The sequence below is a fragment of the Stegostoma tigrinum genome, chromosome 17 (assembly GCF_030684315.1).
Source record: "Stegostoma tigrinum isolate sSteTig4 chromosome 17, sSteTig4.hap1, whole genome shotgun sequence".
In the NCBI taxonomy this organism is placed as follows: domain Eukaryota; kingdom Metazoa; phylum Chordata; class Chondrichthyes; order Orectolobiformes; family Stegostomatidae; genus Stegostoma; species Stegostoma tigrinum.
The window spans coordinates 5,293,617-5,408,268 of record NC_081370.1 but is presented as its reverse complement, the minus strand read 5'-3'; the positions used below and the strand labels follow the sequence as shown (position 1 = coordinate 5,408,268).

Here is a 114,652-nt window from a genome sequence, read left to right as displayed (position 1 = left end):
ATCCCATAATCTAGGACCCTAGACCAGTATTCTGAGGATATCCATTTGAGTCACACCATGGCAGGTTGTAGAATCTGAATTCAATAAAAGCCTGGAATTAAAAGTCTAATGATGACCATGAAATCATTGTTGATGGTCATTTAAAAAGAATCTGGTTCACTAATATCCTTTAGGGAAGGAATCTCTCATCTGTATCTGGTCTGGCTAATGCTGAATCAGACCTATAGCAATGTGGTTGACTCTCAGATGCCTTCTGAAATGGCCCTAGCAAGCCACTCAGATCAAGAAGGTATAAGGGATGGACGCTAAATGCTGCACCAGCTATTGGTGTCTGCATCTCATGAATCAATTTAAAAACCTATTACCAGACTCGCTGAGTTGCTCTCACACTTTCAGTTCTTCTTTCAGATATCCAGCATCTGCAGCATTTTCCTTTTAGTTAATCAAGAAAGGTGGCAAAGACTAAACAAAGGTGTAGTGCACTTCTGTAAAATGTGTCAAGATTGTTAAAATAGGATGAGAACCTCAAAGAACAGCATCTTAGATATCTATGCCCATTTTCAAAGAACCATTCTGTTTAGTTTTTGTAAATTGTGTAGGACTACTACCAGAAATGAAAGCAGGATGTCGTTATATCATGTAATTACGGATATGATAACCCAATTCCGAAAGGATTTGTAAATTTTTTTCATGTCGTTCATAGGTTGTGCGTGGTGTCGGTTAGGCCAGCACTTATTACCCACCTACAAGTGCCAAGAGAGCAGTTAAGAGTGAACTGTATTACTGTAAGTTCTGGAATCACATGTTGGCCAGTTAAAGATCACAGATTTCCTTTCCAAATGGACATCAGTGAACTTGATGAGTTCTCCACAAAAAATAATTAATGTAACCTGTTACAAATGCTAGCAGGATTGGGATGAAGGATTAGATTTCTTACCATTTTAAAGATTCCCCAAATGAATGTATTGGCTTTTGTCCATTTGAATTATCTGTGGTAGAGAGTTTAGGGGTTACACATCAAATTATCATCAAGTGCTAAAGAAATGTTTAATTTTGTTACACCAAGTAGGTTAATACCGATGTAGAGCGATGTGATTTGAGTTAAAGATCATCCCAGCTACATTCCAGAAGTTTATGTATCAAGTCATAGCTGAGGTCATTAACAGTGTTTTAATTAGATGATGTCATACATAATACCACATGGGAAGAAGGTGAGACCAGTAGAAGATCTCCTTAAGTGCTTATAGTTGACTGGCTTAATAATAAATTTAGTCAAATGTGAATTCACAAAAGCAAGAGTAACTTAGCGAGCATACAAACAAGAGTAACTTACTTAGGATATTTTGTAGGCCAAAGACAAGTGTCACCAAGGACAGAGGAAGTGAAGGTTTTAATAGAGTTCACTGTTCCCAAAACTGAATGCATTTTCATGAGATTTTTAGGAATATGTGAGTTTAACCAGAAATTTGTGCATAACATCAACATGATTACCTTTAATAAATTGGCAAGATACATACATTGTTTTGTCTCCCAGCAGGTCACATATCATAATCATGTCACCTTTTCTAAATTACATTTTAATCAAAAGTAATGGATGCAGTTTATATATGTATTTTACGATGTCCAGAATTTATAGCCTACCTATATAGTTTCCGTTTGATAAAATCCAAGTGAATTCCATTGTCAAACTAGTCTCCACCAAGTAAGGTGTAAAATTTATTTGTATTTATACTTATTATAAGTAGCAACTCTAAAATCCTAAATTTGGATCTTCTACAAATGGAAATATTTTTTGGCTGAGTTTGTGTTGCATCAAATCTTTTGACGGGGGGGGCAGCGGGGTCAGCGGCGGCAGCATCAGCCTTTAGGCCTCATGAGTTTTCCCAGTGCATCTTACTAAACTCACCATATTGTGTCCCTCCGATCCAATTTCAGTCCACCTTGCATGTGTACTTTTCAGAACAACGAGCTATTCAGCAGATGTCCACTGAGAAACAGCATTGTGCCTGCCCTAGCCATCTTTAAATGGCTGCTATGCATTCAGACTGGCACTAGCATTTCAGTCACAGATTCTGAACATATCAGAGAAGGGGAAGGGGGTGAGGCAGAGAGCGACCATCCTCTTGCCAGAGGACCAGCACAGGAGACTGTGCCATCAGTGGGCTGACATGGGAACATGGCAGCCTAGTGGTATTATCACTGAATTATAAACCCAGAGATCTACGTGATGTTCTGGTGACTTGGGTTTGGATTCCGCCACGGCAGATGGACGAACTTGAATTCAATAAAACTCTGACTCCAGACCCACTACAATGTGCCTTCTGGGCAATAAGTGATGGGCATTTATATTTATTGCTGGTCTAGCCAGTGATGCCCTCATCCTGTGAATAAATTTAAAGAAAGATCCTGGTAGCCTGTTCCAAGGTTAGTGGTATTTCTGTGGTCTGGAGGAATGGCCAGCAGTAGCAAATAATGCCAATGGCCTTCTCTGCTTCACCAGAGTAAATGTGAACTCCTCTCTCTAACAGCTCATACTCACTCTTTTTCCACTACTGCATCTACCTCTCACCAAGGCTCATGCTCTGGCACTTTCACTTTTGCCTGCGACTTCTTTCCTCACTCATCTTTATCCATCCAGTGCCCCCACCCCACTTGACTACCTCAGAAGACCTCATCACCTTTGGACGATCTACATAAAGACAGTCAGCTCTGTCATACAGTTCTATTGCACAGATTGCCTGCCCTCTTCTCGAACAGGTGAGGAGATGCTGCCTCCTCTAAATGCCACATTCACGACCTCTGATGATGGAAGTACCAATTTTCTCAGAGGAAGCAAAGGTGAGGGTGCGTTCCTGACCTTCCCCCCACCAGCTCAAACACTGACACCTTCTTGGGGACATTAGACTGAACGACTGAGAGCACAAATTGTTGAACACCTCAATGCAACTGGATGAGGAAGAGACGGGTGACTGCATGAAGAGGCAGGTCCAGCGCACTTGGAGTCGGCTGAAGAGGTGCGCTCCAGTCACTGAGCCATTGGTCCTTTTGACCAAAGATGTGGCAGCGGGATGATGTGTACTTTAAGTGCTCCTTCCTTATAAGGAAACAGGAAAGAGCCGGGAGGTACCCAGCCAGAGGAAGAACTACAGAGGTCTTCACTCAGAACATTTGAGGTGCTGGGCCCTCCTCCAACTGTCCTGTCCCTCTCCTTGTATGGAATGCATTGTCTGAAAGGGTGGTGCAGCCAGCTTCAATTGAGGCATTGGAAAAATCATTGTTTTTATCCAAATAATCATCCAATTTGTTGGGGTATGGGCAAGAAGTAGGAGACTAGCACAAGGCAATGCTGTTCATTTAATTAGCTGATGCAGCCTCGAATGGCCTTCTTTTGCATGATAACACTTCTGTGATCTGGTCATTTGTCTCTCTGTGCAACCCTGAATGCCTTTGTTACAGCATTAACCTCAACACTGCATACAATGTGTAGTCATATCTGTGGTGAAAGCTTGCTGTGGTACCTTGGTGCTGCTGACACCATTAGCCCTCTTCCAACAATATCCCTCTATTCTTTTACAGCCTCTATATCCAAAAATGTTTGCATGAATGAGTTGCACAGTGTGTCTGTGGCAGGGAGGTGTAGTACAAAGAGAGACCAATGCATATCTTAGTACATTGTGCCCAATGATACAGTCTGGAGGTCCCTCAGAGAAGGCTGCGTGCTGAATCTGCCAGGTACCCACTTTGGTTTCAAGTTGAGTTTTTAACAAACTCCAGCTTGGTTGGCCATTTATTAAGGTTAAAATCAGAATATTACAGAGGCAGGTTGTGCCAGCAAACAATGTGTTTAACAAACGATAATCTCCCCTTAATTGGCAACTTGCCATTGCCTTGCAAGAATCTCACTACACTACTTGTCAAATGCATAAAAGATGGAGCAAGATGCTGCCAATGTTCAGATGAAGTCAGAAGTCACATGACACCAGTTCATTGTCCAACAGATTCATTTGAAATCACAAGCTTACAGAGCGCTGCTGCTTCACCAGCTGATGAAGGAGCAGTGCCATGAAAACATGTGATTTCAAATAAACCTGTTGGACTTTTAGCTTGGTGTCATGTGATTTCTGACTTTGTCCTCCCCAGTCCAACACTGCCAGTGTTGAGGTGGACCTCATTGAACCTCTTGGCCCTTTCTACCACAAATCTCACCAGTACCCAAATCATTCAGACCCCTATTAAGATTCCACCCTCGGTCTCTTTAACTAACCTACTAACTCATTCATAACTGTAAAAACTGCTGTCAGGTCACTGTTAAGACTTCTCTTTCTAAAGAAAGTATCACCGACATGTTCAATCTTATCCAAAAGTTATAATCTTACAGTTCTGTTACCCTCTTAGTAAATCTTCCTCCAGTGGTTCTGTGTCCTTTGCATTGTATGGAGGTGAGTACTTTGAATTCTATACATACTTTACAGTTTTTTTTTAATTGAATTGTAACATAACTTTGAATGCTTTTTTGGCACTGCATCACTCGGTCCGTTTGCTGTTTTACCTCAGTGGAACATCTATTTTTCTAAACAAAATGCATAATCTAAACAAAGTTTCCTTCTAACTGGCCAGTTTGCAAGTTCTTCCTATGTCTTTTTTGTACTGTTTTATTTCCTCCTTCAGTGTTAACTATGCCACTATTTTTGTACCTTCCACAATTTTTGACATCAAGTTACTTGTTTCTAAATCCAAATCATGAAGTTAAATTATGAATAATAACTCCAAGTGTTTGCAGAATGCCATATTCTATTTTTATTTTATTTATTAATTCCAAAAGGCTTAATTCATGCCATAAGCCTTAATTCAGCAGTTAATTGCCTTAAATCTAAATAACGACACTTGTCCCAAACTCTCTTTTCTGATGTTTTACCCTAAACCTGTGTCTCGAGAATATTGTATGGTGCTTTACTGATGTTCCTTTGAAGATCCACGTACATGCATATGACAGATATAATAGTCTTGGTCTTGTTATGCTGTCAAGAAATGTTTGCAGAGTCTGCTCGGGTCACAAAAATAACTTTATGTAAGAAACACATCTCACCTTGAATGCATTCAATGATGGTCCATTTGTCATGAGGCTACAGGAAAATGCAACACCATGTGTCACTGAAATCCTTCCTGTGATGGTGTACACAGCCTCGTTAGTAAAAAGCTATCCTTCACCTTTATCACTACAACAGCCACTGCAATACCTTGCCCTGCTTGGTTCATTATCTCTTCAAAGAATTCTGTCAGATTTATTAAAAATGTGTAAGCCTTTTGGAATTCACACTGATTGCTTTTAATTATATTTCTGATCTGACGAGGATATGGGAATAACGGTCAGAAAGCTAGCCATGACAACATGACGGGCGAATCAGTGCAAGAGGATTCAAGTGAGACAGGAAGGAACTCTATAACTGGGATCAAAGTCGAAGTGGAAAGACTTAGTTGTACTATTGAATGGACCTTAAACCACGAAAGCCCAGGGAGGGGATAGCAGCTGGTAACCTAAAGATAAGAGAAAAAAAATCAATAGAAACAGCAGAGTGCAAGAAGTGTTAATAGTGCCATAAATGATGGAGCAATAGAAGGGGATTTAGAAAGTAATAACATAATAGCTGTTAAAACTAAACAAGCATGATGAAATTAAAAAGTATTATATTCTCCATGTAGCACTGTAGAAAGCATCAGTAACAAAATATCGATAACCTAAAATGTGTGAAAGTGGGCTGGAGGCGAAAAACTCACATGAAAGAAAATTTGGAAAGTTAATGAGAAAAAAATAAGGCAGTTGTATAAGACAGCAGTGTGGAGTGTGAAAGGAATAAACAGATATTCAACCAGTATTCAAGGAAGAAGTAAACAGAAGAAACTATAGATCAGTTGGCTGAACATGTATAATGGGAGGGTTTTGTGGTGCAGCAGTAGTGTCCTACCTACCCCTGGATGGGGAGGCCTGGGTTCAAATCCCAGCTGCTCCAGAGGTCTGTAATATCATTTCTTAATAAGAAAAGGAGGTTAATTTTTTTTTTTTTTAAATTGCCTTGGAGGTTTTGTGGTGCAGCAGCAGAGTCCCTATTCCAGGTCTGGAAGGACCAGGTTCATGTTGCAGCCACTCCAGAGATATGTAATAACGTCTTTGAATAGGTTGATTAGAAAAATAGGTTAAAATAAATTTTTCTATGTGGATTGCCTTATGGGTTTTTAAAAATATAGGCAGCTCTGGGGCCCGACAATAAAAGACTATAATGGGAAATTCTGGAAATGAATTACTGAGAAAATAGAAACAGGAACATGTAGAAAAATATAACACAATCAGGAAGAGTCAACATGATTTTATGAAGGGAGAATCAAGCTTGACAACTCTATTTAAGCTTTTTGATGATGTAACAAGGGAATAAAGGAGAAATGGTATTAATAAAAGGCATTCAATTTGAATTCCCAAATGGCTTTCAATAGGGTGCCATATGAAAGGTTATTATAGTAAATGTGATGATATTGGGATAACATATTAGAATGGATAGAGCATTGGCAAACTAACTGAAAATAGGGAGTTAAGCTAAATTGGTCATTTTCAGATTGGTAAACTGTTACTAGTGGAGTACCGCAGGGATTGCTGCTGGGTTCTCAACAATTCATGATGTGTATCAAAAACTTGAATGGAGGAACTGAGTGCATCATAGCCAAAGTTCCTGATGATCCAACAAAGTAGGAAAGCAAATTGTGAGAACTTGTTTGCAATGATCTCTATTCACCAGTTATTTTCCTGCTGTAAAGTTGTTAGCTGATTCTTGTTTGTTGCTCATTGACAAATTAGGTCCAAGCTATTACCTTCTCAGATCGAACAGATATTATTGTGGAAAAGTACCCTAAACATTCTAAAAACATTCAATACACAAACTGTTTTGATTCTTCCAGTTGGTCTGAAAATTAAAATCCTTTGTTATAACTGTATTTTTTATTCACTTGCAGTACATGATTGTTGCTGCCTGGGCCAGAATTTAGTTACCCTTGAGAAGGTGGTGGTGAGCTGCCTTCTTGAAATGCTGCAGTCCATGTGCTGTGGGTTGACTCACAATGTCCATAGGGAGAAAATTCCAGGATTTCGACCCAGTGGCAGTGAAGGAACAGCAAAGTGTTTCCAAGTCAGGATGGTGAGTGTCTTGGAGGGGAACTTGCAGATGACAGCGTTTCTACTCCTAATGTGTCCACTTCAGCAGCTAAATACTGCTCCTTAATACAACCACCTGAGCCGCAGGATAAAATCAATGCTTAACATGTCCCTGGTCTCTAGTTATCGCCCACACTACGTTTCCACTAATATGTGGATGGTCTACTTGTTTGATTTTTTTATTTTTCATGGAATCCAAATACACTATATTTATACATATTTGTGTACCAAATTCCTACTGCTTAACTGTCTCCACCCTGCTGTATGTATTAATAGTTTACTTAACAAAAGCATAACTAATAGGACCATAAATAGGCTCTATGGCCACTGTAGCATGCTACGCCATTCAATAAGATCATGCCCAGTCTGATATTTGCTTCAATTCCACTTTTCTACTTGTCCCTTACCCTCCCCACCCGACAACCTTGAGGATCAACACTCAGAGTGCCTCAGCCTTGAATATACTCAGTGATCCAGTCTCTGGGCAGAGAATTCCAAAGATTAGCAAGCAACTGAGAGAAGACATTGATCTCAGTCATAAATGGGAAACTCCTTATTTTTTAAATGTGCCCTCTAGTTTTAGGTTCTCGCACGGCTTGGAGGGTGGGGGGAAAACATCCCCATAGCATCTACCCTCGACAAGCTCCCTCAGAATCTTGCGTGTTTCCATGCAATTGTCTGTCATTTTTCTAAACTCCAATGAGTAGAGGCCGAATCTGCTCAACCTTTCCTCATAATGCAACTCCCAGTAGTCAGTCCATTTCAAACTTTGCTGAACTACCTCCAATGTAAGTACATTCTTCCTCACATAAGGAGACTAAGACTGTCCTCAGTACTCCCGGTTTAGTTCTCAGCAATGCCCTGTATAAGTTGTAGTAAGGCTTCCCTACATTTAAACTTCATCTCCCTATAATAAAGGCCAACATTTCATTTGCCTTCCTATTTTTTGCCCTGTAGCTTCTTACCAACATTTAGTAAATCATGTAAGACGGTACCCAGATCCCTATGTGTCACAGTGTGCTGTGGTCTCTCTACTTAAACATTATTGTGATTTTCCATTCCTCCTACCAAAGTGGACAACTTCATATTTTATTCCATCTGATATTCCATTATGCTCCATCTGATAAATTTTTAGTCCCCTGTCTATCTTCCTTGCTTTTCCAAGTCCAGCTGATTTGGTTACAACACACACTGTTCCTTCATTCAACTCATTAATGTAGATTGTAACTAGTTAGTTCTAGCATTGATCTTTGTAGCACTCTACTAGTTATATGTGCTTTACATCCCGCTTTAAAGGGTCAATATTACATTATAAGACTAACGGGTATGCCTGGTACATTGATGTGTCTGCCACAAATCCTCTGGTCACTGTCGAGAAATACAGGACCAAATTGGCAGAAGGGTTTGCAGAAATTGAGTCCATTGTTTCCAGTGTCGAAGTGATTCCTTGATTCCTTGAAATGATTTGCAGACCCAAAAGAAAGTAGCACCTGATACTCTTTTTGAATTCACTCACAAGATGAGGAACTTGCTGGCTAGGCCACCATTTATTGCTCTTTGCTAATTAAGGTTAAGAGTCAACCACATTGCTGTGCGTCTGGAATCATGTGTCAGCCAGACCAAGGTAAGGATAGCAGCTTCCTTCCCTCATGGACATTAGTGAATCAAATGGGTTTTACCCAACAATTGACAATGGTCATCATTAGACTCCCTAGTTCCAGATTTTTATTGAATTCAAGTTCCACTATTTGCCATGGCAGGATTCAAACCTGGGTTCCCAGAACATTATCTGGGTCTCTGGATTAACAGTCCAGCAATAATACCACTAGGCCATCACCTTCTCTTAAGCCCTTGTCGCAGCTTCCTTCATTGCAGAAACTGAAGCCACCTGACATCTGGGTGCAACAATTTAAGCTCATGCTTAAGTCATAGAGTAATACAGCATAGAAACAGGCCATTTGGCCCAGAACTGGCCCATGCTGACCATGGTGCCCACACAGTTTGTTCCAATCACCCGCATTTGGTTCATATTCTTCTGAACCCTTCCCATCCATGTACCTATCAAAATGTTTTTTAAATGTTGCTATTGTACCTGCTTCAACCACTTTCACTGGCAGCCCATACACGCACCACTCCCTGTGTGAAGAACTTGCCCCTTGGGTCCTGGTTAAATCTTTCCCCTCTCACCTTAAACTTATACCCTCCAGTTTTCAAATCCCCATCCCTGGGAAAAAGACAATATGCATTCATCCTGTCTATGCCTGTCATGATTTTATACATCTCAATAAAATCACCCCCTCGTTCTCCTACATTCCAAGGAATAAAATACTATCCTGGCCAACTTCTCCCTGTCGCTCAGGACTACTAGTCCTGGCAACATCCTTTTGAATCTTCTTTACACACTTTCCAGTTTAATATCAAGAAAAATGAAACTTGTTGCCATGCAAACTCAATCTGCAACCACCATGGTGACAGGGTGTCACAGCAGCCCAGTGATCTGTTCTCCAATATCTTATCAGCACTTTTGAGGTGCCACCCTAAATAAGTGGTCATGGCTCTGTGAAGTGCTGTTGTCCGTCATCAGTTCCCCCCCCTCCCCTGCCACTCTGCCAATGCCCTTCCTGTTGCCTGTCAGTCTGCCAACCCAGTCCGTCACTGCCCATGTCAAGATGGTACAGTTCAAAGCCAGGCCTTCTCAGACCAAAGCTGCTCAAGATTATCCACTAAAGGTGTCTCCATTGAAAGGTAGCATTTTCCGCTACCTTGACATAAGAACAGGAAAGGCTGGAGAAACTGAACAGGTCTGGCAGTGCCCATCGAGAGAGAAGCAGAGTTAATGTTTTGAATGCAATATGGTTCTTCAGCTCTACTAGATACTGCCAGACCTGTTGAGTTTCTCCAGCACTTGGTGTTTTTATTTCCTATTTCCAAATTTTCAGCATGCACAGTACATTACGCTTCCAACCTGCAACCATGCTGTGCTACCTAGCAGCACAAACAGTTGAAGAGACTTGGAACACAGGCACAATTAGGGGTACATCAGGATGATTAATTGACTTTTTGAATGCTGTATTAGATATGCGAAGTGCCCAGGAGCAAGTTTGGATGAGTAACAGAATGAAGGCAAGCTGTGAGACTGCTGTTGACTGGATGAAAAAACACAGTTTTGGTTCACCTCCTCCTCTGCAGCTGTTTGTCTTGTACCAGGCAGCAAGGCCTGAACCCACATGATGGGGAAGATTGTGGGGATGGAACAGAAAATGAACCCTGGCCCACACTCTGCACAATCTGTAGGCTGCTCTAGCCTAGAGACGGAAGCATTGCTGGCGGACTGCAATAGTCTATCGAATGCCATTTATCGTGGCAGCATAGTTCCTTTTCTATCCTTTCTGGAGGGTTGTATCGGTTACACAATGGAGATAGAGGTCACCAGAAAGCCTTCAGTGCCCAGTGACTAAGCTCTGGTTTGTCATGATAGCTAAAATGATGATTGGACAATGGAGTAGCACTTAACAACTATTACCAGGAGTGGAACTGCATGTGTAGTGATCAGAAATCAGCTGGACAGTGAGGGAGCAGAATGCTTTCGGTCTGCCTTGCATCCCTGAATTTACATGCTGTGCTGACAGAGCAATATGTGTGTAGTTCATGCGTTTCTGCCCCATAGCTAAGCATATGAGCCAAACTCTGTGCTTGGCTCACTTCATCCTCTCTGGTAAGAGAGGGAAAACTATTCAGCATAAAAAGTTTCAGAGGCCTCTCAGATATAGGTGACAGATCTTGAAAATACCACCCCCTTCAGTTTGAAGGGAGCCCAGCACAAACAAATTGATTCTTAGAGTCACCGTCACAACCGCTGACAATGCTATTCTGACACTGCATGGAGGTGACAAATCAGGAGGTGGATTTTAGCTCCCTAGCAAAAGAGGGATATTGATCAAGCTGCTCACTCTAAGGTTCATGGAGGAGAATTGTTTGCTGAAGACCCTGGGTGCATATGGCCTCCTGAGATGTTTTCTCTGCTTCCTCCTCTTCAAACAGCCTTTTCCTCATCTGGATTCTCTTTGCTGTATCTCCCTGTCATGCTGTAGGCCAAGGATGGAGTCACTGTAGTTATGTCTGGAAACAAATGACCAGACAAGAGTCTCAGAACCAAGACCGTCATCACCTGTCACACCAGTCCCTGTAAGCATCAGAATGTTTAAATTGCAGTATAATTCCCAACACGCCACATCTGCTCCCAGGATGAGGCATTACACTCCCGCACATTCCAGATGTCCGCGTTCTTCAGGGACCACAACATGCCCCCCGCAGTGGTTGAGAACGCCCTTGACCATGTCTCCCACATTTCCCGCAACACATCCCTCACACCCCGCCACCGCCACAACCGCCCAACGAGGATCCCCCTCGTCCTCACATACCACCCCACCAACCTCCGGATACAAAGCATCATCCTCCGACACTTCCACCATCTACAATCCGACCCCACCACCCAAGACATTTTTCCATCCCCCCCTTGTCTGCCTTACAGAGAGACCACTCTCTCCGTGACTCCCTTGTCCGCTCCACACTCCCCTCCAACCCCACCACACCCGGCACCTTCCCCTGCAACCGCAGGAAGTGCTACACTTGCCCCCACACCTCCTCCCTCACCCCCATCCCAGGCCCCAAGATGACTTTCCATATTAAGCAGATGTTCACCTGCACATCTGCCAATGTAGTATACTGTACCCAGTGTGGCTTCCTCTACATTGGGGAAACCAAGCGGAAGCTTGGGGACCGTTTTGCAGAACAACTCCGCACAGTTCGCAATAAACAACTGCACCTCCCAGTCGCGAACCATTTCCACTCCCCCTCCCATTCCTTAGACGACCTGTCCATCATGGGCCTCCTGCAGTGCCACAATGATGCCACCCGAAGGTTGCAGGAACAGCAACTCATATTCCGCTTGGGAACCCTGCAGCCGAATGGTATCAATGTGGACTTCACCAGCTTCAAAATCTCCCCTTCCCCCACCGCATCCCAAAACCAGCCCAGTTCGACCCCTCCCCCCACTGCACCACACAACCAGCCCAGCTCTTCCCCTCCACCCACTGCATCCCAACACCAGCCCAGTTCGTCCCCTCCCCCGACTGCATCACAAAATCAGCCCAGCTCGTCCCCGCCTCCCTAACCTGTTCTTCCTCTCACCTATCCCCTCCTCCCACCTCTAGCCACACCTCCATTTCCCCCCTACTAACCTTGACCCGTCCGGACTGACCTATCCCCTCCTCACCTCCCCACTTATACAGTCCTGGCCACCTATCTTCTCCTCCATCCATCTTTGGTCTGCCTCCCCCTCTCTCCCTATTTATTTCAGAAGCCTCTCCCCATCCTCCTTTTCTGATGAAGGGTCTCGGCCCGAAACGTCAGCTTTTGTGCTCCTGAGATGCTGCTTGGCCTGCTGTGTTCATCCAGCTTCACACTTTGTTGTCGTGTATTCTCCAGCATGTGCAGTTCCCACTATTTCTGACCCAGTGCTTCTCTATCTGGGTTATCCTTTGTTTAGTGGATAATTTGTTGGGGGTATGCCTGTTCAGAGCAACTGTTGTGTTTTACATTATGCTAATATCATTAGCCCTGGCTGCTGTGTTTGCAGTGTGTATGGTGTGTGAGCTTTACTTGGCTAATGTACCCAGCGTCCCTTGCTATGTAGCCAAGTTAGCAAACTGTCTGCATTTTAGCAGCCATGAGGCTGCTATAGCTGGAGCACAGAAGATAAAAATGCATCATGGTGGTGTTTTCCAATAACCGATATCACAACCTGCTTGCTCTGTCCTGACCACTTCAAATGACTGTACTTGTCATCAAACCAATAGGCCTGAAAATGCTAACTTGCATCCCTGGCCTTGAAAGTACAGATGCCACGGAATTAAATATGCAGTCTGAATTTTCAAGTTGGATCCTCACACCTCTGGAAATTAAATATGTGTCAGGCTACAAATCGAAGTAACAATTGAAGGAATATGCATACTTTCAAAATCAGGCTACCTGCATCACCACCTGGAAAATACAAGAACATGGATTCATGCCTGAATTGGCCATTTCTCTGAAAGTGGAAGGAAGCCAGTTCACTTTCAAGATGGCGGCAGCGGAGTAGGAAGCGTCCGGGCTGTTGTGTCCAGATCTCATCCATTCCACTCGTTTTCCTTTCTTACTTCTTTTCACAGTTTTCATTTAGCTTTTAGTGTTTCTTACCTTTCTGGGAGTTATGGAGGCAATGATGGACCATGGTGGCAGTTGGGGCCCAGCATGAGCCTAGATGGCAGTCAGCGATGAGGCAGTAGTGGCAAAGTGCTGCAGTTGGTCATGAGGGATGGTGGCAGTGGTGGTCAGCGGCGATGTACTGGTCCAGGCTGAAGCTTGGTGTGACTGGGTGGGTCCTAGCCCAGTGTGGAGGAGAGCAAGCCCTCTCGGGGAAAGCCCAGCTTAGAGTCCATGGCTTAAGAGGGGAATGCAATGTTTGACATTTTATCTTTATTTTTCTAACATTATGCTAAAAAGACTGCAGTGCTGAACTTTTTAAACTTCTTTTATTTTTCTATTTCTGTAACTAAGATTTTGTACCAAAGGTAGGGCCATGTAGTGACACTGTACACTTTTCACTGTACTCTTGTACCCAGTACTTGAGTACACATGACACTAAAACCTAAATCTATTACATCTTGAAGCAGGCTCTAAGCAGTAATTTATTAAGCTTATGGAATATCACCAACTAATCTGCAACTTATTTGCACATGTTGTACCATGCCTTAAACCTATCTGTACAGGTTCTAAGGCCTGTGAGATGCCCAGGGAGCGCAGCCCCTCATTGCTATGTTCTCAAATTGCACAAATAGTACACACTTTTTTAATACTTCTCTCTCTTAGAATAGAAAACCCAACACTCAGCAGGCAATTCATTATCTAGTGCAGTCACAGATGGCTTAATATAAAATTAGCCTACACTCTCAGAGGGTCCAAACCACATAGCGCAGCTGGAAACAGGAATAATTTCAACCTGCTGTAACACGTTCTGAATACCTGAAAACTTTTAATGTGTGATGTGCAGAATATAGTGACCTGCAGTGAACAGCAAACCAAATGCTACTTCATCAAGTCCGCATTTAAAGCCGATGATTGTGGCTCATGCAAAATCAAGAAATATAAAAGATCTTTTTATTGCTCCTTGTGATTTGTTATCCATATATTTTGTGCCTCCTTACACATCAGGTAATAAGTATTAAAATTCTAAATGCCTATCTGAATAAAAAAATCAGGAATAAAAACAGAAAACTCTGTGGAAATAGTTAGGTCAATCAGCGTCTATAGACACAGGAACAGTTAACATTTCAGGTCAATTAGCTTTCATCAGAAAACCGGCTAATTTTGAGGAGTTATGTAAAGGATATATGGGATTGTAGTACCAGGTCAGCACTTTATGCCCATATAATTTGTCCTTGAGAAGGCGGTGGTGAGCTGCCTTCTTGAAGCTCTGTAGACGATTTGCTGTAGGTACATCCCACTGCATTTCTGAAGGGGGTTCCAGGGTTTTGACCCAATGACAGTGAAGGGAAGGCAATGGAGCTCTGAGTCAAGATGTTGCTTGACTAGGTGGCAAATTGATGTGTAGTGAAGCTCCCTTGCATCTGCTGCCCTTGCTCTTCTAGGTGGTGAAGCTCATGGGTTTGAAAGATACTGTTGAAGGATGGGTAGGTTACTGTGGTGCATCATTGGCATCTATGTGAACAATGTAGGTCAGTGGTGGAGAGAGTGAATGTTGTTAGTGATAGATGGGTTGCCAATCAAGCAGGCTGCTTTGCCCTGAATGTTGTTGAGCTTCTTAATAATTTCTTTTCTGCTGCATTCAACCAGACAAGTAAAAAGGATTCCATTGCACTCCAGACATGTGCTTTGTAGACGGTGGGCAGGCTTTGGAAATAAAAAAATAATGAGGCAGCCACTACAGATTTCCCAGCCTTTGTTACTCTTCAGCAACTAGGAGCAGGAGTATGTCCCTCCTGTCTGCTTAACCACTCCAGTTCATAGCTGATCATCTACCCAAGAATTTCTGCCACCTGGAGAAAGTAATCCAAATTTCACCACTCTTTGAGTGAAGCTCTTCCTCCTCATCTCAGTCCTAAATAGCTTATCTTTTATGTTGAGACCACTCTAGTCCACCAGCCAGGGAAGCAGCCTTTCTGCATCTATCTCTTTTGGAATGTTATACATTTCTAAGAGATTGACTCCCATTCTTTCAAATTCTAGAAAATATAGGCCCTGTCTCCTCAATCTCTCTTCTTGGGGAGGTGCTATCACCTAAGAATCAGTCTAATGAACCTCTGCTGCTGTCCTTCAATGGCAAGTGGACCAGAAATGCACACAATACTCTCTGGCCTGAACAGCGTTCTGTTTCATTAAAGGAAGACTTCTTTGCATCTGTACTCAAAATCCTGTTGCAATAAAGGCCAACGTGCTATTCACCTCCCAAATTGCATGGAACACCTGCAAGCGCACTTGTAGTGCCTAAAGAACAAGGTCCCCTTGGACACCAACACTTTCCGGTCTCACCATTCAAGAGATACTCGATCTATCTGTCTTGTTCCTCCTACTTCTCCACATTTTGTTTCAACTGCCATGCTCTGGCCCTGTTTAAATCTCCTTAAAGCTACTTTGTATCTTCCTCACGACTCCCATTCTTACCGAATTTTGTATCTTTCGTAAACTTGGAAGTATTACAATTGAATGTGGGAAACAAATGATTGATAAAGATGGTTAAGAGCTACGGCCCAGCACTTGTACTGACAGTATTTAAATGCGGAGGGGTGGTGTTTCTAGTTTAATTTCTCAACAATAGTAACCCTTGTAACATTGATAGTTGGGGGAATTTGGAGATGGCAATGGTATAAAGCATCAAGACACAGTTGGATTCTTTCTTGAGGGAGATGGTGTTTGCTTGGTACTTGTGTGATGACCATTACTCACTACTTATCAGTCCAAACCTAAATGTGGTCCCTGTCTTGCTGGATGCTGGCGTGCACCATTTCATTATCTAAGGCCTTGCAAATGGTACTGAGTACTGTGAAATCATTAGCAGACATCCCCATTCCTGACCACATAGAGGAGGAAAGGTCAGTAATGAAATAGCTTTAAATGATTAGGTCAAGGAGACTGTTCTTAGGAACACCTATGCTGATGTCCTGGAGATTATTAGACTCCTACATCCACAACCATTTTCCATTATGCAAAGTATGACTGCAACAAGTGAGGAGTTTCAACCCTAGTGTCAAGGACAGTCCTCTCCTGACTCCTCTGGGATTTAGCACTTTTGTTCATGTTTGCTTTTAAGCAAAGACAGTGGTTGGGAGAAAGGGCTGGGGAGGGGAGAAAGACAAGGAAAATCTATGATAGAGTCAAAGACAGGTGTGCACACGATAAAAGTAATGATAGTGCGAGCAATAGGCAATATAATAGGACAAGCTAATGAAATGAAAAATGAGCCCAGAGGAGCTTTAATGGCAACTGCAGGATAATTACAAAATCTGCTGTCAAAAACTATGGGAACAGTGGTTCAGAACACAACTTGTCGAACTCAATGCTGAGTAGTAACTGGAGGGTCTTTACACAATAATCCTGTGTAAAAGGCTTTACTAACAGTTGTTATTTAAAGTAATTGCATTGGACCTACCCATTTCAATTAAACTGTAAGATGAAGTCCTACAGACTAGAAAGATCACAGGATTTTCCAAACTGTAAAAAGATGTCTGTAATGCAGTTTTACTGAGAAAAAGTGGGGACTTTCATATTTTAGCACCTTGCAAGGTTTCAGAACATCAATGAGAACTTTACTACCAGGGAAATACTTTCCTGAAGTGCAATTATTCTGCAACTTGGAGAAATACAGCAGCATGTTTGCACAGAGCAAAATTCCAAAGGAGCAATGGGATAAATGACAAAAGAAATCTTTTAGCAGCATTGGTTAAAGGATAAATGTTGACCAGGACATTAGAGATGTAATTTGCTCTGCTTTGAAAAGTATCATTGTATTTTTGTTCACATCCATTGGATAGAACAGTTGTGCTTTGGTTTAATAGACAGCATGTCTGACAATGTAGCATACCCTCGTCACTGCATTGATGCTGGATCTTATAACTAGAGCACTAGAATATAAATGAGAGGAAACTCTGATCCAGCAATACAAGCACTCGTGAGACCACATTTTGTAGTGTGTCCTAGTCAGTGTAGCTTAGAAAGAATAAATTATCACAGAGGAATGCAGGGAAGATTCACCAGAATGTTATCAAAGTTCTAATGATTAGGTTATGAAAAAAAATGACATTAACTAGACTATATTTCCTGGAATATAAAATGTTAAAGAATGCACCCCTTGAGTTTTTTCAGGAATTGGAAAGGAAAGGAATTTATAAGGTAAAGAAAAGTAAACATTTCCACTGATACAGGGAGATTAGGAGGACATATCCTTAACATCAATAACAGAACTTTTGAGGACAGAAGTTTAAAAAAAAAACAGACCTTCGTGTAAAGTGAGCTCATCGTTTAGAATGGTCTTCTACGAAAGCAATAGATGCTAACTCAGTTAATCATTTCACACCTCAGCTAATTTGATCTTTATTAGCCAAGGGTATTAAGGGCAATGACACAAACATGGGTGTATGAAGTTAAGTGTCCAATCTATCATGATTTAGTTGAGTAGTAGGCTTGAGTGATTTGAATGGCTTACTCTTGTGCTTATATATGTCAATTACCTCAAGACCACCTCAGTACCTTCAGTCTGTATATTCAAGATTGCTTGAATACATCGCAGTGTTTGGTCTGAACATCTATGATCACAGAAGGATACATTTTGTACAATTTTGTATACTTTACTGTTAAATGGTTTTATAAATAGAATTCACAGTAAAACAATAGACATCTGTCTTTAGTAGACTTTTACACACAGTAAGGTAATATAAACATTTAAAATAACAAAACTTTTGATTCAGAATTGTAACTAGTCCCAAATTAAATACATCATTTAAACATATGTTGAATAAAAAGTTCAAGTCACAATAACCAGTACGATCCAGACAATTTTTGCTCAAACTGTCAACTGAAGACAAGAAATGTTCAAGTAATAGGAGTCTGTGCAAAACATGATTGCTCTTCAGAAGGAACCCTGTTGCTGGGATAAAGATAAATTCAGGACTGATGTCAGGAAATTTCACATGGTCAGTCACTGTTTGCAAGGCATCTCCAGGCGCACCCCATCCAGGATATTAGATGTTGCTGCACAACATGAGTAGGATTTTTAAGGCCCCTCTCACAATGTGCTTGGAGGCAGATCAAGGTACTTAATTAGTCAGGAGAGCAGAGTACTAAATCTTCTTACCTCCATCAGAATTACATTGGGGTGGTAAGGCTGACAGTCAGATTTTCAGGCTAATTGAGGCCTTAAATGGGCAATTAATGAGCACTTAAGGATCTGATTCTGGTATTAATTCACTTAAACTTCCACCTTTCTTTTGTCATCCAAATCATTATAATCTTCAACTTCCTCCTCCTTCATATGTTTTTGCTTCAACCATTCCCTGTGCTAGTGAGTACCACATTCTCATCATTGTTTGAATAAGATTTTTTTTCTCTGAACTCACTTTTGGATTTCTTCAGGATAGTCGTATACTCATGGCTTCTAGTTACGCTCTTTCCAACAAGACTAAACATCCTCCCCACTCCATTAAAACCTTTCAAAGACTTTTATGAGGCCAGTCTTTGGTCTTATTTTTAACAGATAAAGTTCACCAGGGGAGGCAATGGCCTCATGGTATTATTGTTGGAGTGTTAATCCAGGGACCTGGCTAATATTCTGGGGATAGGGACTTGAATCCTGCCACAGCTGTTTGCGGGAATTTGTATTCAATAAATATCTGGAATCAAGCATCTGATGATGGCTGTGAATCGGTTGCCGATTGTTGGGAAATCCCCATCTGGTTCACTGATGTTCTTGAGGGAAAGAAGTTCCATCCTTACCTGGTCTGACCTATATGTGACTCCAGAACCACAGTAATGTGGTTGACTCTTAACTGCCCTCTGGACTATTAGGGATGGGCAATAAATGCTGGCCTCACCAGTGACACCCAAGTCTCGTGAATGAATATAAAAATAGATAACAGACCCTGTAAGTCAATCCTTTCCTCATATGGATACTGATCCATTTCTGGAATCTTCCTGGTGATATGTTTTAATTAGTAACTTGTCACCAATATGGCAAAATGTAAATATGGCAAATAGAAATTAGTTCTCAATAAAACTATATAAATTACTTTCTTTTAAAAGCAATGTTCATGTGAAAATGTATATGGGGTACAGTGGCATAGTGGCTGTATTACAGACCATTAAACCAGATATCCAGGGAATGTGCTTGGCTCTCATATGCCCTCTGAAATAGCCTAGCAAGCCAGCCAGTTTATCAAAATTGGTTCAAAAGAGAACCTCAGCATCCACCAATTGCCACTGGATTCAGACATGTCAAAAGCACACCTAGCAAAATCTAGATGAACACAACATGCAGCTCTACACCTTATTAAGTGAGATTCTCCAGCATTGGCGGTTCCCACTACGCCTAGCAAAATCTACCTCAGTAACACTTTGGAGGCTATTGTAAAAAACGAGGAGTTATTTCATAGACGAGATCAGCAACAGCTTCACTCTGACACACTTACCAGGTCACATTTGCGCTGATATCCCAGACACTTCCATCACAATCCCTGGCTATGTTTTATTTCACCAGGAGAACAAACCCACTACTGCAGTATAGAGTCAGGGGAGTTCTCAGTATTGACTTTGGGCCCCATGAAGTCTTATTGGACTAGACAAAGTATGGGCAAGGAAATTTCCTGCTGATTAACCTACTGCCCTCTGTTGTCTAATGAATCAATACTCCTCCATGCGGAATATCACTTGAAAGAAATATTGAGGATAATAAAGGTGCAGAATATATCCTGGATAGAGGACTTAAATATCTATCACCACAAGTGACATTGTAGCACCACTACTGAAAAAGGTGGGTAAATCCCAAAGAATCAAGCTACCAAACTGAGGCTGTGGCAGCTGGTGAGAGAAAACCATCATGGTGGAAACGTTCACTTATCCTTACCCGTCTACTTGTTACACCTGCACCTACCTATGAAATTGTTTGAAGGAGTGACTAATGCTTGTGGACACAAAGTGCCTTCTTCATATTGGAGGCACACTCTATCATGTCCTGTGGCATTACCACAATATGGAATAGGATAGATTCAGAACAGATCAACTGGACATCCATGAAGTGCTGTGGATCATCAACAGCAGCAGAACTGTATTAAATCACAATCTGCAATCTCATGGTCCTGCATGTCCATCACCTGACCATTAGCATTTAGCATAGTTCAATAGGATTCAAAACAGCATGTCAGGAGCAGTATCAGAAATAACTGATATGAACCTAGTCAAGCTACAGGACAGGACCATATGTACACTAAACAATGAGAACAGCACATAATACACATTGCAAAATGGTCCCTTAGCCAACAGATCAAATCAGTGGTCTGCAGTCCTGCCACATCTGATCCTGAGTGGTGGTGCAAAATTACAATACTGAGTGAAGAAACAGACTTCATGAATATTCCCACGTACGACAATAGTGTGGTTCATGAGGAATGCAAAAGATGAAAGCATTTGCAACTATCTTCAGCCATATGAGAAGACAGTGGATTAATGGTAATGTTTTTGGACTAGTAAACTAGAGCACCAGGCTAATGTGGCCATACGTACAACTCTCACCTTGGCAGGTAGTGGAATTTAAATGCAAATAATATAGTTTGAAAAATACCTGGAATTGTGTCAGTAATCGTGACCACAAAACTATTACCAGTAATCATGAAAATGCGAGTACTTCCAAAGCCTGTCCACATTGAGGACTGTCTACTGCGTGTACCATCTAAAAACTACACAACAGCAACTTGCCAAATATCCTCTCACAAAACATTCAAAATCTCTGACCTTCACCATCGATAAGCTAAGGGCAGCGTGCAATTGGGAATGCCATCATCAAGTCACACACTATGTATTTTGACTATGAATCAATTGTTGATCCTTTACTGTGGTGGGGTCAAAATCTTGGAACAGCCTTCCTCACATCACGGTGGGTGTGCCTTTACCACCTGGCATGCAGCTGTTAACACCTTCTCAAGGCAATTCTGAACGGGCAATGAATACTGGCCCTGCCAGTGACACCCATATCAGTGGTTAAATAAATAGATTCTATACGTATGACTATTACTATGTGACAAAATCTCTGGTGTGAAAACAATCTGCCGCAACACTGCCATGCATTTCAAGATTTTATTGGTTCATAACCTTTAACTTGAGAATAAGTGAAGGAATGATGGACATATCCACAACTTGTTAAAACCTTGTGCCCCACCCACATTTAATTTTATTGCTTGTTTTCAGGCAGCATGGACTCTTACTCAAGCATCTTATTTCCAGTTTTCAGCATTTTTGCATTTTGTTGGCCTGTTGGCTTGTTAGACTGACATACAAGAAAGAATGAACAACAAATGGAATAGACTTTTGGGGACATGCCAGAGGTGAAATTTCTCAAATTATTTGGAAATTTTTGGGATAAATAAATTAAGGTGGACCGAATGGCCTTCCTCATCATATGGCAATAAGCTGGGTAGCAGTGTGTGTTGTGAGGAGGAGACTAAGAGGCTGCAGGGTGACTTGGACAGGCTGGCTGCATGGGCATACTTGGCAAATGCAATATAACATGGATAAATGTGAGGTTATCCACTTTAGTGGCAAAAACAGGAAGGCAGATTATTATCTGAATGGCGGTAGTTTAAGAAAAGGTGAGGTACAACGAGACCTGGGTGTCATGGCAGAACAGTCGCTGAAGATTTGCATGGCAGATGGTGAGAAAAGCCAATAGCATGCTGGCCTTCATAGTGAGAGGATTTGAGTATTGGAATAGGGTTGTCTCACCACAGTTATACAGTGCCTTGATGAGGCCACACCTTCAGTATTATGTGCAGTTTTGGTTTCCTAGTCTGAGGAGGGACATTCATGCTGTTGAGGCAGTCCAGCGAAGGTTCACCAGGCTGATTCCAGGGATGGCAGGACTTACATTTGAGGAATGACTGGATTGATTGGGCTTGTACTTACTGAAATTTAGAAGAATGAGGGAGGAATCTCACAGAAACTTATAAAATCCAGATGGGACTGGACAGGCTAGATGTAGGAAGAATGTTCCTGATGTTGGGGAAGGCCAGAACTAGGGGTCACTGTCTAGGAATAAGGGATAAGCTATTCAGGACTGAGAGAAGGAAGAAGTTCTACACTCAGAGTTTAGAGCCTGTGGAATTCCCTACCCAGAAAGCTGTTGGGGCCAGTTCGTTAGATATATTCAATAGGGAGCTGCATGTGGCCATTGTGGCCGAAAGATCAGGGGTTATGGAGAAAAAGCGGAAGTTGGATACTCAGATTGCACGATGAGCCATGATCATATTGAATGGCGCTGCAGGCTCGAAGATCCGAATGGCCTACTCCTGCAGCTAGTTTCTATGTTTCGATCTGCTTTTTGTTGTTGCCAAATCTTTATTTGGAAGAGTGGTAGATACTCATGTATAGTAAATACCAAAACCATTTACCAGGATAAATCTTGAGAGGGTAATGAGCATCTGGTGTGCTGCCTGAAAAAGCAGCAACACAGACATGTTCATTCTCTACAGGGTAGCCTCTCAAATGCCCATCAGATCCTTAAGAAGGTGGCAGAGGACCTTCAACCCAACTGAGGACCTTGGGATACGATGTTTCACTGGCAAGTCAGAGGCTGGCAACTCTAGCACTATTGCCATGGAGTAGCCCATGGCTGCTGCTAGTATAATATCTGCTGGAGCCTCAGAGTTGAGCATCAATCCAGGGAGAAGTTACATGTGGTCAGGGCTAGGATCTGACAGGTTGTGGAGAACTCGCAGCAAGTGGCAAGTCATGAAGGCCAGAAGCAAAGGCAGAGTTGTGGCTTTCTTGATGTGTCCATGCCATCAATGACGCACTAGATAGTGCAGGTCAGGGAGCCCTATAACCAGCCCCTCCCCTGGAGGAGGAAAGGCATTGGATACAGGTCTTGTCATCAACCCGCTTTGTTATCAGGCTCTCCTGCCTCCCGCTGCTCTGGAAGTTCTTGCACAACTACCCTGAAAAATGTCATCTCTAAAGGAGTAATATATCATTTGGCTGGACTGCCTTAATCAGTTTTCTGAATTTACCCGAGAGGCTGTGATACCATCTATCCCGTCAAATATGTCATTCACTTGCTAATTTACACAGCGAGAACTAACAGCTGATAGGCTGTAGGTGGCTACATCAGATTACTCTAATGTTAATAACAGACTGTATTTTGCTCACATACACTTTTCCCAAAAGAGGGAGAAGTTATTACCAATTTTCCACATTTGAAAAATTAAGTTTGTTTTGAAGGAGGCAATCCACATTTATATTCCTACATTCATTTTTGAATAGATGAATTCCAGATTAACACTGTTCACGACACACTGTACAACCCTCTTGGTCTAATATTTTCCCAACGCATTAGCATGAAGAGGCTATGTTTGGAACAAGAAGACATTTACAAATTACACCCCTAACCTCTGTGCAATCTTTGTTAAAAACATTAAAGGTCAGTCCAAAACAAACTGCTGTACATAAACACAGAACATTGACACACACACACACTCACTCAAGAGTTAAATGAAGAGAACATTTCAAACATCTGCATATCATTGTGAGCTTAACAGCTTTAGCCTCATGGAATCGTATGACTTGTGTTTGAATTGACATGTACTGTACACTCTATGGTGTGTGCTTCCATGCTGCATACACTTCAGAATGACAAAGTATTGCAGACTATCCTATATTAGAAATGAATAGTCCATGCTGTTGCATGCACTTGTAACTTCGAACAAAGAAGCAAATATTTGTTATTAAAATGTGAGGCTGGATGAACACAGCAGGCCCAGCGGCATCTCAGGAGCACAAAAGCTGACGTTTCGGGCCTAGACCCTTCATCAGAGAGGGGGATGGGGTGAGGGTTCTGGAATAAATAGGGAGAGAGGGGAGGCGGACCGAAGATGGAGAGAAAAGAAGATAGGTGGAGAGGAGAGTATAGGTGGGGAGGTAGGGAGGGGATAGGTCAGTCCAGGGAAGACGGACAGGTCAAGGAGATGGGATGAGGTTAGTAGGTAGGAGATGGAGGTGCGGCTTGGGGTGGGAGGAAGGGATGGGTGAGAGGAAGAGCAGGTTACGGAGGCAGAGACAGGCTGGACTGGTTTTGGGATGCAGTGGGTGGAGGGGAAGAGCTGGGCTGGTTGTGTGGTGCAGTGGGGGGAGGGGACGAACTGGGCTGGTTTTGGGATGCGGTGGGGGAAGGGGAGATTTTGAAGCTGGTGAAGTCCACATTGATACCATTGGGCTGCAGGGTTCCCAAGTGGAATACGAGTTGCTGTTCCTGCAACCTTCGGGTGGCATCATTGTGGCAATGCAGGAGGCCCATGATGGACATGTCATCTAAAGAATGGGAGGGGGAGTGGAAATGGTTCGCGACTGGGAGGTGCAGTTGTTTATTGCGAACCGAGCGGAGGTGTTCTGCAAAGCAGTCCCCAAGCCTCCGCTTGGTTTCCCCAATGTAGGGGAAGCCACACCAGATACAATGGATGCAGTAAACCACATTGGCAGATGTGCAGGTGAACATCTGCTTAATATGGAAAGTCATCTTGGGGCCTGGGATAGGGATGAGGGAGGAGGTGTGGGGGCAAGTGTAGCATTTCCTGCGGTTGCAGGGTAAGGTGCCGGGTGTGGTGGGGTTGGAGGGCAGTGTGGAGCGAACAAGGGAGTCACGGAGAGAGTGGTCTCTCCGGAAAGCAGACAAGGGTGGGGATGGAAAAATGTCTTGGCAAATATTTGTTCCTAGTTTAATGGCTTTCTTCTCTCTGAATGCCAATACTAATTATACTTTCAAAAAACCCTGCAATTGATCTGAAGTAAATTTTAACAGTGCTCCATGGGTAGCTAAGTTTGACAATGTTTAAAAAAGAAGCCCCCCAGTTGTCAAATTAACTCAATGTGGCAAAAAAAAGGATAAAAATGAGAGGGAAAAAATAGGTTTGTGAAGATGGTACAACATTGGAGCTGAATAGGAACTGTCACCGGTACCTTGAGGAATCCTCCTTCATAATACCAGGCTATTGGCTTTCTATTTAGTTCATTTTACGTGAGCCTGCCAAATAATAGGGGCCAAGATCATCAAAACAATATAAACTTTAGCACAGAAGCTGATAAACATTACTGCTTTGCAAAGAACCAGAAACTGACTGGTATTGTAGGGCTCCCCACCTGTATCTGATTTCTTTTCATTGCTGTTGTAAATGGGTTGCACACACCAGCTGGGTATTGCATCGGAATTCCAACACATGTCCACCACTGGTGAGGCTTGGTGATCCTGGGAACCTATAGGCCTAAATGGCAAATTACCCTATTTCCAAGATCTAAGATGCAAGGGTAGCAAATAGCTAGGCATCTCAATTAGTGGAAGACATGGACTTAATTATCAAACGTCTTGTTTCTACACTGTATAATTCCTCAATGTAATATGACCATCTGTCAACTTGGGGAACTGTAGATTAAACACAAAGTATGCTATCTCTGGGTAGCACGCATGGAAGAAAATTGCACATCACTGGCTGAAATAAGATTGTATATTGCACATCACCGCAAAATGATTGGTTTTACTATCAAATCCTGTTGGCTTTCTCTGTATTCCTCTGTAAAACAATCACAATGGTCTTGACATTTGTGTAGAGTGAACTCTGCCTCAGTTAATTACATGGCATCATTTCCTGAACAATGTTGCCAAGAGTTCATCGTCCCTCAGGACATCGCTCAACCAGCAAAAACGTAAGTCTAAAACAGGATAAAACCTCCCTATCTTCAAATACCACAGAAAGGTTTCATATCCATTATTTTCCAATGGGGTGATATTTTCCAGGTTACACCATTGCTATAGCTGAATCTTCATTACTGTTTTCTTGGCTCAGCCCTACTCGACGAATGGAATCATGATATTTCCTCCTGCCAAGTTCAATAATACGATGTATTTCTTCTGCAATATCTTCGCGATCACTCTTCTTCATTGCTTGAATCAGTTGACTGATGCAGCCTGGTACACTCTCATTGCATTGTGCCCATGTAAAGAGCATCTCTAAGATTTGCTTGTCCAGGTCGTCCCTGGGGGAAATGAAATAATAGCTTGAAAAGACAAGAACTGCTTTTAATTTTTAAAAAATTGCTTTCATAGACAATATCCAAGATGAATAAAGTTTCACGTTCTGTGGAGTTAAATTATCAGTTGCCCACATCCTTTGTTCCCTGTTTTTCCATGTGGGCTCTTAATTACAAATGAATAATTTAAAGGTTAGAAAAAGACTAAAAATTCACATGAGTGCCACGTCTGGAATCCTATTGGCACAGCTTGTACACAGAAGTCTGTGCACTAAATAACCACAAGTCTCAGAAGACTATAGGAGACAAAGATGAGACAAAAAAAACCCTCAAACACACAAGCTCATGATTCTATTTATGTAAGCTTAGAGCATTCACCTGCCAATTTTAGCAAAATGGACGAAAGGAGATAAAAAGAGGTAAATTTAGCAAATTAAGAAAATTGTCTGCTCTTACCCAAAAGATGACACTATTTATAAAAATAATTTTCCAATAAAAATCGTTTTGAGCTTTAAAGTAATTTCAAGAAAACAACAAAAAGTGCAAAAATTATAAGCTTTCCCCAACATCAACACAGTTTATACTATGCTCAAAGAGATTATTTGTTCATTTCACTAGATGTGTGTGTTTCCAGAGTTGTTCAAAACTCCATAGCGTGAGGTTACTTAGCATTAACCAAGTTCTTGCATTCCATCCCAGGTTAGAAGGCAGCGGTTTCAAATCCTACTAATTGTCCTATTAACACTAACTAGGTTGACAGTGCTTTGTGTCACTGAGATAATACCAACCGGTCATCAATAACAACAAAGCTATTAAACTGGCATTCTAGCCATACTGCTAACTCAGGTGACTAGTAAAATTCTTACAGAATTATTTAGGGAAGAGCAGGAAGATTCCCTGACTTTCTAGCCAAAAGTCCTCTGTTAACCTGTTAAGAGAAACTAATTGGTTATTTATCTAATTGTTGCTTGTGGGATGCCTATTGCTTTGTAAGCCAACACGGTAACCGGTCAATGGACTTTCAAATAACCCAATGCAAACAAAGCACCTGAGGAGACAGAATACAAATGCAATGCTTTCATTTCATTTTTTTTGCACCAATTATTAGAAATTTAGATTTTAGAAATGAAAATTTGATGACAATAATTGCATGTAAAGAATATTTAACTTTAAAAAAATCCAAAGGTGGTTGAGGTGCAATGAGCCAGTTGAGTGAGAGGAAAGATGTGCTCAAATGTGAGATTTAACTGATGTGTTTTGAGGAGAGGAGAGAAGTGACAATTCAGTGGCCAGTAATGGGGAAAATTCAAATGAAGGGTGCGTGAGGGGTTCAAGTCAGACTAATGAAGAGCCCTAGGATAGGGAGAAGTGGACTGAAGTCTACAGTAGGGTGATTGCAGAGATGGAAAGGGCTAAAATGATTTAAGTGCAAGTCTCTCAGTGCAGACCAGTGAAGAAACGATTAATTCTGTGAGCAGGACTTGATGAAGGCAGAAATGTTTCCAACGGACAGAAATTGATAAACACTTGAAAATGCGAGCCTGATTGATAGGAAAGTATTGGACTGAACAAGTCTTTATGTGATGAAGGCATAAATAAATATTTCAGCAGCTGAAATAGTAGTGACAGAAATAGGCAGTGTTTATGATCAGGCAGATATGAGATTTGAAGCTCAGCTCTGGATCAAACGGGATGCCAAAGTTGATGAATGGATTAGTTTAAACCTGGGCGAAAATTGTTGACATGGGCCAGAAATTATGGCTTCCTCATTTCAAAACTTTAGTGGAATAGGAGATGGCTCATCTGTGGGTGGCAGATGGGTCAACAGTCTGATAATGCCAAGACTTTGGAGAGACTGACAGTGTTGGTGAAGGGATAGAGTTGGGCATCATCAATATACAAATGGAAACTGAGTCCCAAGACCAAGCAACTACAGCAAACAGTAATTCACCTGAGACCAGTTAAATGGACACAGCATGGTGACTGTCTTTGCATAAACAGCTCAGCAAACATGAACTGCAAGAACTGTGACAAACACTACATTGGACAAACAGGCAGAAATCTAGCCACCAGGATACACGAACATCAACTAGCCACAAAATGACATGACCCACTATCACTAGTAACCTTACATACAGATGAGGAAGGACACCACTTTGATTGGGACAACACATCCATCCTAGGACAAGCCAAACAGAAACACGCACGAGAATTCCTAGAAGCATGGCATTCCAATCGGAACTCCATCAACAAACGCATTGATTTGGAGCCAATCTACCACCTTCTGAGAAAAAGAACAGGAAATGACATCACCAATGCAGGAAATGACATCACCAACCCAAGGAAACCTAAACAGATAAATAGAAAGCGGGACATAACACCAGCGCTTCACCGGAGGCTCATTGATGATGTCACCTACCATGGTGGCGAAACGTCTGAAAACGAACCTTCCAGCTCAGCGAGCAAACTCACATCCAGAACCTCAACCTGAGCTACAAATCTTCTCAAAACTCGATAAACAGCTCAGCTAAGTACCAGAGGGAGGAAGTGGTCCTGATACATTTCTAATCAATAATCTTGTTAATTAAAGCTATTGATGATGTATACTTTTGTGCTACGCCATGCAAGATATATTTCCTGGCTGCTGGCTTTTCTATCCTCAGAGTTCTACACTTACCACCTTAAACAAAACTCATCAAAATTTTCTTCATGGGAAGTGAATACTTCAATGAATACATGTGAAATTTGTGATATCTGCTGTCCCATAAGCATGTCGAAGTTAGCTACTGAACAATGGATTAATTTTCAAAGTGGTATTATTGAGTGCTTCGTCACAACTGCGACTGGTTAAAGGTAGAGACACCATTGTCACAGGGCTGCTCTCTCATTCGAGAGAGATGTTTGGTGGTGAGTTTAACCTGAGCGTCTCTACGCCCCCTTTGAGAAGGTGGGACCTTCATGGTAACCTCAGTTGGTGCAGGAATTGAAACTGTGCTGTTGATGTCACTCTGCATCACAAATCAGTTGTCCAGCCAACTGAGCTAACCAACCCCAAACTGACTAATGATCAATCTCCAGAAATCTGAGTTTACCAACATGTCCTACCCAAGTAAAATGCTGTACCAGTAAGTACCGTTAAACAGCCCAGTGTGAGATGATCAAACACTTCACCAACTTGGACACCCTCACTCCAGTGGGGTGTAATTGGCCAGGTGGTTATTATATGGACCTAAAATCCAATGCATTTTTGAGGCATCTCAGGAAACATGTTAATTGGCACAGCATAAGGATCCAAGCTAAACACAGAAACAAGGAAGATAGGAGCAGGAGGAGGCCATTCGGCCCTTTGAACCTGCTCCGCCATTCTTCACAATTAATGCGGATCGTCCAACTCAATAGCCTAATCCTACTTTCTTCCCATGACCTTGGATCCCATTTACCCCAAGTGCTGTATCTAATTGCCTCAATGTTTTGGCATCAACTACTTCCTGTGGTAATCAATTCCACAGACTCATTCTTCTGAACTCTAGCAAAAACAATCCGAACCTAGTCAGTCCCTCCTGATATGTCAGACCTGCCATCCCTGGAATCAGCCTGGTAAACCTGCACTGCACTCCCTTGACAGCAAGAGCATCCTTCCTCAGCAAAGGAGACCAAAACTGCACACGACACTCGGTGTGGTCTCACCTAGGCCCTGAATAACTGCAATAACACATCCCTGCTCCCGTACTCGAAACCTCTTGCTATGATGTTGACTAGGAAGTCTCCTTACTAATGCAGCAGCCAGGCCTGTGTCAGCTACAAAACTGATGTCAAAATCTCAGGAGACTGCAAACTGTCTCCCATCTGAGTGTCAAAGCAATCAAGGTTCTGCACTGGTGAGTATAACCAGTGGCAAAGTATAACCAGTGAGTATAACCACTTAAGGCAAAGCTGACAATGCTGGATCAGCCATGTGGAAGCAGTGGATGATCCAGTCCAGCTGCAAAGTTAGGTTTTCTCAAAAGGACAACAGATAATTTTGACATCAAGCGTTAATGGGTCAGGGTCAAGGTCAAGGTCAAGCTCAAACAAAACATGAACAACTGCGCTGTGCCAGAAATGTGTTGCACATACCGGGTGAATTGGCATTAAGCCATTTGCAAATGTCTAGTTGACAGCAAAGGCAACGGTTGTGCCTCTCTACAAAACAATGAAGGGAGGGCTGATCTGGAAAATCACTCTGCTGAATTTGACTATTAATGTTCCGAGTGCAGGCTTTCTCTGTGTGTGAATTGCTCATACTAGCAAAAGTCTGAGAAGTGCAGAGAGAGAGGCACACCTGTTGCTGTTGTGCTCTTAAATTAAATCAGACAACTAAGAATGATATAGAAAACCAAACAATTGACCATTGTCATGAAGAAATGTCTTCCTCACCTATGATTATATCCTATTCTTTCCAGCTGTGAATAGGACAAACCGAGATTGATACCAATACTCTGCCATTCCGGCCCAATTCTTCTTGCAATACTCAAAAGATTAGCTTCTGTGAGGTAGCCAGTTTCTGTCCAAAGTAAAGTAAGAAACCATTTAACATATAATCATATCATGAACCAGGTAGCCTGTACTCCTGGATTCTGCTTAAGTTAACTCTTCCCACTGGTTGGATTATAATTGTGAATATAGTTTCAACACCTTGTGTAACAAGTGGGAATTCTCAAGCAGGATTTGTCCCTGTCAGCAAACAGTAGTTGTCAGAAAGTTCGCAAAGTACCTGCCCAGGAGAAGGGTAATGGCCAGAACTACTACCTGTCCATGCCAGTAATGAACCTCAGAAAAGATTGCAAATGTGCCGGCAATCTGAGGGCCACGACTTTAGATTGCAAAGAGCACCCAATTGGAAATGTCAAACCTACATCATGATTTCCTAGTGCTTTGGAGAATGTAGGTGAAATGGTCTGGTTTATCAAAATGCTCAAAAATGTAAGTTTGTGGAAGTGTCTGAGGGCTCAACCAATGTCACAACTTACTACTTTTCAGAGAGCACCTGTGGCATATTGATAGTGTCCCATCTCTGGGCCAGGAGGCCTGGATTCAATCCACGCCTGCTCCAGAGGTGTATCATAACATCTCTGAACAGGCTGATTACAAAATCTCTGTAATTTTCCACAAAAAAAAGGTCACACACACTGCTTTTTACTGGAGTCAGACTGGGACCCGATTTCAAACATATTCTTCCATTCTCTCATTGAAATGGTGTCCATTAACATGGAAATGGAATTATACTGCTCCAAAATGCACATGTAATGACCCTCAATGATTTTAACCAACAACGAAAATTGCTGCAGAAGCTCAGCCGATCTGGCAGCATATGTGGACAGAAGGCAGAATTAACACTTCGACTCCAGTGACACTTCTTCAGAACTTCAATGACCTTCCTTTAATGCACCTACTTGTTCCATTTCCACCATGAAAGTTGGAAAAAAGCCACTTAACATATTAACAGGCCGCTAAACTGTTAAGCATTTTGATAATGCAAATCACAGAGCACAAACAGGAATATTTATCAGTATTGATTTAAAAAGAATCAAACTCAACTCCTCAGCGCAGGACATTTGTAAGCAGTTGGACCCAAGCGATAAATTGAAAATTTATTTTGAGGCTCATATCCTCCAAGGTCACGGCCAGACGCTGATGTGATCTAACAAGCAATAAATGACAATAGCATTGTCGACATTGCTGATCTATCTTTGGCTTTTGCCAGGGGAGCAGTGTCAATAATTTATCAAGTGCTGCAGATAATGGACATTTAAGCACTCCTATATTTTTAGGCTCTACAATGGTATGCTAGACGAGTCCTGCAATGACCACCTTTTCAAATCACACATGCGATTTCATCATGGTTTAATGGTTACAATTCTGTGTTTACCAATTAACTATTATTAAAAATTACACAGAAGGACAAAAATACATAAATACTCACTAATAACAACATGTCTCTTAAAAGCAGATTACTTTGTGTTGTCTTTAAAATATTTTTAAATGTTGGCGGCAAATTAGCACAATTGAAAATAATCTAATTTTTATTGTCATTATAAAGATTAAAATGTCTCTGCACACAGTTGAACGATATCAGAACTAGACAAACGTATTTCTCCTGCAAGAAGCCTTTTCTGGCTCTTTTTAAGATACAAATGATTGGATCTGAGAATTCATGGTGCTGGCATACAGTATGTCAGTAAGTATAAAACAAAACAATTAAACACTGGTAACATAACACAGTCTCACCTTCATCACCTAGGTTTAAAGGTGGATAGAATGGATCTGTTCTGGGTTCATTGTGAAGTCTTGATTTCTGCTTCTGGAGAACATGCATCAGGTTTTTAAAATCACATTTGAAAGTGGAAAGTAAACAGTACGCAAACAAATAACATTTACAGCAGTCCAATGTCAGTATCAGAACATTACAGGTTCAAGACTCACACTTAAATTTGAGCCTAAAATCTAGGTGGGGCCCATCAATGCACTACTGAGGAATAAAGCATTATCAGAGATACCATCCTGCAGGACAAGCAATTAAATCAAATATCACTTCAGCTGTGATACCACTTCAGATAAACTTTAAAGAACGCGTGGCACTACTTCTAAAAAAGGATGCATTCTCTAGGCCTATACTTCTGTCTTAATTAGCCCTACTAAAATCAGACGAACTGCTTTAATTCACTGCTATTAATGGGATCTTGCTGTGTACAAGATGGCTTGTATGTTTGCCAACAGAAGAACAGTCACTGCACTTTAATTCCTGAAATTTGACAGTGTTGATTAAACACTAGCCTTTCTCTCTCCCCTGAAAAATATCTAATATGCTCTGATTCTACTGCAGTTGCACAACTTTTATTTTAATTCTCTAAAATAAGATAACATTAAGAAAATGATGCAGCTTACAGGCAATTTGATTGGCAAAGTGGCCAGCCACATCGAATCGGGGCCTTTTCGCTTTTTTGCAGCTTCCTCGGGAATATTTTCTGGCAAGGATCCTCTGTAAAAGGAAACCTAGAATGAAGACCAGCAAAACACCATTATATTATGTGATGTTTCATCCACGTACAGGATCTATTTTGTGGAAATCCCTGATGTGGAACAATGTAGCTGCACATGGATTTGCTGTACAGCTGTTAAATACCATCACAGAGATGTAGAGCACAGACTGAAGTCTACACTTCCTTATGGCAAGTCTCCAAAATCTGCCTGAGCCAACAATAAAGGCAAGATGGTTTTTCACAAGGGAGCCTGGCTTTTAGTGTACCTCCCAATGCTCTGCCTTAAGGCTGGGAGCCAATAACCTTCTCGCGACCTCTATTGGAGAACTCTACACAAGGGGAAATGGGGAATATTTTCATGAAAGCAAAGCTTTCACAGTTTGATTCCTTATTAACAAATGATTGATGTGAAAGCATACGTTCCCCAGGACAACAAGAATGGAAAAGAAATAGGAGCAGGAGCAGACCATATGATCCCTTGAGAGCTGATCGTGCTATGGCTTTATCTCAGCTTCCTGCCTCTCCCTTTTAACTCTCTGGCTTTTCCAGCAACCCATCCAAAACAGTCAGTCAAAAATATACTCATTTAATTCCAAAACTTTTTTTGAAACTGAACAGTTTAATGTTTAAATTTCCTTCTCTGAAGATTGCCCACTTTGCTTAAATTGTAACCAACCATCCTAAAAGGACCTTTTTGTAGCATAGGATGTTGTAATTTTCACTCTGCACTGCAGATAGCTCTGAAAACTCAAAGTCAAAGGGTAAAATCAGAAATCACATGCTGGAAGCAGAGAGCCACGCACAAAGAAAATCCCAAGCACTGAATCACTGATTGTCTGACCCACCTTCCCACTGACCTCAGTACAGATCAAATAAAAACATGCACACAGAACAGTAGCTATCCCACAGGCTACTGAGGGAATACAGAAAACAACGGCTAACTAATGGATAACCCGCACCATAACAGCAAACGCAAAAAGCACTTAAACTCTTAATTAGAAGGATGGACAAATGGCATGCAATGAATGAAGGAACTGCTCCTGCCTTACCAACAAGGCATTAATGAAAATTTAAGCAATGCTACCATGTTTCCAATAAAATTTTGTTGTCACTAATAAATCAGAGTTGGGGTTACAGATTGAATTAGTCTGAGTTGCAGCTGCTTCAATAACCAACATCTTATTAAGTAAGGCTAACCCTAGTCTTATGCTTCTGCTTCTTTATTATTTCATGCGTTGCCAGGATAATGCATGCTCTGTCATCAGATAATCTATACACTTAGAGAAAGCGATCTGCCTAATTGTGAGATATTAAATGAAGCAATTCCACTTGACATTTAAATTTTGTAAACCATAGATCCACATGCCCTGTCAGGTTTGAAAAGTAGGGGAGTTCTCCCCAGTGTCAGTATTTATCCCTCACCCAGCTCCACCAACTAAAGATCATTTAGTCATTGATCTCATTCCTGCTTGTGTGGCCTTACTGTTTGCATTTTACAACATTGCAACAGTAATTTCATTTCAAAAGGTATCCTATTAGCTTTGGACATTGAGGTTGCAAACAACTGCAAGATTTTTAAGATCTATTCATAAATATATCAGTAAAATAAAAGCTCTCGAAATATTAAAATAAACAGTAAATTTTTCTTAAAAACTAAAGAGAAAATGATAATTGTCAACTAAGAGGAAGAGATGCTTAATAATTACTTTGTTTCAGTATCTACAAAAGATAAGGTTACCGGGGAGAGAAAGTCTTGATCAGAAATAAAGATGAGTTGAAAGATATGACAATGAATAAAATAATAAAATTAGTGAAGTATGTTAAGCTAAGACAAAATGTTAAGATCAAACGGATGGATCCCGGGAACCTGATGAGAAGTTGGGGGAGAAAAGGCAAAGGCTTTTGAAATACTTCAGAACTCTACTGATAGAGAATGTGTGCCAGAGAACTGGAGAGTGACTAATATTATGTACGATTTGGAAAAGGGAGATGGAACTAAAGGGTTGGGTTGAAATAGGCAGGGAGGAAGCTCCTATGGAGCAAAAACACTCGCATAAAAGCAGTTGGCCTGTTTTAGAGCTTCAAATTTTGTCATTCCACAAAACTTATTTAATTGCTGCAAAAGCTGGATCATGTATTCTGAGCACTCTAATGTGGACAGAGACTTTAAGTCAGCAACTTTTCAATCAGGCAGCAAATTTAGGACAGGAAAAGCTCCAACTACACGTTTATATCTGGGTCCTAAGGTCCACAGTAGCTTTTTTCAAGACTGCGGGCTGAATTTAAATAGAAATCTGCTCAGTGCCAATTTTTGGTGAATTTTATGGAGGGTTTCTCTCTCTCTAATGCTTAGCAAGAATCCTCATGCCATTTTCTGAAATTTGTCACTTTACATATGCACCACACCCCTACAACCCGCGGTCATCATACCTTCCCTCTCGTCACTAGCAGATATGCTCGCCACCACTGTGCCCTACAGTGTTCCTGCAAACCTGCTATATTTAAAATGCCTTTGCACACTCTGCCAAGCTCTGTGAGTCTGAAGCTGCCCTGCACAAAGAATGTGAATTGCCCCAGAAGGACAGTCATACAGTTTTACACTACGGAAACAGACCCTTCGGTCCAACTCATCCATGCCAAGCAGATACCCTAAATTAATCTAGTCCCAATTGTTAGCATTTCGTCCGTATCCCTCTAAACCCTGTGATAGTGGGAACTGCAGATGCTGGAGAATCCAAGATAATAAAATGTGAGGCTGGATGAACACAGCAGGCCCAGCAGCATCTCAGGAGCACAAAAGCTGACGTTTCGGGCCTAGACCCTCTAAACCCTTCCTATTTGTGTACCAATCCAGGTGCCTTTTAATTGTCCCAGCCTTCACCATTTCCTCTGGCAGCTCATTCTATACACGCACCACATTCTACATGAAAAAGTTGCCCCTTATAAATCTCTCCTCTCACTTTAAACTTATATCCTCTTGCTTAGGACTCTGGAAAAGACCTTGTCTATTCACCCTATCCTTGTCCCTTGATTTTATAAACCTCTATAAGGTCACCCCTCAGCCTCCAACACTCCAGGGAAAATAGCCCCAGCCTATTCAGCTTCTCCCTATTGCTCAAACTCTCCAACCCTGGCAACATGCCTGTAAACTTTTCCTGAACCTTTTGAAGTTTCACAACATCCTTGCTACAGCAGGGAGACCAGAACTGAACACACTATTCCAGAAGTGGCCTAACCAAAATCCTGCAGAGCCACAACATGACCTCCCAACTCCCACACACAATGCATTGACTAATGAAGGCATATGTACCAAACGGCTTCTTCACTATCAATCCACCTGCAACTCCACTTTCAAGGAACTATGAACCTGCACTCCAAGGTCTCTTTGTTCAGTAACACTTCCCATGATCTTACCATTAAGTGTATAAGTCCTGCCCTGATTTGCCTTTCCAAAATGCAGCACCTCACATTTATCTAATCTGCCACTGCTCAGTACACTGGCCCATCTGATCAAGATCCCGTTGTATTCTGACATAATCTTCTTCTCTGCCCACTACACCTCCAATTTTAGTGTCATCTGCAAACTTACTAACCATACTTCCTGGGTTCACATTCCAAACCATTTATATAAAAGATGAAAAGCAGTGGACCCAGCACCGATCCTTGTGGCACACCGCTGGTCTCAGGTCTCCAGTCTAAAAAACAACCCTCCAACACCTTCCTCTGTCTTCTACCTTTGAGCCAGTTCTGTAAAAAGTGGCTAGTTCTCCCTGCATTCCATGTGCTCTAAACCTTGCTAACCAGTCTACCATGAGGAACCTTGTCAAACGCCTCACTGAAGTCCATATAGATCACATCCACCACTCTGCCTTCATCAATCCTCTTTGTTACTTCTTCAAAAAACTCAATCAAGTTAGGCAGACAGAGGAAAATTGGTTTTTCATTCTGCTAGCAGGGGACTTGAAGGTCCTGGTGGACAGGATGGTGCAGAGGGGCACCGTCCGCTTCCGTCAAGACTGACAGCACAGACTACTCCACCAGACCCTGCCAGCATGTCCAAGGTTGACATCTGGTGTGGAGGAATGAGCAACTGCAGAAAGGTCATTGATCTTCTCTGCTCTGCCATAAGGGCCACCATTGCCTCTCTGCTACTTCACATTCACTCTTTCTCTTCTACTGCACACACTTCTCACCAAGACTCATGATGTAGCACTCTCACTATTATAAGCAGTGTTGTCCCTCACTCACTCTCATCAAACACTCCCAAACTACAAGAACCAGAGAATCCCTACAGTGTGGAAGCGGGGTATTCAGCCCATCATGTCCAAGCCGACTCTCCAAAGAGCATCCCACCCCGACTCACCCTATCGCTGTAAACACTACATTTCCCATGGCTAATCCACATAGCCTGCGCATCCCTGGATATTGTGGGCAACTTAGCATGGCTAATCCACCTAACCTGCACGTCTTTGGACCATAGGAGGAAACTGGAGCACCCTAAAGAAACCCACGCAGACACGGGGACAATGTGGAAACTCTGCACGGTCGCCTGAGGGTGTAATGGAACCCAGGTCCCTGGCGCTGTGAGGCAGCAGTGCTAACCACTGAGCCACCGTGCTGCCCTGCATGTCCTCTGCTTTGCCTGTTCACTACTTCAAGACACCTTTCCCTCCACCTGCACCAGCACTAACAGCTGTGCCATGAACCTTCATCTCACTCAATCCCTCCCTTTGTCTCATTCCAAGGGAAAGCACCCCACAATAGGACAGGGAGAACTAAGGGGGTGGTGGGCTGCCTAACATTTGGCTGAACGCCTTGTGAGGATAGGATCCTGGTCCAGGCCAGGAGGACTGTGGCCATTCAGTGAACCTGAAACTCCTGTGTCTCAGTATCCAATTATCCATAAATGAGCTGCTGTGCTATTGCTACCACTAAGAATGAATTCTTAATATTCCATAACTGCTACCCTTTTTTTGTGACATATTCTCTCTTTTGTCTCCTCCAGATAGAAGTGGAATCGGCCCAATCTCCACTCTCAGGAGTTTGACCCTACGAGACATCTCTTCCATCACTTTGAAGAAAAGCCCCTTGTCATTGGTACTCAGAACACTGCCAGGGATTCAGGACCTGCTCAGTGTTAGACAGGCAAAGATCCCAAGGTGTCGGAAATGAATAGGTTCAAACAAATACACAATCAGAGAGAGGTGCAGTGGGCAGGTTTGTCAGAGACACTGGGCAAAGCTTGAAACACTCCACTCAGGATGTTCGCATCCTGCTGCCTCTAGCTGCCTCCATGGACATCAGACATCTGCTATTAAGAGTCAGATGAGAGATCTGCTGAGGTACATCCAGAATCTGCTGGATGTACGCTAGTACCTGGACTCCTAGGACCTGCTCAGCTGGGGCGGTGGGGGGAGGTGCAGGGAAGGAATACAGTGAGGGACCTGAAATTCACTGTAGGTGCCACTTCTTCAGGAGACAGTGCAGTACCATTAGTCACCAAGCCAGAGGATCGACCACATAGAAATCTCCTCTCAGGACATTCCAGAGGTGGTGAGGCCTCTACCTTCACCCTTACCGCTACCCTCACCCCTATCTCTGGCTAGGATACATTCAGCCTATTTGGGACCTCCAGACACAAATACACCCAGGATCACCCAACCGATAACTCCAAGGCCAGCAGTTATAGGACAGGCTCTTTCCATCATAGGACTGCACTAGGATGTAGAGGGAGGCAAAGGAAGAACACCTTTCACCAGGACACAAATGGGGGTCATGTCACTTTAAATACATTCTCACATTTATAAATATACATTCAGCCTATTTGGGACCTCCAGACACAAATACACCCAGGATCACCCGACCGATAACTCCAAGGCCAGCAGTTATAGGACAGGCTCTTTCCATCATAGGACTGCACTAGGATGTAGAGGGAGGCAAAGGAAGAACACCTTTCACCAGGACACAAATGGGGGTCATGTCACTTTAAATACATTCTCACATTTATAAATATACATTCACTTTTCATCATCAGACATGTGATTAAAAGACTGAAGGTACAGAGTCTAGCCATCCTTAGTTCGATGGCTCAAGAAGTGAAGTGAGCAGCTCCTGCTGCTAGGGTGAATCTTTTCATGAATTCATCATAGCCATTAAAGGAATGGATTACTGATACTGCAGGATGTGGTCACCATTGCTAGGGACAAAGATCTACACTCCACACAGTTGGTAAACATGGAAACATAGAAGATAGGAGCAAGAGGAGGCCATTCAGTGCTTCGAGCCTCCTTTGCCATTCTTCACAATCATGGCTGATTGTCCAGCTCAATAAGCTAATCATGCCTTCTCTCCATAACCTTTGATCCCATTCACCCCATATCTAGTCACCTCTTGAATACATTCAGTGTTTTGGTGTTGACTACTTCCTGTGGTAATGAATTCCTCAGGCTCACCACTCTTTGGGTGAAGAAATGTCACCTCATCTCCGTCCTAAATGGTCTACCCCGACTCCTCATACTGTGACCCCTGGTCATACGTTAGGTTCAAGAACAACACTTTGCGGTCATAGGTTTCTTTCACCTGTACTTTATGGCTATCTCTTTAACGTTATTGCCCTGTGGAGGGCCTCAGCTTGCAGGAAAATGGAGCCCCCTTCCTCAGAGAACAACACACTCACTACACCCATTCCACGTACGGTAAAAGCCATTTTCATCTACATTACACACTTGCTGTTTGGATAAGGATGGAAGGAAATAGTGGTTGCAAATCACAGATTGAGTCACAGACTTAACCTCTCAGTCTAGGTGAATCTTCTCTCCTGCAAACAAGTCTTCATTTTGCTCTTCTTAGTTGCTCTCCCTGTCGACTCTATCAGCTTTGATCTTCCCCACATGCCCACTCGAGGCGCTTATTTCAATATTAATCTCCCCACCATATGCACAGAGTGCCAGGCATATCCTGGCATTGTGCCAGATATATCAATGCACTGTGTCCCCAGGGGGTGCTGACTGTTGATTAACCGCCCTTCTGCAATAGGCGACTCTTTCCTTCTGATGCTCTATTGTCTCCCCAACTTCACAACTTTTACCCTCCCTGGATCCCACCATTGTGCCTCCGATCCCCACAATTAAGTTCCCTGGCTTTTCTCCTGCAACAACAGCCCATAATCACCAACTTGACTTTCAGTGGATGATCCCTCAGAACCATCTGCGGTCCACCTCTTGACCAACTTGGATAGACATCCCTGCCTGATAATGGTACAGCTCTCCAGTTACTCACTGGACTGCTTGCACTGGACCTACAAATTTTAACAGGTAAGCTCTCCGCAGTGGCGATATTTATCTCTTGCAGTATGTCTCTTACAACTAGAGCACAGAAAGCATGTGATGTACAGGTTTGATTCAGAGTCTGCAGGCATTCAGACCCGGTGGTGCTGTTGACAATTTGAGAATTGTGTTGCACATCCCAGGACTCTCAAACAGCTTACACACAATGTATCACCAGAACAAGCACCTCTTATACAGCATGGCCCAAAATTAAGAAGCTATCCTGGATTTTGGGAGGAAATATTACCTATCAATAAACTGTTGAGCTTTTGGCTGTGACAATGTGGAGTCTCAGTAATCACAGAATCCCTACAGTGTGGAAACAGGCCATTCAGCCCAACAAGTCCACACCAAGCCTTGGAGCTTCCCACCCAGACCCATCTCCCTGTAACCCTCACACCCCTGAACACTACGGGCAATTTAGCATGGCCAATCCACCTAGCCTGCACATCTTTGGACTGTGGAAGGAAACCAGAACACCCGAAAGGAAATCCACAAAGACAGAGGGAGAATATGCGAACTCCCAGTGGACAATTGCCTGGGGCTGGGCCTGTGAGGGTGCAGTGCTAACCACTGAGCCACCGTGCCACCCTATCTTGATTCTATTTTTTTGAAAAAGGAGGCATCATTTACCTGTCCTTTCACAGCTTTTGTTTTTCTGTCAGCTTCAGTGGAGACATAAACCTCCTTACTGTTCTTCAGATGTGAGTAAAAGGTGAACCCAATCCTTCCATCTACACAGTCTGGTCGATCTGAAAGAAAAGCAAGCATTTAATGATCCACTGCTGTAATGTAGTGTGTGTGATTCATGAAAATTTTACCATCACTTATTTTAGATTCCTGAATTCTGCTCAAGTGGCACATGCGTTTTGCTTGTCTGAAGGGATTTAATGATGAATTTAGTCCTGGTGATTTCTTTTAAAACACACCATAAGGAGGAGAATATCTGGAGTTGAAAGCAGGTTTCCTTTTGGGGAGTTTACAAATGAACAAAATTAATAGTGTGTTTCATTAGGCTTTCATGTAGCATGATTGTGGAGGTAATTTTTGGTCTGGGGAAGCACACATAACTTAGAAAGATGTGTCAATTTGGCAGTTTTGTGGAGGGCTTGGCTGAAACTGGATGTGTAAAGCACCTGGGAAAATGAGGTAATTTAGAACTGTTAAGAAACAGGTTACCTCAGTGTAAGGTGTTTAGTTTAAAAGGTGCAGAGCAGAAGTGTTTGGTCAAAACCCTGAAGCTGAGAAAGTCTAAGCTCAGAAGCCTTCACAAAGATGCTAATCGGGTTCTAAGGAGGAGGCACTGAAGTCACCATTAGATTAAGCTGTTATATGTGGACAGAAGTACTACAAGGGAGATTTTTGGGATTAATGGGATTCTATTTATTGTCTGTTTCTAAATATCTAAACTAGCACTGTACAGAAGGGTTTGGTTTGATCTATATTATCATCAATTTTTGTGCAATAAACTTGTGCTTTATTGTTAAATCTGAATCTGAAACTTTGTATGTTTGTGTTTCAGTGAAAGACAACCTCATTAAAATCACAAAAGACTGAAAATATTATCAAGCAAGCTAGATTTCAGTCAAGAATCAGACTTGTGTAGCTGGGATCATTACAGTGCAAAAATGAACATTTAAAAAATTAATTGATTTCTAGTTAATAATGACTCCAGTGCACATTTTCTCTGCTCCTTCCTAAGTCTGGGTATTGGTAATTGCCAGGCTTGATTATTTTAAAACTCAATTTAATTTTAGCAACAATTGGCTTATCCTAACATGTTGCTTGTTCAGTTAACTCTGTATGTACATCAAAAAACACCAAGGATTGTTATTTTAGAACACTATTATATAAAAATGAGGATGCTGCTTTATTCATATTGCATGATCCAAAATAACTCAGCATGCCACATTGTCTCATGTCACAACATGGGAAAGAAAACAGTGATCCTGAATGCTCTAAAACATGCATCACATGATTTGAGTCAGAATCTCAAATCTGAAGTTAACATTTTGAGCAAACAAACTGGTTTACACTCACCAATTTGTGCAGCAGCAGACTGACTCACATTTTATTGATGTCTCTCTTTTCCTCTTCCTCCAGAGTTGGCGTATAAACACCAAAACATGAGCAGTAGAGAAACCACATAGGCTGCATTAATGTAAAGATATCCCGTATATATGCACTCATGGAATTATGAACTATAGCACAATCCTGACCATGTTCTGATGATTACATCATCTACTTCAGTTTTACTTTGTTGTACATTTCTGAGTAACAAAACTGAGAAAACAATGTTCTCTAGCCTTGAAACACAAGCTTTCCTCAGTTTTTAAGTAGCTGTAAATGCTATTTTAAAAAGAATATTCAATGCTTCCTGGAATCATTCTCTCCTGCAATTGAAATGAAAGCTGTGATCAAATGGAGAGTCTCCGCCTCAAAATGATCTTCATTCAACCTCCCTGACTGCGTTCCAGAATGGATGCATCTGATTTAGAGAGGCACATCTGGAATATATTAAGCTTTGCCTTCCCAGTTCTCAATATGCGATCTTGAGGTAACAACTGGGCAATCAGCATATAGCATATTGACAGAAAATATACTGCTCTTCGCTTGCAGTATAAATATTCCCAGCTGTCTGTCTGTTTAGAAGGTATATGAATTATAGTTAATGGATCAGGGAAGCACAGCTCTTCAGAACTATCAATTTGCATGTGACAGTATATAATTTTAATGTTGATGCATTTTAAATGGATATTATTATTAGACCAGAGCTATAGTCTCCAAAACCAAATCACACTGGAACTGAGAACCTCGCAAGGCTCAAACATGTTTCAACCCGACTCCAGTAAATTTTATGACATTACCTGAATCAATTTTAATCCCTTTTTCAAATCCAGCAAAAAACTGTTCGCCTTCAAACATTTCGACAGTATCGGATGGTTCAGGGCCACGATACCTGGTTTCCAACTTCTTGCAAACAGTTTCAACCTGAAAAATACATGGTCAAATTTAAAAAAAACAACACAGCAGAGGCAATCTCACAAGTGAAATATAGACAAGCCTACTGAGGAGACAGTGGCGTAATGGTATTTTACTGCACCAGTAACCTAGAACACAATGATTCAGTGGTGAGCACTGCTGCCTCACAGTGCTAGGGACCTGGGTTCAATTCCACCCTCGGGTGACTGTCTGTGTGGGGTTTGCACATTCTCCCCGTGTCTGTGCGGGTTTCCTCCGGGTGCTCCAGTTTCCTCCCACAGTCCAAAGATGTGCTGGCTAGGTGGATTGGCCATGCTAAATTGCTCGTAGTGTTCAGGGATAAGTAGATTAGTTGGGTTGTAGGGGTATGGATTTGGATGGGATGCTCTGAAGGTCGGTATGGACGTTTTGGGTTGATAGGCCTGTTTCCACACTGTAGGGATTCTATGAAAATTCAGGCTAATGTTCTGGGGACAAGGGTTCAGATCTAGTGGCAGCTGGTGGGATTCAATTAATAAGAGACGGAATTTAAAGCTAGTCAGTGATAGCAAGCAAGAAAATATCATTGATTGTTGTAAAAATGATCTAGATTACTAATGTCTTTGACAGACAAAAAAAACTGCCAACTGGCCTACCTCTGTGACTCTAGACCCACAATCTCATTTTGCAACAAGATCAGCCAGCTAAACCTCAGAATATGGGCTGTTAATCCAGTCCAATCAGGGAGATCTGGCTGTCAGATAAAATGTGGAGTGACAGAGATGAGATGCCGACACTCTGATTAGCTGACTCTGAACAAGGCAGGACTAAAGTCCAGGATTGTTCATTTGTAAATACAGGGTAATTTGGCAATGGGAAATGACCTTTGTGGAATTATTTCACACAGCAATGTAGTTGACTCTTAGCTGGCCATGGCAATAACCTAGCAAACCACTCAGTTCAAGAAAGACTGCTGATGGGCAATAAATGATGTCCACATCATGAAAGAATAAAGAACATGCTTGCAATGTTGAACTTCGGTCCTTCTCATGAAGGGTGTAAAACATTGTCAGTCATCGATGGCTTAAGAAAAGTTCTCTTGACCAAGTTAGAGTCATAGTCTAGAGATTAAAGATCAATAGCTAAATCGACATCCCAGTGCAAGACTGAGGGGATGCTGTGATCCTGAAGGTACTATTTTTCTGCATGGAAGGCTACACAGGACTCACCCTGAGTCACATTTTTCCAGGTTCAGGCGGTACTCCAGAAATGTGAACAGAAAAAATAATAGTCAACTCTCCAATGCAGTAGAGGATGCACTGCAATGATGGACGTGCCATTTTTGGGATCAAATGTTAAACTTTAGCTGACAATCACCCTCTCAGGGGGCTGTAGAAGATTGCATGGCAAGCTTTCAAACACAAAAAGTGAGTTATTCCTAACATCCTGACCAATATTTAATTTGCAAACAATAGAGAAAAATAGATGATCTGATCATTGTTGCATTGCTGTTATGAGATGTTCCGTTCGAATGGGCTGCCACATTTCATATATTTTTATAGTGGCTCTGCTTCAAAAATTACTTCATTGGTTGTAAGGTTCTTTTGGGTGGCCTGTGACTTTGAAAGACTCAAAAAAGTGCAATTTTCCTTTTTACCTTTTTCTTTTCGAACAGACAGTAAATTGAAGCCTGTCTGATTTATCACAGGGAGTTGTCCTGACCAATATTTATCCTCAAACCCATATTAAAGCAGATTAATAGATTATTGTCATATTGCATCTTGCACTAAGTACAATTGTCAGCTTCATTTCCCATGTAGCAACAACGAATAATCTGTATAAGTAAAAGGTAAACTGCCATGGTCTTAACACACCATAGGGCTGCTCCCTCAGACCTCTTGGAGACATCTGCTCCTTGTATTGTTGAATTTTTAGTGTTGGAACACAGAGCACAGAACACGGCAGCACAGGAGGAGGCCCTTCAGCCCACCATCTCTGTGCTGACCACGATGGGTGGCACGGTGGCTCAGCGGCTAACTCTGCTGCCTCACAGCACCAGGGAACCAAGTTAGATTCCATCCTCAGGCAACCATCTGTGTACAGTTTGCATATTCTCCCCGTGTCTGCATGGGTTTCTTCCAGGTGCTCTAGGTTCCTCCCACAGTCCAAAGATGTACAGTTAGGGTGGATTGGCCATACTAAATTGTCCCATAGTACCCAGGGATGCGCAAGCTGGGTGGGTTAGCCATGGGAAATGTAGAGTTACAGGGATAGGGCGGGTCTGGTTGGGATGATCTTCAGATGGTCAGTGTGGACTCAATGGGCCAAATGGCCTGCTTCCACATTGTAAAATTCTATGATTCTATTCTAAACTAATCTCATCTGCCTGCACACAGTCCATATCCTTCTATTCTCTGCCTGTTCAAGTGTCTATCTAAATGCCTTTAAACTTTGCTATCATATCTGCATCAAGCACCTCCCCCAGTATCATGTTCTAGTCACCTACTATGCTGTATACTTTCCTCACACATCTCCTTTGAGCTTACTCCTCTTATCCTAAACCTATACCCCTGTTATTTCACATTTCCACCCTGGAAAAAAGACTCAGACTATCCACGCTTTTCATGCCTCTCATAATTTTATATACATCAATCAGGTCACCGTTAAGCCTCCGACTCTCTCGAGAAAGCGCTCTACGTTTGGCCAACCTCTCCTCATGGCTAATACACTCCAATTCTGGCAATATTGTTTTTGTACCCTCTCCAAAGCCTCCACATCCTTTCTAGTGTGGCAACCAGAGCTACACACCATACTCCAAATGTGGCCCAACTTAAATTTTATGCACAAACAAGGACAGAAATTGCTGGAGAATCTCAGCAGGTCCGGCAGTATCTGTGGAGAGAAAATCAGAATTAACGTTTCTGGTTGGGTGACCTTTCCTCAGAAAGATTTAAACAGTTGCAATACGACTTGCCAACTTTTATACTCAGTGTCAGAATGGTGAAGGCGAGCATGCTGTCTGACTTCTTTACCACCTTATTCATTTGCATTATCGCTTTCAGGGAGCTAAGGACTTGGATCCCAAGATCCCTCTGCTTCTAGGGGTCCAGCCACTTATAGTATACTTTGGTCCTGTATTTGATCTCTCAAAATGCATTACCGCACATCACTTAAGATAACAAAGTGTGAAGCTGGATGAACACAGCAGGCCAAGCAGCATCTCAGGTGTGCTCCTGAGATGCTGCTTGGCCTGCTGCGTTCATCCAACTTCACACTTTGATATCTTGGATTCTGCAGCATCTGCAGTTCACATTATCTCTCTCACCTCACATCACTTGTCCAGATTAGAACAATCTCACAATACAAAGCGTAGACTTGATAGCTGAATAGCGATGACGGGTGGCAGTTTAACCTGAGGGTCACTAAGCCACAGGTGGGGCAGAGGTAATAAGGGACAGTCCTTCTTGGTAACCTCAGAGAGTACAGGAATTGAACCCACACTGTTGGCATCATTCTGCATTGCAAACCAGCAGTCCAGTTAATTGATAATAACTGGGCACTGTATAAGTACTTCATTGGCTATAAAGCACTTTGGGACACCCTGAGGCATTGATAGGTATGATATAAATACAAATCTTTCTTCTTTTTGGAGTAAAGCCCTACCTTGTGTTTAGGGACACATTGCAGGAAAATTTGCTCTGGGTCCTTCTTTCTCTGCAGCACCACAAAGTTGACCTGCCACTTCCGCAAGCGTTCGTATACTTTTTTAGCGATACCACCAACATATGTCTTAGTTGTGTACCACAACCAGTACCTGTTTAACCCAAAAACAAAACATATTTATCATGAAGGAATCTGTCCTTAGAACTTACGGGAGTGATGCTTAAATTGTGCCACGGGGGTGCTGAAGTCATTTCTCTGTTAAAAAAAAGGAAAAAAATTGCTTTTCTCAGAGCCAGCTCAAGGCCACTGTTATACCTGCACAGAGCAGAAATGCCCAAGAAACAACACAAGGTCAGATCTGACAAGTGAGTTCCCATTATTCAATCCTCGACGTTTCTACATAGTAAGTGTATTGTTATTTGCATGTTGTTGTGCATCAATTTCTTCTTTCAGCTTCCCAAAAATGGAGGTCTGCAAAAGTCTGTCACTCTTGTGGATTTAGGCCAGTGAGGGAGCAGCTTTTCCCAACAAAACAAATCTATAGAAATCTTTTGGGCTTCAGAAATTCAAAACACTGCAGAGGAGACACTAGATTCTAGCGGTTTGAGAAGACTGTGGAGTTGGTATCTGGTAATGAAATGGAATATCTAAGTCACAGTGCAAATTTTGATCCCCGAACTCCCAGGCTAGTTTTAAATCAGCTGAGGAAACGGAAGCAGAGATTTCTAGAGATAGCAAGAACTGCAGATGCTGGAGTCAGAGCTTGCTGTGTGCCTCCAGCTCCACACTCAGTTATTAGAGATTTGCAGAGCTGCTTTGTTCCATATTGACTATTTTTATTCATCTGTCCAAAGACATTATAGCTGCAGGAGTGAAGGGTCATGGATCCAGGGAAGTGTTCAGTCCTGATGTCACACCTCTCTTGGGTAGCATGATTCCTGCTATTCCTGGAGTCATTGCAAAAGTTAAGTATCTTATCAAACTATGCAGAACTCACCAAATAGCCAGGCATTTTTTTTATACCTAAGCTAACAATAAATGCAGATCAGGTTTCTGTGCTTAAAACATTTTATTACAAATAAACAGGTTAGAGATAAAAATAAACAACTATGAACCATTGTCACCTAATCCTACTGGTTAAAACTCTAACAGTCTCCATCCCCCCACCACAGATGCAAATAGTTTGATTGTTATTGAGGGTGGAAAAAAAAATGTTGGGAAGGCATTTCAATGGTTCCTGTCCACAGGGGTTTGCTGAAAGGATCCTTTTGCTTGTCAGGGCTTACTGTTTGTCAATCTCTCTTCTCCAGATACTTTTCAATTCCACACTTAAGGCACAGGGCAACTGGGTCACAGACTGCAAAGTCTCTTAGTTATTGGTTGCTTTCCATGAACTATAATTATTTCAGCAGGGAGGATTTGAAGTTCACAGTTTGATTGACAGGTGAAATAGCTTATTAAAGGATTAGATCACATTGCTGCAAGATTACAAATATATAACCCTTTTCATCTTTCTAAGGGAATAAGTGCTTGAAAAGATTTAAAAGTATTGAAGAGGATTTCAGAATTTTTGTACTATAGTAAAGCCTGTAATAAATGTTTAGACTTTTAATTCCACCTAAATAAGGTTCCTGAGGTTTGTCCAAGGGGCCATGTGGGAATGGGATGGCATGGAGCATGGAATGATGTAGGGTTTGGCCAAGTAGGGGAGGGTCGAGTGAGGATGCAGTGTTAATACTAAGGGCCAGACAGCCTAAAGTCTAATGGAAGAACTGAAAAGAGGAGCCCGAGAACCAAGGAGATCTCTTTGGGAGAGTTTCTCCCACGCAGATCTGCTAAAGTAGGGAAATTTCCTTACTCGCACTACCCACCAAGCGAGCAAAAGGCCAGGCTACAGTGGTTCTGATTGAGTCTTGAGCTTTAATCTACTTTTAAAAATACACTTCGAAGACTGAAGATGAAATATGAGAAAAGACCAATTAAGTCAGGGTGTTCTTTTGGCTAACTAATGTCTCACACAAACCAAAGCTGGTCAAATTGTATCCCAGTCCAAAACTCCACAACATAAATTTCTGAAGTACTACTACAGCAAACAAAACAAAATGATATAAGAACACAGGCAGAAATTCAAACCAGCTGTAAATGACTCCCGTGTCATGTGTTAAATATTAGTGAATTGTCCATGGCATTTCTCATGCTAAGTCAGATGCTGTATTATTTTACAAGAACTGGAATAGGAAAACATTCTGAACAGCAGAGTAAATGACCACTTTCAGAGTACTTGCAGCAATTTGAGAAAGTTGCCCACTCTTTATTGGGCCTCCTGGCCTCATTCTAAAAGTAATGAATAGAACACATGACCCACAAAAAATCAAGGCTGTCAGATTTCTGACAAAGTGACCACGGTGAAAATCTACCACAATGTAATATTTTTCCGTTAAATATTAGGCATATGTTCCTTTAAAACTACAAAGTCCATTGCTTGGCTGGTGGTGAGAAGGGCCCTCCCCGTTAGATCTTTCTGGCTTGCTGAGGCTTGCACTGCCCCTGCATGCTGCCTTTGATGACGAAGAGACGATCATCCATCTCCTTCTGGAATGCATCTGTGCATTAGCGTGGTTGGAAGGGGATGTCATAGGTTTTGTCAAGGTTCATTCTGACACAGGACTCAGTGCTCCAGGGATTCACACCAAGATAAACATTAACTATTGCTGGAAAACTGTCAACTTGGTGAAATTTTCCAGTGCAAAGAAATGACAAAGTAGAATATTGGAGACTGGTGGGTTCCAAGATGCAGGTCTACATGCTGAAGGATGCACTAAAGCTTGGGGCAGCTGCTGTAAAGCCTCAATGGGGAAAAACCAATCTCTCAGGGACTCTTACTATCATATACTGAGGGACTAAAAGGGTGCAAAAACTGGGCTGTATGCGCAGAGAATGCTGGGGATGAAATGTAAATGTACCCTGCAGATATAATCGTTAATGGCAAGTGATGTCAGTCAGTTTATGTAATATCAAAGAAACTGCTCTGAGTTGCACTGTCAGGTTTGAACAGTTCTGTAATATACTTCTACAAAATGATGAACAAAGTATATTTTTGGAAAAAATAATTCCTTGAAGGATGTCAAGTCTGAATGATGTTAAGTGAACAGTGGGTGAGTCTATTCAAAGTGACTTTCCAGTGAGTTTGAAGACGAGAACGCAGTCTTAGTAGGTCGGAACGTCAGTTGAGCACGAGCAGACATTGCAGCTTTGTTACTGTGTGTTGCTGGATGGGCACACACCATGAACGGTCTAGGCCCGAAACGTCAGCTTTTGTGCTCCTGAGATGCTGCTTGGCCTGCTGTGTTCATCCAGCTTCACACTTCATTACAATTTTCAAAAGGATGTGTTCATTACCATTGCAACTACAGGGCGTGCACTCACAGCCATGCAGTTGTAGAGCATGAGATATCACTGCCAGCAAGAGAACTTGCTCACTGCCTGATTATAAACCATGGAGACATCTGCTCCTTGTAGCATTGGATTTTTAAGTGTTGCAGTGGCACAATCTCACAATACAAAGGGCAGACTTGGTAGCGAAGGCGATAGAATTTGTAGCCACCAGACAGAGATGCGGATGGCACCCAAGACAGCAGGCTGAGGGTTGGGGCTGGGGAAGCAGCCGTCTCTGAAGGGAGCAGGCCAGTGGTAAGTGGGGTTCACAGTGGAAAGGGAGGGGGTGAGCAGCACTGAGCAGGGCTGTTCAGATGGACAGTGAGCACGACCAGCCATCAGCAGGTGGGACTGGCCAGTGGTGATCGGAGCAGTCAGTAGGATAGCCAACAGCTGGATGCACAGCAAGGAAGAGGCAGGACAATGGGCATAATACTTCCGCTCCAGTTTCAGTGTGATGTGGGCACACAATGATGTCGGCACACAACGATGGCTTCAATGACACCAACATCTCATTCATTTGCATTGACAGCATGTACACAGTTATACATAATGTGAGATAACAAGATGTCGAGCTGGATGAACACAGCAGGCCAAGCAGCGTCAGAGGAGCAGGAAAACTGACGTTTCAGGCCGAGACCCTTCTTCAGAAATAACATCAGCTTTTCTGCTCCTCTGACGCTGCTTGGCCTGCTGTGTTCACTCAGCTCTATACCTTGTTATCTCAGATTCTCCAGCATGTGCAGTTCCTACTATCTCTATACATAATGTGATACAGGATTCTGTCTTCAATAGTGTGATATCCAAAATATGATTATCGTGAAGGCCACAAATACATGAACGTTTTATTGACAGACTTCCTGTCATTTTGTCAATGAATCACCATATAAATTAATACACATTAGATATAGGAGCTCTCAGTAGTAGCAACTGAATACATTAAGCAGTATTTATTGGGGCACTGCAGTAGTGTGGGATTAACGAAATACAGGCTTGGCTTCTACAATTTTGCACATCTTTGTATCCACCGTAAGGACTATTGAAGCTGTACAGAACTTTAGTTATACCACTTTGGGAATACAGTGTACAGTTCTGATGGCCACACTACCAGAAGGATGTGGCGGCTTGGGAGAGGGTACAGAAACAATTTACCGCAATGCTGCCTGGTTTGGATTGCATTAGCTATGAGGAGAGAGACATGCTATTGAAATTTGCTGGTAGCAGAGTAAGAAGCAAGGCATTGGCTCGAGAGGCTTCAGTGAGCAGTGGCTCAGCAAAAGGTGCTGCTAGGTTCAGACAAAGTCCTTTTACGTTTCATCTTTAGTTTTTTGGAGCATTTAAGATGCTGGCATGCTCCTCCCTCAGGAAATGGGTGCTCAGGGAGACTGATGATGACACATGTGGGAAGTGTACCCAGCTCCTGGGAGACCACGTTAGGGAACTGGAGCTGGAGCTGGAGCTGGAGCTGGATGCACTCAAGATCATCCGAGATGGGGAGTGCACCATAGACAAGAGGTTTGGTGACGTGTCACACCAAAGGTGCAGGCAGAGAGTAACTGGGTGACCACCAGGAAAGGCAAAGGGAGTAGGCAGAGAATGCAGGAATGCCCTGTGGCCATTCCCCTCGAAAACAAGTCTACCACTAGATACTGTTCGTGGGGATGACTGATCAGGAGAAAGCACCAGTAGCCAGATTAGTGGCACTAAGACCGGCTCTGGGGCACAGCAGTAAAGGGCAAATGCAAACAGGACCTTAGTAATAGGACACTTAGGGGGATAGACAGGAGATTCTGTGGCTGCAGATGGGAATCCAGGAGGTGCATTGCTTCCCGGGTACCAGGGTCCAGAGTGTTTTGGAGCAGCTGCAGAACCTTCTCAAGGGGGAGGGTGAGCAGCCAGAAGTCATTGTGCACGTTGGCACAAATGTCACAGGTAGAGATAGGGATGAGGACCTCCAGAGTGATTATAAAGAACTAGGAAGAAAATTTAAAAATCAGGATCTCAACGGTGGTAATCTCCAGATTACTTCCAGTGCCACGAACTAGTGAGGGTAAGAACAGGAGGAAATGGCTAACAAATTGGTGCAGAGGACAGGGATTCAGATTCCTGGATCATTGGGATCTTTTCTGGAGCAGAGGTGAGCTGTTCAAGAGGGATGGGTTGCACCTGAACTAGAGGGGGACCAATATCCTGGCAGGCTAGTGCTGCAAGGGAGGGTTCAAACTAGATTGGCAGGGGTGGGGATCCTCAACAGCAGGGAGGCAAGTGCAAGGCTGGAGGGAGATACAGTGATCAGAAATAGCGAGTTGGAGAGACAGGTCAGGCTGGAACAGGACAGGAAACAAAAAATGCCTGTTGCATTAAATTGTATCTATTTCAATGCAATAGGGCTGATGGGTAAGGCTGGTAAACTCAGGATGTGAATAGGTACGTGGAACTGGGATATTATAGCCATTACTGAAGCATGGCGAAGGGAGGGACAGGACTGGCAGCTTAAGGTGCCAGGGTACAGGTGCTTTAGGCAGGACAGAGAGGGAGGGGGAGTATAACTGGGGGATCGTCTAGTGAGGTTTTATAGGTGGAGCTAAGAAATAAGTAGAGGCTGGGGCAGTAGACATAGTCTATATGGATTTTAAGGCATTTGGTAAGGTGCCACATGGTAGGCTACTCTGGAAGGTTAGATCGCATGGCAAGCTGGCAAAATGGATACATAATTGGCTTGATGGTAGGAAGCAGAAAATAATGGTGGAAGCATGCTTATCAGACTGGAGGCCTGTGACTAGTGGTGTGCCTCAGGGCTTGGTGCTGGGCCCATTCCTATTTGTTATCTATATCAATGCTCTGGATGAGAATGTACAAGGCATTTTACATTTGTGGATGACAGATAAATAGACAGTATTGTGGACAGTCATGAAGATTCTCGGAAACTGCAACTGAATCTTGATCAGCTGGGGAAGTGGGCTGAGAAATGGCAAATGGAGGTGACAGGTGTTGCATTTTGGAAAAAAATCAAGGTAGGAATTTCATGGTGAATGGTAAGGCCTTAAGTGTAGTGGAACAGAGGCACTTTAGTGTGCAGGTGCACAGTTCTCTGAAAGTGGAGTCCCAAGTGAGACAGGACAGTGAAGATGGTTTTTGGCACACTGTCCTTCATCAGTCAGAGCACGGAGTATAGAAGTTGGGAAATCATGTTGCAGTTTTACAAGATGCTAGTGAGGCTGCACTTGTTCAGTTTTGGTCACCTTGCTCTTGGTAGGATGTTATTAAACTGGAAAGACTGCAGGAGAAATATACAAGGATATTGCCAAGGCTCACGGGACCGAGTTATAGGGAGAGGTTGAACAAGCTAGGATTTTTTTCTTTAGAGCAGAGGAGTCTCAGGAGGGACCTGAAAGAAGTGGAAAAGGTCATGAGAGGTATGGATAAAGTGAATACACTCAGTCTCCAGGGTTGGGGAATCGAGGACTAGAAGTATCAGTTTAAGGTAAGAGGGAAAAGAATACACGAGAACCTAAGGGGAAGCTTTTTTAACAGAGGGTGGTACACATATGGAATAAGCTGCCAGCAGAAGTGTTTGAGGCAGGTACATTAGCAATATTTAAATGGCATTTGGATTACTATTTGAATAGGAAAGGTTTTGAAGGATGTGTGTCAAGTGCAGGGAAATTGGGTTAGTGTGGATGGATATTTTGGTCGGCATGGACCAGTTTGGGCCAAAGGACCTGTCTGTGTGCTGTAGGATTCTGACTCTATGAGAGACTGGAGAAACTTGGTTTATTTTCAGTTGAACATCGAAGGATGAGGGGCGACCTCAAAGAATTTTACAAAATTGGGAGAGGCAGGGATAGTCAGAATCTTTTTCCCAGGCTAGAAATGTCAATTATTGTGAAACAAAGGCTTCAAGTAAAAGGTGGGTCAGTGTAACAGGAAATGAGAGAGACAAGTTTTTATTTACACAGAGGGTGGTAAGTGGCTGGAATGCACTACCACCTCCTCTGGCAGAGGCAAATATAACAGAAATGATAAGAGGCATCTTGACAAATAGGTGAATAGGCAGCGAATAGAGAGATAGGAATCCTGTGGCGGCAAAATGTTTTAGTTCAGAAAGACATCATGTGTCATCACAGGCTTTGGTGTGTGGTACTGTTCTTTGACTGCATCATTTTCAATAAAGATGCAAAAAATTTTTTTAAAAGGACTGGTTTAAAATAAAGGAACTGTTGGACTGAATCACAAACTCAGTGGACAAAGGTCATGAACCTGATGACAATTCTCTGCTTCCGGGATAGCCAAAAAGTTTGTAAATGTGAACAATATAGGGAGGAGCCTTTGAACTACAGGGCGTGCAGGAGTATCTTCTTCTCTGCATTATAGTACCTGAAGCCTCAAGAAACCTAGTTATGTTCTCTCTCCAGTTACTGTGAGTTGACAGCCTGAACCAGTAACTAAGAGAGTTGAGGTTGGTTGGCTCGTTGAGCTAGTTTGTTGTTCCACAGGACATTTCATTACCGTGCTTGGTAACTTGTTCAGTGCAGCCTCTGATGAAGCATCAGTGTTTTCCCGCCTGGCTTTTAAACTCTGGGGTCGTTGCGAAGGATTACCTCAGTTCCTGGTTTCCTCCATAGTGGAATGTATATAGCAATGTGTTTATTAAGAGACCAATTATTTTATTCCGGTGAGGGTGTTGTTTATAAGTTTGTGTGTCTCTTCTAATTTGGTCCGTTTAATGCTGACAAAAGATGTCGCCTACGCAGCGTATCCATAGTTTAGGGTGGAGTTGCGGAAGGGATGTCCTTTCCAGTCTTTGCATCACTGCTTCTGCTATGAGTCCGGAGATGGGCGATCCCATGGGTGTCCCGTTGATTTGCTCTTATGTTTGGCCGTTGAAGGTGAAGTGGGTGGTCAGGCATAGGTCCAGTAGTTTAAGCATGTTGTCATAGGAGATGGTTTCACTGGGGCTGTGTTCTTTTTCAAGTAGTGTTGTCATTGTTTCCCTTGCTAGTGGTATGTCTATTGATGTGAATAGGGCAGTGACATCAAACAATGTCATGGTGTCTTCATCCTCTATCTTTTTGTCTTTGACGGAGTTGAGGAATTCTTGGGCTGAGTGGATAAATGGGGTGATTTGTTGACTTGTGCTTGAGTCTTCTTTGTAGTTCTCTGGCTAATCTGTGCAATGCAGTGCCTGGCAGGGAGACTATGGGTCTGAGGGGGACTTCTGGTTTGTGCACTTTAGGGAGACCATAGAATCAGGGTGCATTGTTTCCTTCGGGTTTCATTCTTAAGAAGTCTGCTTTGTTGATCTGTCCTGTCTAAGTCTTTGTAGCGTGTATTGGATTTTGTTGCCTAGTTGCGATATCAGGTCAGTTTGTACTGGTTGGTATGTGTTCTCGTCAGCTAGCAGTGCTTGTGCTTTGGAGATGTAGTCCTTTTTATTCATTATCACTGTCATGCGCCCTTTGTCTGCAGGCAGTATAGTGATGTTCTTGTCCTTCATTAACCTATCCAGGGCTTGTCTTTCCCACGTGTCGAGGGTGTTGAGTTCCGTCTTTCTGGTTAGTGTTGGGACTACTGTCTGTGTTTAGTTTGTTGTGTTTCTTCATTGATATTGGTGGTCTTGTGTGGCTTCCAGGGTAGCTAGCCATTCAGTTTTGTTGGCATCCTTGTGGTTGTAGTTCAGTCCCTAGGTGAGAATGTCTTTTTCTGCGTTTGTCAGTTTCCTGTCAGAGAGGTTCCTTATCCACGTGTCAGTTTTGTTGTTGTCACTTTTGTGGGTAAGTGAGGTTAGCTTGTCTTGCAGAGTCTGTCTTTTCTTAGCTCGCGATCTGTCGGCTGATGTTAATAGCTTGTTCCATGTCGATTGTCCAGTATTAAAATTGGTAGTTTCTTGGAATAACGTTTTTTTTGGCACGTAATTTCTCTGTTGTATTTGTGGAGCCGGTTGTGTGCGTCGTTTATCATTATCCTGACCATCTTGTGGCTGTTTTGTTCTGCTGTTTTCCAGGTCCATGGGTTGTTGATGGGTGGTTTGAACTTCACACTGCGTGGTCGTACCTGGTTCCTGAGGCATTAATGTAGGAAGTAGAGTTGTTTGCGAGTTGTGCTCTCTCATTTGATGTAGTTTTCCCTATTTCCTTGCTTGTTTGAGCGTGTTGCGCCCATAGGTCTCTAAGGTTTTGGAGTAGATTTGTAGCTCTGTACTTCCATCCCACAGATTAGCCAAAGAACTACAAAGAACACTCAAGCACTAGTCAGCAAATCACACAACTCCATCCACGCAGCCCAAGAATTTCTCAACTCCAAAGACAAAAAGATAGAGAACGAAGAGACCATGATATTGTTTGATGTCACCGTACTATTCACGTCAGACATACCACTAGCAAGGGAAACGATGACAACACTACTCAAACAAAAACACGACCCCAGTGAAACCATCTCCAAGGACAACATGCTTAAACTACTGGACCTATGCCTGACCACCCACTTCACCTTCAACGACCAAATCAACAGGACACCCATTGGATCGCCCATCTCCGGACTCATAGCAGAAGCAGTGATGCAAAGACTGGAAAGGACTGCCTTTCCGCAAATCCAACCTAAACTATGGATACACTATGTAGACGACACTTGTCATTATTAAAATGGACCAATTGAGAAGAGACACACGAACTCATAAACAACACTCTCACCGGAATAAAATTCGGATAGGAGGAGGGGAAGAACAAACAACTCCCATTCCTGGACGTCATGGTAGAGTGCACAACACATGGGGAACTGCAAACGGAAAGTACACCAAAAAGACACGCACACGCACACACATGCAGTACTGAACTTCAATAGTAACCATCCCAGCACACACAAATGAAGCTGTGTGTGAACACTATTTAAAAAGGGCAACAACACAGAACTACACCAAGAGGAGGAGGAATACTTCTTCCAAGTGTTCAAGGATAATGGATATCCAAAGAACTGGGTCAGGAGATGCCTACAGGAACAGCAGTGGAAAGATTCTACACACCTCGACACACTGATCACACTGCCCTACATCAGGAACACGTCGGAACTCACCACAAGACTTGTATGACCGCTGGGCATCAGAGTGGCACACAAACCCACATCAGCCCTACGACAAGTGCTCACCCGAACTAAAGACCCACTCGCCATCATGGACAGGTCCATTGTCATCTACAAGACCCGCTGCAGAGACTGCTAGAAACACTACATCAGACAAACAGGAAGAAAACCAACAACAAGAGTACATGAACACCAACTGGCGACAAAAAGACACGACCAATACTCACTCATCTCAAACCACATGGACAAGGAGAACCACGACTTTGGGACAACACCAAGATCCTGGGACAGGCTAGGCAGAGACAGGCATGAGAATTCCTGGAAGCATGGCACTCCACAAAGCAGGCTACTAATAAACATATTGAACTCATCCCCATATACATTCCACTGTGGTGGAAATGCAGAACTGAGGCAATCCATTGCATTGGACCCTAGAGTTTAAAAGCCAGGTAGGAAAACACACCGACACTTCATCAGAAGTTGCACTGAGGATGTTACCAAGCTCAGTAACAAGACGTGTGCGGAACAACAAACCAACCAACCTCAATACCCACAACTTAAGCTACAAATCTACTTCAAAACCTTAGTTACTAAGAGACTTCATAGTTTATGCATGAATCGCCTTATGGCTCTTATTAAATAGGAAGTGAATTGGAGAAACAAAATTAAAGAACAGAATGTCCTTGCAGGCCAAAATGATCATCTCAGTGAACTCTGTGGACTGGTGCTATTGAACGGTGTTTCCCAGCCTTGCCCCCTTAGCCCATAAATTGATGTTACTCTTCTTTGTCTGTAACTGTCTATATTCATGTGCGTGTAGGAAGAGGGCACTTAAAAAGGGTGTAGCGTTTTATTTGGCAGTCATATGTTCATTGTTCACAGCTATTTATTTGTGATAAGAACTACTGTTAAGTGAGTTCTAAAGTACAGGATCCTGGTCAGCGTTTTCTGCTTACTTGATTCCATCAGACAGGTAACCCAGGGATTGTGTGTGCCTTGTATAAATCATTAACTTCTTTTGCAACCCCAGTAGTAGTGGGGGTTAAGAATCAACTTACATTCTTCGAGTGGATTGTAACAATACTGTGTAAAATATGATAAACAGGGGAAAAATATTGATGTAATACTCTAGCTATTGTTAATAATAAAGAATATTGGTTCAAATAATAAAATCAAAAATAGTAAAAGAGAAATTATATGGAAATCTAATGTAATTGAAAATAAGACAGATTTGTAAAATGGAAACATTTACATATGTCTGCCTTAGCTACTTTCCTTTATATAAACCTCATACTTTCTGAAATGTTCCAAAACATATCCTAATCAATTAAATACTTTGAAGTGAGGTCACTGTCGCATGGGCTCATCAGGCTACACTACAGAGGCAAATGAAGATCTCACAGATAGAAATGATCAATTAGGGGTTTAGATGCTTTAGACAAATACTTGTCAGGACTTTGGGAGGACAAGGATGTTCCTCAAATAGTGCTGTAGTATTTATTGTGTCCACCTGAAATGGCAGATGAGGTGTCAGTTTAACAACTGGCCCAAAAAGAAGGCTCATGCAACATTTCAGCATCTGCTCAGCATCAGTTCAGATTATGCACTGAGGTCCTTGAATGGGCCTTGAACCCAGCTCTTTCAAACTCTGAGGCTTGTGGATAAAGGATTCAGAATTTTAAAAACGTTAAAACTATAATCACCGAAATCTACTCCACCTACTTGTTATGTAAATATAGCACGTGTGTATATGTGGTACGTAGGCCATGATGATTTTTGAAATAAGCATACTTGTTTGGATTTTGCAAACAAATATGACAAAAAATATTTACAGAATTTTGTACACATGAGTAATTGTGTGCAGCAGGAAAAGTTAATGTTTATGCTGCCAAATGTCTGATAGTGGAAGTGTGAGAAGGCAGGAATTTGGGACACAAATGTTTAAAACACCCACTATGGAAGGTCAATATCCCTCCATTAACCAACAGCAAAGTCACTTCTGTTCAGTAATAATTCAGTAATACATTCACTAATGTGAAAATGATCACACTTTATAGAAAAAAAAAACCATTGCATGTAAGGTGCTTTCCGACATATACAGAAGTTTCTTTTTCTATTTGATAAGAACATGCAGTAAAAGCATCAGATTGAACAACAGCACAAAGCAGGGAGTTCTGGAATGGAGGAAGGGGTAATTTTGGATTAAACAAAGTGTGGTACAGAGTGATAATATAAAAAATTGTGAAGTGACCAGGAAGAGACTTAGCATGATAAGGGAGCAAACGACAAGAGAAAAGTATAAAGTTTGGAGATTAAGAGCAATATGGGTAGAGGTGCGTGAGAGTGGGTATTCTAAATCTTAACTAAATATTGGGTTGAATTTTCTGAGGTATGAAAATCTTAGACATATTGTCAACATGGAGGGGCAAAAGGAGGGAGCTTCACATTTTTAAGTCAACGTTTCATTCAAGATTCCCCAAGAAATCTGTAACTGCATTTCCAATCTGATAGCTTTCATAGAGCCGAACAGTGGTGGAAAGGCAGACTATGTCCCCTATGTGTTTTAACACTGAAAGGTTCTGACAGCCACTTTGACCACTGCTGCTGTTGTTAAATAATAAGGTGGTGTTCCTATGCCTGTCTCTGTAGGTTGAGCCTGTCGGTTATAGCTGACAACAGGCGCACATCTTCTGCAGGAGGCTGAGTAGGTACCTCATCTCCAGCAGTCCTCATACAGTTGGAGCATTTCATTCTGCCAGTGGCTGTAGAGGTGTGTCAATTTTGTACTCACCAGACTGTGCACTCAAATCTAATCAAAATACAGTAACCATGGAGGTGGAAATCTGAACTGGTGATGGGTGTGGACGAAAGTCCTACCTGTGCATGCTCTGAGGGGTCACGGGCTACCTTATTTGAGGGGAGAAGTGACCTCTCACACGTGGAGGTTCCCAGAGTACTGCTACTGCCTGCATTAGAGGGAACTATGTGGGGGAAGGCAACTAAAAGCTATTGCAGAACAAGAATAAGATAATACTGAAGGTAGTCGAGGATGATCATAGCTCAAAAGAAGCTTATTTATCCAATATTCTAAAACAAATCCAATACAAAAGGACAATGAGAAATTTACCCATAAAATGCATTATGTAGATGTCCATTTCATTGGAAAGAATGTACTTACAGGAAAAGGTGTTGCTAAGAAAATACTGAAGATTGACTTTGTTAGCAAAAAAGAAATGTGAGAAACAAAAACAAAAAATTTCAAAACTAAAGCGGATTGACACAAGTCACCAATTGTCAGATTGTTTCAAAAAAAAAATTACTCCAAGAAAATTCTGGAGGTGCTCACAGATGGACACCTTGCTGGATGAAGAATAAGAACATTAAAAAAAAATTACATTTTGTTTGATCACTTTGCGATTGAACAATTTTTGTTTCAGGAAAAAAGGTGGGGTGGGTGGATTCAGAAGCTGGATTACATGATGTGGAATATAATTATTCTTGAAAAATCTAAGATTGTACATTCCACCTCCTACACATTCTTGGGGGTTACATTTCTCTCCTCTGCAGGTGCCTCAAACTTTAAGTTTCTTTTAAAGTGTAGTCATTGTCTTTTTAATGCCTACAAAACAGCAAAGTTAACTTGAAAGAAAACATACGGCATTCATTATCCAGTAAAAAGCAGCTGAAAGAACAAATATCAAGCACATATTTTGCACTTCAGTCATCACACATCACTGGAAATAAAGTCAAATGGTTTATTTTGCAGCCCCACCTATTGCTATGAATAGCATTTTTCTTTGGAAATCCGGTCAACTGTAGTCAGGGCAGTGGCTGTTTAAGCCATTTTACTACAGAACCAGCTACGTTGCTTTGTCATATCCAGAACTGCAAATGAATTTTTATGTAGTTACTTAACTGCAATCATGAGCCAAACAAATTGGTTCCCTTCCATAACAAAATAGCCTTTTATGTCCAATTTATATTCAGTCTGCATTCCTGGGCACCCACTCAAATTGACAATACATACAAAACTAAACAGATTTAGGCCCCAGGCCATTTATTTAATTGGAAAAATGTTTCTAAAATTGCACTTTTCAAATGACTTTTGGAGCTATAGTGCTATGACAGGGACTTCACTATCAATACAATTTCCATAACATTCCAGCAAATTCTTTAGGTTGATGTTTATATCGTTAGTTTGCAGGCTGATATCCTGGAAAACCTAACACCCTGCTTAAAAGTTTCTAAACCAATGGTCGAGGATTTCACTTAAGATATTCCAATTTTCCCAAAGTAGAATACCCAGTGTACCAAAATTAGACACCCAAGAATCAGCTACACTCTCAAAATATTTGCACAGTTCACAGCCAAGCTGAAGCACTTGGGCGTGTGCTCACAGATATGTCTACAGCTTGCATTCTGCTCAACATACAAATATAATTCACCGGTGAACATCCTTCTATTTGTCTAGTTCATTCCTTGGGAACATTTTGCTTTAAACTGTCAGGAGTTAAGTAGCAAAAAGGTGTCCAGCTTCCAAAGACAGGTTTACCACTCCAAATCTCACAGTAAACTGGGTTAACTGTTTCTTTGATCAACAGGATCCTGGAATGTTGCTGAGCTGCCTTACTCATCAATTACCCTCAAAAGGTTACAACACAGCGTCAACTCAGTTCCAATTACCCAGCATCAGCTTAAACCCAATATAAATTACATGACATGTTTGCCACTCCTTTCCACATGAGGAAAAGATAGACAGCCTAGGTTTATCGTCTCCGGAGTTTAGAAAGGTCAGAGGTGACAGAAATGAAACACAAGATTCTGAGGGGACTTAATCAGGTGGACACAGAAAATGTTCCATATGTAGGGGAATCAAGAACTAGGGTTTTCCCATTTAAGACAGAGATGACGAAACATTTTCCCCTCTCAGAATCAGAATCCCTAGAGTGTGAAAACAGGCCATTCGGCCCAATGAGTCCATACCAACCCGACCCATCCCCATAACACTGCATGAACCATGGCTAATCCAGGTAACCGATACATCCCCCGACACTATGGGTAATATAGCATGGCCAATTCACCCACCCTGTACATCTCTGGACTGTGGAAGGAAACTGATGTGCCTGGTGGAAACCCATGCAGACACAGGGAGAATGTACAAATTTCACAGACAGTTGCCCAAGAATGGAATCAAACCCAGGTCCCTGGTGCTGTGAGGCAGCAGTGCTAACCACTGAGCCACTATCCCACCCTAAAGGTAGAGTGTCTGTAGAGTTCCCTCTTTTTAAAAGGGAGCAGATGCAGAATCTATAGATGTTTTTAATGTGGAGGCAGGTTCTAGCTTAGCAAGGTAATGAAAGATTACTGGGGACATGCAGATGTGGAGAGTTGGGTTAAAATCAGATCAGCCCCGATCTCATCGGATGGCAGAACAATCTCAAAGGGTTGAGTGTCCTATTCTTGTTTCTTGTTTATAACCTTCATCAGCTACAAAGACAGAACATTCCAAAAGTGCCATATTCAAAAACTTAGTAGAAGGAAGGAACCATTACAAATCTTACCATGAGAAATGGTCTACTTCAAAAAGGGCATAACAGTGAGTGAATTCCAGCACCACCTGATTTGTAATGTCATTCCAGTTCTGGACGTCTGGATCCCCATGAAGTAAGTGCAATTTGGAGCGGTCCAAATTCAAACCTGGAACAAGAGAGTTTAACTTCTTCAATGAAAGACTTTAAGCTTCTGTTAAAAATATAGAAGTACAAATGCCATTAAAACAGAAATAATACTTGGCTCAAAAGTGAATTTAATTTGGTTTGAGTAATAGAAAAGGCACAAATACACATGTACTGAATTCCAAAACACCAAAGGAAAGACAGTTTAATGTCGATAACATGCATTTCCAAACAGGATCTGAACAGCCAGGAAAAGCTCTTTTAAGTCACTCCTGTTTTTCCTCACTTTTAATTGGGATGGAATTGATTGTTACATGGAAACACCGGATTTGGAAAAATCAGTGTGGGTTTTGTTTTAGACGGAAAAACTGTTTAACTAACGATAATGGGAAGGCTGTTGATGTCCTATACACAGATTTCCAAACAGTTTTCAATATACTGCAACACAGCAGACTTAAGAAAGTCTGAAGTCATGGTATATAATGTACAGCAGCAAACTGGATTTAAAATTGGCTGAGGGATAGAAAATGGACAGTATTGATGTTTGGCTACTTGTCGCACTGGAGGAAGGTTTCCACTGTAGTTCCCTGGGGGTTGGTATTAGGAGCGATGCTGTTCCTATTATATTAAAAAAAAACTCTAGAACTTGATATGCAGGGGACAATTTCACAGTTTGCAAGTGACAAAAAAGCTCAAGAGAACTATAAACTGAGGGGGATAGTGTAGAACTTCATGCAGACATTAAAATGCTGCTTGAGTGTGCGTTTGGTGGCAGATCAAGTTCAACATGGAGAAGCATGAGGGGATTCATTTTAGTATAAGTAGCAGCACAGAATAAGATGTAGGAAATTATGATGAACTTTATATAAGACACTGCTGGAATATTATTTACAATTCTGGGCACAACACTACAAGAAGGATGCGAATGTAACAAACAAAATGTAGAAGAGGTTTACAAGAATGGGTCCAGGATGAAGCACTTCAGTTATGACTATGATGAGAGAAGTTGGAACTGTTATTCTTGGATAGGAGAAGACTAAGATGAGATTTGATAGTTGTCAAAACCAAGAAGGGTCTGGGGACAGAAAGCATAGGGAGAAACTGTTTCCGATAATAAATGGATTGAGAATTAGAGGGCACAATTTAAGTGTTTTACAAATTCCAGCTGAGAAAAAAAAAACTTTTCCACAAAGATAAATTAGGATCTGGAATCTGGCCTTGCCTGGAAATGGGGTGGAGGCATGTTCAAGATAGGCATTGGAGAATCCATTGAATGATCATTTAAGCAGAAATAATAGAATCTTACATCACAGAATTCCTGCAGTGTGGAACAGGTCCTTCGGCCCAACAAGTCCACACCGACCCTCACGGCATCCCACCTAATCTACACATCCCTGAACACTATGGACAATTTAGCATGGCCAATCCACTTAGACTGCACATCTTTGGACTGGGAGGAAACCGGAGCACCCAGAGAACGCACAAATTCCACACAGACAGTCACCCAAGGGTGGAATCGAACCCGAGTCCCTGGCGCTTTTGAGGCCGCAGTGCTAAAATACTGAGCCACCGTGCCGCCCCGATGTGTAGGGTTTTGGGGAAAAGGCAGGAGATTGGCACAAAGTTGAAATGTTCAGAATAAGTGTGGACACGATGGGCTGAATGGTCCCTTCCTCCACCGTAACAATTCTGGAGAGCTGAACCAGCTAAAGTTCAGGATTTCTATCCAGCCCTTCCTGCACGACGTACGTGGCTGTGGAGACTAACTCATGCTTTGAAGGGAATAAAGAAAAGATTTAATTATTAAATATGAAAGCCAACAAATAAAATCAAGAAAAACATTTAATCGACACTTTTAGAGTTATAAAACGTAAAAAGACATTTCGGGGACCATTATTAATCAACGTCAGACCAAGCCAGATAAGAAGATAATTGAGCAGGTAGCTAAAAGTTTGGTGCAAAAAACAGATTTTAAAGGAAGACAAAAGTGTACAGAGGCACAGGAATACATGTAGAAAATTCCAGAACACCACAATGTGAAATAATGTTTTATTTCCATTTTGAGCACGCAGCAACTACAGTCAGCACCATTCGCACAAATACAACAAGTTCAGATGCAGAGTAAAGTCTCCTATTCTCAAATAACCTGCTTTAAACAAAAGACTGATTGCATTGTGATTTCTTTTCCTCTTTAAATTTCTGTCATCTTTATGGCATCTCTATCAATTCATGTGTGGTTTCGTGCAGAAGGACTGTATCCAAACTTTTCATAATGAACATTACTCTTACCAGAGAGAGGTCATCTTGTAAGGAAGAAGAGTGTGTTGCATAAGGAAAGCCTAAGTATCTGCAAAATTAGCAAAATTGTTTTGTTTGAAGATCAAGTTTTTTTTAAGGAATCTATTTTAGTAAATGTCATGCATAACTGTAAATCTTGTCTTTGTAGTGGTACATGACTCAAATTCCAATGGCAGCACGAAACCTCACGCATCCCAGGGGATTCCAACCACAGAAAATCAAAATTTCATAGAGTGTGGGATTCAGAAATACCAAATATCAAGAATCAAGCAAAATAAATTGCTGATTCTGAAGGAAGAGTTTAAACCTGTCTGCTTAAAAATTTAAACAAATATCATGGAAGATTTTTTTAATGCATGAATTCCTGAAATGTGTCTACCTCAGTGAGCTGCAGTTAATTTGGAGTAGACCCACAATGCTGTTAGGTAGGGAATGTATTTCCAAATCTAGATTTGGAGTGACTCGAGAAGGAACATGCAAGTGGTGTTACTATATATCTGCTGCCATGGTCCTCCTAGATGGTAGTGGTCACGGGTTTCACAAGACTATAGAATCCCGACAAGGTGGAGCCCTCCAAAGAGCGCTAACTGGTTGGAAGATCCAATCCAAAGCACAGACCCATTCCCCCACCCAACCCCCAATGCCACCACATGGGTAGCCTACCTAACCTGCACATCCCTGGACACTATGGTAATTTAGCGTGGTCAATCCACTCTAACCTGCACATTTTTGGACTACAGTTTGTCCAAAAGGGTCTTGGTGAACGTCTCGTGCATCTCAGAGGTTACATTCTGCTGCTGCTGAGTGTCAATGGTGGAAGGAGTAGATGCTTGTGAATGTGGTGCCTAATCAAGGTGGCTGGTTCATCCTAGATTGCTTCAAGATCATCTGTTGTTGGAGCTGATTCGCCCAGGCACGTGGAGTGTATTCAACAGCACTGTTGACTATCATTGACTGGCTATACTTCTACTAATCAGAATCTATCTTCCAACCAATTAGCGCTCTCCTCTCATACAGTTTCATGTTGGTCTTTCCCTTAAATTAGTATTCTCGCAAACTAATCTGGCAAGTGCAAGAAGAAAATATTTGACAAAATCTGTCATTTTTCAGCAATGCTTAAGGAAGAGTTCATTCAATATGTTTGATTAGATTAGATTCCCTACAGTGTGGAAACAAGCCCTTTGGCCTAACAAGTCCATACCACCCCTTCGAGCATCCCACCCAGAACCATCCCCCTATAACCCACACACCCTTGAACACTATGGACAATTTAGCATGGCCGATCCACCTAGCCTGCACATCTTTGGACTGTGGGAGGAAACCGGAGCACCTGGAGAAAACCCATGCAGACACAGGGAGAATGTGCAAACTCCACACAGACGGTTACCTGAGGCTGGAATCGAACCCGGGTCCCTGGCGCTGTGAGGCTGCAGTGCTAACCACTGAGCCACCGTGCCACCCCTTTGAGTAAAAGGACAAGTTAAAACATCTTTAAAATCATAATGTAGAAAATTCAATATATATATAGCCAGCCTTACTCTGAAAGGCCAGATCCTAAACAAATTAACCAAATAGTCAAAAAAGCCGATTGAGCTAATGTTCAAGGAGCTTCCCGAGATGAATGAGACATTCAGAAAACTTACAAGAATGTCAAAGCAAAGAAGAAATGGAGAAAAAAAGTACAGCTGTGGCAGCAAAACATAACAGTAAGGAAGCAGTCAGGGGCTCATAAAAGATGCTCATCGAAGCAAAAAAAACAATGAACATATTCCAAACATTCACCATGGAAAATATGAGCAATGAGTCCTTCCCAATGGTGATAAGATTCATGACATCAGCGAAAGAAAGTTTAAAAGCCCCAGGGGCAGACTGGTTGGAGGTTTTGCCAAGGGCGAAGTCATCAAGCTGGGCACAAACTATTTCATTTCTGTTGCCAAAAGTCAAATTTGCCAGAAAACAGCACAGGCAAGTAATGCTTAGAACATAATTGCCAATAAAACCTTCTGCTTTTTAAAACTCCAGAATGTAGTTAAGAGTGGTAACTTACTGCAGCTCGTATGAGTACAACAGTCAGCCAAGAGTGAGACTAGCAAGGTAGGAAAGGCTCGTTTTCATCGTTTTCTGAAGAAGGGTCCCAACCCAAAACATCAACTTTCCTGCTCCTCTGATGCTGCCTGGCCTGCTGTGCTTCTCCAGCTCCATACTGTGTTATCTCTGACTCCAGCATCTGCAGTTCTTGCTATCTCTATAGCTTTTATCAATGACATTTTTTTAAAAAAAGCAAAAAAGGTGGAAATTTGAATTGGTCCAGAAGCAACCATCAATAGGTGCACTTCAGAAATTCACCAAGGCTCCTTGGACAACACCTTGACTGCTATTATCTAGAAAAACAAGGGCAACAGGCACATGGGAACACAACCACATGCAAGCTCCCCTTCAAATCACTCACATTCACCAGCTTGAAATAAATCTTAGTCACTTCAGTGTTAGTGGGTCATGGTGCTAGAACTTCCTCCCTCACACTATTGTGGGTGGACTGCCAATGGATTGTTGCAGTTCCAAAGACAATAAACCACCATCTTCAAGGGAAAATAGGGATGAGAACTAAATGTTGGACAACAAGTGACTTTTTACAAAAAAACGATTACAGTCATTAGATCCCCCACTATCCAGGGTCATCAATTCAAATTTAACTGAACAGCAACACAAGACTGGTGCTGCAGGGACAGGTCAGAATTTGGGTATAATGCAGTGAGTGGCTAGCCTCCTGCACCTTCCAAAGTCTCAACTGACCTGGAAGAGTGCAACTGCAACAGCACTTAAGAAGCCTGACACCATCCAGCTCAAAGCAAGCTGCTTAAATTGTCACCATGGCTACAAGCTTCCACATTCACTCCCTCCACCAATGTAGCCCAGTGTGCCAAAATGTACCAACTACATCATGCACTGAAGCAACTGTCCAAGGCTCCCTCAATGCTGCCTTCCAAACCTGTGACTTCTGCCACCTAGAAGGACAAGGGTCAGCAGGAACACCAACACCTGCAAGTTCCCCTCCACTCCACATACTGTCAGAACTTGGAGCTGCGCTGACATTCCTTTGCGGTTGCCAGGTCAAAATTCTGGTACTCCCTTCCTAAGAGTACGACACAGACAGCAGCATTTAAAGAAGGTGGCTCAATATCACTTCCTCAAGGAAGCAGTCACCCGACGAAGGAGCATCACTCCGAAAGCTTGTGATTTCAAATAAACTTGTTGGAATGCAACTTGGTGTTGTGTGACTTCGGACTTCAAAGGGAAACGGGGAAGTGGATTCCCCACAACCTACATGAAAATCACCTTAACAACTCATCTAATACCTCTGAAAAGGTGTTGACACTCCTAGTCTAAGCAGCTTTTTAAATTGTTCCATTCAACTTGAACTCTGGTCAGAGATGGAGCACGGCTGTTCTTCTCCATAACGCCACCTAACCTCTTAAACATGGCTGCTGCCTTCACACTGATTTCCACCATGCTATTAAAACACTGACCTGTGACCCCACTTGGTAATGGAAGCTGTATCTTGACTGGTTTCAGGAAGTTGTCGGTCGTATTCTGTGACAAACAGAGCAGAGGGCTTGCTACTGAATCCTGATCCTGGAGAAGCTCGCACAACTCCTCTGCAACAACTGGCAACACCTGTATTTACATTTTTAAAAAGGCAAAACGTGATAGAGCGTCTGGTTGAGCAAATTAAAAGCACAACGAAGCATTCTTCACTGGACGGAGATGATGTTAGATTTAATTTGATATACCAACCTGCATCCTCACCCTGCGAGACTCAGCCACTGACCCTGCTGGAAAGATCACCTTGATGTTCGGATCCACCGAGGAGAACAGTCTCGTTCCCTCATGGGGGACGGTACATTTATTCTCCTTCAGTCGAGAAATGACAAGGAACCAAGAGAAATGGAGTACGCTGCAGCAGGCCACATATTGCGACTATAAAAAAAGGAAAGAAAGTGACTGCGCTGCATAATGACACGACACAAACTCCATATCAAAATAAATCCACCAACAATTTCCGCATTAGGGACTGAATTTTATAGGGGCACACTGGGCCAGTAATCCTGCATCCCCATAAAACCAGGCGTTGAGGCACCCAATGGCATTAAATCAGTCAGCAAGAAAACAGGGAAAGGGAGCGGACACCTACTTGCTTTTCAGAAAGTGACACAGTTAAGAGCTAATTAAAGCAATAAAACTGCCAATGCTCCAATATACGGTGTGGGCTGCGTGACTTTTTTTTTGGGTAACAGGGGTTATTGAGGGAAGAGGTCAAAGCAGGGTTTCACAAACAGTAAGGAGTTCGCCTGAAAAGAATGCTGCTGCTCCAGGGGAGTGAGTTATTGATCTCAGGCTGACTTTCTACGGTCATGCACAGCGCCACTGCATCCAAACGAGGGTCACAGTTGTGGTGGCTCGCAGCTGCAGAGATTCCTCGGGGGTGGGGGGGGGGAGAGAAAGAGGGGGGTGCGGGAAACAGCAGGAGGAGGACGACAGCAGGGCACCGACAGCTGAATCTGGCTGAGCATCCCTCTGAAGCACTCATGATGTGGAAGAGGCAGAAGGCAGCTGGAGTCATACCAGGAGTTACACCTCAGGGTCATACTGTGTAGCACTGAGCCCATCGCTGTATCAAGGTAACCGCGGAGACACACTTTGCAGGAGATCAGGTGACTTGATTAAATGAAGGAACACAGCATTTAGAGATGGAACGTAATTCTCCAAAGAGCAGGGAGTCATCGTCTATGGCCATCAAGGTACTGGTCGGCCAGCCAGCCGTATTTACAAACTCTCAAGAATTTTCACTCCCCGAATACATTTTGTACATGACCACAGCCACAGGATCACAGGTTTGTGCTCAGTACCCTGGGAGTAGCCATGATGTCTCCTATCTTCCCAGCTAATCACCCCAGCAATGCCAATGGAAGGCTGGATACTTAGCAATGGAGCCTATCCACTAAACGGATGGGTCTCGATGCCAGTGAGGAATATACGCCGATGTGTGGATTGAGCAGTGCAGAATACTGCCTCAGGTCTCCCTGATTGTCCATCACAACTCTGTCCTGCACAATGGGGAGGCCCTGCCAGGAGACAAACTCGTTGTTCAACACACATTCCTTGAAGAAGAATCAGACCAGAATCAGGGTGATCCACCCAGCTATCTATCTGACCAGAGGTGAAACAGATGCCACAGTGGCTTCAGAGTCTAATACCTAGTGATGACGATGTTGAGCCCTTTTGACACCAACAGGATTGCTCCGCAATTTCCTATTCTGCAAAACAAAAATCAGCACTGCCTCCTGCAATTCACTCTCACCCTGCAGCCTGTTAGCATCATCGTATGCCAGGAGCAGCAGAAGAGCAAGGTGGCCTCCGGGAATGAAGTGGGACTGGCTCACCCAGAGCTGGGAGAGGATTGCCCCTGGGAAGAGCAACTGTGATTGCCATCTTTGTGACCTAGATGGTGGCCAAATGGGCAGCCGACACAAGAGTTGGCAGACCCCAGCCAGTGGATTATAGACTCCCCTTCCCTATACAGCACTGCCCTTCCCTTGAGCTACTGGGCAGCCGAATGGTTGCTGCATCAAGAGCATTGATGTTAACCCTTCAAAATCGAGCAGAGGGAAATTCGTCCGCGTTGTGGTGTTACCCCACAACAACAGCAACACCTCCTCCCCCTATCCCCATCCAATACTAACACTTAATCACACAAGGAACACAGGGCAAGCTGGGCATTGCCCTTTGTACAGCCATAATCCTGCTGCAATTCGTTAAAGTTAGCCCTCAAAATTCCAGCTGCTTCTTCAAGGTGCAAGCTACAAAAAGAGAGTCAAAAAATGAGAAACACATCCTTTCCTGTTACAGCCCTTATTTATGGAGCAACTTGTTTACAGAGAAATGGAATTCATATGCAAGAAAAGATTGGAATTAAAAGTGTGGCTGCAAAGTTTCTTCTTTCTTTTAATATTGCATGTTTCCTTCTCCAGCCCCCAGTGAAACTATAACACTAATCAATTGCTGGACACAGACCAGTATGGAAGACAACACTATACCTGTAATGGAAAAAAGAATTTCTTCTACATATAGAAAGCAAATGTCCATCATATTTTGGCTCTTGGCACCAGCAAACTCCTGTAACCATAGGAACTCATCACCATGGCTACCCTTGAAGAAACACCAATGTAGTGCAAACAAAATAAAAAGACTCACTGTAGCATCACATGACTGACTAAACCAAGAGAGAAAAAGAATACAGCCCATATTGAACCAAAACCAGGAGAAAGCAACTGCAGCATAACTCTGCAACCAAATTAAAAGAAAGGATACTGACAGCCCTTGAATGTGTTGTTTAAATGTCGTGACTCAGAGAGGGTGACTCAGTTCCAGAAACATTTGGGGGATGTTCCAGCTGGCAGAGCATGAATATTGCCAATAGCAAATTAACCCAAAGCTGCATTCACAAGGGCAAACTTTCAATGAGTTTTTATACCACACAAGGTTTTTCACATAAACTGCTGCTCAAGAAATTGATGATAACGTTTCCTAATGAAGGGAACCTGTGCAACTCACTGATAACTTGCAGAATGATCCAATATATTCATGAAACTGACTTGATTGATTTCTCAGTTATGGTTCAGCAGGCCTGTTTTACAATATTTAGAAGGCTTGAATTTATTAGATATAGATTATTTCCAAATAAACCTGCATCATAGAATCACTTCAGAGTGGAGAGAGACCACTCTGCCCATTGAGTCCACACCAATTCTCCGAAGGACATCCTACCCAATCCCCGTCCCAGCCCCAACGCTATCCCCATAATCCATGGTTACAATGCTTGATCCACCTAATCTATGCATCCCAGGCACAAGATAATTTTGGCATAGCCAATCCTCCTAACCTGCATACCTTTGAACTGTAGGAGGAAAGCAGGCACCTGGAGTCAATGTGCAAACTCCATACAGACGGTCACCCAAGGCTGGAATCAACCCCAGATCTCTGCTGCTGTGTGGCAGCAGTGCTAACCACTCAGCCACCCAGTCACTACATTCTCTTCATAAATGCATTCACACTGATGTCCAATTCTTGTTTAGAGCGTGGGCTGGCACAAACAACAGAGCCACCACATGATCCTTTCCCCTTTATGTTAACACAGCCTCTGCTTGTCTTACTCAACCATGCACCCAACGGAGAGATGGAGAAAGTCAGCCGGTGCACAATTTGTACAGAGGCCTGCATCCACCCCACAATGAGACAAGGTCGTTGTTGTTTGTCCCCAGTGAAATGTTTCGGGGGGTTGCTCGATTCAGGAAAAAGTAGCTTGACATATCCACAGCGAGTTTGAAATCTTGAAAAGGTGTATCTATCATATCCTCTCAGCTTCATGACTAAACAGCTTCCTTGGGGAGAGTGATCTGCAGATTAGCCTTTCTTTCTGTACATTTATCTTGAACGAATGTAACTTAGAGCACAGGCCATATCCTCCACAACTACTATTCTGGGCGAGAAGAATTGGCTTGATGTGGTCATTATTAAGGATGTGATCTCTAATTATTGTTGTGATTGCACAAATGATGGTAACCAAGGGCTATAAGCAAACGGATGTCACCTTTGTAATGTTTAAAGGGAAAAGCGTGAAAACAAGCTTCCCACTTTAAGGGCAACTTTAAAATTATGAACGCAACTGATTGCTCACTGCACAGCCAACACACCTCAAACACCTTAGTATCCAGGTCACTCCAGCTGTCACTGAACGTTCGGATCACAACTTCCCTTCGATGGTCAGAGCGAGGAGGAACATACGGAATCCTGATGAGTACTTCCTGACAATGCACAAGGAGAAAATGACATTTAAATTAGGTAGTAGATTTGATCAATAACTTGTTTTTCAAAATGATGAGTTTTTTTTTTAAAGAAAGCAACGTGCATGCACTTGGATCAGCCGTTCACCACTACAACTTCACACTACATTCAATATTTGCAAAATGCAGACACTTGAAAGTCGCTCAGGCACCCTCTTCATCCTAACCATCATCTGAACTAAAAAAGGCTGAGTGTAATCACAACTTGTAAACAATTCAACAGCAAATTCCAAATCAGAATTTTCAGTGCAGAGTTCCCAAGTGTTTGGAATTGTGATTTCATCGTTACTCTTTACTTCTTGCAATTTTTTTTTCATTCATTTGTGTGGGTGTTGCCAGCCAGGCCAGCATTCAATCCCAATTCGTAATTGGCCTGGAGAAGGTGGTGTACGGGGTCTAGGGGCTTCTGAAACTAACAGTACTACAGTAAAACCAGCATTGCTGACTAAAATAAATCTCAAAACAATTTGGAAAAAAATCAGTAGGCACCACCCAGGAAGTTAGAGTTAGGAAATTGAAGGCACAGCGCAGGATTTACGGGGTTCGAATAAGCCTTTCAATGCTGACTGAGCAAGGCTAAGTGGTCTTCAGAGACAATTCCAGGGATCAGAGGAGCCTTGGTTGAAGAACAGCATTGTGGAAACTAGCATGGAAAACAAAGCAGTTAAACAAACAAAATAAGAAAAGCAGAGTATATAGATTGTTGCAAAGTCTAGAGAATGCTATATTATAATAGTCAGAACACAAGAGGGAGTAGAGGTTTGAATAAGGACTTGTTAGCCCAGAAAAATTAAATGTAAAAATCTGAAATTATACAAGAAGAATGGAGATTTTTGCACTTTTTAAATTCTCAAAGACAGACAACCAATCTCACATGTATATGCGAGATAGATGGTGTTATGGAAAAGATAAATCTGGAAAGACACCCAAGCTCGTTAAAATGGCAAAGTTAGGACAGTCAGGAATTTGTTCTTTACACAGAATGATTGATCGAGGTGTGGGCAGGTCTTCGATAGAAATGAAAATTCTGGTATTTAGAATCGGTTAGGAAGGATGAGCCTGCCCTGGAGTTGGGCAGGTCAGTTTTCCTCATCCTTAGACACAGTGCGTGAATAGTTTAACATCGCTTCAATGATCTCCACAATTATGTCACCATTTTTGTCTCAAAATTTAGCAGCAGCTAAATGAAACTTCTAAATAATACTATAGCCCAGTTAAGGATATACAGCAATACCGTCGGAAGGAGTTTTGTCAGGAGAACGATCTAGCCAAAAAATCAAGGAGAAAAGCATAGTAGTCAAGGACAGAGAGATGGAGCTAGGAAAGGAGTGGAGAGTTAGTTATTTTAAAAAAAGCATATCTTTACAATGCGCAATGCCTCAGGAGATCTGTCGGGGAGGGTGTTCTGCAGATTAGCCTTTCTTTCTGTACATTTGTCTTGAACGAATGTAACTTAGAGCACAGGCTATACCCTCCACAACTACTATTCTGGGCAAGAGAATTGGCTTGATGTGGTCATTATTAAGGATGTGCGTCTAATTATTGTAGTGATAGCATACTCTTCCACTAACGTATGTCCATCACATTTCCTCGGATATAGAAAATTCTGAAGAGAAAACAAAGTTTCCAACTATCGAACCTGCATTAACAAATATTCCTGGCAATAGTTAAACTCGAAATCACGTGCGTTTTTGATTAGCATGAATTGCGGCCTTAAGTGGAAAACTCAAACTTTGCATCGGAATAATGTAAAATCCTTGGGCTTAATGCTTCTTGCCTTTGTAAAAGTTAGTCAACGTATCATGAGAAATGCCAGACAAAATATGGAAATTTCAGGCAAACGCTGGTACCTTTTCAAACTGTACCCCATGTGGTAAAAGTTCCAGGACCTGGCTCAGCAAGAAGTCATGATGCCTTAGTTTCACCTGCTGTGGGTGAGGGGAAGTCACTCTGCACGTGATCACTGTCAGAGAAAGTGATTCGGGTGGGAAGTGGATTTCAATCCCGCAGGGTAACACAATCTTGCAGCCTTCCGCGGTCACAACAAAGCTGGAAGAATTCAATAAGGCACGGATTTAAATTCCATTACCTCAGGCAACCAAACTATACAATTTGATCAAACAACAACTGCGGGTACCTGTCTGTATCGGAGGAGAGGTTTCGGACTAGGATATCTTTGGTTTTGGCACAGCCTATACAGAATGAGAAAAGGAATCCAGTAGTTGTTGTGGAACACAAATCATCTCTGTACAAGTTTTGTCAAGTGATTTTAAGCATCTGCCACCACACATGGTATATCACATGAGAAATTATATTCCCAATGTCATTGGCTTGAATGGCCTTATAATGCCAGGAGCAAAAAACTGTGAGTAATACAGGCAAGTCAATTCCATCAGTGGAAACATTTCTCTTCACTTAACATAGGGTCCCTTTGTATCCTAGATTTTCATTCTGGCTTGTATGCAGAAACGCTGGATGGAAGCAATCTATTACAGGATTCAGGTGATGTTGCAAAACACACGTTTAATCTGATCAATCTTCATAATCAGATCTGGGCGGCACGGTGGCTCAATGGTTAGCGCTGCTGCCCCACAGCACCAGGGGCCTGGGTCCAATTCCACTCTCAGGCAACTGTGTGGAGTTTGCACGTTCTCCTCGTGTCTGTGTGGGTTTCCTCTGGGTGCTCCGGTTTCCTCCCACAGTCCAAAGATGTGCAGGCTAGGTGGTTTAGCCATTCCAAATTGCCTGTAGTGTTCAGGGATGTGTAGATTAGGTGGGCTATAGGGGGGTGGGTTTGGGTTTGATGTCTGAGGGTCAGTGTGGACTTGTTGAGCTGAAGAGCCTGTTCCCACACTGTAGGGAGTCTAATTGTATCACAAACCTCAGAAGTAGGGATCTACTTGCGATCTTGGCATTCACATAGTATTTTCCATAAATATTTTTAAAATTAAAATTAAAATGCTCTATCGTTTCCATTATGCAAACAATGATAGCACAAAATACAGTATTCTTCCAGTGGCAGACTGCACCAGAAATCTTATAGGTTTTTCCCCCACTTTTCACATTTTTCATCTGATCTGCCAATATTGAAGTGATACAAAAAGTGTTTCAATAAGGGCTTCAGGCTATGAATGCCAGCACACAATGTTAGAGCCTCCTGCTGACGACTGAAATGGTGGCTGTTGCCCTCTGGTGGCATTTTCAATCCAGTACAGGAACACCAACATGGAAGAAAATGCAGGGCAGGACAACAGCGACACTGATTCCCAACCTGGGAAATTTAATGTTACTTTTTAATAACTGCTACTTATGATACTGATAATCATTGTATAGAATGGAGTTTCCATTGGAAGTGGTGAATGCAGGTATGGTTACAATGTTTAAAAGATATTTGCATAAGTACATGAATAAGAAATGTTTGGAGGAATATGGGAATACGGACCAAGCACAGGCCTCTGGGACTAGTTTAGTTTGGGATTATGTTTAGCACAGACTGGTTGGAATGTGCTGTTTGAATCTATTAAAAGGAAGGAGACTTCAATCATTGATTGAACTCTTGGAGCAATCATGCAAGGATTCTGTCTCAGTTGCCACTTCAAACTCCCTGATTTCTATTTATTTTTGTACAGCACCATGAAAACCGCTATAAAGAGCAGGTCATCTCCACACAAATTAAAATGCAATGCTCCTTCAAGACTGATGTCTCTCAGTACAAACATATCAGGTCACTCATTCTGTGCGAGGTGAGGTTAATCAGCAACATTTGCCCAGTGCATCTGTAAAATAGACAATTATACTGGAGCAACACACACACAGTGTGGAGCTGGAGCACAGCAGGTCAGGCAGCATCAGAGAAGCAGGAGAGCTGATGTTTCCGGCCTGGACCCTTGATGAGTACTCTGGGGGAGGTGATCTGAATAAAGATATACAGCAGAGAGCTGCAAGGGCCATTCTGCAAACTTAGTTGGTAAAATGATTGCTTGCTGTGGAATTCAGCCATACTGACCACACTGTCCCAGGATCAGGCTCTTTACCTGTGCTCAGTAAACCAACATTTGCCAGTGTCACAGTAAGGTTTCATCAGAGAGTGTAGGTACATCTGTCGGACAAGAGCAGGCTCTGGTCTCACAGAATGCTTTATACAGTCAGTTGACAGCCACCAACTCATCTTACTACTTGGGTAAAACACTTGCGTGGATGTACCTCAACGTGAGTTTGTGGCTACGACAATAAGAGATGGAGAATTAGAAGATGTTAAGAATGAATCATAAAATTCTAAATAAGGCTATACACAGGAAGGCTCAATCTGCTGCTCTTTGCCTAGTTTCAATTCCAGGCAATACACAGGTGGTGCATGGGTCAAGCAAACCTAGGAGTTTCACTTGAGAGATTGTGAAGCCGTGGTGTATGCGCGCTTGGGGGGTGGTGGGAAGAGTAGGAGAGGGAGACAGAATGTGAATTGCTTAAGTTCCGCTAGATTATACTAATTCAAAACTACAAGAGCATATGAAATAGAAACAGGAGTAGGCTGTTCGGCCCCTTGAGCCTGCTCTGCCTTTCGAGGGGAGCATGGCTGATCCAAGCAAGTTTCCCTCCCCACCAAGGGATTGAACCCTGGTCTCCCATGTGACAGGCAGGGGTATTAACCGTTATTCTAAGGGGTGTGTAAAAGCGTAATTGACTTAAGTTCAGATACAGTAGGCTCCAGTTATGATTGCAAGTGTAAAAAATGAAGCTCAGCTCAGTAGAAGGGAAAGTCAAGGGAAAAGATGGAGCCCTTCACCCCAAATCAAACAGGGAACATTCTTTGCAATTATTTTTGATCTTTAAAGCTAAGTATTAAATGACTTTGAGGGTTCAGGAAACATTTAGCAGGATGGCTATGGGGATGAAGGATTTCAGTCACAGAAATGGATTCCTCTCTGAAGAAGGGTCTAGGCCCGAAACGTCAGCTTTTGTGCTCCTGAGATGCTGCTTGGCCTGCTGTGTTCATCCAGCTTCACACTTTGTTATCTGTTACCGAAGTTCTACTTAGAGAAGGGGAAGGTTGAGTGCAGATTTGCTCGATTCAAAAAACAAAAGGGAGAAACTGAAAACCACGGGATATCAATTTAAGGTCATTGGCAAAAAGAACCAACAAGAGGAAAAACTTGCTTAAGCAGCAAGCAGTGAATTTCTAGAATGTACTAAGGCTGTGAGAAGGCACCTTCAATTGTGGCTTTAAAGAGACACTTGAACAATTATCCAAAAGAGAAATTTTTTGCAGGGCTACAGAGAAGGGGAAGGGAAATGGGATTGACAGATGAGCTCCTACACAGACAAGTGTGGCTGAATTGCCTTGTTGGGTCTATAAGCCATTTATCTCCAGCTTAGAAGAAAGGGGCAAATCAAAGAAATAATACAAAAGGTTTTAATCCTGAACAGTGCCCAATGACTTCACTGCTGGAAGTTTCAGTGTAGTACCTTTCTCCTCCCATGATTAAACTGATAGTAGTTTCAGCTCAAAGCATGATGATGGGCTACTGGGTTGATTAACCAGATGACCAATTAACCTCTACATACATCATTTCTTATGCAATGTCCCATCCACAGCAACTCAAGTAGAACTGGAAAAGCATGGAACCCCTTTCATGACTCATGGCATTCAGCAAATCAAAAGAAAACAAAAGCCTTGTTTTTAAAAAGTACATAAACACACAAACTTTTGCAAAGTTACAAAATCGAAACTGGTGAAGTGAAAAAAAAACTTTGGATTTATTACCTTTTTCTTTTGGGGACTCTGCCTCCCCTATTGGATTGCCCTTTAAGTTCACACAGGGCAAATTCTGGATCTCTGCAGGGACAGAGCGCAAGCTGTTGTTTTGCAGGTCAAGTCTGGACAATTTGGGAAGATGAGCGAGGGAGGTTGGGACGGTTACAAGTTGGTTGCTGTGTAGGTACAATTCCCCAAGAGATTTCAGGTTTGCTGTGTGCAGAGTATAAAAGCTGTGTGTCATTTATAACTGCTGTTTAAAAAAGGCACTTATTACATCTCTTATAACACCAGCACCTAAAATGATATCGTATTACAACATCAACATGCTGAAAATTAAAACATATATACAAAATTTTGGAATAATGTAAGACTCAAAGGTTTACCAACAGATATTGTACGAGATTGTATAACATTTATTGTGGACTAATAAATATTAATAGAGCTTCAAAGTAATATTTATTCACCGTTGCTCTTGATTGTCATTTTATAGGTAAACTCTCTGATCAGAATGCTAATTTTCCATTGCATTCTCTTGAAACTTAGTGGGTACCAAAAGTGCAGTAGTGTAGACACTACTCAACTTGACAAAACACGCTGGGAAATTAATCTTATCACATGAAATTAATTTTAAGTATTTTGCACATTATCTCCTTAGATGTTCACAAATCTGAACAAAGTAACCTTCTGTACATCTCCAATTATTGAACAATTTCTAAACTCAAATGATGTTGGTATTCCAGTGATTACAATTGTTTGGCAAATAAACTCACCAAGTGAAGACGGTATGGTTGTTAATCTATTGCCTGAAAGGTCTAACTGTGCACAGTTGAGGAGGTTTCCAATCTCGTCAGGAAGCTGTTCCAGTTCATTTTCAGATATATTTGCTTTCTGCAATGCCACAAGTTTGCCAATGCTTCCAGGCAACTCTCTCAACTTGTTTTTCATCAGTGAAAGAAAGGTCAGTTTTGCCAGCTTGCCAATGCTCTTGGGCAGTGCGGCCAGCTGGTTATGGGACAGCAGAAGCACAGTTAGTTCCTTTAACTCGGTCACGCATTCAGGAACAGAGGTAAAGCTGTTGAAGCTCAAATCCAAATGGGTCAAGTGCTGGAGATGTCTGAACTCCACAGGCAAAGTGGCCACCAGACCTCGCTGACATGCTCCATAGTCATCTTTGATATGGCCACCTAATGAATGCCAAGCATAACGCAATGTGTCACATCACCAAGAGGCTCAGGAATTTTCAGATAAGACCATAAAGCTAGGAGAAGCAGACCATTCAGTCTATTGCTATTCAATGAAATTCATGGCTGATCAGATAATCCCCAATTCCACTTTCCTGCTTACCCCCCCACCACCCCACAATGGCCTTCGATTCCCTTGCTGATTAAAACAAAAATGTATCTCAGCCTTGAATATGTTTGAGGGCCCAGCCTCAACAGCCCTTTACGGTTAAAAACAAAAATCTACAAGTTCACTACCCGCAGAGAGGAGAGGATATTCCTCATCTGTCTTAAATGCACAACCCCTTATTCCACAATTATGCCCTCTGGTCCAAGTCCAGAGTAACCAAACTTTCTATATCTACCCTGTAAAGGGCCTGGACAATCTTTTATACTAAAAATAAAGTTGCTTTATTCTTCCTGATTCCAACAGATACAGGCTCCATTTGCTCAACCTCCTTACATAAGACTACTTCCCACACCTAGGTATCAGCCTAGTCAACCTTCTCTGCATTACCTCTATTACTACTAATATCTTTCCTTCGATAAGGGGCCCAAAATTGATGACAGTATTCTAGTTGTTATCTGACTAGTGTCTAGGTTGAACAAAACTTCCATACTTTTATACTGCATTCTCTTTGAAATAAAAGGCCAACTTTCTATTTGCATACAAAACGCAAAAGAACGGTGGATGCTGGAAATCAAAAACACAAACCCTACTTGAAATGTTACATCTGATTTCTCTCCACAGATGCTGCCAGATCTGCTGAGTTTTTCCAGGCACTTCTGTTTTTGATTCCATTCACATTCCCTATTATCCACTGAACTCGATTACTAGCTTTTTGTAAATTCTGGATGAAAACTCCCAAGTCCTTCAGTTCCGTAGATTTCTGCAGTCTTCCTTCATTTAAATAATATTCAGCTCCTCTATTCTTCCTGCCAAAGTGCTTAACCTCACATTATGTTCCATCTTCCATGGATCAACATGGTCAGATTTAGAACAATGATAGCCATCCAGATGGCTGTAACTATAAAGCTAACAGATAGTAAGTGTTTTTGAAGATGCTCGGCTCCACAATGCTTCGTAAAGCTCCCTCCCATCCTTTAAAACTTCAAGATACCAATCAAATTCTATCATATGTGATAGGAAACCAAAGGGGGAATATCATCATACACAAACAGGTCAGCAGCTCTAAACAATCAAGATTATTTCATGATTCAGTTATTCTAATTAATTCTGAAATATTCATCTCTCTTCAAAATACATGCTCAACCAGGGCAATGATACTTTGCAGACTGAAAGAAAAGCAATTTAATCTTAAGAAAGGCTTGGTGCAATCCAGGTCACAGATTGCTACATTTCACAGGATACTTAGCTGTGAAAAAGATCTTATGTACAGGAAATAAAAGTATTACTTCAACAAAAACAATTATCGAAGATAATCATACCAGATACCACTTCAAATATTAAAACAAAATTACATATATACATAACTAATTAAACTGGACGTATGAGTGATGGTAATGTATTTGTACAACTACATAACTAAATCTACTTGTATTACCTTTAAGTACAAGCGATTTCAGCTTCCTTAGTTCAGGAATGATAGCAAGCGATGAATCAATTTGCTCGTCATTGCAGTTTAGTCGTAGAAACTCAACCTGTTGCACCTCTGCTTTGCGTGTTTCATAAAGTACAGAAAATCGGCTGCTGCTGTTTGGAAATACATCTAAATTCAATCGGTTATCCGCCAAGCACACATCTGCATGGCTGATGCTGCCTGCTTCCCCACGCAGTGATTCAGCCATCTTTTACCATCGCTCAGCATCGAGAGATGCATGTTCTGACATGTTGGTCAGATGGCTGGTGTTTTCCACAAGATTTCTCCCTCGAGAGAAGGCTGCAGCCTGCATAATTGGCAAAACAAGACAACCGAAAATTAAATTCGTTTGTGGTACTTCCACAATAGGGCAAAATAAATCATATTATGCATGTTGTCTAGTTTGTTCTCCTAATTGAAAGGGCTGACAGAGTCCATAGCTTTCCAGTAAGTTTGTTCATGGGGAAATAGGGACATGTTATTCAGTGAGGAAAGTAGTAAAGTATACTGCACTTGATGGGTGCAATTATAACATACAAAAGACATTAGGACAGGTACATGGATAGGAGAGGTTTAAGAGGGATATGGGCCAAAAGGAACTAGTTTAGTTTAGGAAATCTAGTTGGCATGGATAATTTGGGTTGAAGGTCCTGTTTCTGTGCTGTATGACTCACCTGACTGGTGTATATATATGAAAAGGGACTATGTATGCTGACAAAGAGAAGTTTCCTTTTGTATTGGGCTTTCGTATACTTAGCATAACTCAAATCACTTTAAAGTCAATGACAGATAATTGAAATGTAGCCACAGTAGCAATTTGGGGCAGTAGAGCAGCCATACTGCATTCAGCAAGATCCCAAGCTGCAATGGTCAGATAATCTGTTATAGTGGTTATCTAAGGGATATGTATTGGACAGGCCTCCCAGGAGACTGTTTCGTGCTTTCATGGTACATGGGCACTTCTTCCTGGGTCAGTATTTAGTGCACACTCTTAAATGTCTTTGAAAAGCTGGTGAACTGCATTTGTGAACAGTTGCAGTCCATGTGATGCTGGTACACATTGACAAGGAGGCAGTTCCAGAGTTTTGTAACAATGACAGTGAAGGGACAACTATATATTTCCATTTCAGGGTGGGCTGTGGCTTGGAAGGGTACTTACAGATAGCATGTATTACCATTCTTGGTAACTACTGCCCTTGTCATTCTAGGTGGTGGGAGTTGAGTTTGGAAGGAGCTATCATAGATCCTGACTTGTGCCATGACTTAGGAGCAAACTACACAGGAACATCATTAGGGATTCAGTCCACTGAGCCTGCTCCACCATGCAATGTAATCATGGCTGATCATCCGTTTCAATACTTTTTCAGCCCCTCACTAACCCTTTATACTTTTAGTATTTAGAAATTTAGTTTAAATATAAACAATAGCTCAGCTTCCACAGTCCTTTCAAAGATTCATAATCTAATGGATTTTTAAAAAAACATAATCCTTCTCACTGTCCTAAGTGGCATCTTCATAATTTTGAAACTGTATCCCTTGGTTCTACGATCCCCAAACAGCAGAATCATCTTACACGCATCTACCCTGTCTATCCCTTCAAACATTTTGTAGGTTTCAATAGAGTTACCTCTGATTCTTCGAGACTCGAAAGAATATAGGCCCTGTTTCTCCTATCCTCTTCACAGGACAATTCTGCCATCGTAACAACTAGTCTGGTAACTATATGTGACACTCCCTCTGTAGTAATCTCCCTTCTACAGTAAGGGGACCAAATCTGTACACACCTCTCTCGGTGCAATCAAACTAACGCTCTATACAGCTGCAGCAAGACTTTGCTGCTCCTGTACTCAAATCTTCTGGCGATAAAGACTGACAGTCCATTAACCTTCCCAACAGCTTGGGACACCTACATCTAAGCCTTCAGTGATTTATTCCAAAATGATCAAATCCATTGGTAAATCTATACTTCCCAACCTCTTGCCACTTAAGAAAGAACCTGCACATTTAGTCTTCCTACCCAAATGGATGGCTCATGATTTTTACGTTATATTCCATCTGGTATCTTCTTCTCCAGTTAACTGTTTCTCCAAATTCTCTTCAACTCATTACGCATCTTCCTCATAGCACATGAGCTTTGTGTCTTCGGCAAACCTGGAAATATTATAGTATATTTAGTGCCCACATCTATATGATTGATATAGATTGCAAACAGCTGGGATCCAAGTATAGATCCTTGCAGTACCTTACTACCTAGGTAACAGGAGAATGGCCAGTTGATTTCTGCCTGTTAACCAATTCTTAATCCATGCCAATATATTATCCCTCTCCCATGTGCTTTATAGTTGCTAGCCAACCTCCTGTTGAGACATTTTCAGTATCCTTTTGAAAATCTAAATATACTTCATCCATGACTCTTCTTTATAAATTCTGTCAGTTGCACACTCAAAAAAAAAGCCATGAATTTCACACACGACTTCCCAATCTGATCACTGTCAAACTGTCCATTTGTCCCATCCTTTATGACGGATTCTAGCATTCCCCCTACTCCTCATACAAGACTATTAAGTTTATTAAAAGGAAAGGAGAAAAGCAAAGCTATTTGCATGTATATACAAACACCAATTGGAAAAGATAAATACAAATAGTAAAACATGGATCTAAATCTTCCTCCAAGCAACAATGTCTTCAGATACTCAATCCCAGTGAAATCTTAAACTTTGATTTCTCACTTAACCCACTCTCTCAAGCTTCCTTCAGTGACTGCCGAAATAGTTTTAAGAGTTCTTCCCAGTTCTAACACCACTTCTGATCGGTAGAAAACTTTGATACAAACCCTTACAGCTGGAAACTTGATGATACTAAAACACTTCTGCCAGGGTGAAACTGCTCTTCTATTGGGCTACAACCTGGTATCGTGTGATTTCCGACTTCGCCCACCCCAGTCCGATACTGACACCTCCACAATTTGAAAATTATGTATTTAGTCACTTTTCCAAATGTCAAATCTGAGGTCCTAAAAAAATTTATCTGCTTTTGTTTTAAAAGCTCAAATAGTAATAACATGTTATATTTCTTTATCACAATCTCATCTTTATTAGCAGTGCAACACCACCCCTTTTTCCTAATTCCCTGTCCCTCTTAAAAAAAATCAGATAACCTTTGATATTCAGTTCCACTTGGTCATTCTGCAATCTTGTTTCCGTAATGGTAATTAGATCATACTCATTTCCCTCTACATGTGCCTTCAAATCAGCCACCTTTTTATAATACTGCGTGTATTCAGATAGAGTGCTCTTAACATGTTGTCCATCCACCCTATAGGTCCATTTGACAATCAGCACCTGTGGCACCAGAGCACTCACTCAATACTGCAGACAAGTGGCAATCAATGCAGTTGCACTTCTGTCTCTGGAGAGGGAAAGTAGCTCTGAAAGTGAAAGCAATGAACACATTATAGGATAAAAATCTTCGCTACCATCCTGCTGTAAGAGTGCCTTGTGCAATGAATTTGGACATTATCAAATCCAGCTCCTAGTCAATCTCAATCACCAATTGCAAAAGAGATGTAATTTATCAAAAATAGCAAGCTATAGCTTTAAACAACAGTAACTTACATTTCTGCAGTTCCTTCGAGGTGATTCAGTGATACTTCATAGGAGTATTATCAAACAAAATCTGCAACCAAAAGAGCGTAAGAAGATGTTAAGATAGGTAACCAAGCTCATCCTGTCCATAGAGATCATTCTCACATTCATTCCATTAGTCCACATTGTCCCACAACTCTGGCCATCGTCAGTGGTCTGGGTTTTCATGATTTTGAACATTTCTATCTAGTACTGGTCTAAAGAAAATAAATCCAGAACCTAACAGTGGTCAGAGTTTCCATAATAATTATGCTAAATCATAAAAGTCAAGTTTAAATTATCACTCCGAAATGATCTGACCATAATTAATTATTTTGCAATTCTTGCCACAATGCTTGTGAAAAGCACAGATGATGCTTCCCTTGTCAAAATGGGCCTCATCCTTGGCCCATTATTCCCATTCATTCTTGTCCAATTCTGCCACAGCCCATGTTGCTCAGACCCATTTGAAATCTCACCCTTTGAAATTATACCCTGCATATCCCTGTCCAGGTCATTAATGTACATGAAAAAAAAATGTCAGTGATCATAATAGAAACCCTGAGGGGCACCATTGATATCTCTTTCCCATTTAAAAAAAATAGTACTGCACTCTACTTTCTGTACCTTAAAAGGTTTTGTAGCCATGCTGTCTCAGTGCCTTTCTGCCCACAAGTTTCAAAATTTCCTGACAAGTCTAATATGTGATGCTTTCTCAAATGCTGCAGAAAGCATATCTATCTATAGAACATCATTATATTGTCCTCATCAACCCTTTCCAATACTGCAATGAATTTTCAAGTTAATCAAGTACAATTTTCCATTAACAACTCATTTCGGAGTGATAATTTAAACTTGACTTTTATGATTTAGCATAATTATTATGGAAGCTCTGACTACTGTTAGGTTCTGGATTTGTTTTCTTTAGACCAGTACTAGATAGAAATGTTCAAAATCATGAAAACCCAGACCACTTCCAAGTGCTAACTTTCGTTAACCTACCCTTATTTTTTCAATCACAAATCAACTTTGTCGCTAACTTTTTTCCCTTTAAAAAGTTTCCTGCAGTTTTATTATGCTAAACAGTTGTCAGCTTGGCACTGGCAGATTCTCCTCTTGTTTCTATTAAAGGCACTTAATAAAGCCAAGCATGGGTCTTGAGGTGCACTAGTAGTGTCCCTGCTTCTGAGCCCAAAAGACTGTGTTCAATTCCCACCCACCCTGGAGGTGAGTCATAATATATCCAAACAGGTTGATTTCAAATCATCTATAAGTGAAAGCTTTTGTTGCTTAACTGACGGTCAGTGGCCTTTGACAAGAAGATAAGGAAGCAGAAAAGCAGCTAAAATAGACTGTATATCACAACCTGTGATGGACCAGGAAGAATAATGAAGTCCAGTGGATATGAAAGCTATGATTACACAATACTGGAGGATGGACAAGCTGTCTGATAGCACAGAGACAATGAGGCAAAGATAATGTTCAATTCTAGAACAGAACCTGTGAAATCTAAGATGTTTTATTTCACAGCAATCTGATTAATAAAACAAAACGTAAAAATACAAATTTGTAATTGCATTCTCAAGATTATCGACTTTAAATCAAGCACTGCTTGTAAAAGATATGACTTTATGCAGGAGGAAATTGCTGCAGATGCTGGAACCTGTACCAAAAATAACTAAAAGAAAATTCACAGTGGGTCAGGCAGCATCTGTGGAGAGAGATCAAGCTAACATTTAAAACATCTAGCATTATCTTCATCTGAGCTAATGTGAAGTGTGGAGTGGACAACATTTATGCAACAGTTTGGGAGTCGTATGGAGTGCTGGGAGAGAGGTTGTTGATGGTGCATATTAAGGTGATTACAATGTGAGAATGGCAGAACTATAGTGTATCTAACTGCCAGACTGAAAACTACAGACAGTCCGACTGGGGTTAGGGTGAGGGGAAGGGGAGCGAGGAAGTGGTGACAGAGAATGTAACAAGCAAACCTAAAAGAAAGGGAAGGAATGGCAGCAGATTCACAATCTGGGCTTCATGTGGTGTTCAACATCTTCAGAAGGTGAGAAAATGCCTTGTCTGAAGATGAGATGTTGTTCCTTCAGTTTGAGAACTTCACTGGAGCATTGCAGCATGCCAAAGACAGACAAGTGGACATGCGAGCAGGATGCTGTGTTAAAATGACTGGCTACGGGGTTGGGGTAATGTTAAGCACAGAATGGAGGTGTTCTGCAACGCAGTCACCCAGTCTGCGTTTGGTTTCTCCAATGTGTGGTAGACCACGTTGAGCGCAGCGAGTACCATGCACCAGATTGGAGGAGGCACAGATGAAACATGCTTCACCTGGAAAGACTATTTAGGTCCTTAGATAGTAAGCAGGAAGGTGGAGTGGCAGGTATTGCACCTTCTATGGTTCCACAGGAAGGGAGAGCTGCGGTTAGTGCTCAACGAATGGATTAGGGTGCCCTGGAGGGAACAATCCTGCAAAATGCAGACAGGAGGAGTGAAGGGAAGATGCGTTTCATAGTGGCATTCTGCTGGAGTTGTCTGAAATGGCAGAGAAGGATCCTTTGAATGCAGAGGTAGGTGGGATGAAATGTGAGAACGATAGGGACCTGCTTGCACTGTTGTAAGCGATGGTAAGGGGCAAGGGCGGAAGCATAGGTGATAGGTCGGATGCGGTTGAGGGCCCTGTCAACCACGGCAGGTGGGAAACCAGTCATGGAAGAAGCAAGCCATGTCAACAGCGTTATTTTGGAAGGTAGCATCAAACAGATACCATGTAGGTGAAGGAACTGGGAGAATGGGATAGAATCCTTGTAGGACATGGGGTGTGACAAGCTGTAGTGAAGGCAGCTACAGGAGTCAGTGGCTTTGTAGTGGATGGCAGCGGACAGTTTATTCCCTGAAACTGAGATAGTGCAGGAAAGATGTGTGTCAGAAAAGGACAAAGTGAAAGTTATGGAGGAGTGGAAATTGCAGGTACGCAATTCAGCTTGCAAACATACGATCATAGCTAGTTGTATTGCTTCACTTCTCATCGCTTCATCCTGTCACACTGAACCAGAGAGTTTCGAATCAGTGCAAGATTTTAAGTCGACTAATCAATAACAATTCAAAGCCACCAATTCCAGTCCCCATTCATATGCCATAGGCCTCATTTTCCTCTCCATTGTCGCAGTAGTAGTCACAGCATTAACAACTTTGGCATCTTCAAACCTAAGCTAAGCTTTAAAACCTGCTTCCTATCCATGACCAATGACAATGACTGGTACCTACCTCTGCAACATCCCTCACCACTCAACGACTTTCATTGACTGTACATGGTGCTCTTGATGTGGTCAAAATGGCAAAGGCATTTAATGGGGGCACTGATGAACAAAACTTGGAAATAAGCCAAATATGGAGAGATTAGAAGCAAAGCAGAAGCCAGGGATCTGAACTAAAAGCAGAAAGTGCTGAAGAAACTCAGCCAATCTGGCAACATCTTGGAAGGAGGAACAGCGTTAGCACTGAATTTTCTGAACACTATTTTCAGAGCTGAACTGAGTGCCAAAACTAAAACCAGTTTGTCCAATAATCAGTGATAATCAAAACATTAACTCAGTTTCTCTATCCATAGATGCAACCAGACCTGCTGAATTTTTCCAGCACTTTCTGATTTTATTTGAGGAAATATTAGGATTGGTTGGCATTAGAGATAGGTTTTAAGAAAAACTTTAACAAAAGGAAAGGAAGTGGAACAGTTTGGTTCAGAAATTCTGAGCTTAGGTCCAAACACCTTAAGACACATCCAGCCTCATTGAAGAGGTGAAATTCAGAGTGAAGCAAGAGGTCAGCTCTGAAGAAGCATAGAGAACGTCGAGAGTTGGTCTGCTGAAATAGGTCAAAGATATAACGGAAGGGTTGAGTAATAAAGGGTTTTCAAAACAAATTCTCCCTTCCTCAAAAGATAAACTCTTGAAGATGCTGGAAACATAAAACACTGAAAATATCAACCAGATTATGTAGCAGCTTTGGAGAAGGAAACAACTGCTGTCTGAAATCTGAGATAACAAGGTGTAGAGCTGGATGAACACAGCAGGCCAAGCAGCATCAGAGGAGCAGGAAAGCTGATGTTTTGGGTCTGGACCCTTTCTTAGAAATGGGGGAGGGGAAAAGGGATTCGGAAATAAAACAGGGTGAGTTTGGGAGGCAGATGGAAAATGGATAAAAGGAGAAGATAGGTGGAGAGGAGACAGACAGGTCAAAGAGGTGGGGGTGGAGCCAGTAAAGGCGAGTGTAGATGGGGAGTTAGGGACGGGATAGGTCAGTCCAGGGAGGATGGACAGGTCAAGGTGGGGGAATGAGACTGGTAGATAGAAGGTGGGGCTTGAGGCGGGTGGAAGGACAGACAGGTTAGGAAGGCAGGGACGAGCTGGGCTGGTTTTGGGATGCAGTGGGGGAGGGGAGATTTTGAAGCTTGTGAAACCCACATTGATACCATTGGGCTGCAGGGTTCCCAAGCGAAATAGGAGGTGCTGTTCTTGCAACCTTCAGGTGGCATCATTGTGGCACTGCAGGAGGCCCAGGATGGACATGTCTTCTAAGGAGTTGGGGGTGGGGGGGGGTTTTGAAATGGCTCGCAACTGGGAGGTGCAGTCGTTTGTCACCAACCAAGCGTAGGTGTTCCGCAAAGCGGTCTCCAAGCCTCTGAGGATTCCTTGTTCGCAATTCCCTGATGCAGAGGAGACCTCAATCGAGAACAGCTGATACAGTATGCCACATTAGCAGATGTGCAAATGAACATCTTCTTGGGGGCCTGAGATGGGGGTGAGGGGCAGGGGCAGGTGTAGCACTTCCTCCGGTTGCAGGGAAGTGTGCCGGGGGTGGTGGGGAGTGTGGAGCAGACAAGGGAGTCATGGAGAGAGTGGTCCCTGCAGAAGGAAGACAAAAGAGTGGGGAGGGAAAAATGTCTTCGATAGTGAGGTCAGACTGCAGATGGCAGAAGTGCCAACAGATGATGCATTGGATCTAGAGGTTGGTGGGATGGTACATGAGGACAAGGAGGATTCTGTTTTAGTTGTTATTGCGGGGAGGGGATGTGAGGGATGAGTTGTGAGAAATGTGAGAGAAACAGTCGAGGGCATTTTCAACCACTGTGGAGGGGAAGTTGCAGTCCTTGAAAAACAAGAATATCTGGGGCATCCAGGAGTGGAATGCCTCATCTCAGGACAGATGCAGCGGAGGCAAAGGAATTGGGAATAGGGGATGGCATTTTTGCAGGAAGCTGGGTGAGAGGAGGTGTATTCTAGGTAGCCTTGGGAGTCGGTAGACTTGAAATGGATATCAGTTTCTAGGTGGTTGCCAGAGATGAAAACAGACAGATCCAGGAAGAAGGCAGAGGTATCAGAGATGGTCCAGGTGAACTTAAGGTTGGGGTGGAAGGTGACGGTGAAGTGGATGAACCGCTTGAGCTCCTCATGGGAGCACGAGGTGGCACCGATATATTCAATCGATGGAACAGAGGAAGAGGTGGGGTTTAGGGCCAGTATAGAAGAGGGATTGCACCACGTAACTGACAAAGAGGCAGGCATAGCTTGGGCCCATGCGGGTACCCATGGCCACCCCCTTTGTCTGTACGAAGTGGGAGGAATTGAAGGAGAAGTTGTTAAGGGTGAAGACGGGTTCAGCTAAGCCAATGAGGGTGTCAGTGGAGGGTGACTGGTCGGGCCTGTGGGACAGGAAGTAGCAGAGGGCCTTTAGGCCATCTCCATGATGAACACAAGTATATAGGGACTGGACGTCTATGGTAAAGATTAGGTGTTGGGGACCAGGGAAGTCGGAAGTTTTGGAGGAGGTGGAGAGTGAGAGTGGTGTCATGGATGTAGGTGGGGAGTTCCTGGACCAAGGGGGAGAAAATGGAGTCGAAGTAAGTTCGGCGGGGCAGGAACAGGCAGAGGCAATGGGTCAACCATGGCAGTCAGGTTTGTGGATTTTGGGATGGAGATAGAAGCGGGCGGTGAGGGGTTGGGGAACAATGAAGTTGGAGGCTGTGGATGGGAGGTCACCTGAAGTGATGAGGTTGTTGATGGTTTGGGAGATGATGTTTTGGTGGTCAGGTGGTGGGATCATGATCAAGGGACAGTAGGAGGTGGTGTCAGAAACCTGTAATCTCTGGCACATCTGGAAAATGAACATGTAATATCCATTATTTGACACTCCTGTCATTTGATGTTTTCATTTACAATGTCGCCCCATCAATTTACAAGGTTGCTTCTGACCATTCTCTTTTCCTAGAATAACTGTAAAAATGGACTAATGTTGATATGTTTTGCAAGTTTATTTCATTACACACTTTTTTGAACCTAAATCTATTTTGCCGAAAGATGTTCTCTGTTAATAAAAGACAGGTTTAGAAAAGCTGTGGATGGCAGAAGAATTGATCCTATTGTCTAAAAATATTGGGAGCCATGGATAGAATCTGCAGGTATTGCACTCCATGACCATTGTCTAATCAAAAGATGGGCTATTATAAGACCAGTATTGTGTTCTTACTGTGGGATATGAAAAAATGTAATTGAGGTAACCGTTGAACTAAGTGGGCATATAATTGGTCAACCAAACCACTGAAATTAACACAAGAATGGGAAGAATTAGTGATGGACAGAAGTATGAAAAAGGTGAAATTTGGAAGTAAAGAATGAAATTTCCCATTTTGGGGAAGAACATGAAGCAGAAGCAATACAATCATCAATCACTCTATTAGAAAGAGAGGGGAGACAGAGACCTAACTAGGATTGAACAAGAAATGTCTCACATTGCCACAAGAAAAAGGCAGACGCAGTGGCAAGTCATTCGGTCTTCCAAAGTGGCATCGTTTTTAATGGAGAAAGCAAGAGTACTCAAAAGGAGGAATTAAAAACCAGAAGAACAGCAGATGCTGTGGACCCTTCTGAGGAAGGATCACCGGACCCGAAACGTTAACTGTTTTCTCCTTCGCAGAAGCTGCCAGACCTGCTGAGTTTTTCCAGCAACTTTGTTTTTGTTCGAAGGAGAAACTATTTAGAAAAAGAACATTTAACCCAACAGAGACGGGTGGCAGAGGATGGGGTCTGGCCTGTTATGTTAATGATTATAGACCAATGATTATCAGGCATTGATTATATCGTAGGTCAGTTTATTTAGAATAGTAAAATATATTTCAATTCACGAAACAGACATTACTGCAAACCAACTGATTTTTGTATTACAGAACCAGAGCTGACTAGTAGGCAGATTTGCAGCCTCAGATACACATAACACGTGCAGTCCGTAAAGATGAAAAGCACATAGAACACAGTCTTTCAAGGAAGATGTGGAGAGGCTGCATCTCAGAGATTAAATGCAGACAAACAAAATATCCCTGGTAAAAAGAGATGAGTAGGGATAGGAAACTGGCATCTGTTAAACTGGTGCAGGAAGAGAACTAAGCTCAGTCACTCAGCTGCTGAAATTCCCAACCACCACATTGTTACCTAATCTTCAAAATGTCACAGATTCTCTGCACATAGCCTGTTCCACTCACCATTACCACAGACACAGCCGACCAACAATACTACTTGTTTCATCCTCTATTTCTGTATCTCCTTCAACCTCAAATCATTGCCCAAACACTTCTTGCTTAAGTTCAAGATTTGCATGCAATTTTCTTTCATTTCCTTAACAGTGGTGGCAGATCCTTTGGCCACTTCAGACCTTCTCTCTGGAAACTAAACACAAAAAAAGACCCAACTGTCAGCTTGGTTCAGCAAAAAGGAACATTTCCTGAAGTAGGAAGTCAAGGATACATTAGAACTTGAGCACATCATCAAAAGCTGAAGCATCAGTGCAATGTGGAGAAACTGCTGCACTATCGGGGTAGTAGGAACTGCAGATGCTGGATCTAGGCCCGAAACGTCAACTTTCCTGCTCCTCTGATGCTGCTTGGCCTGCTGCGTTCATCCAGCTCTACACTTTGTTATCTCACTATCAGGGGTGCTGGCTTTTCCATGAATTGTAAAATCAAAGCCCTTATTTGTCACTTTACAAACACTTGTATATTAAATATATACATGCTGGAGTCAAGCAATAACACAGCACGGAGCTGGAGGAACACAGCAGGCTAGGCGGCTTTGGAGAAGGTAGGTGACCTTTCGGGTCAGGACCCTTCTTCAGAAATCATTTGAAATCCTCTGATGCTGCCTGGCCTGCTGTGTGCCTTCAGTGCCACACTGTTGTGTTTACATGGTGCCTTTCTTGTAACAAAGCACAACAAGGCTCTTCATAAGCCAAAACATTGATACACAACTGATTTTAGGGCAAATGACCTAAAGCTTTGAGAAAGAGATAAGTTTTCTGAAACATCTTAAAAGGAGGAAATTCCAGAACTTAGGATCTGGCAGCTGAAGAATGGTGGAACAATTAAAATCAGGGACGATCAAGAAGCCAAAACCAGAGAGAGGAGTGCAGATATCCTGGAGGGCTGTGGGGCTGGAAGAGATTTTGGCATTAGGGAGGGAAGCGGTCACAGAGTGAGTTCATAACAAAGATCAGCATGTTAAAAAAAATACAACTTGCTTACACTAAGTTAATAGCAGGTGCAATGGGTGTACGAGATTACTATCTGTTAAGACATTAGGCTGCCCTTCTATCAGAGTCAACTGAAGACACGGAGGAGACAGAGAGGGGTTTAAGTTAGCTTGGTTTACTGGCCTGCAATGCAGGGATGCCAAGAGCACAGGTTCAATTCTCACACCGAGACTACCACGAAGGCAACAAAGTGTGGAACTGGATGAACACAGCAGGCCAAGCAGCATCTCCGAACGTCAGCTTTTGTGCTCCTGAGATGCTGCTTGGCCTGCTGAGTTCATCCAGCTCCACACTTTGTTATCTTGGATTCTCCAGCATCTGCAGTTCCCATTATCACTACCACGAAGGCGCTGTCTTCACAGCCATTCCTTGTTTGGGGCGTGGTGACCCTCAGCTGAAGTGACTACCAGTCATCCCCAGTTTGGGCCGAACTCAGACTATTGAGTCTAGTCAGGAGTATGTTGTAATAGCCAAAGCGGGATTTTTTTTTAAAAAAACAAAAAAAGTTGAGGATGAGGGATTTCAGTAACAGATGAATCGAGGAAGGGACGAAGTTGGGTGATATTAGCGAGATGGAAACAGACGCGGTCACTGACAGGACGAATACCTGGTCGGAAGGTCAGTTTCAAGCAGGTGACACCTCTGGAAAAGTTAAGTTCTCCAGCAACATCAACGAATATTAATTGACAAATAGAAATTGCTGCACAAGCTCAAGTCTGGCTGCATTTGTGGAGAGAAATTAGAGTTAACGTTTCGTCGAGTGACCCTCGTTAACTCTGATTTCTTAGCACAGATGCTACCAGACCTGCTGAGTTTTCCCCCTCGCAATTTTTATTTATTTCTGATTTACTAATATCGCAGTTCTTTTGGCTTTTAACATTCATTAGTGGTTGATGCCGGCGCCTTAAATGTAGTTACCACATTTGCTTATTTAATTATAATTATTTGCTACATTACATTAATTACTTCACGATTAAATGTAGTCAATTTGTAATGTCGCAATGCACAAACGAAGCGAAAATGCATTCATTGTCAAAAGATCATCTCATCGACCAAGCTTCTTTTGGCCGTACTAATCTCTCTCGCTTTCCTCGTGCTTTATCATGAAGCTGAAGGAATTCTCCCCATTAAAGGCGCCATGTTAATGCAAGTTAACACTGAGCCAGCTCCTTTAATTCCCCGCCAATGCCAAAAAACCCACTTACTTTCCTCTAAGCAGGGGATAACGATCCTTTAAGCAGCGTCGGTGTTTTCATGTCCGGAAGTCAATAATGTTTTAGACCCCACTGCAGTAGTTACGCATACATCAGCGTAAGATGACAGTTATTTAAGAATGAATAGGCTTTTAAAAAAAAAAGTCACGAACTTCTCGAAAACAGACCAAAGGCATTCGGCCTATATAGAAAGTTTCGTGGCCAAGAAAGTACAAGCTTTTTCCTGATACCTCGTCAACATAAGTTCACTCCGTGCAGAAGAATCAGTGGTGAGTAGGCGATTTGCTTACAAAGTCTTTTTTTCCGAAATGAAACGGCTCCGACTGGGTTAAAGCAGTGTCCGGGTGACTGCGGGATGTGGTTACAGTGCTGTCTCACCAGAGTATTGGGAAGCGCCCGCGGGCTTATGCCTTCCCGCCTCACGACAGTGTCCCAATGAATGGGAGTTACTATGTTGCCAAGTTCCAAGTATAGAATGTTACGACTTTCCGGCGTTCCATCGCTAGAATGTTAAGATAATACAAACGTTCCACAGCGGCTAGAATACCTTTGCTTCGGCGCTCACTCCCCTGGTCATGGTGGTTGAACTTAAAAGTTGCACTGGCCCTCCCTGTGTCGCGCTTCCTTGTCTGAGCTGTGACCTCTGCCCACCTGAACTCTCTCAGAGCAACAGATGGTACGTCACCGAGCCTTCAAACCTAGATCCACGAGTTCTCGCGCCAAATGCTTAGCAAATGGCGCCTGAACGAGCTGGAGTTCTTGGTAAATCTGTCGCTTTTATGTTTATGTATATCAAGTAAGAGAACTAGACCCGATCGTTCTGAAATTGCTGTGTAGGTTGCATGTGCGCTTGAGATTCTGTAACTGGCTACAGAGTTAGGGATCAACAGCTGCAAGAGTGGGTTAAACTGAATGGCACTTTATCGATCAAAAGTTAACAAACTTCTAAGTGGGGGAGGCATTTGCAGCAGAATCATAATTGTGTGAGGCGTGCAGATGCAGGGTCTAGGCCCGAAACGTCAGCTTTTGTGCTCCTGAGATGCTGTTTGGCCTGCTGTGTTCATCCAGCTCCACATTTTGTTACCTTTGCAGGCTGCTCTTTTTACACAAAAGGTACTAGTAACTGACAGAAATTGAACACATGTATAGTAATTTAACACTGGCTAATGTATAGCTTTGTCTACCAGTGGTTCTTGTATCACTGCTTCATGGGCACCTCTTTGGACCACCTACATGAATCACATTAGAAACGTCCCATCTTTGGAATCTGTGGTGACATCAGTTGATAGGGAAATCTCCAGCCAGGGATTCAGGCAAAGTATCATATACCTGGCATTGAGAGCATGCTCAAAGTTCAACTTTACTTCATTATTCTTGTTTCCAGAGACAATTTTACAGCCAGCTGAGCACAGAAACCATATGTTCCACACTTGGATGTAATGACAATCTGAAAGCCAACCTTTAGTTTGCAAAGGAGCGTGTGTGTGTGTGTGTTTGGGGGTGGGTTGGAGGGGAGAACAAATTTTGATTTGACCCAAATAGAGAAATCACTGTCATTGAGTGATTTTGATAGATGAAAATGAACTCGTGTGTTCAAGTTAAGCAAGTACAGTTCAAAGGCAATATCTCCACCATTCCCTCCAACACAAATGTCATATGCAATACTTGCAATTGGTTATGCAAGTTGAGACTTGAAATCAAAACAAAGTGCTGGAGAAACTCAGCATATTTGGCAGCATCTGTGGAGAGAGAAACTGTTAGTCTCTATTCCAAAGAGTCTTCTCTTAAGATTCAAGACTTGACGTGTCTTTTTGCAAGACGTTATGATCTAAATGGGAAACCAGTCACTTTTTTTTTAACTTGCATCCATCATTGTACGTATCCATCAATTGTATATTCACTCTAAAAAGTTTTTCTTTAATGTGGCTGGAATTTATAGACTACTTGCCTTCTGTGGCAATAAGCTTTTTATTTATTCATTCACAAGATGGTTAGGCAGCACTTATTGCCCATCCCTAATTGCCCAGAGGGCAGTCGAGTCAACCACATTGCTGTTGGTCTGGAGTCACATGTAGGCCAGATTAGGTAAGGCTGGCAGTTTCCTTCCCGAAAGGACACTAGTGAGCCAGATGGGTTTTTCCTGACAATCAACATGGATTCATGGTCATCATTAGATTTTTAATTGCACCATCTGCGATGGCGGGTTTTAAACCTTGGTCCCCAGAATGTTATCCGGGTCTCTGGATTTACAGTGCAGCAATAATACCATTAGACCATTGCCTCCCTCTTGATATAATTTGATATCCCACAGTACTACAGTATTGTAATCCAGAAGCCAAATGCCTATTGAAACTAATCTGGTGAAATGGCAGAACACTTGCCTTTAGTTTTTGTCAACATGATTTAAATTGAAGTCTAAGAAAGTAAGCTTTATTTGATTGTTTTATTTGAGTTTGTTACAATAGTGAGCAAATATTGAGATGACTCAGCTTTATATTATTAAGTAATAAAGTGCTCACAGCATTCTCACTTGTCAACCAACTGACAGGCTACGACATTACAAACAAGCTATTCTTGATGTTTCTGATTTTAATGCATGAATCTGCAGGAAAATGTTTTTAAAATGCAAATTTGCTTGATACTTGAAATTTGGATAGAAATTGAAAATACCATACATTACCAGTTAGCCTGAAGTTAAGTCACTCTGTCTTTTATGTATATAAACTGCTAAAGTGAATGTCACATGGTACTTAACCTAACAAGGACCTGAGCAAACCGTTCATCATTGCTACTGTGGAGTGACTGGTGAATTGCTTTACTAGCTGTGGAGGATGGCACATGATAGCTTTGGCCAGGGGGAAGCTACAGGCATGTTATTATCAATTGGACTCTGCAATACGATATGTGGAATCATGGTTAGAGCAAGTTACTAGGCATATGTGTAGGGCAGGCTTGCCATTAACCCATGAAAACATGATTTCTGGTTTAACAGCTGTGGTGCCAGGAATAGTTCACAATTCTCACATAAGACTCCTGCACAAGGAAAGACTCCATCATGTGCTGTGGGTATGGAGGATGGAAAAGAACTAATCTCTGATGAAGGGTCTAGGCCAGAAACGTCAGCTTTTGTGCTCCTGAGATGCTGCTTGGCCTGCTGTGTTCATCCAGCCTCACATTTTACTATCTTGGAATTCTCCAGCATCTGCAGTTCCCATTATCTCTAATTTTCCAAGATATTACTTTGATTAGTGTAATATATATGTTTTAACTTAGTGTTTCCATGTACATTATTTTGAACTTTTGAGCACTGTACTCCTAAAGCTGGCAGATGAGAAATCTGGAATGTTTCCACAGTAATTCTGTGAACTCTTTTCATAAAACAAATACGTTCATGGCATAGTGACAGGATGGTTCTGGGCATAATTAACTCTATAGGGCTATTTAAATTTTGTTACTTTGCATCACAATGTAAGTTGTATATTACAAATGTCCACTATTATAATAACATGGATTACATTTCATAAACCTGCAGATGTCGGACTGAAATATGGATATCAATGTGGTTAGCAGTTTAATTATAAGGAAGGCATATTGTTCAGGATGCAAACTTGGTTTTGTCGGCAAAACCTCTACACAGAGATGAGGTGACGAAAGACTCTGTGGCTCATAATCCTTCTCTTGAGACAATCTTCATAGCAAGTCATAAACAATGAAAGCAAGTTAAGAATAATGGCCAAGTTGCACATTTTAACGGTTTCCTACCAATCCTAAAAGGAATCTTGCGGGTTAAAATATTCAGGTTCATGTATTTTGCGTTCAGTATGCGTTTGATATATTGGTTTTAATAGAGATCTGCGTATAAGATTGAACGTGTGGCTATCATAGACAACGTAGTAATATTTTTATATCTATCAGCCGCAGTGAAAGGCTTCTGAAGTTTCTATTTGCACGGAGACAGGAAAATCAAAAGTATCCTTCTGCTCTCAGTCCTCCAGAGAGACACCAAGGACATGTTCACAATAACTTATTGAAGTCCCATTGCTAAAATGACAGATTCCAGACGCTAATAAAATGTGAGGCTGGATGAACACAGCAGGCCAAGCAGCATCTAAGGAGCACAAAAGCTGACGTTTCGGGCCTAGACCCTTCATCAGAGAGGGGGATGGGGAGAGGGAGCTGGAATCCCTCACCTTCCTGGACCTCTCAGTCTCCATCTCGGGCAACCAGCTTGTAACTGATGTCCATTTCAAGCCAACCGACTCACACAGCTACCTAGAATACACCTTCTCCCACCCACCCTCCTGCAAAAATTCCATCCCCTATTCCCAATTCCTCCGCCTCCGCCGCATCTGCTCCCACGATAAGACGTCCCAGATGTCCAAGTTCTTTAAGGACCGCAACTTTCCCCCCACAGTGAGCGAGAACGCCCTTGACCGCGTCTCCCGTATTTCCCGCAACACATCCCTCACACCCCGCCCCCGCCACAACTGCCCTAAGAGGATCCCCCTCGTTCTCACACACCACCCTACCAACCTCCGGATACAACGCATCATCCTCTGACACTTCCGCCATTTACAATCTGACCCCACCACCCAAGACATTTTTCCATCCCCTCCCCTGTCTGCTTTCCGGAGAGACCACTCTCTCCGTGACTCCCTTGTTCACTCCACACTGCCCTCCAACCCCACCACACCCGGCAACTTCCCCTGCAACCGCAGGAAATGCTACACTAGTCCCCACACCACCTCCCTCACCCCTATCGCCAAGATGACATTCCACATTAAGCAGAGGTTCACCTGCACATCTGCCAATGTGGTATACTGCATCCATTGTACCCGGTGCGGCTTCCTCTACATTGGGGAAACCAAGCGGAGGCTTGGAGACCGCTTTGCAGAACACCTCCGCTCAGTTCGCAACAAACAACTGCACCTCCCAGTCGCAAACCATTTCCACTCCCCCTCCCATTCTCTAGATGACATGTCCATCATGGGCCTCCTGCACTGCCACAATGATGCCACCCGAAGGTTGCAGGAACAGCAACTCATATTCTGCCTGGGAACCCTGCAGCCATATGGTATCAATGTGGACTTCACCAGTTTCAAAATCTCCCCTTCCCCTACTGCATCCCTAAACCAGCCTAGTTCGTCCCCTCCCCCCACTGCACCACACAACCAGCCCAGCTCTTCCCCCCCCCCCCCCCCCCCCCCACCCACTGCATCCCAAAACCAGTCCAACCTGTCTCTGCCTCCCTAACCGGTTCTTCCTCTCACCCATCCCTTCCTCCCACACCAAGCCGCACCCCCATCTACCTACTAACCTCATCCCACCTCCTTGACCTGTACGTCTTCCCTGGACTGACCTATCCCCTCCCTACCTCCCCACCTTCACTCTCCACCTATCTTCTTTACTCTCCATCTTCGGTCCGCCTCCCCCTCTCTCCCTATTTATTCCAGTTCCCTCTCCCCATCCCCCTCTCTGATGAAGGGTCTAGGCCCGAAACGTCAGCTTTTGTGCTCCTGAGATGCTGCTTGGCCTGCTGTGTTCATCCAGCCTCACATTTGATTATCTTGGAATTCTCCAGCATCTGCAGTTCCCATTATCTCAGATTCCAGACGCTGATCCTCACTGCAGCCTTACAACGCTTACCAGAACTTGTGACCAATGAGATGGAGGGTTATTCACACAGCTGTCCCCATTGGCCCGCCCCTGGCTCAGCGCATCCAATGATAATGGAGCGTGCCGGCGCATGTTTATTATGTCTGAGAGTCGGGACGAGGCTCGCTCTTTTACAGTCCGGCGCCCAGTGCGTGAGGAGTTATCAGAGGCTAGGCCTGCTCCACTCCCAAGCGCCTCACCCAGCTCGCCAGGTGAGTTCGCCGCATTTCCCCGTTTTTGCCCCCGCCCCGCCCTTTATTTTACCGGACCAGGGGCTCGAGCGGCAGCCGTGTTCTTTCTCTCCTCGCCGCCGGTGCCGCCCTGGCCTCGTTGACGGAGGGCTACCGAGCACCGAAGGGCAAAGGGGGTTCGGCCGGAAGTGAAGGCCGCGCGGCCTCCACGTGCTTGTGAGCCTTCTCAATTGTGACGCTGCCGCGTTCGCTTTCCGAATGTTGGCAGCGCCCGCGTTCCACAGGGCCGGCTCCAGGCAATGTTGGCTGCAAAAGCACCATTCCAGTAGCAGCCTCCCCTTTGCAGACTATTCTCTCTCGCCTCGGTAGGTGCTCACTCATGTAAAGTAGTCTTCCGTTCAGCGCAGCTTGGAAGTGTTCAGATTGAGTTGGAGGCTATTGCAAGATGTTCCTCAAGTTGTAAAGCCGCACGTTTGCTGCTTTCTGTCCACAATTTCTTGGGTATGGACAAGCAGTTTGACTTCTGCCAACACGTAATGGATTGCTTAGTGACTTGAATGCCTGTTTGAAATCGGAGCTGTGGGCTGGAGAGCAATGAAGCAGATAACGTAGTTTACAACAAATCTTACAACCGCTTTTCAACACGCTGCTAGAGAACCATTTTACACGTCCGCGTATGCAACGTGAAAATGCTTGTTAGGCTAATTACGCTTGACATCTTCCTCCCTGTGCCTCTTCCACCTCAACTGAACAGCCCTTTCTCTCTGTTTTGTCGGATGAAATTTAAAAACAAATCCCTGATTATATTCTCTGCTTTATCCCAAAGATGTTATTTGATAGATTTCTTAGGTTTGTGCACCAATTCACCTGTATTAACTACTTTTGGTAGTGGTAGCTTGATAATTAGGTTAACTTTGCCTGATGCTCACTGAGTAAATAAGTATAAATCGAGAGGAGGAAACAATTTGAGCAGGCTTCAGTGCTTTGATATCTAAAGGTGAAAAATTAACCCATCTGTCTGGATTTATCCTGCTTTTGTGACATCTTAGCACTGGCTGACTTGTGGGCAAATTTTTGTGGCATTGGTTCTGGGTGCAAGTCTCTCATGATGCCTTAATGTGGTTTTGAATTTAATATAGAGGACCCAACAGCAAAACTGACATTGGTCATGAATTGTTGAGTATGTGCTCTTCTGAGAAGAAAGATGATGCCTAAGGTCTCACTAACTATTTGTGTATTGCTGAATTTTGTCACAGTACCTGTTTCTGGAAATGTGTATGAGCCCAGTATGATTTCCTGTATGGCGAGGTTAACTAGTGTTTACGGAGTTAGGCCTGAGTGCTGTCTGGCTAAGGGAGAGTTAGGGCATAAAAAAAGAAAAAATTGAATTAGCAAATAGATGGAAGTTTGTTTTAACAAGGCTAAACCATGGAAACCAAAATGGAAAAAGAAATCAGGAGTTTGTGCTCTTGGCAGGAATCAAAACACTTTTTTTTTCCAAGAATTTTTATACACAAGTATAATTGAAGCTAAATTCTTCCTTTTTTAGAATGCGTTACGTCGCAGCTTACCTCCTTGCTGTATTGGGTGGAAATGCCTCCCCATCTTCAAAGGACATCAAGAAGATTTTAGACAGTGTTGGCATTGAAGCTGATGATGAGCGACTGAATAAGGTATTGTACCTTTCTGAATACATGCATGCTGAAATTGGCTGCATTTCCTCTTTTCTAACAATGTTAATATTCTAATTGAATTTCAGGTCATCAGTGAGTTGAAAGGCAAGAATGTAGATGATGTCATTGCTGCTGGTGAGTAACCTTGTTTAACATGTGGATCTTACCAAAGTAGATTCATTATCATTGTGGAGGTAATGCCAGAGGGTTTGCTAAGTAAGCACATAACTTTCACCGAGGTGAAAAATAACATAACAAATGTCACTAGTGAAAGTGTAGATGCAATCTCACCATTACTGAACCAAGGGGCTCTTTGCCCTGCTGTAACTTGATTAAGGCTCAAGTGAAGGTAACATTTCAAATTCAACTTGTGGCCAATCCATTTTCTCCAGTCACTTGCTGTGCCTCTTGATCTCCTTTACATCTCATTTTGGAAATGCTCAAAATTCTCGTGTTTTCAGATCTGTGGCATGAACAATCCCTAACGGCTACCTCCTCTAGCCCAAACACTGAACAAGATTTTTGTGTTCTGTCAATTCTAACAGCTTGTGAAACTCCAATTTCCATCATTCCACCATTGACTGTGTTTGACAGCTGCCAGGGCCTTAACTCTGTCATCTTTTTAACCTCTTGACCTTTTATAAGCTATTTCTTAAGTTACTTGTCCTTCTATTGTCTTGATTTTGTTTTTTTTAGATTAGATTACCTACAGTGTGGAAACAGGCCCTTCGGCCCAACAAGTCCACACCGCCCCTTGAAGCATCCCATCCCCCTATAATCCGCACACCCCTGAACACTCTAGGCAATTTAGCATGGCTGATCCACCTAACCTGCACACCTTTGGACTGTGGGAGGAAACCGGAGCACCCGGAGGAAACCCACGCAGACACAGGGAGAATGTGCAAACTCCGCACAGTTAGCTGAGTCTGGAATCAAACCCGGGTCCCTGGCGCTGTGAGGCTGCAGTGCTAACCACTGAGCCACTCTGCCGCCTTACTTGTTGTCTGACATTAACAGAAGCTGGCGTTTTTACGGATGTAAAGGTGCCAGGATTTGGTAGAACTCATAGTTCAGCTCGTAATCTGAAATTGCAGTGTTGTGAATTTTGCTCCATGGACTTCAAGGGAGTGATTTGAAAGGGGCGTGAACAGTAACTTTCATGAGGGCTGTATGTGTATGCAAGGAGCTGCGAGGAAATGGAAGAGGCTGGTACAATTACAACATTTAACAAACATTTTTATGGGTACGTGAATAGGAAAAGTTTAGAGGAGTATGGGCCAAAAATGGGCAAATGGGAGTAGATCAGTTTATAATGCCTGGTCAGCATGGACAAATAGGACTGAGTGTATTTCTGTGTTGTATGGCTCTAAAAGCTTTGATTTATGACATCTTTATGCAGATAACACTCAACAACTGAAAGGACATACCCCACACTACTTTATCCCTATTCCAAAGCATACTGTCATAATTTTCTGTCAGGGTACTAATAGTGAAAAATAGGTTATTCTTCACATAACTGATCAGTACACTTAAAAGCTGGAAATCTAGAGGAAAGCATAAAGTACGGTTTGTCGGGCTTGATCTTATTCTAGAAAGAGCAGAGTGCAAGTTAAGGAGAATATAGCAAGATGAACTGATTTTTTTTTTCAGTACTATTGCCAAATTGAGCTGTATTCAATGCAAAATCAATTTTGTTGTTGTTGTGCCCTGAGGTGGTGATGAAATGGAAGTCACATGGTCTTGGTTGTCACAAATACTAAAGAGATGGATCTTTTCAGCCAGGAAGTGAGATTGAAATTGTTACCACAGTTGCACCAGCTATCTAGTGTGATCTTTGAGTGAGGGCTTTGTGGGAGAGGACCTAAAATTTTGAAATATGATCCTACCTGATTGCTGTGCCATGATGGAGGATGTTGGTGAGAATGCTGTTTGTGTGGGGAGAAAGTTAAACTCACGTGATACAGCACCTCGTAGTAGACTGGTTTGCAAAATTGACAGCTGTGGGCTTGAAGACATGCTGGAATTAAGGGTGCAAAGTTTTTGATCCAACAAAAGCTCAGTGTAAGTGTTAGGTTTTCAGACTGGGAGGGCTTTGGTGTTGCTCCTTCAAGCTTCACTTGTTTATAAACAGTTGAAATATTTGGGTTAATTTCTGTTAAATGTCAACTGAGAATTAGATACAATGGTCAGCCTTGGTATAGTGATGTATTCTGGATTCAAGTGTAGATTAAACCCCAGAATTAAGCATGCTATTGTGGCTGAAATACAAATATATGGAATGCATCTCTCAAGATGTCAACCAAGGCTGTATCTGTTCCCTCAAGTGGGCACTGATCCTATAGCAATAGTCAGACCTGGGAGAATTCCCTTGGCATCCTCAGCCAGCATATGTAGAATGCCTTATTTAATCGACAGCTTAGTAGGATTTTTGGGTGTCTGTTTGTTTGTTTTCTTTGTTACAATCGTGACAGCACTTTTTGGTGTTTCATTTGTTGCAAAGCAATAGTTTTGCTTCTGAGATTATTTGTTAGTTGGTATATTCATGGCTTTTGTTGTCTGCCCTGTTTATGGGTGCACCCATACATCCAACACTGCTTGTTTATTTCCCTTGAATGTCATTGTGCTTTATTGCTAGTCATGCATAATTATTCTTAAAGAATCACAGAATCCCTACAGCGTGGAAACAGGCCCTTCGGCCCAACAAGCCCACACTGTCTCTTAGAGCATCCCATGCAGCCCCGTCCCCCTGTAACCCACCTAATGTACACCGCCCTCAACATGATGGGAAATTTTTCATGGCCAATCCACCAAGCCTGCATGTTTTGGAGTGTGGGTGGAAACCCACGCAGACTTGGGGAGAATGCAAATTCCACACAGACGGCCACCCAAGGCTGGAATTGAACCTCAGCCCCTTGTGCTGTGAGGCTGCAGTGCTAACCACTGAGCCGCCATGCCGCCCCATGTTGGATCAGAAAGTGCCTTTCACATCCCCACAACACCACTAACTACTACAGACAGCCAAGGTCGGTCACTGCAGTGTATTAAAGTAGTTAGTTTGTATGTAACAAGGTTTCCCAAGTGGAAGTGAAAATGGCCTGATGGTCTGTTTTTGTCTGCTGTTAGGAAGATGGCTGTTGATTAAACGCATGGGGCATACACACTTAGTGTCTTGGGATCTTTTCATGCTCACATCTCAGGGAGTAGAATGGAGCCTGGTTAAATCTTTCTTCCAAAAGAAAGCACCCCAGTTATGTTTATGTCCTGTCTTAGAAGCAAGTATGCTGTTGTGGTGCCCAGGCTTATGTGATGTTCAGTTTTTAATGTTTGGACAAGTATTCTTTTGATTTATGCTTTTGCTGGAAGATTCCAGGTCATTGTGTAATAGTAATATGAAACAAGACAGTTGGGATGAGACGTGCAAGGGGAATAATGGAAATCTGATGAGATATTTGAATTCTTTACCGAGAAGATAGGTGCTACAAATCATAATGGAATTAAATGTGATGGGTGTTCTTTGATTTTAAAACTGCAAAGGGGGAGAAATCTGTTCCCCAGAACTTACGTTAACCCAAAAATAAAAAAAACTTGCCAAATAAAAATAGGAGTAGGTACATGAAGTGAGCTCTAAATTTTAGTATTGTGGCTGCAATTCACTTTTCCCCCACTCTGTTTTAACTATACGCATCAGATGAGCTCTGAAATTGAGAATTCCAAACATTTGTGATTTTTTTGGGGGGGTGAAGAATTTCTCCTCTTAGTCTTGGACAAAGCCTAGTTTTATAGCTATGGCTATCTTAATGTCAGAATGGAAAAAGCCAAAGCTTAATTTTCGAATGTTTCCTTTCTTTGTGTTCTCCTAGGGAATATAAAGACTGTACTGTTATTCCTGCCTGTCCACAGCTGTGAAAACTGCAATTTCCTATTTGCTTCCATCCAGAGAAACTACCTGTAACACAACCATCCCAACTCCCAACTTTTTAAAATTTAGCTTCTCCCTTTTCTTTCTCTGTCCCACTCTATTGTTGTTTGTGGGAGCAAACTTATCTTTGTGAGGCTGTGTTGGAGATGCAGCTTTTGGTGTCTCTGGTAGTGGTGTGGGGCAGGATGTGGGGGTTGCGCAATAAAGTGTACTGCAGTGTTGTGTTAACTAATTAATTTGTGTTTAGGCAATGCCAAACTTGCAAGTGTCCCAGCTGGTGGGGTCGCAACTGCTGCTGCCACAGTTGGTGCTGCTCCAGCTGCAGCAGCTGTTGGTAAGTGCTCATTGTCTTGTTGTTTGGATAGTCTTGCCTACTTCTGCCGGTTTGTATAGACGATTCGGATTCAAAATGCAAGTGTGCAGTCAAATTTCATGCACTAGTTAATGTGCAGCTGTATAAATATGCAACTGGCAGAGCAGTGTGGGAAATGCCATGGGTGTGCCAGCATTAACAGGATTTTGTTCATCTTTGTGTGTCATATTTTGGAGTGGGGCTTGTTTTACTTATGGGTCTTTTAAATAAGAAAAGTGCTAAGTGAGGATTCTCAATGTTAGTAGTTAAATATTGTCATCCTTATTCTGATACATAGTGCATGGTAGGTGTGGGTTTACAAGTTTGGTGTCAGCCTGTTTGAGCATCAGCATTGCCACTTTTGGGTCTGGTTGGGTATCAGCAGCATTTCATAAATTTGCTTACTTTGACAATGCTACGTATTGTTATGCACTGGTGTGAACTGTTTGTAACACTCTCTCATACAGTTAGGAATTGGAGACACTTCAGAATAGCCATTTGAGATGAGTGACTGTCTTTGGTAACTAATACCACTGCAGCATGTCACTTGGCCCTAAAAGGCAATGCTGAGCTGATTACCAACATTGTAGTGAGTTACTTCCAAAACATTCAATCATTATTTGAGTTGAAGTTTGTTTTTTGTTTATTTCTTTATGCGTGAGTATTCAATCTGACACATAATCACATTGAAATGAACAACTTGGTTTTAACTCTAATTTTGTTATGATCAGCTGAAGAAAAGAAGGAAGAGAAGAAAGAAGAATCTGAAGAATCAGATGATGACATGGGCTTTGGTCTCTTTGACTAGATTCAAAACTCTTAAAATAAACTTTTCTGTATTCTAATGGATGGTTTTGTCAAGTGATTATTTAATATGGGATTATGTGCAAACCAGCAAGCAAGCAATAAAGTACAAATGGAACACTGATGTGCTCAAGCTTATTGGCCAGAGTTGCCACATAGGGTTTGTGTGCAGCCCTAGAAACTAAATGTGAGGGTTGAAAGTGGCTTCTGGCAAATATTGGCTATCCAAAGAAGCTGTTCCCCTTGTCCCACTTCCTTCTCTGTTTCTTTATTTTCCAAGCCAGAGGAGGGATCTAAAACCAGAAACGAGTCTATGAATTTGCTCAACATGCACTGCCTAAATTTCACCATTTGAATCTCAATGGTCTACTTATGGGAAAATTGTATGTACCAGGATCTATAAATCTCATTTTAGGCTTAATTTCTATTCAATTGTGTTGATCACAACTGGGCAGCATGAATGGGATGTTGTAGTTGGATCAAGTATCACTTTCGATCTTAGTGACTAGTATCGATAGTTGAGAGAGAATCTGGCTTTGTGGAGCTGTTAATTGGAGTACTATTTTAAAATCTCCTGCCAGGTTCTCAAAGGAAGTTAAATTGATATGAAGTAACTAAAGGTTGCTGCTTCTTAAGAATTTCCCTGTATTCTGCACCTTTTTCCACCAGCTAATGAAGATAGGAATCATGACATTGTACAGATATACAGCATGGGGTTGTGTGCCTGAGTCAAGTGAAATTTAATAAATTTCAGTTAGGAGATTTCTATGGAGCAGTAGCACTGACATTGTGCCAGGTCTTCTGGAAGTGTTCCTTTTGTCTGCAGTTGATGGTAATAATCAACAAGGAAGATCCCAGAAAGATGAACTTGTATTTTTGCAGTTTGATTTCGGTGGTTGTGATAAGAATACATTGAGAAGTTGTAATGCTAAACAATTATGTATTACCTGTCCAAAATACTATATGGCTCTGGATATGACAGTTTTTAAAAGATCTTCCATTACAAAAATAATTCATTTTTTCTTAAAACATCCTTTATGACACAACTCCAGTCAAGTATCACTTGTACATTCATTCTTTAATTCCACATTTAATGAATGAGGCTGTGTATTCCCTTTTGGTGACTTTTACTATTTTCACTATGTATGCTTTGCTCCCTCACTGATTGAGACATGTCTCAATGTCCCAATGCCTTGCTGCCTAAACCTTGAAAAGTGATGTCTTTTGGATATTGTCCTAGGAATTCTTTAAAAAGCTAAAGATTACTTCTGAGCCTGAAGACTTCTGTAAAAGTTGGTGCTTTGCTGGTGTATTTTTCTGATTTTTGAGTGGCTTGAAGTCATCTCTCTTTTTTTCCTGCATGTTGCAAAGTTTCGATTTTTTTGAACAATTCAATTAACTTCCCAGCTTGCTAATCAAACTATTTTAACTTGAGCCAATACTTGCTTCAAAAAACTGACTTTAAGGTCAATGGCCCAAACAGCATGCTGATCCCATTAAGTAGCCAAACTTATCTTTACGCAATTTGGGAAACTTAAAGTTTCCCAATGTCTATAATATATTGCAAACCCAGATCAGAATTCATGGAGTCAAATTCATATCTTTGGATTTATGGTGAGAACTTGTTTTTGAAGCTGTAAGTATTGGACATAAGTGTGGCCGTATCAGAGGAACAAGAAAGCTGCCATTTCGTGTTGGGTACCTTCAGAAATGGGGGAGGGGGAAGGGAGCTCTGAAACAATTAGTGATGGGGCTAGGGAAAGTAGGTGGAATAGTGATAGATGAGTGCAGGTGGGGATTGGTCAGTAGGGTGAAGGAGCAGGCAGGTTGTGTTATGTCAAGAGGTGGGCTTGAGGGAAAACTGGTCATGGGATGAGGCCCATGAGGAGGTTGAACAGTTCATCAACGGTACTAACACCTTTCACCCCAACATCAATTTCACCTGGACGATCTCTGATGCCTCTCTGGTGACTGCCTCAACCCGTATCCGTTTCAAGCCCATGGACTCCCACTGCTATCTCGACTACGCCTCCTCATCCACCTTCCTGCAAGAATGTAAACCCCGACTCCAAATTCCTCCGCTGTGTCTGCTCCCAAGACGGGGCAGTCTACTCCTGAACATCCCAGATGTCCTCTTATTTCAAGGACTGCAACCCCCCCTTCAGTTGTCAAAAGTACTCTTGACCACATCTCTTGCATTTCTCGTACCCCTGCCCTTACATCCTCTCCTGTAACAAAAACAGAATTCCCCCTTGTCCTTGCGTATCACCTCACTCCTCTCTGGATTCAGTGTATCCACCACCTGCAACCTGACCCCATAATCGAGGATATATTTCCCTCCCCGCCCCCATCTGCCTTCCATAGGGACCGCTGTCTCCGTGACTCCCTCGTCCGCTCCCTAGCACCTTTCCCTGCAACCGCTGGAAGTGCTATATTTGCCCCTACACCTCCCCCTCACCTCCATCCCACGACCCAAAAACAGCTTCCACATTTAACAGATGTTCACCTGCACATCTGCCAATGTCGTATATCGTATGCGTTGTTCGCGATGTGGCCTCCCGTACACCGGGGAGACCAAGCGGGGGCTCGGAGACCGCTTTGTGGAGCACGTACGCTTGGTTCACGACAAACGACAACAACTCCCAGGAGCTAAACAATTCAACTTCCCCTCCCACTCCCTGCCCATCGTGGGCCTCCTCCAGTGTCACAATGATACCACCCGGAAGATGGAGGAGCAGCACCCCATGTTCTTCCTTGGGAGCTGATGACCCAATGGCCTCAATGTGGGCTTTACTAGTTTCAAAATCTCTGCCACACCATAAGCAACCATCCCTCTCATCCCCACCTCCTTGACCTGACACAACCTGTCCATCTTGTCTCCCACGTATCCACTCCTCCTACCTCACTGACTGATCCCCACCTGAACTTACCTATCACAGTCCCACCTGCCTTCTCCAGTCCCACCCCTTCTCTTTCTCTTTATTTCACAGCTCCCTTCCCCATCCCCCATTTCTGAAGAAGGGTCCTGACTCAAAACAACGGCTTTCTTGTTCCAGAGATAATGAGAACTGCAAATGCTGGAGAATCCGAGATAACAAAGTGTGGAGCTGGATGAACACAGCAGGCCAAGCAGCAAACAAAGAAACCTACAGCACAGGAACAGGCCCTTCGGCCCTCCAAGCCTGCGCCGATCAAGATCCTCTGTCTAACCTGTCATCTATTTTCTAACGGTCTGTGTCCATTTGCTCCCTGCCCATCCATGTACCTGTCCAAATATATCTTAAAAGACGCTAACGTGTCTGCGTCTACCACCTCCGCTGGCAATGCATTCCAGGCACGCACCACCCTCTGCGTAAAGAACTTTCCATGCATATCTCCCCTAAACTTTCCTCCTCTCACTTTGAACTCATGACCCCTAGTAATTGAGTCCCCCACTCTGGGAAAAAGCTTTTTGCTATCCACCCTGTCTATACCCCTCATGATTTTGTAGACCTCAATCAGGTCCTTCCTCAATCTCCATCTTTCTAATGAAAATAATCCTAATCTATTCAACCTCTCTTCATAGCTAGCACCCTCCATACCAGGCAACATCCTGGTGAACCTCCTCTGCACCCTCTCCAAAGCATCCACATCCTTTTGGTAATGTGGCAACCAGAACTGCACACAGTACTCCAAGTGTGGCCAAACCAAAGTCCTATACAATTGCAACATGATCTGCCAACTCTTGTACTCAATACCCCGCCCAATGAAGGAAAGCATGCCATATGCCTTCTTGGCCACCCTATTGACCTGCATTGCCACCTTCAGGGAACAATGGATCTGAACACCCAGATCTGTCTGTTCATCAATTTTCCCTAGGACTTTTCTATTTACTGTATAGTTCGCCCTTGAATTTGATCTTCCAAAGTGCATCACCTCACATTTGCCCGGATTGAACTCCATCTGCCATTTATCTGCTCAACTCTCCAGTCTATCTATATTCTGCTGTAATTTCTGACAGTCCCCTTCACTATCAGCTACTCCACCAATCTTAGTGTCAGCAGCAAACTTGCTGATCAGACCACCTACACCTTCCTCCAGATCATTTACATATGTCACAAACAACAATGGTCCCAGCACAGATCCCTGTGGAACACCACTGGTCACATGTCTCCAATTTGAGAAACTCCCTTCTACTGCTACCCTCTGTCTCCTGTTGCCCAGCCAGTTTTTTATCCATCTTAGGAGCACAAAAGCTGACATTTCGGTGATGAAGGGTCTAGGCCTGAAACATCAGTTTTTGTGCTCCTAAGATGCTGCTTGGCCTGCTGTGTTCATCCAGCTCTGCACTTTGTCATCTAGCTTTCTTATTCCTCTGATGCTGCCTGGCCTGCTGCGTTGCTCCAGCTCCACACTGTTATATCTGATTCCAACACTGTCAGTTCTTACTATTTCCTGAGTAAGTATTGGAGAGTTTGCTGAATGCTAACTGCAGTCTTGCAGACTGGTAGTTAATTCCTTTTGCTCTCTTTATCTCTCATGCTATCCTTCCCTAATTTCCTATAGGCCTTTTTTTTTGTTTGGAAGACTTGCGTAAACTTGGCATGCTATCTGAATTTTGCAAGGCAGCCTTGAAACATTCTGAAGAAGGCTCATCAGACCTGAAACATTAACTCTGTCTTCTCCTTCACAGACCTGCTGAGCTTTTCCAGCAACTTTGTTTATGTTCTTGAAACATTTTTGTGTTTACAACTGAATGAACTACTGTTGAGCCAAAGTTGTGGGTTGCACAGCTAAACGAAGGTGAAAGTAAAGCTTCTTGTGAGTCGCTGGCTGGTTTAATAATACCAAGTTTTGTAGATATTAAAACAAAATGTGCTGGAGGTAACAGGTCAGGCAGCATCCATGGAGAGGGAGAAAGCTAATGTTTTGAGTTTAAATGACTTCAGAGCTGAAGAGAAGTGTTGAGGAGACAGCATTCATGCAATAGTAGGGGTGCTGGAGGAGAAAGCATGTCAATAGGTCAGATTAAGAGATTGGAGTATGAGAATGTCAGAACAATGGTGTCTAACTGCCAAACTGGAAGGAACATGGTCCAACTTTTTTTTGGGGGGGAGGACGCTGGCAGGGAATGTAGCAAGTAAGGGTACAAGAAAAAGAAGGAATGGATTCACAATTTTAAGGTGTTGAACTCCACATTGAGCCCAGAAGGTTGTAAGCTGCCTCCTGTGAATGTGAGATATTGCTCCTCCAGTTTATGCTGTGATGTGCTGGGGTACTGCAGCAGGTGGAGGACAGTCACACAGGCATTCAGACAAGATGCTGTGTTAAAATGGTGCAACACCTGCCCCTTCACCACCTCCCTGTTCATCGTCCAAGGGCCTAAACAGTCTTTCCAGGTGAAGCAGCACTTCACCCATACCTCCTCCGACCTGCTGTATTTGTTGCACCCAATGTGGCCTACTCTACATTGGGGACACTAAATGCAGACTGCGTAACTGCTTTGCAGAACACCTCCAATCCATGCACAAGCATGACCCTGGCCTGCCTTCCTGTAGCTGTTCATCTGTATTTTTTTTTTCATTTCAGTTCAGATTCTAGCATCTGCAGTAATTTGCTCCCATCTTGTTGATACTTCTTCAAGGCAGGGAATAACATTTCTAATGTTCGCTCCCTCCACTACTGATGGATAATAGGACAAGGTGCAATGCAGAGATTCCCTATGATTCTTTATACAATACTTTCCAAACCAATTACCATTGCCATCTAGAAGAACAAGAACATCAGATACACAGCACTTCCACTACTTACCACTTCACTTCTAAGCCACTCATCTTCCCGAAGTAGAAACATTCTGTCATTCCTTCAATCTTGCTGGGTCAAGATCCTAAAACTCCTAAACAGCAGTGTGGCTGCATTTATAGTACATGAATTGCACCAGTTCAAGAAGCCAGATCACTACTATTTTCGAGGGCAATTAGGAGTGGGTAATAAGTGTACAGTGTAACCTGTACTCCATTAATGATATTCCTTTACTTTAAAAAGAGTCGTAACTGACTCGCGAATATTGGATCGGGTTGTACGTGAAATCAAGTTTACGGTTTGTACACAAATGCACTGCTCGAAAAACATCCTTCAAATGGTTGTGGTGGAGGATACAGAGATAGGGACGGACGAGGCCGTGGAATAATCTGAA

General features: G+C 42.5%; 2 protein-coding genes across 6 annotated transcripts; one reads left to right on the top strand and one right to left on the bottom strand.

The window, feature by feature from the left end:
• Positions 1-18,175: 18,175 nt before the first annotated feature.
• On the bottom strand, positions 18,176-96,494 carry pidd1 (p53-induced death domain protein 1). Of its 5 annotated transcripts, none has more exons than XM_059651903.1 (20): positions 95,277-96,306; positions 93,627-93,810; positions 86,072-86,132; positions 84,475-84,608; positions 82,422-82,764; positions 80,407-80,820; positions 79,643-79,846; positions 76,019-76,073; positions 75,732-75,930; positions 73,732-73,842; positions 69,776-69,958; positions 69,508-69,655; positions 63,569-63,704; positions 47,499-47,649; positions 43,742-43,865; positions 41,508-41,626; positions 33,455-33,562; positions 32,798-32,870; positions 30,947-31,073; positions 18,176-26,536 (listed from the first exon to the last, which is right to left on the bottom strand). In XM_059651903.1, exons 5-20 carry the CDS (start codon positions 82,663-82,665, stop codon positions 26,299-26,301), a joined length of 2,634 nt encoding a protein of 877 aa, XP_059507886.1. In that variant the 5' UTR covers positions 82,666-82,764; positions 84,475-84,608; positions 86,072-86,132; positions 93,627-93,810; positions 95,277-96,306; the 3' UTR covers positions 18,176-26,298. The 5 variants fall into 5 exon arrangements, with proteins under 5 accessions (XP_059507886.1, XP_048401664.1, XP_048401667.1 ...); XM_048545707.2 differs by having other exon boundaries at positions 95,875-96,306; XM_048545710.2 differs by lacking the exons at positions 93,627-93,810; positions 95,277-96,306 and adding an exon at positions 96,431-96,494.
• A 5,140-nt stretch (positions 96,495-101,634) lies between these two features.
• Positions 101,635-108,518, top strand: LOC125459346 (large ribosomal subunit protein P2-like). Its single transcript, XM_048545711.1, has 5 exons — positions 101,635-101,750; positions 103,279-103,402; positions 103,489-103,537; positions 107,569-107,655; positions 108,405-108,518. Exons 2-5 carry the CDS (start codon positions 103,280-103,282, stop codon positions 108,479-108,481), a joined length of 336 nt encoding a protein of 111 aa, XP_048401668.1. The 5' UTR covers positions 101,635-101,750; position 103,279; the 3' UTR covers positions 108,482-108,518.
• Positions 108,519-114,652: the final 6,134 nt, after the last annotated feature.

What these genes read in the sequence shown, in the direction of transcription:
- pidd1 (XM_048545710.2), bottom strand. Translation starts at nt 82,665, where the DNA reads ATGGCTGAATCACTGCGTGGGGAAGCAGGCAGCATCAGCCATGCAGAT. An exon ending in CTCTCCTCCGATACAGACAG is followed by an intron (nt 75,931 to 76,018) that starts GTACCCGCAGTT and finishes GAATTCTTCCAG; the next exon opens with CTTTGTTGTGACCGCGGAAG. An exon ending in TTTAAACCTAGGTGATGAAG is followed by an intron (nt 31,074 to 32,797) that starts GTGAGACTGTGT and finishes TACTTTGGACAG; the next exon opens with AAACTGGCTACCTCACAGAA.
- LOC125459346 (XM_048545711.1), top strand. Translation starts at nt 103,280, where the DNA reads ATGCGTTACGTCGCAGCTTACCTCCTTGCTGTATTGGGTGGAAATGCC. An exon ending in ATGATGAGCGACTGAATAAG is followed by an intron (nt 103,403 to 103,488) that starts GTATTGTACCTT and finishes ATTGAATTTCAG; the next exon opens with GTCATCAGTGAGTTGAAAGG. An exon ending in TCCAGCTGCAGCAGCTGTTG is followed by an intron (nt 107,656 to 108,404) that starts GTAAGTGCTCAT and finishes TGTTATGATCAG; the next exon opens with CTGAAGAAAAGAAGGAAGAG.